Source organism: Rhyacophila brunnea, unplaced genomic scaffold (genome assembly GCF_057557595.1).
Source record: "Rhyacophila brunnea isolate RB1 unplaced genomic scaffold, BYU_Rbru_1.0 scaffold_2, whole genome shotgun sequence".
NCBI classification, from domain to species: domain Eukaryota; kingdom Metazoa; phylum Arthropoda; class Insecta; order Trichoptera; family Rhyacophilidae; genus Rhyacophila; species Rhyacophila brunnea.
The window spans coordinates 1-130,920 of NW_028232859.1; the positions used below are offsets into that span (position 1 = coordinate 1).

A 130,920-nucleotide genomic window follows, 5' to 3' on the forward strand; every position below is an offset into this window, starting at 1 on the left:
AACCTAACCTAACCTAACCTAACCTAACCTAACCTAACCTAACCTAACCTAACCTAACCTAACCTAACCTAACCTAACCTAACCTAACCTAACCTAACCTAACCTAACCTAACCTAACCTAACCTAACCTAACCTAACCTAACCTAACCTAACCTAACCTAACCTAACCTAACCTAACCTAACCTAACCTAACCTAACCTAACCTAACCTAACCTAACCTAACCTAACCTAACCTAACCTAACCTAACCTAACCTAACCTAACCTAACCTAACCTAACCTAACCTAACCTAACCTAACCTAACCTAACCTAACCTAACCTAACCTAACCTAACCTAACCTAACCTAACCTAACCTAACCTAACCTAACCTAACCTAACCTAACCTAACCTAACCTAACCTAACCTAACCTAACCTAACCTAACCTAACCTAACCTAACCTAACCTAACCTAACCTAACCTAACCTAACCTAACCTAACCTAACCTAACCTAACCTAACCTAACCTAACCTAACCTAACCTAACCTAACCTAACCTAACCTAACCTAACCTAACCTAACCTAACCTAACCTAACCTAACCTAACCTAACCTAACCTAACCTAACCTAACCTAACCTAACCTAACCTAACCTAACCTAACCTAACCTAACCTAACCTAACCTAACCTAACCTAACCTAACCTAACCTAACCTAACCTAACCTAACCTAACCTAACCTAACCTAACCTAACCTAACCTAACCTAACCTAACCTAACCTAACCTAACCTAACCTAACCTAACCTAACCTAACCTAACCTAACCTAACCTAACCTAACCTAACCTAACCTAACCTAACCTAACCTAACCTAACCTAACCTAACCTAACCTAACCTAACCTAACCTAACCTAACCTAACCTAACCTAACCTAACCTAACCTAACCTAACCTAACCTAACCTAACCTAACCTAACCTAACCTAACCTAACCTAACCTAACCTAACCTAACCTAACCTAACCTAACCTAACCTAACCTAACCTAACCTAACCTAACCTAACCTAACCTAACCTAACCTAACCTAACCTAACCTAACCTAACCTAACCTAACCTAACCTAACCTAACCTAACCTAACCTAACCTAACCTAACCTAACCTAACCTAACCTAACCTAACCTAACCTAACCTAACCTAACCTAACCTAACCTAACCTAACCTAACCTAACCTAACCTAACCTAACCTAACCTAACCTATACCTAACCTAACCTAACCTAACCTAACCTAACCTAACCTAACCTAACCTAACCTAACCTAACCTAACCTAACCTAACCTAACCTAACCTAACCTAACCTAACCTAACCTAACCTAACCTAACCTAACCTAACCTAACCTAACCTAACCTAACCTAACCTAACCTAACCTAACCTAACCTAACCTAACCTAACCTAACCTAACCTAACCTAACCTAACCTAACCTAACCTAACCTAACCTAACCTAACCTAACCTAACCTAACCTAACCTAACCTAACCTAACCTAACCTAACCTAACCTAACCTAACCTAACCTAACCTAACCTAACCTAACCTAACCTAACCTAACCTAACCTAACCTAACCTAACCTAACCTAACCTAACCTAACCTAACCTAACCTAACCTAACCTAACCTAACCTAACCTAACCTAACCTAACCTAACCTAACCTAACCTAACCTAACCTAACCTAACCTAACCTAACCTAACCTAACCTAACCTAACCTAACCTAACCTAACCTAACCTAACCTAACCTAACCTAACCTAACCTAACCTAACCTAACCTAACCTAACCTAACCTAACCTAACCTAACCTAACCTAACCTAACCTAACCTAACCTAACCTAACCTAACCTAACCTAACCTAACCTAACCTAACCTAACCTAACCTAACCTAACCTAACCTAACCTAACCTAACCTAACCTAACCTAACCTAACCTAACCTAACCTAACCTAACCTAACCTAACCTAACCTAACCTAACCTAACCTAACCTAACCTAACCTAACCTAACCTAACCTAACCTAACCTAACCTAACCTAACCTAACCTAACCTAACCTAACCTAACCTAACCTAACCTAACCTAACCTAACCTAACCTAACCTAACCTAACCTAACCTAACCTAACCTAACCTAACCTAACCTAACCTAACCTAACCTAACCTAACCTAACCTAACCTAACCTAACCTAACCTAACCTAACCTAACCTAACCTAACCTAACCTAACCTAACCTAACCTAACCTAACCTAACCTAACCTAACCTAACCTAACCTAACCTAACCTAACCTAACCTAACCTAACCTAACCTAACCTAACCTAACCTAACCTAACCTAACCTAACCTAACCTAACCTAACCTAACCTAACCTAACCTAACCTAACCTAACCTAACCTAACCTAACCTAACCTAACCTAACCTAACCTAACCTAACCTAACCTAACCTAACCTAACCTAACCTAACCTAACCTAACCTAACCTAACCTAACCTAACCTAACCTAACCTAACCTAACCTAACCTAACCTAACCTAACCTAACCTAACCTAACCTAACCTAACCTAACCTAACCTAACCTAACCTAACCTAACCTAACCTAACCTAACCTAACCTAACCTAACCTAACCTAACCTAACCTAACCTAACCTAACCTAACCTAACCTAACCTAACCTAACCTAACCTAACCTAACCTAACCTAACCTAACCTAACCTAACCTAACCTAACCTAACCTAACCTAACCTAACCTAACCTAACCTAACCTAACCTAACCTAACCTAACCTAACCTAACCTAACCTAACCTAACCTAACCTAACCTAACCTAACCTAACCTAACCTAACCTAACCTAACCTAACCTAACCTAACCTAACCTAACCTAACCTAACCTAACCTAACCTAACCTAACCTAACCTAACCTAACCTAACCTAACCTAACCTAACCTAACCTAACCTAACCTAACCTAACCTAACCTAACCTAACCTAACCTAACCTAACCTAACCTAACCTAACCTAACCTAACCTAACCTAACCTAACCTAACCTAACCTAACCTAACCTAACCTAACCTAACCTAACCTAACCTAACCTAACCTAACCTAACCTAACCTAACCTAACCTAACCTAACCTAACCTAACCTAACCTAACCTAACCTAACCTAACCTAACCTAACCTAACCTAACCTAACCTAACCTAACCTAACCTAACCTAACCTAACCTAACCTAACCTAACCTAACCTAACCTAACCTAACCTAACCTAACCTAACCTAACCTAACCTAACCTAACCTAACCTAACCTAACCTAACCTAACCTAACCTAACCTAACCTAACCTAACCTAACCTAACCTAACCTAACCTAACCTAACCTAACCTAACCTAACCTAACCTAACCTAACCTAACCTAACCTAACCTAACCTAACCTAACCTAACCTAACCTAACCTAACCTAACCTAACCTAACCTAACCTAACCTAACCTAACCTAACCTAACCTAACCTAACCTAACCTAACCTAACCTAACCTAACCTAACCTAACCTAACCTAACCTAACCTAACCTAACCTAACCTAACCTAACCTAACCTAACCTAACCTAACCTAACCTAACCTAACCTAACCTAACCTAACCTAACCTAACCTAACCTAACCTAACCTAACCTAACCTAACCTAACCTAACCTAACCTAACCTAACCTAACCTAACCTAACCTAACCTAACCTAACCTAACCTAACCTAACCTAACCTAACCTAACCTAACCTAACCTAACCTAACCTAACCTAACCTAACCTAACCTAACCTAACCTAACCTAACCTAACCTAACCTAACCTAACCTAACCTAACCTAACCTAACCTAACCTAACCTAACCTAACCTAACCTAACCTAACCTAACCTAACCTAACCTAACCTAACCTAACCTAACCTAACCTAACCTAACCTAACCTAACCTAACCTAACCTAACCTAACCTAACCTAACCTAACCTAACCTAACCTAACCTAACCTAACCTAACCTAACCTAACCTAACCTAACCTAACCTAACCTAACCTAACCTAACCTAACCTAACCTAACCTAACCTAACCTAACCTAACCTAACCTAACCTAACCTAACCTAACCTAACCTAACCTAACCTAACCTAACCTAACCTAACCTAACCTAACCTAACCTAACCTAACCTAACCTAACCTAACCTAACCTAACCTAACCTAACCTAACCTAACCTAACCTAACCTAACCTAACCTAACCTAACCTAACCTAACCTAACCTAACCTAACCTAACCTAACCTAACCTAACCTAACCTAACCTAACCTAACCTAACCTAACCTAACCTAACCTAACCTAACCTAACCTAACCTAACCTAACCTAACCTAACCTAACCTAACCTAACCTAACCTAACCTAACCTAACCTAACCTAACCTAACCTAACCTAACCTAACCTAACCTAACCTAACCTAACCTAACCTAACCTAACCTAACCTAACCTAACCTAACCTAACCTAACCTAACCTAACCTAACCTAACCTAACCTAACCTAACCTAACCTAACCTAACCTAACCTAACCTAACCTAACCTAACCTAACCTAACCTAACCTAACCTAACCTAACCTAACCTAACCTAACCTAACCTAACCTAACCTAACCTAACCTAACCTAACCTAACCTAACCTAACCTAACCTAACCTAACCTAACCTAACCTAACCTAACCTAACCTAACCTAACCTAACCTAACCTAACCTAACCTAACCTAACCTAACCTAACCTAACCTAACCTAACCTAACCTAACCTAACCTAACCTAACCTAACCTAACCTAACCTAACCTAACCTAACCTAACCTAACCTAACCTAACCTAACCTAACCTAACCTAACCTAACCTAACCTAACCTAACCTAACCTAACCTAACCTAACCTAACCTAACCTAACCTAACCTAACCTAACCTAACCTAACCTAACCTAACCTAACCTAACCTAACCTAACCTAACCTAACCTAACCTAACCTAACCTAACCTAACCTAACCTAACCTAACCTAACCTAACCTAACCTAACCTAACCTAACCTAACCTAACCTAACCTAACCTAACCTAACCTAACCTAACCTAACCTAACCTAACCTAACCTAACCTAACCTAACCTAACCTAACCTAACCTAACCTAACCTAACCTAACCTAACCTAACCTAACCTAACCTAACCTAACCTAACCTAACCTAACCTAACCTAACCTAACCTAACCTAACCTAACCTAACCTAACCTAACCTAACCTAACCTAACCTAACCTAACCTAACCTAACCTAACCTAACCTAACCTAACCTAACCTAACCTAACCTAACCTAACCTAACCTAACCTAACCTAACCTAACCTAACCTAACCTAACCTAACCTAACCTAACCTAACCTAACCTAACCTAACCTAACCTAACCTAACCTAACCTAACCTAACCTAACCTAACCTAACCTAACCTAACCTAACCTAACCTAACCTAACCTAACCTAACCTAACCTAACCTAACCTAACCTAACCTAACCTAACCTAACCTAACCTAACCTAACCTAACCTAACCTAACCTAACCTAACCTAACCTAACCTAACCTAACCTAACCTAACCTAACCTAACCTAACCTAACCTAACCTAACCTAACCTAACCTAACCTAACCTAACCTAACCTAACCTAACCTAACCTAACCTAACCTAACCTAACCTAACCTAACCTAACCTAACCTAACCTAACCTAACCTAACCTAACCTAACCTAACCTAACCTAACCTAACCTAACCTAACCTAACCTAACCTAACCTAACCTAACCTAACCTAACCTAACCTAACCTAACCTAACCTAACCTAACCTAACCTAACCTAACCTAACCTAACCTAACCTAACCTAACCTAACCTAACCTAACCTAACCTAACCTAACCTAACCTAACCTAACCTAACCTAACCTAACCTAACCTAACCTAACCTAACCTAACCTAACCTAACCTAACCTAACCTAACCTAACCTAACCTAACCTAACCTAACCTAACCTAACCTAACCTAACCTAACCTAACCTAACCTAACCTAACCTAACCTAACCTAACCTAACCTAACCTAACCTAACCTAACCTAACCTAACCTAACCTAACCTAACCTAACCTAACCTAACCTAACCTAACCTAACCTAACCTAACCTAACCTAACCTAACCTAACCTAACCTAACCTAACCTAACCTAACCTAACCTAACCTAACCTAACCTAACCTAACCTAACCTAACCTAACCTAACCTAACCTAACCTAACCTAACCTAACCTAACCTAACCTAACCTAACCTAACCTAACCTAACCTAACCTAACCTAACCTAACCTAACCTAACCTAACCTAACCTAACCTAACCTAACCTAACCTAACCTAACCTAACCTAACCTAACCTAACCTAACCTAACCTAACCTAACCTAACCTAACCTAACCTAACCTAACCTAACCTAACCTAACCTAACCTAACCTAACCTAACCTAACCTAACCTAACCTAACCTAACCTAACCTAACCTAACCTAACCTAACCTAACCTAACCTAACCTAACCTAACCTAACCTAACCTAACCTAACCTAACCTAACCTAACCTAACCTAACCTAACCTAACCTAACCTAACCTAACCTAACCTAACCTAACCTAACCTAACCTAACCTAACCTAACCTAACCTAACCTAACCTAACCTAACCTAACCTAACCTAACCTAACCTAACCTAACCTAACCTAACCTAACCTAACCTAACCTAACCTAACCTAACCTAACCTAACCTAACCTAACCTAACCTAACCTAACCTAACCTAACCTAACCTAACCTAACCTAACCTAACCTAACCTAACCTAACCTAACCTAACCTAACCTAACCTAACCTAACCTAACCTAACCTAACCTAACCTAACCTAACCTAACCTAACCTAACCTAACCTAACCTAACCTAACCTAACCTAACCTAACCTAACCTAACCTAACCTAACCTAACCTAACCTAACCTAACCTAACCTAACCTAACCTAACCTAACCTAACCTAACCTAACCTAACCTAACCTAACCTAACCTAACCTAACCTAACCTAACCTAACCTAACCTAACCTAACCTAACCTAACCTAACCTAACCTAACCTAACCTAACCTAACCTAACCTAACCTAACCTAACCTAACCTAACCTAACCTAACCTAACCTAACCTAACCTAACCTAACCTAACCTAACCTAACCTAACCTAACCTAACCTAACCTAACCTAACCTAACCTAACCTAACCTAACCTAACCTAACCTAACCTAACCTAACCTAACCTAACCTAACCTAACCTAACCTAACCTAACCTAACCTAACCTAACCTAACCTAACCTAACCTAACCTAACCTAACCTAACCTAACCTAACCTAACCTAACCTAACCTAACCTAACCTAACCTAACCTAACCTAACCTAACCTAACCTAACCTAACCTAACCTAACCTAACCTAACCTAACCTAACCTAACCTAACCTAACCTAACCTAACCTAACCTAACCTAACCTAACCTAACCTAACCTAACCTAACCTAACCTAACCTAACCTAACCTAACCTAACCTAACCTAACCTAACCTAACCTAACCTAACCTAACCTAACCTAACCTAACCTAACCTAACCTAACCTAACCTAACCTAACCTAACCTAACCTAACCTAACCTAACCTAACCTAACCTAACCTAACCTAACCTAACCTAACCTAACCTAACCTAACCTAACCTAACCTAACCTAACCTAACCTAACCTAACCTAACCTAACCTAACCTAACCTAACCTAACCTAACCTAACCTAACCTAACCTAACCTAACCTAACCTAACCTAACCTAACCTAACCTAACCTAACCTAACCTAACCTAACCTAACCTAACCTAACCTAACCTAACCTAACCTAACCTAACCTAACCTAACCTAACCTAACCTAACCTAACCTAACCTAACCTAACCTAACCTAACCTAACCTAACCTAACCTAACCTAACCTAACCTAACCTAACCTAACCTAACCTAACCTAACCTAACCTAACCTAACCTAACCTAACCTAACCTAACCTAACCTAACCTAACCTAACCTAACCTAACCTAACCTAACCTAACCTAACCTAACCTAACCTAACCTAACCTAACCTAACCTAACCTAACCTAACCTAACCTAACCTAACCTAACCTAACCTAACCTAACCTAACCTAACCTAACCTAACCTAACCTAACCTAACCTAACCTAACCTAACCTAACCTAACCTAACCTAACCTAACCTAACCTAACCTAACCTAACCTAACCTAACCTAACCTAACCTAACCTAACCTAACCTAACCTAACCTAACCTAACCTAACCTAACCTAACCTAACCTAACCTAACCTAACCTAACCTAACCTAACCTAACCTAACCTAACCTAACCTAACCTAACCTAACCTAACCTAACCTAACCTAACCTAACCTAACCTAACCTAACCTAACCTAACCTAACCTAACCTAACCTAACCTAACCTAACCTAACCTAACCTAACCTAACCTAACCTAACCTAACCTAACCTAACCTAACCTAACCTAACCTAACCTAACCTAACCTAACCTAACCTAACCTAACCTAACCTAACCTAACCTAACCTAACCTAACCTAACCTAACCTAACCTAACCTAACCTAACCTAACCTAACCTAACCTAACCTAACCTAACCTAACCTAACCTAACCTAACCTAACCTAACCTAACCTAACCTAACCTAACCTAACCTAACCTAACCTAACCTAACCTAACCTAACCTAACCTAACCTAACCTAACCTAACCTAACCTAACCTAACCTAACCTAACCTAACCTAACCTAACCTAACCTAACCTAACCTAACCTAACCTAACCTAACCTAACCTAACCTAACCTAACCTAACCTAACCTAACCTAACCTAACCTAACCTAACCTAACCTAACCTAACCTAACCTAACCTAACCTAACCTAACCTAACCTAACCTAACCTAACCTAACCTAACCTAACCTAACCTAACCTAACCTAACCTAACCTAACCTAACCTAACCTAACCTAACCTAACCTAACCTAACCTAACCTAACCTAACCTAACCTAACCTAACCTAACCTAACCTAACCTAACCTAACCTAACCTAACCTAACCTAACCTAACCTAACCTAACCTAACCTAACCTAACCTAACCTAACCTAACCTAACCTAACCTAACCTAACCTAACCTAACCTAACCTAACCTAACCTAACCTAACCTAACCTAACCTAACCTAACCTAACCTAACCTAACCTAACCTAACCTAACCTAACCTAACCTAACCTAACCTAACCTAACCTAACCTAACCTAACCTAACCTAACCTAACCTAACCTAACCTAACCTAACCTAACCTAACTCTAACCTAACCTAACCTAACCTAACCTAACCTAACCTAACCTAACCTAACCTAACCTAACCTAACCTAACCTAACCTAACCTAACCTAACCTAACCTAACCTAACCTAACCTAACCTAACCTAACCTAACCTAACCTAACCTAACCTAACCTAACCTAACCTAACCTAACCTAACCTAACCTAACCTAACCTAACCTAACCTAACCTAACCTAACCTAACCTAACCTAACCTAACCTAACCTAACCTAACCTAACCTAACCTAACCTAACCTAACCTAACCTAACCTAACCTAACCTAACCTAACCTAACCTAACCTAACCTAACCTAACCTAACCTAACCTAACCTAACCTAACCTAACCTAACCTAACCTAACCTAACCTAACCTAACCTAACCTAACCTAACCTAACCTAACCTAACCTAACCTAACCTAACCTAACCTAACCTAACCTAACCTAACCTAACCTAACCTAACCTAACCTAACCTAACCTAACCTAACCTAACCTAACCTAACCTAACCTAACCTAACCTAACCTAACCTAACCTAACCTAACCTAACCTAACCTAACCTAACCTAACCTAACCTAACCTAACCTAACCTAACCTAACCTAACCTAACCTAACCTAACCTAACCTAACCTAACCTAACCTAACCTAACCTAACCTAACCTAACCTAACCTAACCTAACCTAACCTAACCTAACCTAACCTAACCTAACCTAACCTAACCTAACCTAACCTAACCTAACCTAACCTAACCTAACCTAACCTAACCTAACCTAACCTAACCTAACCTAACCTAACCTAACCTAACCTAACCTAACCTAACCTAACCTAACCTAACCTAACCTAACCTAACCTAACCTAACCTAACCTAACCTAACCTAACCTAACCTAACCTAACCTAACCTAACCTAACCTAACCTAACCTAACCTAACCTAACCTAACCTAACCTAACCTAACCTAACCTAACCTAACCTAACCTAACCTAACCTAACCTAACCTAACCTAACCTAACCTAACCTAACCTAACCTAACCTAACCTAACCTAACCTAACCTAACCTAACCTAACCTAACCTAACCTAACCTAACCTAACCTAACCTAACCTAACCTAACCTAACCTAACCTAACCTAACCTAACCTAACCTAACCTAACCTAACCTAACCTAACCTAACCTAACCTAACCTAACCTAACCTAACCTAACCTAACCTAACCTAACCTAACCTAACCTAACCTAACCTAACCTAACCTAACCTAACCTAACCTAACCTAACCTAACCTAACCTAACCTAACCTAACCTAACCTAACCTAACCTAACCTAACCTAACCTAACCTAACCTAACCTAACCTAACCTAACCTAACCTAACCTAACCTAACCTAACCTAACCTAACCTAACCTAACCTAACCTAACCTAACCTAACCTAACCTAACCTAACCTAACCTAACCTAACCTAACCTAACCTAACCTAACCTAACCTAACCTAACCTAACCTAACCTAACCTAACCTAACCTAACCTAACCTAACCTAACCTAACCTAACCTAACCTAACCTAACCTAACCTAACCTAACCTAACCTAACCTAACCTAACCTAACCTAACCTAACCTAACCTAACCTAACCTAACCTAACCTAACCTAACCTAACCTAACCTAACCTAACCTAACCTAACCTAACCTAACCTAACCTAACCTAACCTAACCTAACCTAACCTAACCTAACCTAACCTAACCTAACCTAACCTAACCTAACCTAACCTAACCTAACCTAACCTAACCTAACCTAACCTAACCTAACCTAACCTAACCTAACCTAACCTAACCTAACCTAACCTAACCTAACCTAACCTAACCTAACCTAACCTAACCTAACCTAACCTAACCTAACCTAACCTAACCTAACCTAACCTAACCTAACCTAACCTAACCTAACCTAACCTAACCTAACCTAACCTAACCTAACCTAACCTAACCTAACCTAACCTAACCTAACCTAACCTAACCTAACCTAACCTAACCTAACCTAACCTAACCTAACCTAACCTAACCTAACCTAACCTAACCTAACCTAACCTAACCTAACCTAACCTAACCTAACCTAACCTAACCTAACCTAACCTAACCTAACCTAACCTAACCTAACCTAACCTAACCTAACCTAACCTAACCTAACCTAACCTAACCTAACCTAACCTAACCTAACCTAACCTAACCTAACCTAACCTAACCTAACCTAACCTAACCTAACCTAACCTAACCTAACCTAACCTAACCTAACCTAACCTAACCTAACCTAACCTAACCTAACCTAACCTAACCTAACCTAACCTAACCTAACCTAACCTAACCTAACCTAACCTAACCTAACCTAACCTAACCTAACCTAACCTAACCTAACCTAACCTAACCTAACCTAACCTAACCTAACCTAACCTAACCTAACCTAACCTAACCTAACCTAACCTAACCTAACCTAACCTAACCTAACCTAACCTAACCTAACCTAACCTAACCTAACCTAACCTAACCTAACCTAACCTAACCTAACCTAACCTAACCTAACCTAACCTAACCTAACCTAACCTAACCTAACCTAACCTAACCTAACCTAACCTAACCTAACCTAACCTAACCTAACCTAACCTAACCTAACCTAACCTAACCTAACCTAACCTAACCTAACCTAACCTAACCTAACCTAACCTAACCTAACCTAACCTAACCTAACCTAACCTAACCTAACCTAACCTAACCTAACCTAACCTAACCTAACCTAACCTAACCTAACCTAACCTAACCTAACCTAACCTAACCTAACCTAACCTAACCTAACCTAACCTAACCTAACCTAACCTAACCTAACCTAACCTAACCTAACCTAACCTAACCTAACCTAACCTAACCTAACCTAACCTAACCTAACCTAACCTAACCTAACCTAACCTAACCTAACCTAACCTAACCTAACCTAACCTAACCTAACCTAACCTAACCTAACCTAACCTAACCTAACCTAACCTAACCTAACCTAACCTAACCTAACCTAACCTAACCTAACCTAACCTAACCTAACCTAACCTAACCTAACCTAACCTAACCTAACCTAACCTAACCTAACCTAACCTAACCTAACCTAACCTAACCTAACCTAACCTAACCTAACCTAACCTAACCTAACCTAACCTAACCTAACCTAACCTAACCTAACCTAACCTAACCTAACCTAACCTAACCTAACCTAACCTAACCTAACCTAACCTAACCTAACCTAACCTAACCTAACCTAACCTAACCTAACCTAACCTAACCTAACCTAACCTAACCTAACCTAACCTAACCTAACCTAACCTAACCTAACCTAACCTAACCTAACCTAACCTAACCTAACCTAACCTAACCTAACCTAACCTAACCTAACCTAACCTAACCTAACCTAACCTAACCTAACCTAACCTAACCTAACCTAACCTAACCTAACCTAACCTAACCTAACCTAACCTAACCTAACCTAACCTAACCTAACCTAACCTAACCTAACCTAACCTAACCTAACCTAACCTAACCTAACCTAACCTAACCTAACCTAACCTAACCTAACCTAACCTAACCTAACCTAACCTAACCTAACCTAACCTAACCTAACCTAACCTAACCTAACCTAACCTAACCTAACCTAACCTAACCTAACCTAACCTAACCTAACCTAACCTAACCTAACCTAACCTAACCTAACCTAACCTAACCTAACCTAACCTAACCTAACCTAACCTAACCTAACCTAACCTAACCTAACCTAACCTAACCTAACCTAACCTAACCTAACCTAACCTAACCTAACCTAACCTAACCTAACCTAACCTAACCTAACCTAACCTAACCTAACCTAACCTAACCTAACCTAACCTAACCTAACCTAACCTAACCTAACCTAACCTAACCTAACCTAACCTAACCTAACCTAACCTAACCTAACCTAACCTAACCTAACCTAACCTAACCTAACCTAACCTAACCTAACCTAACCTAACCTAACCTAACCTAACCTAACCTAACCTAACCTAACCTAACCTAACCTAACCTAACCTAACCTAACCTAACCTAACCTAACCTAACCTAACCTAACCTAACCTAACCTAACCTAACCTAACCTAACCTAACCTAACCTAACCTAACCTAACCTAACCTAACCTAACCTAACCTAACCTAACCTAACCTAACCTAACCTAACCTAACCTAACCTAACCTAACCTAACCTAACCTAACCTAACCTAACCTAACCTAACCTAACCTAACCTAACCTAACCTAACCTAACCTAACCTAACCTAACCTAACCTAACCTAACCTAACCTAACCTAACCTAACCTAACCTAACCTAACCTAACCTAACCTAACCTAACCTAACCTAACCTAACCTAACCTAACCTAACCTAACCTAACCTAACCTAACCTAACCTAACCTAACCTAACCTAACCTAACCTAACCTAACCTAACCTAACCTAACCTAACCTAACCTAACCTAACCTAACCTAACCTAACCTAACCTAACCTAACCTAACCTAACCTAACCTAACCTAACCTAACCTAACCTAACCTAACCTAACCTAACCTAACCTAACCTAACCTAACCTAACCTAACCTAACCTAACCTAACCTAACCTAACCTAACCTAACCTAACCTAACCTAACCTAACCTAACCTAACCTAACCTAACCTAACCTAACCTAACCTAACCTAACCTAACCTAACCTAACCTAACCTAACCTAACCTAACCTAACCTAACCTAACCTAACCTAACCTAACCTAACCTAACCTAACCTAACCTAACCTAACCTAACCTAACCTAACCTAACCTAACCTAACCTAACCTAACCTAACCTAACCTAACCTAACCTAACCTAACCTAACCTAACCTAACCTAACCTAACCTAACCTAACCTAACCTAACCTAACCTAACCTAACCTAACCTAACCTAACCTAACCTAACCTAACCTAACCTAACCTAACCTAACCTAACCTAACCTAACCTAACCTAACCTAACCTAACCTAACCTAACCTAACCTAACCTAACCTAACCTAACCTAACCTAACCTAACCTAACCTAACCTAACCTAACCTAACCTAACCTAACCTAACCTAACCTAACCTAACCTAACCTAACCTAACCTAACCTAACCTAACCTAACCTAACCTAACCTAACCTAACCTAACCTAACCTAACCTAACCTAACCTAACCTAACCTAACCTAACCTAACCTAACCTAACCTAACCTAACCTAACCTAACCTAACCTAACCTAACCTAACCTAACCTAACCTAACCTAACCTAACCTAACCTAACCTAACCTAACCTAACCTAACCTAACCTAACCTAACCTAACCTAACCTAACCTAACCTAACCTAACCTAACCTAACCTAACCTAACCTAACCTAACCTAACCTAACCTAACCTAACCTAACCTAACCTAACCTAACCTAACCTAACCTAACCTAACCTAACCTAACCTAACCTAACCTAACCTAACCTAACCTAACCTAACCTAACCTAACCTAACCTAACCTAACCTAACCTAACCTAACCTAACCTAACCTAACCGAACAAACCTAACCTAATCAAATCAAACCTAGCCTAACCGAACAAACCTAACCTAATCAAATCAAACCCAACCTAACCGAACAAACCTAACCTAACCAAATCAAACCTAACCTAACCGAACAAACCTAACCTAACCTAATCAAATCAAACCTAACCTAATCAAATCAAACCCAACCTAACCGAACAAACCTAACCTAACCAAATCAAACCTAACCTAACCGAACAAACCTAACCTAACCTAACCAAATCAAACCCAACCTAACCGAACAAACCTAACCTAACCAAATCAAACCCAACATAACCGAACAAACCTAACCTAACCAAATCAAACCTAACCTAACCGAATAAACCTAACCTAATCAAATCAAATCAAACCCAACCTAACCGAACAAACCTAACCTAACCTAACCAAATCAAACCTAACCTAACCGAATAAACCTAACCTAATCAAATCAAATCAAACCCAACCTAACCGAACAAACCTAACCTAACCAAATCAAACCTAGCCTAACCGAACAAACCTAACCTAACCAAATCAAACCTAACCTAATCAAATCAAATCAAATCAAACCTAACCTAACGTAATCAAATCAAACCTAACCTAACCGAACAACAGCTGCATGCATTATTACTGCGATACTATACGAATGCAAACGGATCGAACGAAATAGACATGGTGGCCCTGAAAAGGGCCGTTTGTATGTGAGTAGATAGATATATTCACATAATAATAGTTAAGCGGGCGTAGCATAAAAACCAACCCACTCATCCATCATTATGCGTAGTCAGTCTGTATTGTATCTAGACGAGACGATACGATGAAAGGCATTATATTGGCCAGCTTAGCCGCCGAAACCGTACAGGGTGCGACCCTGTCTCTTCAGGGCGTACACGACGTCCATGGCGGTGACGGTCTTCCTCTTCGCGTGCTCCGTGTAGGTGACGGCGTCCCTGATGACGTTCTCGAGGAACACCTTCAGGACTCCTCGGGTCTCTTCGTAAATCAAGCCAGATATGCGCTTGACTCCGCCGCGACGAGCCAGACGACGGATCGCAGGCTTCGTGATGCCCTGGATGTTATCGCGAAGAACCTTCCTGTGACGCTTGGCGCCCCCTTTTCCCAATCCCTTTCCTCCTTTACCGCGACCGGTCATCTTGTATGAGTGTCAAAAAGTGGATGATGTCAAAAATCGAAACGATGCGATGCGCTCACTGCGGCCGCTAGACGAATTATAAAATTTTGCTCCCTGCGACGTCTCTTTTATAGACGCTCGTCTCGCGCGTATGCGACGTCTCGCTCGCTTCCTTGCGAAATCAAGGCGCGGGCGAGTGCGTCTCGCTCTGGCGCGTCGCGGCGCAACCACGCCCAGCGCTGCGCATTTCGCGCAAAGCGAGTGCGCAATAAAGATAACGGCTATAATTAATAATTGCGGAATAGAATAAAAAGAGATATTTTCAAAAAAAATTAACTTTCAGGCAATATTTCGACCTCAAAACGATACGCCGACAAAAATGATCACCCCCACTGTTCAGCCGAAGGCGACCGCATCGACCAATCGCAGCGAGCGGATCTCTCTATATAGTCACCCCGTCTGCGGGATCGCGTGCACACTTCTCGTTGAACGCTCGTTTCAGAACCTACTACTTTGAAGAAGAAGACATGGCTCGTACCAAGCAGACTGCCCGAAAATCCACCGGTGGAAAAGCTCCCCGCAAACAGCTCGCCACGAAGGCCGCGAGGAAAAGCGCGCCGGCCACAGGGGGCGTGAAGAAGCCCCATCGTTACAGGCCCGGTACGGTCGCTCTCCGTGAGATCCGCCGTTATCAGAAGAGCACTGAGCTCCTCATCCGCAAGCTGCCCTTCCAGCGACTGGTGCGCGAGATCGCTCAAGATTTCAAGACCGATCTGCGCTTCCAGAGCTCGGCCGTCATGGCGCTGCAGGAGGCCAGCGAGGCGTACCTCGTCGGTCTATTCGAGGACACGAACCTTTGCGCCATCCACGCCAAACGCGTCACCATCATGCCCAAAGATATCCAGCTGGCGAGACGAATCCGCGGCGAACGCGCTTAAGAATTAAAAAAAAAAAAATAATATTTATCATACCTATCGCAAAAGGCCCTTTTCAGGGCCGCAAATTTTTTGACATTCGAATGTTTACGCAACCGTGAGCGAGCGATCGGCCGTTATGTGCCTATAATAATATATTTATATATACCTATTTATCCAAGTATAATATATTATTATCATCCTGCGTGTTCCACTATTTTTGGATAAAAATAGGTTTGTTAGTAATATTGCGTTTGTTGTATGTAATTGATCAATTAAGCAGTTGATTAGATAAAATATACTCACCATCTAATAATAACGCAACGCTGCGTACGTAGTGCGTTGTGTGTGAGGCGAGATTCATTAAATAATATCTACCCACATAATATTAATTAAACAGCCTCCTTATATTACCTATTATTTTAGAAAACGCACCAATCTCTTATCAAAACGCGTTTTCTATCCGTCAGTCCACCACCATCCATACCTTGTCATATTATCTCGCCGTCCATCTACCACAATTAATTAATTAATTAATTAATTATAATAATGTCGCTAAACACGTTATATAGATATAATCAATAGATGCTCCTCACCTATATAAATACATATATCACAATCATTATCCTACAAAACTATTTAAAACTGAAACCGCCACACCATACGAGTAGTTTAAACAAACAAGAGATCGACACATCGCATCTCTATCTCCTCATTAATTACTACGAAATTATATACCTACCTACCTACTTACTTATTTTAGATGTATTTTCAAATTTTGAATTTCCAGAACATTTATTGTAATATGGACAGTTCTCTCTGTGCGCATTCATTGCTAATTAATACCTATAATAATAACAATTTGAATACTACCTACTTTCGATGAATAATTATTTCAATCAATTTTATAAGCAACAATAACGAGCTCGACACGTTCGCTACCAGTCGGATTTGAATAAAAATGGCGGCCCTGAAAAGGGCCTTTTGTACGACGATAGATGGATTATTGCATGTAATCATAGAAGATACGATTTTTTTTTTTTTATTTATTTTTTTTTACGCCTTCTTCTCAGTCTTCTTGGGCAAGAGCACCGCCTGGATGTTGGGCAGCACTCCTCCCTGGGCGATGGTGACACCGGAGAGCAGCTTGTTCAGCTCCTCGTCGTTGCGGATGGCGAGCTGCAAATGACGAGGGATGATCCTGGTCTTCTTGTTGTCGCGGGCCGCGTTTCCCGCCAACTCGAGTACTTCGGCGGCGAGGTATTCCATGACGGCGGCCAGGTACACCGGCGCACCAGCGCCCACCCTCTCGGCGTAGTTTCCCTTGCGCAGGAGTCTGTGTATGCGACCGACGGGGAACTGGAGTCCGGCGCGATTCGAACGAGACTTTGCCTTTCCCTTGACTTTACCGCCTTTTCCGCGACCAGACATGGCGAGATGTGGTAGTGTTGAAAATTAACTGTGCGAAAGATGCGCGTCGATCTGAATCGACGGACGGTCCTTTGAAGAAAGCTCACTCAGGGATATCCAAAGCTCTATTTTGTGATGGCGTGCGGTGCGCCCGTAGCGGGAGACGTGCGCCGCATCACGCGACCCGCAAAGCCGCGCGCCGTTCGCTCTACACAGCGATGGCAAGCGGTAAAAAAAAAAAATTTCGGCAGATTCTCACTCGAGCCACCGCCGCCGATTGACACCGCACCTACCTAATCTATCTATATATCCGTATTGTATCGTAATACCCATCGCCGATCATCATGCCGCCCAAGACTAGCGGAAAGGCCGCCAAGAAATCCGGCAAAGCCCAGAAGAACATCTCCAAGGGAGACAAGAAGAAGACAAAGAGGAGGAGGAAGGAGAGTTACGCAATCTACATCTACAAGGTGCTCAAGCAGGTGCACCCCGACACCGGAATCTCCAGTAAGGCGATGAGCATCATGAACAGCTTCGTCAACGACATCTTCGAGAGGATCGCCGCCGAAGCGTCGCGCCTCGCCCACTACAACAAGCGCTCCACCATCACCAGCAGGGAGATCCAGACCGCCGTCAGGCTCCTTCTGCCCGGAGAGCTCGCCAAGCACGCCGTCAGCGAAGGAACAAAGGCAGTCACCAAATACACCAGCTCCAAGTGAAGTCCATGAAAATGAAGAAAGAAGAAAAAAAACCAGCAAAGGCCCTTTTAAGGGCCGCCAATATTTTCAAATCGAATTGATCGAATCGCATGTTTCGCTAGTCTCATTATCGCTATTAATATTATGCCAAGCAGGAAAAATAAATAAATCGACTGACTGCCTACCTATTGTAATAATAATAATACGAATATTTGTTACAATAATTATCTTGTATCTGCGCTTATAATTATATCATTATCCAACACCATATTATAAACTAGACTAGATAACTAACTAAGCCCGCCACGAAGGATGATTTGATAGGAAAATAATAAGAATCAATCTATCTGTGAATATTATTTTATTATTATTAAGTACAACAGTACCCACCTAAGTAAGTCAGTAAGTAGAACAATAAGTCATCATTATACTATTGATAATATTATCCATACATCTTAGGTGAATGCATGCGTGCGTGCATCTGAAAAAGAAAATATCACATTAGATTTAGGTACATAATATTACACATCTGTTTGTTATCTCGATTATCGTCTGTGCGTGGAGGATTTTCATCGATCCTTCAACGGATGGACCTGCGATACATAAATAATGCGAATCGGATAATTTTGCATTGTACGATAGATTTTTTGGTACGTACGTACGTACGTACATGACACATAATTTCGGGAATAGTTTATTCCGAATCCCCCCCCCCCCGATCGATATCTTAAAATAATCCTTCCAGTGTCCAATGTCTTCATATTTGATTTCATATAGGTACTTAATAGTAACAATGACATTAGTAATTCGTGTTTCGGTCTCGCACTTATGGTTATGGTTGTCGATTTCGGCTGCTATGGTTTTCTACTCTCATATGTGCGTTGTTACATGCCAGTATGCTTTGCATCGGTCATATTAAACACACTCATAATATTATATTATCATATTTAATTATTTAATTAATTATTTAATTAATTAATTAATTGATTATAACTATTTATTTACGATATCTATCTATCGCGGGAGGGAGGGAGGGAGAGAGGCGCAGTGAGCGAGCGAGCGACCGATCGCGCCGTACCTATCGCAATCCATTGTTAGGTAAGTAATTATTCGAATTGAACATTCTATTCTCATGTCGTGCTTCTTTATTTACCATCGTGCACAATACCATGCACCATCGTCGCCTGCTGCTCCTTCGTGAACACTGCGGACTGCATCGAGCACCGCGGGGCCGCCGCCGTCGTCTTCGCCCGATACGAGTAATGTTTGTATGCCGCGATCGTCTTGTGCTAACTCCGGCCGACTCGGGGGCGGATCGCGACGCCCGTGGGGGCGCCAGGGGCCCGCGGCCGATCGCAACCGCGAGGAGGTATATCGACGCGCCGGACGAAGGCTCGATCGTTGGAATCTGATAATTCTTAAAGAATCTACGGCCATTTCCCCGACACGTTATGTGCGCGCGCGGACACAATTCCAATTTGAAACGCATCCCGCGAGCCCGAGGACAGACTCGCGACCATTCGCCCGCTTTGAAACGACAGACAGATCGGTGGGCGGCGCGACCGCCCGCCCCTGAGCCCCCTCGCTAGGGCGGCGGCCGCGAAAAATTGAAAAATATCGAGAGATCGAAGCAAAAATGCCGGTGCAATTCGTGACTAAAATCGCCGATCTAGACGGACATCATCTCTGAGAGCGGCGTTCGCACATCGGTACTGCGGCACCCGTCTCGCTCTCGCCGTATACAATCCGCGAGCCGTTCGAGTCGTTTCACTCTAGCGCATCGTACAGATAGATAGCAAGCAAGCAAGCAGAATATACGCCGCGATACAATATAATTTAATATTATATTTCATTCTATTATTCAATCAATCGAATAACGCAAAGATGGCAGATACAGCAGCACCCGTCACCGCTTCGCCGGTGCCCTCTACCCCTGCGAAGAAATCGGCAGCAGGCAAAGCCGCGAAGAAGCCCAAGGTCAAGCCGACGCATCCCAAGACCTCTGAGATGGTCAACAGCGCCATCAAAGAGCTGAAAGAGCGCGCCGGATCCTCCCTGCAGGCGATAAAAAAATACATCTCGGCCAACTACAAGGTGGACGCCGACAAGCTGGCGCCCTTCATCAAGAAATACCTGAAGGGTGCCGTCGAATCCGGCGCCCTAGTGCAGACCAAGGGCAAGGGGGCCTCCGGTTCGTTCAAACTGGAAGCCGGCAAGGCCAAATCGGCGGGCGGCTCCACCTCCGGTAAGAAGCCCGCCGCGAAGAAATCGCGCCCCGCCTCATCCAAGGAGAAGAAGGGCGCCGCAGCCGGCGGAGGCAAGTCTTCGGCGGCAGCCGCAAAGAAGAAGCCCGCGACCGCCATGAGAAAGTCGTCGGCCCCTCTTGAAACCGCGGCCAGATCGGCCGCAGCCGCCAAGAAAGCTGCCTCTCCCAAGAAGGCCGCCCCCGCCGCCAAGAAGGCCGCCAAGCCCAAGACGCCGACCAAGGCGAAAAAGTCCGCCAAGCCGCCCACGAAGAAGCCGAAGGCGCCAAAGCCCAAGAAGGCCGCTGCGAAGAAGCCCGCCGCGAAGAAAGCCGCTGCGAAGAAGTAAGACGCCGTGATCGAATCTAATCTAATCATCACGATGACGATGATGCGACGACGGCAGCCCGGGAAGGGGGGGTATCTCGGGTGGATGACGACGACGACGACAATAGACGAGATGAATGAGGATAGAGATGGAGATGAATAATACGCGTTCGCTCGCATTTTATTGAAACAAAAGCCCTTTTCAGGGCTACCAACACAATTCAGGTGTCGAATGATATCGAGCACGTATCAATACGCAAATTGCACTCACTCACCTACCTAGGTAAAATTTTAAATCAACACGAAATTCAAAATAAAATTTTGGTGGTTTGGTTGGTTGATTTTGAGTTAGGTTAGGTTTGATTTAATTAGGTTAGGTTTGTTCGGTTAGGTTAGGTTTGATTTGGTTAGGTTAGGTTTGTTCGGTTAGGTTAGGTTTGATTTGGTTAGGTTAGGTTTGTTCGGTTAGGTTGGGTTTGATTTGGTTAGGTTAGGTTAGGTTTGTTCGGTTAGGTTAGGTTTGATTTGGTTAGGTTAGGTTTGTTCGGTTAGGTTGGGTTTGATTTGATTAGGTTAGGTTTGTTCGGTTAGGCTAGGTTTGATTTGATTAGGTTAGGTTTGTTCGGTTAGGTTAGGTTTGATTTGATTAGGTTAGGTTTGTTCGGTTAGGTTAGGTTTGTTAACCGACTGACCCGACGTTGGCTTAATTGTGTTAAATGCCCCGATCAGTCTTTGAACGTTTTGTGTTTTCTGTCTACTTTTTTCATATATAAAATCGTTTTTTCAATTAATATTTGATAATAAAGAAATCCCGAATCCCGAGAAAAGATCGGAATTTCCCGAAATTTTTAAAATTCCATTATTCGTTCAAATATGAAATTAATTATGTTCAGACTTCAGATAATGTAGTTGTGACTAGAGTTGGGTTTCGGGAATTACCCGACGGGAATTTTAAAAATTTCGGGAAATTCCGATCTTTTCTCGGGATTCGGGATTTCTTTATTATCAAATATTAATTGAAAAAACGATTTTATATATGAAAAAAGTAGACAGAAAACACAAAACGTTCAAAGACTGATCGGGGCATTTAACACAATTAAGCCAACGTCGGGTCAGTCGGTTAACAAACCTAACCTAACCGAACAAACCTAACCTAATCAAATCAAACCTAACCTAACCGAACAAACCTAACCTAATCAAATCAAACCTAGCCTAACCGAACAAACCTAACCTAATCAAATCAAACCCAACCTAACCGAACAAACCTAACCTAATCAAATCAAACCTAGCCTAACCGAACAAACCTAACCTAATCAAATCAAACCCAACCTAACCGAACAAACCTAACCTAACCAAATCAAACCTAACCTAACCGAACAAACCTAACCTAACCTAATCAAATCAAACCTAACCTAATCAAATCAAACCCAACCTAACCGAACAAACCTAACCTAACCAAATCAAACCTAACCTAACCGAACAAACCTAACCTAACCTAACCAAATCAAACCCAACCTAACCGAACAAACCTAACCTAACCAAATCAAACCCAACATAACCGAACAAACCTAACCTAACCAAATCAAACCTAACCTAACCGAATAAACCTAACCTAATCAAATCAAATCAAACCCAACCTAACCGAACAAACCTAACCTAACCTAACCAAATCAAACCTAACCTAACCGAATAAACCTAACCTAATCAAATCAAATCAAACCCAACCTAACCGAACAAACCTAACCTAACCAAATCAAACCTAGCCTAACCGAACAAACCTAACCTAACCAAATCAAACCTAACCTAATCAAATCAAATCAAATCAAACCTAACCTAACGTAATCAAATCAAACCTAACCTAACCGAACAACAGCTGCATGCATTATTACTGCGATACTATACGAATGCAAACGGATCGAACGAAATAGACATGGTGGCCCTGAAAAGGGCCGTTTGTATGTGAGTAGATAGATATATTCACATAATAATAGTTAAGCGGGCGTAGCATAAAAACCAACCCACTCATCCATCATTATGCGTAGTCAGTCTGTATTGTATCTAGACGAGACGATACGATGAAAGGCATTATATTGGCCAGCTTAGCCGCCGAAACCGTACAGGGTGCGACCCTGTCTCTTCAGGGCGTACACGACGTCCATGGCGGTGACGGTCTTCCTCTTCGCGTGCTCCGTGTAGGTGACGGCGTCCCTGATGACGTTCTCGAGGAACACCTTCAGGACTCCTCGGGTCTCTTCGTAAATCAAGCCAGATATGCGCTTGACTCCGCCGCGACGAGCCAGACGACGGATCGCAGGCTTCGTGATGCCCTGGATGTTATCGCGAAGAACCTTCCTGTGACGCTTGGCGCCCCCTTTTCCCAATCCCTTTCCTCCTTTACCGCGACCGGTCATCTTGTATGAGTGTCAAAAAGTGGATGATGTCAAAAATCGAAACGATGCGATGCGCTCACTGCGGCCGCTAGACGAATTATAAAATTTTGCTCCCTGCGACGTCTCTTTTATAGACGCTCGTCTCGCGCGTATGCGACGTCTCGCTCGCTTCCTTGCGAAATCAAGGCGCGGGCGAGTGCGTCTCGCTCTGGCGCGTCGCGGCGCAACCACGCCCAGCGCTGCGCATTTCGCGCAAAGCGAGTGCGCAATAAAGATAACGGCTATAATTAATAATTGCGGAATAGAATAAAAAGAGATATTTTCAAAAAAAATTAACTTTCAGGCAATATTTCGACCTCAAAACGATACGCCGACAAAAATGATCACCCCCACTGTTCAGCCGAAGGCGACCGCATCGACCAATCGCAGCGAGCGGATCTCTCTATATAGTCACCCCGTCTGCGGGATCGCGTGCACACTTCTCGTTGAACGCTCGTTTCAGAACCTACTACTTTGAAGAAGAAGACATGGCTCGTACCAAGCAGACTGCCCGAAAATCCACCGGTGGAAAAGCTCCCCGCAAACAGCTCGCCACGAAGGCCGCGAGGAAAAGCGCGCCGGCCACAGGGGGCGTGAAGAAGCCCCATCGTTACAGGCCCGGTACGGTCGCTCTCCGTGAGATCCGCCGTTATCAGAAGAGCACTGAGCTCCTCATCCGCAAGCTGCCCTTCCAGCGACTGGTGCGCGAGATCGCTCAAGATTTCAAGACCGATCTGCGCTTCCAGAGCTCGGCCGTCATGGCGCTGCAGGAGGCCAGCGAGGCGTACCTCGTCGGTCTATTCGAGGACACGAACCTTTGCGCCATCCACGCCAAACGCGTCACCATCATGCCCAAAGATATCCAGCTGGCGAGACGAATCCGCGGCGAACGCGCTTAAGAATTAAAAAAAAAAAAATAATATTTATCATACCTATCGCAAAAGGCCCTTTTCAGGGCCGCAAATTTTTTGACATTCGAATGTTTACGCAACCGTGAGCGAGCGATCGGCCGTTATGTGCCTATAATAATATATTTATATATACCTATTTATCCAAGTATAATATATTATTATCATCCTGCGTGTTCCACTATTTTTGGATAAAAATAGGTTTGTTAGTAATATTGCGTTTGTTGTATGTAATTGATCAATTAAGCAGTTGATTAGATAAAATATACTCACCATCTAATAATAACGCAACGCTGCGTACGTAGTGCGTTGTGTGTGAGGCGAGATTCATTAAATAATATCTACCCACATAATATTAATTAAACAGCCTCCTTATATTACCTATTATTTTAGAAAACGCACCAATCTCTTATCAAAACGCGTTTTCTATCCGTCAGTCCACCACCATCCATACCTTGTCATATTATCTCGCCGTCCATCTACCACAATTAATTAATTAATTAATTAATTATAATAATGTCGCTAAACACGTTATATAGATATAATCAATAGATGCTCCTCACCTATATAAATACATATATCACAATCATTATCCTACAAAACTATTTAAAACTGAAACCGCCACACCATACGAGTAGTTTAAACAAACAAGAGATCGACACATCGCATCTCTATCTCCTCATTAATTACTACGAAATTATATACCTACCTACCTACTTACTTATTTTAGATGTATTTTCAAATTTTGAATTTCCAGAACATTTATTGTAATATGGACAGTTCTCTCTGTGCGCATTCATTGCTAATTAATACCTATAATAATAACAATTTGAATACTACCTACTTTCGATGAATAATTATTTCAATCAATTTTATAAGCAACAATAACGAGCTCGACACGTTCGCTACCAGTCGGATTTGAATAAAAATGGCGGCCCTGAAAAGGGCCTTTTGTACGACGATAGATGGATTATTGCATGTAATCATAGAAGATACGATTTTTTTTTTTTTATTTATTTTTTTTTACGCCTTCTTCTCAGTCTTCTTGGGCAAGAGCACCGCCTGGATGTTGGGCAGCACTCCTCCCTGGGCGATGGTGACACCGGAGAGCAGCTTGTTCAGCTCCTCGTCGTTGCGGATGGCGAGCTGCAAATGACGAGGGATGATCCTGGTCTTCTTGTTGTCGCGGGCCGCGTTTCCCGCCAACTCGAGTACTTCGGCGGCGAGGTATTCCATGACGGCGGCCAGGTACACCGGCGCACCAGCGCCCACCCTCTCGGCGTAGTTTCCCTTGCGCAGGAGTCTGTGTATGCGACCGACGGGGAACTGGAGTCCGGCGCGATTCGAACGAGACTTTGCCTTTCCCTTGACTTTACCGCCTTTTCCGCGACCAGACATGGCGAGATGTGGTAGTGTTGAAAATTAACTGTGCGAAAGATGCGCGTCGATCTGAATCGACGGACGGTCCTTTGAAGAAAGCTCACTCAGGGACTTGGACTTTGGACTTTGGATCATCCTTCAGTATTTATGGGGCTCACATACGTTAAGCATTATCCCCTTCGTCTCTATTATTTGGTCGCTGGTGAAGGTTTCTCTGAATTTACGTGTGCGATTTTACTCCGGGTCTTGAGGAGACCCGTTTATTACGGGGTCTTGAAGAGACCCGTTCGGGTCTTGAGGAGACTCGGGTGAGGTTTTAAGATCCTCTATATGGCAAGGGGTGTTGTTTTAATAATGAATTTAATTTTAATTTTTAATCTTAGTTAAAAATGAGAAAAAGTTTTTAACTAGTAATGGATATGTTCGTTTAGCATTCTCATTCGAGCCACAGCCCGGACCTCCGTCTTCACCGTCCGAGTTATTGCCCATCAGCCGATCATCAACCGCCGAAGGCCAACGGCGGTATTGCCTTCTTGTTTGATTGAAGACGCCAGAGGAGGAGGAGTTTGAGTGTAGCATCGGGACATCGGAATCATGCACGGGGCGGAGTTCATCGTTGAGAGTCCGCCGCGCCAGCTTACGTCCCATCCAGTTTTAGCGGGCTTGCCAGCACGCCATCTCAGGAGGCCAGTCATGCTCGTTCCGAGGCATACACCACACCAGTCCAAGCGAGTGAAGTCGAAGAAAGAAGAATAGAAAAACGATAACCACTCGTTTTGGGATGTTAGGCCCATCATGATTGCTCATCAAAATTTGTGCCGCGGCGGGGTGAAAAACTCCGGGAGTGTTTGTGAGACTCTCCCGGCCAAAAACCCCGCCGCTGTGATTTGTATCTGTAAGCTTTATTATAAAAAGAACAGGTTAGTAAGAAGAAGGAAAAGGTTGCGGTCTATGCTTCGAGAGAGGAGTCATCTAGTACGAGTCTTGGGCTGCTACTCTCTAGTCATCCATCTGTGTGGGCTGTGCCATTTGACGCTCGGCTCAGAGTTTTGAGGGCGGTTCGCGGCAGCTCGAGACGACAGAGAGGGGCAGCTTTGGATCTGTATCTGTAATCATAAGTGGCATTTTTATATTTGTTATATTTATTATCTGTTCCTGCGTCGTAGTTGTTTGTTTTTGTTTTTGTTTATGCTGGGTCCTGCCTTTATTCTCCTAAGGAAGGACCTGGGTCTGTCATGGTCCATGACTGTATTCTCGTCGTAGTCGTTGAGATTTTTGATTATAGCGTTTGGATGATTATCCATTGACGCGTAGAATTTTATCGCTAGTTTTCCTATGTGCTCTTCTAGCGTTTCCATTTCTAGGTCTCTATGTAGTATTTTATTGCGGACGTAGTTTGGGGCGCCTGTAATCGATCTTAGGACTATGTTTTGAACTACTTGCAGCTTCTTGATGAGGTTTGGGCTGCCGTGAGCCCAGATGGGGCAAGCGTAGGTCATGATGGGTCTAATTATTGCTGTATGTAATAGCAGTTTGCCTCTCATGGAGACTTTGCTGCGCCTACCTAGCATTGGGGTTAGTCTGGCTTTTACTATTCTAGCTTCTCTGTCTTTTGAGTTGATGTGTTTAAAGAATGTAAGATTCTTATCTAAGTGAAGTCCTAAGTATTTGACCGTGGTTGACCACGGGATTAGTTTTTTGCTCATGACGAGTTGATTTCTGATTTTGCAGAGCCTATCGCCCCTATGTCTGAAGATAATTGCCTCGCTTTTGCTGGCATTTAGTTTGATGCGCCACTTGTCGCACCATTTAACTATTTGGTTAGCTGCTAGTTGAACTAATTTAGTGGCCTGGTTGAGTTGGATAGATCTAGCTAGTATGGCGGTGTCGTCTGCGTATTGAGCGACTATACAGGATCTTGCGGAGGTATTGCTTGGGATGGGTATGTCTCTGGTGTAGAGGTTGTATAGGATGGGGGCTAGTACCGATCCTTGGGGAACTCCAGCTTTAATGCGTCTGATGGAAGATTTGATTCCGTGGTATTTGATAGAAAATTGTCTTCTGGTTAGGAAAGAGTTTAGGATCTTGATCATCGGCAGTTCTATTTCTGCTCTGGAGAGTTTGACGATCAGTCCCTCGATCCAAACCTTGTCGAAGGCCTTCGCTATGTCCAGGAACAGTCCTGTGGTGAATTTGTGGTGGTTGAGTGCATCTTTGATGTACTCTGTGGTGCGTAACAGCTGGTGGTTCGTGGAGTGGCCTTTTCTAAAACCATGCTGCTCGTCTGGTATGAGTTTTTTCTCATCTATGGTGATTTGAAGTCTGGATTTTATAGCTCTTTCTAGGATTTTACTCATTGTGGGGAGTAAACTAATTGGCCTGTGGTTCTGGGGGAGTTTTAGGTTCTTGCCTGGTTTAGGCAAGAGAATAATGTCAGCATTTTTCCATGAGTCAGGGAAGTACTGCTGTTCTAAGCAGGCGTTGAGTATGTTGGTTAGGTACTCTACGCCAGTGTCTGTGAGATTTTTAAGGGTAAGGTTACTTATCCCGTCTATGCCAGGAGCTTTGCGGTTTCTTAGTCGCTTAATTAAAAATTCAGTTTCGTCTATTGTGACGGCTACCATTGGTGGCGGTGGAGGACTAGGTGTGGCATTGACTATGGCTCTGGCTTCTCTGTTGATTGACTTTATGTGTCTTCTTTTATCTCTGTATTGAGTGTCTGAATCTGAATCTGTGTCTGTGTCAGAGTATGTTTCTGTATCCGAGTCTGATTCTGCTATCGGGTTTGGAGTGAATTGATCTTCTATGCTGTCCGCAAACAGCTCGCACTTGTCTCGGGTAGTATAGACTGGGCCTCTTGGGCCGTCTAGTGGCGTAATGGGACATTTTTTGACCCGCAGGATTTTAGTTAGTGACCAGTAAGGGTGGCTGCCCTTCACTAGGTCTTCTAGTTTTTTTACCCAAGTTTCCTCGGAAAAGCGTCTGATTTCTTTTCTGACTTTCTTCTTCAGCTCTTTGGCTTTAGAGATGGCAGCAGGATCGCCCGTTTCCTGACCGAGTTTTCTATTTCTGTTTCTCTCCGTTATGAGGAGTCTAATCGGTTTTGGTAGGTCGAGTCTGTGTTTGAGGTCTGGGCTAATGGGGGTTGAGGCTGCTTTGAGAGCCTCTTGTATAGTAGTCGTTAGATCGGCTATTGCGGAGTCTATTTCTATTTCGTCTGTGAGAAGTGTGCGGGGTGTGAGATGTTCCTCCATATAGGCACCGAAATCTTCCCATGATACTTTGTATCTGGTGGAGTCGGGCAGTGTGGCAAAGGGGTCTACTGGGTCTCCCAGGTACAGTAGAACGGGTTTGTGGTCTGAGTTAAGCTCGTCTAGTGCTCGGATAATTGGGATGTAGCTAGTGTTCCTGAGGATAGCGAAGTCTAAGACGTTAAAAGGTCTATATAAGGTGCGTATGGTGGTCTCTGAGCGGGCAGTTCCATATCCGGTGTTTGGCGTTGAAGTCCCCTGCTATTATCGATGTGGGAAAAAGTGGGTCTAGGAGGTCTTGGAGTTCTTGGGGGGTGGGATCTCTATTAGGTGGAATATATATGGAGGTAAATTGAATGAGACCGTAGTTTTTGGTGTTAACCAGTACTGTGGTCTCCTCTATGTTGGGAGTGAAGGTTGGAGTAGCGAGCGATGGTCGGTTTGAGGGGCAGTGATCAATTTTTGACTTGATGATGACGGCAGTGCCTCCTCCCTTGTTCGCTAGCCTGTCCGTTCTATATATGGAGTAGTTTGGGAAGTTAACTTTATGTTGCGGCTTAAGCCACGTCTCGTTGACTAGAAGGATGTCTATGTCATGCTCTTCGAGGAAGTGGATGATTTCCTTTTTGTCTCTCATGACGAGGCCTCTGGCGTTCCAGAAGGCTATCTGTAGGGATGTGGGTTTGTATTTGTTAGCCATTGGGAATGTGAGAGGGAAGTCGCTGTTGGGAGATGGTTTTATTATCTGCCTATTGTCCTAATGAGGCTAGTGATGCTGTAGCATGCTTGATAAGCTGTTCTAGTGCTTTTATTGTGGATGCCTGTGCGTTATTGTTGTTATTGTATGCTGCTTCTTGATTTTGCATTCTGAATGCAGGTGGCGTTTGTAGCAGAGGCTGCTTTGCCGGGTTAGCCTGACTTAGAGGTGGCCATTGTAGTTTTGTATTTGGTCGTTGTGGTACTGGGGCGGCTCGGTGAGCTTGCCTTTGCCATTGCCATGCAGGGCTTGGACTTTGAAAGTCCGGTCTTGGTGCTTGGTAGGCTGGTCGGTTCCATGTTGGCCTTGATGGGGCTGGTCTATGGGCTTGCATGTTGTTGCGTGGGGGAGGACCATTCCGGGCGAGATTGTGCCCAGGGAAGCGCTGTCCCTGGTTTGGTGGTGCGGGCTTAATGTTTTTGTTGTTTGGGTTGACCGGACAACCCCTGTAGTTAGCCGGGTGAGGGCCTCCGCAATTTGCGCAAGTCGCTGGGCCGGTTTCCCTTGTGCGTTTGCAAGTTTCGGTACGATGGCCTTTGCCGCACTTCACGCACTTGGGAGGTGCGTGGCAGTTTCTATTGGCATGACCAAATTGCTGGCAGTTATGGCATTGGCCTTTTTCTGTCTTTTTTCTAAGAGCTTCGATCTTTATCCTCATTGTGAGCAGGGAGTCCAAGTTATAGATGTTGCGACCAGCGTCGCTTAGCTCCAGTTCTGTGATGATCATTGGGAGTGGGCATTGGTCTTTTCTCCTTTTCATTCTAACCACCCGGCGAACTGGGTATCCGAGATTTTTGAGCTCTTGCTCTATGGTCGATTCTTCGAAAGATTCGCAGATGCCCTTTATTACCACCTTGAGGAGTTTTTCCTCTTGTAGGTCGTAAGTGTGGAAAGCCATTTTTTTGCTGTCTAGCAGATTGGACATTTTTCGGTACGTCTTGGGGTCTGGGAATGTCATTTTGACTTTGTCCTGCATGTTGGTTGCGTCTGTTATTGTCAGCCCGTTTAATTTCGCGTCTATTACCACAGTTGGGAAATTCTCTTTTTGGTGGAGGTAGATCGGCGGGGGGGCTTTAACATATTGGCGATTGTTGCTCGAGGTCGTGGGTGTCGAGGTTTGAGGTAGTGTTTGTGTGATCGGTGTGTGTGCTGGGGGGGGGGTGAGTTTTTGTGGGGGTTTGGAGGAGTTGGTCTGTTTCAGGGGAGTGGTTTGGTGGGTTGGGGGGGAGCTGTTGGTGGAAGTGTCGTCTGTTGCGGAGGAGTTGTGTGTTGATGCTGCTGACGTGGCTGAAGTGTTTGACTCCTTATCTACTTCTTCCTGGATGATACTGATATCCTTGTAACCCTCTTTAATGGTTGGGTCTGTATCCGAATCTGAGTCGGAGTCAATACCTATAATGTCCTGTGTTTTGGGGAGAATCGTCAAGTTTTGCGTTCTAGAACTACTCCTAGTTTGTCTGGCTTTATTGGGTGGGCTGCTTTGTTGGTTCGTAGGGTTTCCGATAGGTTGATTGGGGAACGTATGGTTGTATGAATGTAGTAAAAATCTTAATATGAGCGGGGCAAGAATGCAAGAGCCCTTTAACTTCTCTATTTCTTCCCGGATTTCGGTTGCCGAAAAGTTTTCCACGATGTTGAACTTTTTGGGAGCCATTGTGGGAGGGAAGAGAAAAGAAAGAAAGAAATCTGAATTGTGCAATTCTAATTTGGAAAAACTATATATAGTAGAAAATATATGTAAAGCTATAAGAAAGGATATAAATGTAGGGGAGCAAAATGTAGGGGGGTCTTCAAACTAGTCCTATAAGTCTAGGTTTGAAATTGTGCAATTCTGAATTGCGCAATTCTAATCTGAAAAAACTATATATAGTAGAAAATATATGTAAATCTATAAGAAAGGATATAAATGTAGGGGAGCAAAAATGTAGGGGGGTCTTCAAACTAGTCCTATGAGTCTAGGTTTGAAATTGCGCAATTCTGAATTGCGCAATTCTAATCTGAAAAAACTATATATAGTAGGAAATATATGTAAAGCTATAAGAAAGGATATAAATGTAGGGGAGCAAAATGTAGGGGGGTCTTCAAACTAGTCCTATAAGTCTAGGTTTGAAATTGTGCAATTCTGAGTTGCGCAATTCTAATCTGAAAAAACTATATATAGTAGAAAATGTATGTAAAGCTATAAGAAAGGATATAAATGTAGGAGAGCAAAATGTAGGGGGGTCTTCAAACTAGTCCTACAAGTCTGGGTTTGAAATTGCGCAATTCTGAATTGCGCAATTCTAATTTGAAAAAGAAAAACTATATATAGAAAATTAATATAAGCTATATAAAAATTATGTAAAATATAAAAATATAAATGTAGGTGAGATTTTAGGGGTGTAAGAATAAAAAATTGTAGGAGTCGGTATTGCGCAATGATGGTTGTCGATAGGTAGGGGGGTCTAGCGGTAGGTAGGTGGGGGGGAGAGTGGATGTGTAGTTGGTAGGTAGGTGGAACTTGCTCAAAGGCTGGCTAGTAATTAGGTATGAGACCTTGGGGGCTGGAAAAGGGGTCTCGTCGGCGAGCTAAAATTCTGGGAATCTATCGGTATGTGTTGGCCGGCGGAGAAAAAAGGGTCAAGCGGGGCGACTGAGTCTATTGTTGCAAGAAGCAGGTAGGTGAAGCCTTCGAGCTTTTTGCACGATTGAATGATTTTATGTGGCAAGTAGGTAAAGAATTATCAATGCAAAAATTAAAGTTAGGATGAGATATAGTGAAATACAAAGTGAAATATAGAGAGCAGTATGGAAATAGAGACTTAGCTTTGAGCCTTGAATCCCAGGCGGCGTGATCCGGAGGTCCCGCGAGAACTGTGGCACTTTCTGGCAAGCCGGAACTAGCCGGGAGCACACTTCCGTATTTTGTTTACACTTGGTGATGGTCCCTCCAATTCAGGCTTGGCTTTGGTCAGCCGCTGGACTCGCAGAAAACTCGGGATGAAGCCGGTCGGAACTCGCGATTTGCTCAGCGTATGAAGAGTCCATTTCCGATACTTAATATCGCGGCGTGAGTGATTTTAGGTATTATTATATCTCAGGCGATACACAAGAGATCTCTCGATTGAATAACGATATCAATACGAAAATCCTTCGAGTATACCAACCGAGAGTCTATGAACGATTTTAATATGGAGAAAAGCGCGGCGCGTAGATCGAATTGGCAACGTAACTTCAGCTGAATATTCTGAAAAGAACTTTCCAGTCTGATAATTCGTGCGGGTTGTGCGTGCGAGAGCGAGGTCTGAGCGATGTAAGAAAGCGGTCGAAAGTAGCAGAGAGCGGTCGGTAGTAGGCGAGAAAGGCGTGCGAACGCGTCGGGTGCCAGTGAGCAAGTGCTCACTCAGGGATATCCAAAGCTCTATTTTGTGATGGCGTGCGGTGCGCCCGTAGCGGGAGACGTGCGCCGCATCACGCGACCCGCAAAGCCGCGCGCCGTTCGCTCTACACAGCGATGGCAAGCGGTAAAAAAAAAAAATTTCGGCAGATTCTCACTCGAGCCACCGCCGCCGATTGACACCGCACCTACCTAATCTATCTATATATCCGTATTGTATCGTAATACCCATCGCCGATCATCATGCCGCCCAAGACTAGCGGAAAGGCCGCCAAGAAATCCGGCAAAGCCCAGAAGAACATCTCCAAGGGAGACAAGAAGAAGACAAAGAGGAGGAGGAAGGAGAGTTACGCAATCTACATCTACAAGGTGCTCAAGCAGGTGCACCCCGACACCGGAATCTCCAGTAAGGCGATGAGCATCATGAACAGCTTCGTCAACGACATCTTCGAGAGGATCGCCGCCGAAGCGTCGCGCCTCGCCCACTACAACAAGCGCTCCACCATCACCAGCAGGGAGATCCAGACCGCCGTCAGGCTCCTTCTGCCCGGAGAGCTCGCCAAGCACGCCGTCAGCGAAGGAACAAAGGCAGTCACCAAATACACCAGCTCCAAGTGAAGTCCATGAAAATGAAGAAAGAAGAAAAAAAACCAGCAAAGGCCCTTTTAAGGGCCGCCAATATTTTCAAATCGAATTGATCGAATCGCATGTTTCGCTAGTCTCATTATCGCTATTAATATTATGCCAAGCAGGAAAAATAAATAAATCGACTGACTGCCTACCTATTGTAATAATAATAATACGAATATTTGTTACAATAATTATCTTGTATCTGCGCTTATAATTATATCATTATCCAACACCATATTATAAACTAGACTAGATAACTAACTAAGCCCGCCACGAAGGATGATTTGATAGGAAAATAATAAGAATCAATCTATCTGTGAATATTATTTTATTATTATTAAGTACAACAGTACCCACCTAAGTAAGTCAGTAAGTAGAACAATAAGTCATCATTATACTATTGATAATATTATCCATACATCTTAGGTGAATGCATGCGTGCGTGCATCTGAAAAAGAAAATATCACATTAGATTTAGGTACATAATATTACACATCTGTTTGTTATCTCGATTATCGTCTGTGCGTGGAGGATTTTCATCGATCCTTCAACGGATGGACCTGCGATACATAAATAATGCGAATCGGATAATTTTGCATTGTACGATAGATTTTTTGGTACGTACGTACGTACGTACATGACACATAATTTCGGGAATAGTTTATTCCGAATCCCCCCCCCCCCGATCGATATCTTAAAATAATCCTTCCAGTGTCCAATGTCTTCATATTTGATTTCATATAGGTACTTAATAGTAACAATGACATTAGTAATTCGTGTTTCGGTCTCGCACTTATGGTTATGGTTGTCGATTTCGGCTGCTATGGTTTTCTACTCTCATATGTGCGTTGTTACATGCCAGTATGCTTTGCATCGGTCATATTAAACACACTCATAATATTATATTATCATATTTAATTATTTAATTAATTATTTAATTAATTAATTAATTGATTATAACTATTTATTTACGATATCTATCTATCGCGGGAGGGAGGGAGGGAGGGAGGCGCAGTGAGCGAGCGAGCGACCGATCGCGCCGTACCTATCGCAATCCATTGTTAGGTAAGTAATTATTCGAATTGAACATTCTATTCTCATGTCGTGCTTCTTTATTTACCATCGTGCACAATACCATGCACCATCGTCGCCTGCTGCTCCTTCGTGAACACTGCGGACTGCATCGAGCACCGCGGGGCCGCCGCCGTCGTCTTCGCCCGATACGAGTAATGTTTGTATGCCGCGATCGTCTTGTGCTAACTCCGGCCGACTCGGGGGCGGATCGCGACGCCCGTGGGGGCGCCAGGGGCCCGCGGCCGATCGCAACCGCGAGGAGGTATATCGACGCGCCGGACGAAGGCTCGATCGTTGGAATCTGATAATTCTTAAAGAATCTACGGCCATTTCCCCGACACGTTATGTGCGCGCGCGGACACAATTCCAATTTGAAACGCATCCCGCGAGCCCGAGGACAGACTCGCGACCATTCGCCCGCTTTGAAACGACAGACAGATCGGTGGGCGGCGCGACCGCCCGCCCCTGAGCCCCCTCGCTAGGGCGGCGGCCGCGAAAAATTGAAAAATATCGAGAGATCGAAGCAAAAATGCCGGTGCAATTCGTGACTAAAATCGCCGATCTAGACGGACATCATCTCTGAGAGCGGCGTTCGCACATCGGTACTGCGGCACCCGTCTCGCTCTCGCCGTATACAATCCGCGAGCCGTTCGAGTCGTTTCACTCTAGCGCATCGTACAGATAGATAGCAAGCAAGCAAGCAGAATATACGCCGCGATACAATATAATTTAATATTATATTTCATTCTATTATTCAATCAATCGAATAACGCAAAGATGGCAGATACAGCAGCACCCGTCACCGCTTCGCCGGTGCCCTCTACCCCTGCGAAGAAATCGGCAGCAGGCAAAGCCGCGAAGAAGCCCAAGGTCAAGCCGACGCATCCCAAGACCTCTGAGATGGTCAACAGCGCCATCAAAGAGCTGAAAGAGCGCGCCGGATCCTCCCTGCAGGCGATAAAAAAATACATCTCGGCCAACTACAAGGTGGACGCCGACAAGCTGGCGCCCTTCATCAAGAAATACCTGAAGGGTGCCGTCGAATCCGGCGCCCTAGTGCAGACCAAGGGCAAGGGGGCCTCCGGTTCGTTCAAACTGGAAGCCGGCAAGGCCAAATCGGCGGGCGGCTCCACCTCCGGTAAGAAGCCCGCCGCGAAGAAATCGCGCCCCGCCTCATCCAAGGAGAAGAAGGGCGCCGCAGCCGGCGGAGGCAAGTCTTCGGCGGCAGCCGCAAAGAAGAAGCCCGCGACCGCCATGAGAAAGTCGTCGGCCCCTCTTGAAACCGCGGCCAGATCGGCCGCAGCCGCCAAGAAAGCTGCCTCTCCCAAGAAGGCCGCCCCCGCCGCCAAGAAGGCCGCCAAGCCCAAGACGCCGACCAAGGCGAAAAAGTCCGCCAAGCCGCCCACGAAGAAGCCGAAGGCGCCAAAGCCCAAGAAGGCCGCTGCGAAGAAGCCCGCCGCGAAGAAAGCCGCTGCGAAGAAGTAAGACGCCGTGATCGAATCTAATCTAATCATCACGATGACGATGATGCGACGACGGCAGCCCGGGAAGGGGGGGTATCTCGGGTGGATGACGACGACGACGACAATAGACGAGATGAATGAGGATAGAGATGGAGATGAATAATACGCGTTCGCTCGCATTTTATTGAAACAAAAGCCCTTTTCAGGGCTACCAACACAATTCAGGTGTCGAATGATATCGAGCACGTATCAATACGCAAATTGCACTCACTCACCTACCTAGGTAAAATTTTAAATCAACACGAAATTCAAAATAAAATTTTGGTGGTTTGGTTGGTTGATTTTGAGTTAGGTTAGGTTTGATTTAATTAGGTTAGGTTTGTTCGGTTAGGTTAGGTTTGATTTGGTTAGGTTAGGTTTGTTCGGTTAGGTTAGGTTTGATTTGGTTAGGTTAGGTTTGTTCGGTTAGGTTGGGTTTGATTTGGTTAGGTTAGGTTAGGTTTGTTCGGTTAGGTTAGGTTTGATTTGGTTAGGTTAGGTTTGTTCGGTTAGGTTGGGTTTGATTTGATTAGGTTAGGTTTGTTCGGTTAGGCTAGGTTTGATTTGATTAGGTTAGGTTTGTTCGGTTAGGTTAGGTTTGATTTGATTAGGTTAGGTTTGTTCGGTTAGGTTAGGTTTGTTAACCGACTGACCCGACGTTGGCTTAATTGTGTTAAATGCCCCGATCAGTCTTTGAACGTTTTGTGTTTTCTGTCTACTTTTTTCATATATAAAATCGTTTTTTCAATTAATATTTGATAATAAAGAAATCCCGAATCCCGAGAAAAGATCGGAATTTCCCGAAATTTTTAAAATTCCATTATTCGTTCAAATATGAAATTAATTATGTTCAGACTTCAGATAATGTAGTTGTGACTAGAGTTGGGTTTCGGGAATTACCCGACGGGAATTTTAAAAATTTCGGGAAATTCCGATCTTTTCTCGGGATTCGGGATTTCTTTATTATCAAATATTAATTGAAAAAACGATTTTATATATGAAAAAAGTAGACAGAAAACACAAAACGTTCAAAGACTGATCGGGGCATTTAACACAATTAAGCCAACGTCGGGTCAGTCGGTTAACAAACCTAACCTAACCGAACAAACCTAACCTAATCAAATCAAACCTAACCTAACCGAACAAACCTAACCTAATCAAATCAAACCTAGCCTAACCGAACAAACCTAACCTAATCAAATCAAACCCAACCTAACCGAACAAACCTAACCTAATCAAATCAAACCTAGCCTAACCGAACAAACCTAACCTAATCAAATCAAACCCAACCTAACCGAACAAACCTAACCTAACCAAATCAAACCTAACCTAACCGAACAAACCTAACCTAACCTAATCAAATCAAACCTAACCTAATCAAATCAAACCCAACCTAACCGAACAAACCTAACCTAACCAAATCAAACCTAACCTAACCGAACAAACCTAACCTAACCTAACCAAATCAAACCCAACCTAACCGAACAAACCTAACCTAACCAAATCAAACCCAACATAACCGAACAAACCTAACCTAACCAAATCAAACCTAACCTAACCGAATAAACCTAACCTAATCAAATCAAATCAAACCCAACCTAACCGAACAAACCTAACCTAACCTAACCAAATCAAACCTAACCTAACCGAATAAACCTAACCTAATCAAATCAAATCAAACCCAACCTAACCGAACAAACCTAACCTAACCAAATCAAACCTAGCCTAACCGAACAAACCTAACCTAACCAAATCAAACCTAACCTAATCAAATCAAATCAAATCAAACCTAACCTAACGTAATCAAATCAAACCTAACCTAACCGAACAACAGCTGCATGCATTATTACTGCGATACTATACGAATGCAAACGGATCGAACGAAATAGACATGGTGGCCCTGAAAAGGGCCGTTTGTATGTGAGTAGATAGATATATTCACATAATAATAGTTAAGCGGGCGTAGCATAAAAACCAACCCACTCATCCATCATTATGCGTAGTCAGTCTGTATTGTATCTAGACGAGACGATACGATGAAAGGCATTATATTGGCCAGCTTAGCCGCCGAAACCGTACAGGGTGCGACCCTGTCTCTTCAGGGCGTACACGACGTCCATGGCGGTGACGGTCTTCCTCTTCGCGTGCTCCGTGTAGGTGACGGCGTCCCTGATGACGTTCTCGAGGAACACCTTCAGGACTCCTCGGGTCTCTTCGTAAATCAAGCCAGATATGCGCTTGACTCCGCCGCGACGAGCCAGACGACGGATCGCAGGCTTCGTGATGCCCTGGATGTTATCGCGAAGAACCTTCCTGTGACGCTTGGCGCCCCCTTTTCCCAATCCCTTTCCTCCTTTACCGCGACCGGTCATCTTGTATGAGTGTCAAAAAGTGGATGATGTCAAAAATCGAAACGATGCGATGCGCTCACTGCGGCCGCTAGACGAATTATAAAATTTTGCTCCCTGCGACGTCTCTTTTATAGACGCTCGTCTCGCGCGTATGCGACGTCTCGCTCGCTTCCTTGCGAAATCAAGGCGCGGGCGAGTGCGTCTCGCTCTGGCGCGTCGCGGCGCAACCACGCCCAGCGCTGCGCATTTCGCGCAAAGCGAGTGCGCAATAAAGATAACGGCTATAATTAATAATTGCGGAATAGAATAAAAAGAGATATTTTCAAAAAAAATTAACTTTCAGGCAATATTTCGACCTCAAAACGATACGCCGACAAAAATGATCACCCCCACTGTTCAGCCGAAGGCGACCGCATCGACCAATCGCAGCGAGCGGATCTCTCTATATAGTCACCCCGTCTGCGGGATCGCGTGCACACTTCTCGTTGAACGCTCGTTTCAGAACCTACTACTTTGAAGAAGAAGACATGGCTCGTACCAAGCAGACTGCCCGAAAATCCACCGGTGGAAAAGCTCCCCGCAAACAGCTCGCCACGAAGGCCGCGAGGAAAAGCGCGCCGGCCACAGGGGGCGTGAAGAAGCCCCATCGTTACAGGCCCGGTACGGTCGCTCTCCGTGAGATCCGCCGTTATCAGAAGAGCACTGAGCTCCTCATCCGCAAGCTGCCCTTCCAGCGACTGGTGCGCGAGATCGCTCAAGATTTCAAGACCGATCTGCGCTTCCAGAGCTCGGCCGTCATGGCGCTGCAGGAGGCCAGCGAGGCGTACCTCGTCGGTCTATTCGAGGACACGAACCTTTGCGCCATCCACGCCAAACGCGTCACCATCATGCCCAAAGATATCCAGCTGGCGAGACGAATCCGCGGCGAACGCGCTTAAGAATTAAAAAAAAAAAAATAATATTTATCATACCTATCGCAAAAGGCCCTTTTCAGGGCCGCAAATTTTTTGACATTCGAATGTTTACGCAACCGTGAGCGAGCGATCGGCCGTTATGTGCCTATAATAATATATTTATATATACCTATTTATCCAAGTATAATATATTATTATCATCCTGCGTGTTCCACTATTTTTGGATAAAAATAGGTTTGTTAGTAATATTGCGTTTGTTGTATGTAATTGATCAATTAAGCAGTTGATTAGATAAAATATACTCACCATCTAATAATAACGCAACGCTGCGTACGTAGTGCGTTGTGTGTGAGGCGAGATTCATTAAATAATATCTACCCACATAATATTAATTAAACAGCCTCCTTATATTACCTATTATTTTAGAAAACGCACCAATCTCTTATCAAAACGCGTTTTCTATCCGTCAGTCCACCACCATCCATACCTTGTCATATTATCTCGCCGTCCATCTACCACAATTAATTAATTAATTAATTAATTATAATAATGTCGCTAAACACGTTATATAGATATAATCAATAGATGCTCCTCACCTATATAAATACATATATCACAATCATTATCCTACAAAACTATTTAAAACTGAAACCGCCACACCATACGAGTAGTTTAAACAAACAAGAGATCGACACATCGCATCTCTATCTCCTCATTAATTACTACGAAATTATATACCTACCTACCTACTTACTTATTTTAGATGTATTTTCAAATTTTGAATTTCCAGAACATTTATTGTAATATGGACAGTTCTCTCTGTGCGCATTCATTGCTAATTAATACCTATAATAATAACAATTTGAATACTACCTACTTTCGATGAATAATTATTTCAATCAATTTTATAAGCAACAATAACGAGCTCGACACGTTCGCTACCAGTCGGATTTGAATAAAAATGGCGGCCCTGAAAAGGGCCTTTTGTACGACGATAGATGGATTATTGCATGTAATCATAGAAGATACGATTTTTTTTTTTTTATTTATTTTTTTTTACGCCTTCTTCTCAGTCTTCTTGGGCAAGAGCACCGCCTGGATGTTGGGCAGCACTCCTCCCTGGGCGATGGTGACACCGGAGAGCAGCTTGTTCAGCTCCTCGTCGTTGCGGATGGCGAGCTGCAAATGACGAGGGATGATCCTGGTCTTCTTGTTGTCGCGGGCCGCGTTTCCCGCCAACTCGAGTACTTCGGCGGCGAGGTATTCCATGACGGCGGCCAGGTACACCGGCGCACCAGCGCCCACCCTCTCGGCGTAGTTTCCCTTGCGCAGGAGTCTGTGTATGCGACCGACGGGGAACTGGAGTCCGGCGCGATTCGAACGAGACTTTGCCTTTCCCTTGACTTTACCGCCTTTTCCGCGACCAGACATGGCGAGATGTGGTAGTGTTGAAAATTAACTGTGCGAAAGATGCGCGTCGATCTGAATCGACGGACGGTCCTTTGAAGAAAGCTCACTCAGGGACTTGGACTTTGGACTTTGGATCATCCTTCAGTATTTATGGGGCTCACATACGTTAAGCATTATCCCCTTCGTCTCTATTATTTGGTCGCTGGTGAAGGTTTCTCTGAATTTACGTGTGCGATTTTACTCCGGGTCTTGAGGAGACCCGTTTATTACGGGGTCTTGAAGAGACCCGTTCGGGTCTTGAGGAGACTCGGGTGAGGTTTTAAGATCCTCTATATGGCAAGGGGTGTTGTTTTAATAATGAATTTAATTTTAATTTTTAATCTTAGTTAAAAATGAGAAAAAGTTTTTAACTAGTAATGGATATGTTCGTTTAGCATTCTCATTCGAGCCACAGCCCGGACCTCCGTCTTCACCGTCCGAGTTATTGCCCATCAGCCGATCATCAACCGCCGAAGGCCAACGGCGGTATTGCCTTCTTGTTTGATTGAAGACGCCAGAGGAGGAGGAGTTTGAGTGTAGCATCGGGACATCGGAATCATGCACGGGGCGGAGTTCATCGTTGAGAGTCCGCCGCGCCAGCTTACGTCCCATCCAGTTTTAGCGGGCTTGCCAGCACGCCATCTCAGGAGGCCAGTCATGCTCGTTCCGAGGCATACACCACACCAGTCCAAGCGAGTGAAGTCGAAGAAAGAAGAATAGAAAAACGATAACCACTCGTTTTGGGATGTTAGGCCCATCATGATTGCTCATCAAAATTTGTGCCGCGGCGGGGTGAAAAACTCCGGGAGTGTTTGTGAGACTCTCCCGGCCAAAAACCCCGCCGCTGTGATTTGTATCTGTAAGCTTTATTATAAAAAGAACAGGTTAGTAAGAAGAAGGAAAAGGTTGCGGTCTATGCTTCGAGAGAGGAGTCATCTAGTACGAGTCTTGGGCTGCTACTCTCTAGTCATCCATCTGTGTGGGCTGTGCCATTTGACGCTCGGCTCAGAGTTTTGAGGGCGGTTCGCGGCAGCTCGAGACGACAGAGAGGGGCAGCTTTGGATCTGTATCTGTAATCATAAGTGGCATTTTTATATTTGTTATATTTATTATCTGTTCCTGCGTCGTAGTTGTTTGTTTTTGTTTTTGTTTATGCTGGGTCCTGCCTTTATTCTCCTAAGGAAGGACCTGGGTCTGTCATGGTCCATGACTGTATTCTCGTCGTAGTCGTTGAGATTTTTGATTATAGCGTTTGGATGATTATCCATTGACGCGTAGAATTTTATCGCTAGTTTTCCTATGTGCTCTTCTAGCGTTTCCATTTCTAGGTCTCTATGTAGTATTTTATTGCGGACGTAGTTTGGGGCGCCTGTAATCGATCTTAGGACTATGTTTTGAACTACTTGCAGCTTCTTGATGAGGTTTGGGCTGCCGTGAGCCCAGATGGGGCAAGCGTAGGTCATGATGGGTCTAATTATTGCTGTATGTAATAGCAGTTTGCCTCTCATGGAGACTTTGCTGCGCCTACCTAGCATTGGGGTTAGTCTGGCTTTTACTATTCTAGCTTCTCTGTCTTTTGAGTTGATGTGTTTAAAGAATGTAAGATTCTTATCTAAGTGAAGTCCTAAGTATTTGACCGTGGTTGACCACGGGATTAGTTTTTTGCTCATGACGAGTTGATTTCTGATTTTGCAGAGCCTATCGCCCCTATGTCTGAAGATAATTGCCTCGCTTTTGCTGGCATTTAGTTTGATGCGCCACTTGTCGCACCATTTAACTATTTGGTTAGCTGCTAGTTGAACTAATTTAGTGGCCTGGTTGAGTTGGATAGATCTAGCTAGTATGGCGGTGTCGTCTGCGTATTGAGCGACTATACAGGATCTTGCGGAGGTATTGCTTGGGATGGGTATGTCTCTGGTGTAGAGGTTGTATAGGATGGGGGCTAGTACCGATCCTTGGGGAACTCCAGCTTTAATGCGTCTGATGGAAGATTTGATTCCGTGGTATTTGATAGAAAATTGTCTTCTGGTTAGGAAAGAGTTTAGGATCTTGATCATCGGCAGTTCTATTTCTGCTCTGGAGAGTTTGACGATCAGTCCCTCGATCCAAACCTTGTCGAAGGCCTTCGCTATGTCCAGGAACAGTCCTGTGGTGAATTTGTGGTGGTTGAGTGCATCTTTGATGTACTCTGTGGTGCGTAACAGCTGGTGGTTCGTGGAGTGGCCTTTTCTAAAACCATGCTGCTCGTCTGGTATGAGTTTTTTCTCATCTATGGTGATTTGAAGTCTGGATTTTATAGCTCTTTCTAGGATTTTACTCATTGTGGGGAGTAAACTAATTGGCCTGTGGTTCTGGGGGAGTTTTAGGTTCTTGCCTGGTTTAGGCAAGAGAATAATGTCAGCATTTTTCCATGAGTCAGGGAAGTACTGCTGTTCTAAGCAGGCGTTGAGTATGTTGGTTAGGTACTCTACGCCAGTGTCTGTGAGATTTTTAAGGGTAAGGTTACTTATCCCGTCTATGCCAGGAGCTTTGCGGTTTCTTAGTCGCTTAATTAAAAATTCAGTTTCGTCTATTGTGACGGCTACCATTGGTGGCGGTGGAGGACTAGGTGTGGCATTGACTATGGCTCTGGCTTCTCTGTTGATTGACTTTATGTGTCTTCTTTTATCTCTGTATTGAGTGTCTGAATCTGAATCTGTGTCTGTGTCAGAGTATGTTTCTGTATCCGAGTCTGATTCTGCTATCGGGTTTGGAGTGAATTGATCTTCTATGCTGTCCGCAAACAGCTCGCACTTGTCTCGGGTAGTATAGACTGGGCCTCTTGGGCCGTCTAGTGGCGTAATGGGACATTTTTTGACCCGCAGGATTTTAGTTAGTGACCAGTAAGGGTGGCTGCCCTTCACTAGGTCTTCTAGTTTTTTTACCCAAGTTTCCTCGGAAAAGCGTCTGATTTCTTTTCTGACTTTCTTCTTCAGCTCTTTGGCTTTAGAGATGGCAGCAGGATCGCCCGTTTCCTGACCGAGTTTTCTATTTCTGTTTCTCTCCGTTATGAGGAGTCTAATCGGTTTTGGTAGGTCGAGTCTGTGTTTGAGGTCTGGGCTAATGGGGGTTGAGGCTGCTTTGAGAGCCTCTTGTATAGTAGTCGTTAGATCGGCTATTGCGGAGTCTATTTCTATTTCGTCTGTGAGAAGTGTGCGGGGTGTGAGATGTTCCTCCATATAGGCACCGAAATCTTCCCATGATACTTTGTATCTGGTGGAGTCGGGCAGTGTGGCAAAGGGGTCTACTGGGTCTCCCAGGTACAGTAGAACGGGTTTGTGGTCTGAGTTAAGCTCGTCTAGTGCTCGGATAATTGGGATGTAGCTAGTGTTCCTGAGGATAGCGAAGTCTAAGACGTTAAAAGGTCTATATAAGGTGCGTATGGTGGTCTCTGAGGGAGCCACTACGATTGATTGGGTGTCCTGAGTGAACTGAAAGATGTTATTGCCTTTATAGTCGCTGCGCGGGCAGTTCCATATCCGGTGTTTGGCGTTGAAGTCCCCTGCTATTATCGATGTGGGAAAAAGTGGGTCTAGGAGGTCTTGGAGTTCTTGGGGGGTGGGATCTCTATTAGGTGGAATATATATGGAGGTAAATTGAATGAGACCGTAGTTTTTGGTGTTAACCAGTACTGTGGTCTCCTCTATGTTGGGAGTGAAGGTTGGAGTAGCGAGCGATGGTCGGTTTGAGGGGCAGTGATCAATTTTTGACTTGATGATGACGGCAGTGCCTCCTCCCTTGTTCGCTAGCCTGTCCGTTCTATATATGGAGTAGTTTGGGAAGTTAACTTTATGTTGCGGCTTAAGCCACGTCTCGTTGACTAGAAGGATGTCTATGTCATGCTCTTCGAGGAAGTGGATGATTTCCTTTTTGTCTCTCATGACGAGGCCTCTGGCGTTCCAGAAGGCTATCTGTAGGGATGTGGGTTTGTATTTGTTAGCCATTGGGAATGTGAGAGGGAAGTCGCTGTTGGGAGATGGTTTTATTATCTGCCTATTGTCCTAATGAGGCTAGTGATGCTGTAGCATGCTTGATAAGCTGTTCTAGTGCTTTTATTGTGGATGCCTGTGCGTTATTGTTGTTATTGTATGCTGCTTCTTGATTTTGCATTCTGAATGCAGGTGGCGTTTGTAGCAGAGGCTGCTTTGCCGGGTTAGCCTGACTTAGAGGTGGCCATTGTAGTTTTGTATTTGGTCGTTGTGGTACTGGGGCGGCTCGGTGAGCTTGCCTTTGCCATTGCCATGCAGGGCTTGGACTTTGAAAGTCCGGTCTTGGTGCTTGGTAGGCTGGTCGGTTCCATGTTGGCCTTGATGGGGCTGGTCTATGGGCTTGCATGTTGTTGCGTGGGGGAGGACCATTCCGGGCGAGATTGTGCCCAGGGAAGCGCTGTCCCTGGTTTGGTGGTGCGGGCTTAATGTTTTTGTTGTTTGGGTTGACCGGACAACCCCTGTAGTTAGCCGGGTGAGGGCCTCCGCAATTTGCGCAAGTCGCTGGGCCGGTTTCCCTTGTGCGTTTGCAAGTTTCGGTACGATGGCCTTTGCCGCACTTCACGCACTTGGGAGGTGCGTGGCAGTTTCTATTGGCATGACCAAATTGCTGGCAGTTATGGCATTGGCCTTTTTCTGTCTTTTTTCTAAGAGCTTCGATCTTTATCCTCATTGTGAGCAGGGAGTCCAAGTTATAGATGTTGCGACCAGCGTCGCTTAGCTCCAGTTCTGTGATGATCATTGGGAGTGGGCATTGGTCTTTTCTCCTTTTCATTCTAACCACCCGGCGAACTGGGTATCCGAGATTTTTGAGCTCTTGCTCTATGGTCGATTCTTCGAAAGATTCGCAGATGCCCTTTATTACCACCTTGAGGAGTTTTTCCTCTTGTAGGTCGTAAGTGTGGAAAGCCATTTTTTTGCTGTCTAGCAGATTGGACATTTTTCGGTACGTCTTGGGGTCTGGGAATGTCATTTTGACTTTGTCCTGCATGTTGGTTGCGTCTGTTATTGTCAGCCCGTTTAATTTCGCGTCTATTACCACAGTTGGGAAATTCTCTTTTTGGTGGAGGTAGATCGGCGGGGGGGCTTTAACATATTGGCGATTGTTGCTCGAGGTCGTGGGTGTCGAGGTTTGAGGTAGTGTTTGTGTGATCGGTGTGTGTGCTGGGGGGGGGGTGAGTTTTTGTGGGGGTTTGGAGGAGTTGGTCTGTTTCAGGGGAGTGGTTTGGTGGGTTGGGGGGGAGCTGTTGGTGGAAGTGTCGTCTGTTGCGGAGGAGTTGTGTGTTGATGCTGCTGACGTGGCTGAAGTGTTTGACTCCTTATCTACTTCTTCCTGGATGATACTGATATCCTTGTAACCCTCTTTAATGGTTGGGTCTGTATCCGAATCTGAGTCGGAGTCAATACCTATAATGTCCTGTGTTTTGGGGAGAATCGTCAAGTTTTGCGTTCTAGAACTACTCCTAGTTTGTCTGGCTTTATTGGGTGGGCTGCTTTGTTGGTTCGTAGGGTTTCCGATAGGTTGATTGGGGAACGTATGGTTGTATGAATGTAGTAAAAATCTTAATATGAGCGGGGCAAGAATGCAAGAGCCCTTTAACTTCTCTATTTCTTCCCGGATTTCGGTTGCCGAAAAGTTTTCCACGATGTTGAACTTTTTGGGAGCCATTGTGGGAGGGAAGAGAAAAGAAAGAAAGAAATCTGAATTGTGCAATTCTAATTTGGAAAAACTATATATAGTAGAAAATATATGTAAAGCTATAAGAAAGGATATAAATGTAGGGGAGCAAAATGTAGGGGGGTCTTCAAACTAGTCCTATAAGTCTAGGTTTGAAATTGTGCAATTCTGAATTGCGCAATTCTAATCTGAAAAAACTATATATAGTAGAAAATATATGTAAATCTATAAGAAAGGATATAAATGTAGGGGAGCAAAAATGTAGGGGGGTCTTCAAACTAGTCCTATGAGTCTAGGTTTGAAATTGCGCAATTCTGAATTGCGCAATTCTAATCTGAAAAAACTATATATAGTAGGAAATATATGTAAAGCTATAAGAAAGGATATAAATGTAGGGGAGCAAAATGTAGGGGGGTCTTCAAACTAGTCCTATAAGTCTAGGTTTGAAATTGTGCAATTCTGAGTTGCGCAATTCTAATCTGAAAAAACTATATATAGTAGAAAATGTATGTAAAGCTATAAGAAAGGATATAAATGTAGGAGAGCAAAATGTAGGGGGGTCTTCAAACTAGTCCTACAAGTCTGGGTTTGAAATTGCGCAATTCTGAATTGCGCAATTCTAATTTGAAAAAGAAAAACTATATATAGAAAATTAATATAAGCTATATAAAAATTATGTAAAATATAAAAATATAAATGTAGGTGAGATTTTAGGGGTGTAAGAATAAAAAATTGTAGGAGTCGGTATTGCGCAATGATGGTTGTCGATAGGTAGGGGGGTCTAGCGGTAGGTAGGTGGGGGGGAGAGTGGATGTGTAGTTGGTAGGTAGGTGGAACTTGCTCAAAGGCTGGCTAGTAATTAGGTATGAGACCTTGGGGGCTGGAAAAGGGGTCTCGTCGGCGAGCTAAAATTCTGGGAATCTATCGGTATGTGTTGGCCGGCGGAGAAAAAAGGGTCAAGCGGGGCGACTGAGTCTATTGTTGCAAGAAGCAGGTAGGTGAAGCCTTCGAGCTTTTTGCACGATTGAATGATTTTATGTGGCAAGTAGGTAAAGAATTATCAATGCAAAAATTAAAGTTAGGATGAGATATAGTGAAATACAAAGTGAAATATAGAGAGCAGTATGGAAATAGAGACTTAGCTTTGAGCCTTGAATCCCAGGCGGCGTGATCCGGAGGTCCCGCGAGAACTGTGGCACTTTCTGGCAAGCCGGAACTAGCCGGGAGCACACTTCCGTATTTTGTTTACACTTGGTGATGGTCCCTCCAATTCAGGCTTGGCTTTGGTCAGCCGCTGGACTCGCAGAAAACTCGGGATGAAGCCGGTCGGAACTCGCGATTTGCTCAGCGTATGAAGAGTCCATTTCCGATACTTAATATCGCGGCGTGAGTGATTTTAGGTATTATTATATCTCAGGCGATACACAAGAGATCTCTCGATTGAATAACGATATCAATACGAAAATCCTTCGAGTATACCAACCGAGAGTCTATGAACGATTTTAATATGGAGAAAAGCGCGGCGCGTAGATCGAATTGGCAACGTAACTTCAGCTGAATATTCTGAAAAGAACTTTCCAGTCTGATAATTCGTGCGGGTTGTGCGTGCGAGAGCGAGGTCTGAGCGATGTAAGAAAGCGGTCGAAAGTAGCAGAGAGCGGTCGGTAGTAGGCGAGAAAGGCGTGCGAACGCGTCGGGTGCCAGTGAGCAAGTGCTCACTCAGGGATATCCAAAGCTCTATTTTGTGATGGCGTGCGGTGCGCCCGTAGCGGGAGACGTGCGCCGCATCACGCGACCCGCAAAGCCGCGCGCCGTTCGCTCTACACAGCGATGGCAAGCGGTAAAAAAAAAAAATTTCGGCAGATTCTCACTCGAGCCACCGCCGCCGATTGACACCGCACCTACCTAATCTATCTATATATCCGTATTGTATCGTAATACCCATCGCCGATCATCATGCCGCCCAAGACTAGCGGAAAGGCCGCCAAGAAATCCGGCAAAGCCCAGAAGAACATCTCCAAGGGAGACAAGAAGAAGACAAAGAGGAGGAGGAAGGAGAGTTACGCAATCTACATCTACAAGGTGCTCAAGCAGGTGCACCCCGACACCGGAATCTCCAGTAAGGCGATGAGCATCATGAACAGCTTCGTCAACGACATCTTCGAGAGGATCGCCGCCGAAGCGTCGCGCCTCGCCCACTACAACAAGCGCTCCACCATCACCAGCAGGGAGATCCAGACCGCCGTCAGGCTCCTTCTGCCCGGAGAGCTCGCCAAGCACGCCGTCAGCGAAGGAACAAAGGCAGTCACCAAATACACCAGCTCCAAGTGAAGTCCATGAAAATGAAGAAAGAAGAAAAAAAACCAGCAAAGGCCCTTTTAAGGGCCGCCAATATTTTCAAATCGAATTGATCGAATCGCATGTTTCGCTAGTCTCATTATCGCTATTAATATTATGCCAAGCAGGAAAAATAAATAAATCGACTGACTGCCTACCTATTGTAATAATAATAATACGAATATTTGTTACAATAATTATCTTGTATCTGCGCTTATAATTATATCATTATCCAACACCATATTATAAACTAGACTAGATAACTAACTAAGCCCGCCACGAAGGATGATTTGATAGGAAAATAATAAGAATCAATCTATCTGTGAATATTATTTTATTATTATTAAGTACAACAGTACCCACCTAAGTAAGTCAGTAAGTAGAACAATAAGTCATCATTATACTATTGATAATATTATCCATACATCTTAGGTGAATGCATGCGTGCGTGCATCTGAAAAAGAAAATATCACATTAGATTTAGGTACATAATATTACACATCTGTTTGTTATCTCGATTATCGTCTGTGCGTGGAGGATTTTCATCGATCCTTCAACGGATGGACCTGCGATACATAAATAATGCGAATCGGATAATTTTGCATTGTACGATAGATTTTTTGGTACGTACGTACGTACGTACATGACACATAATTTCGGGAATAGTTTATTCCGAATCCCCCCCCCCCCGATCGATATCTTAAAATAATCCTTCCAGTGTCCAATGTCTTCATATTTGATTTCATATAGGTACTTAATAGTAACAATGACATTAGTAATTCGTGTTTCGGTCTCGCACTTATGGTTATGGTTGTCGATTTCGGCTGCTATGGTTTTCTACTCTCATATGTGCGTTGTTACATGCCAGTATGCTTTGCATCGGTCATATTAAACACACTCATAATATTATATTATCATATTTAATTATTTAATTAATTATTTAATTAATTAATTAATTGATTATAACTATTTATTTACGATATCTATCTATCGCGGGAGGGAGGGAGGGAGGGAGGCGCAGTGAGCGAGCGAGCGACCGATCGCGCCGTACCTATCGCAATCCATTGTTAGGTAAGTAATTATTCGAATTGAACATTCTATTCTCATGTCGTGCTTCTTTATTTACCATCGTGCACAATACCATGCACCATCGTCGCCTGCTGCTCCTTCGTGAACACTGCGGACTGCATCGAGCACCGCGGGGCCGCCGCCGTCGTCTTCGCCCGATACGAGTAATGTTTGTATGCCGCGATCGTCTTGTGCTAACTCCGGCCGACTCACTAACGTTCTTTCGCATGCGGTCGACCTCGATGGACGGAGTCGCTCGCGTTGTTGTCGAGTAAAAATAATCTGTAAAAACAAATAACAAATTGGTAAGAGAATGGGAATAAAAGTTAACCCATAACATCATAATCGTCAACGATAAGCGGCCGATAATACTACACTTCACAGTGAAGTAATCATAAAGGACATAATAAATGTCAGTCGTCAAATGAGTGAGAAAATCGGAATCGCAACTGAATGTTTTTTAATATTTGTGGATGCCTTCTGTTTCCAAAAAAATCTTTGGGATTGATACATCGTTGTATAAAAGTATGATGCTTATACATTATTGGCAGTTTTATTTGATTTTAACATATTTTAATTGTTCTACTTTACGAAATTAAATGCTTTCAAAATTTATATGTATATAGAAGTAGACGTTAAATTTCTTCATAGGCACGCCGATTCGTGTGTATCCTAACTACAAATAAGAGATTTGTGAAAAAGCAATCATTAGCAGTATAACACTAGACATCAGTTTTTAATTTTTATCTAAATTTATACCTGATTAATTATTTATTATGTACTTTCTCTAACTTGTAGGCGTGTATTTGACCCGTGGAGTCTCCGACCCGGACCGTATTTCCAACGGAACTCCACCGTCGTATCTGAAAATATAAATACATAAAACATAATACTGAGATGCCCGGGGTTCCAGCAGCTAGCTCAGGTGTCCATCGAACCCCGGATTCACAAAAAAGATAAAAAAGGATTTATATATGTTGGTAAAATTAAATAATACACTAAGTCTTTCTCGTGCGGTCTTAGCGTTATATATTTTAATATTTGGTTGGACAATGTTACTTTATAGTCCATTACATATTTTGTTTTTACAATTAGTTACGCAGGTCCGTACACGGTTTACAAAGGACGCTTACTAACTTTTTTTTCTTTTTCAAATTCCCCGTACCCACGCCGTCCAGCAAAAAGGACTCTCGTGAATGGCCAAATTTTATCGCGTGATACTTTTGATTTGACGAATCACGAGGACCACCCCGGCGCAGGCGCGTGGAGATTTTAACGTTGCCGCGCGGCAAAATTTATTATATATGAATACTTATATTTAGTCTTAAAATTATCTCTCTCATCCATCATCATTTATACTTTTTAAATCAAATTAAATTTATCTTAATTACACCTCCGCCCAGTATGTGATTTTCACACACCGGACGAAGGCCTTTACTTATGAATTTAAAAAAAATACGTAGTTGAGCAAGGAATCAGATTAGATGTTTTATGAAGCCATTTCTAGAGGCCAGGGTTACGTTTCGACTTATGACTACTAAATGATTATTTTACACCGGGAGAAGCCCGCCCGTAACAGGGGTGTATCAATACCTATCACCCGCGATAACCTTATAATATTATAATGTAGTCAAATTAAAATGTATATACTCTGAATATACCCAGGATTATTGTAAGCCGGTAACTTAAAGCGTATTGATATACGAAATGTACCTATATATTACAGGCTTCTTCACTAACCTATTTATTTTTCGGCGTTCTGTGGCGCTTGGCTGCGCCTCGGGTGGATATGAAACCAGACAGCGTTGAGAATCCTTCGATGCATCCGTACCCAGTATGACTGAGCCCAGTCCGGCCGGTTAGGTCAGGTTAGAGTGATGAGACACCGCCCGCCGCATGACCACCGGCGGTGCTGTATTTTCTTGTTACTATAAAAATAAATAAACAAATAAGCGCAATGCAATAATAACTCAGTCGATTCAATTAAATCATGGTCAATACCTATCCAAAGAAAATACCGATAGGTACATACAAAAATTACCTCTCAGAGTAGGTAGTACAGTACCTAAGGACTATTAAGTAACCACATATTTTAGTTATATGATATCAACTACTTGTAGCTAAAATTATGCTAAATGCCTCCATAAAAGTATATTAGTCTATGGCCTCCATCATGTATCTTATCCTTATCATAACTGTAGAAATGAATAAAACGGTAGGTAAGACGAAATGTCACTAATTAAACATGCAAGTAGATCATAAAAACCCTAGACAGCAACTTAATTTAAGACAACGTATGCATTGATCATTTCTTAATATTAAATTTAATTATTACAAGTAGACATTGGCAAATAATAAGGTATTTTATAATTTATTATTAACATATTATTACCTGCATACATAATCACAAATGACAGATGAGCGCGAGGTTTTGTCTAGTGAAATAATGTTAGATAACACAAACCGACAACATTCAGTTGTCATATAATATAAAATAATAATGTAATAATATACGATACCTTCTAATATTACCTCCGGAACTCGCAAATACATAATTTAATATTATCATATTAATACGGCAAGAAGTTAGGTTAGGTATGTGTTGCCGTATGGAAATAATGCTTAGTGGGATAAAATTTTAATACATTTAATAAATGTGATAAAATAACCGACGCGTAAATTATTTAAAGTGCATGTGAAAAGATAGCTGATAAATTGTAGTAATTCAGTGGCGTCATTTACGGAGCTCTAACTGTGGTGCCCGATTTTTTAAAATTCATTCACTAAAATCCAAAGTCAGATTTGCAGTAATGTTATTAATTAGCTAACTTTGAAACGGTTATTGTCATCTACAGCGGCCGACGACGCATGCGGTCGCGGTGTAGATATGATTCAGACGTTACTTATTTACATATTCGAAAGCTTTAACGTTGTCCATCGAGTAATAAGAAAGTTATATAACATTGCAAAATGAATCTAACAAATGGCTCCTCCGCGCGTTGCCAATCTGCCCCTATATTGAACATCGAATTGCAAAAAACGAAATAAACTTTACAACGAAGGAATTTCGGCACATTGAACATGATGAGGGACGCGCTTATTGAATATAGTAAAGCTGAAAAGACGACATTGAGTGGTAAAAAATCAATATTTTCGGTATTTTCTTGAAAATCAGTCACGTCAGATTCAAATTGCAGAACGTTCGCGCGACGCGACGCGACACCGCTGCTGCTGCCATCTGTCATATTACATTGCAACTCTGAATAATGGATGCATTATCATCACGAAACCTACGATGTTTCGAATTGAAACGTCGATTTATGCTCGAAATAATTACCATTGATGATATACTGCCGCTACGGCAGCTATCCAGGGTAGGTGTGTATCGAAGTATCAGCATTTATTGTGAGCCGAAAGGAGGCTTGCGTACCTACCTATGCCCTTATTTGCCTATAGAATGCAGATGCGCCGATGTGAATAATTTCATCATGAATTCGACTCGTAATATTAATTCCCATTAAACGACAGGACAGAGGGAACCTATCGACATATACCACCTACATAGTAACCTACCTACCTAATCTCGAAACGACCACGAAACGGGGCTTCATTCAATAGTCCTAGGCAATGACTAAATATAGGTAGGTACTTACGACATAAACGGAATAATAAAGTAATAAAAGAAATAAATTTTAATACAATCGGTAGGTACCCACACACAACTATCCAACAAATACCATGATAATGCGTAGAAACCCAACAACCTATAGGTATATCCCTAATAACAATCCAGAAGTGACAAAAAAAACCAGCATTGCAGGAACCCGCCTGACGACATGATAAGACATATTATACCATGGCGGCAATAAGCTATAATAACCATAATCCATGAATGCAACAAACAGCAGGATAAATGCAAATGCAGAACCTAAATACCTAACCAGAAAAACAGTAAGCCCCCCCTGGAAACCATAAAACAAAAGAGAAACCCCAAACTCGCTGACATCATATGAAATAGGTGAGTGCATAGAAACGTAAACAGCGAGAAGTAATAAATCAGTAGAAATCTATGAGAAAATAATAGCGCAGGAGACGTCCGATACGAATGAATGTCGATTCCCGCCCACCCTCCTCTCAGATGTATCTGTAATAAACCGCTTCAACGATGATGGCGATACGTCACTACCAATACGAAAATTTACCAATTTTTACCTTAACTTCCAGGATATCAGTTTTATCTCATTTTTGAAGCTCTGCATGCAGAGCTGCGCATACGCTTAACTGTAAAATGACAATTTAACAATGCCAATTCTCTCACTTACCTAGATATCAAAAAGAGCATACTCGATCTACGGTATCCCATGATTTATCTGTCTATTCTTGCCGAAAACCAAAGACCCAATCATGACGTACCTCCGCCCCGCATCTGCGCGCGGCGGAATTAAGATTAATTTAAACAGAGTAATAAGCGGGTATATTAAAATAAAATATACACCCGCGCGATACTTATATTCGCACAGGGTGCCGACAACATTTTATAAGTTTATATTTTGCCTTCACTGTGGACGCGCGGTTAATTCAAATGACCACGTGACGCGAAGGTTACGTCTGTCGCCGCTTCGATGCGGCGTCGCTTCGTTCGAATACTGAAGTGTGCGCGCGCAACCGATCCACAAACGGAGGGATACGTCAGTGCCTACACGAAAATTCTCCAATTTTCACCTTCACTTCCAGGATATTGTCTTTAATTCATTTTTGAGGCTCTAAATGCACAGTTGTGCACAGGCGCAACACTAAAATGACATTTTAAGAAAGCCTTCCTCTCATTTACTTCGGTATCGGAGACAATGCATCTTAATGCAGAAGCTTACTCCGACCTACACGTATTCCGTTATTTATCTATCAAATTATCTATCTAATCATAGCGTAGCTCCGCCCGCATGCGCCGCGCGCAGCAAATTATGATTAATTTAAACAGAGTAATCAGTAGGTACATTAAAATAAGATATACACCCGAGTGATGCTTATTTCCGCACAGAGTGCCCGACAACATTTAAAAAGTTTAGGTATTTATTCTAGTTATATTTTGTTACGCGCGCTTATATTCAAATGACCACGTGATACGATGATTGGTGTGGTGTTTGCGCCTGTCGCCGCTTCCATCGCGTTTTGAAGTATGCGCGCGCAACCGATGTCTATTTTAATTTTTAAACGCCACAAAACGTTTCCATAGAACTGTCAATGTCGATAATTTGTGCGCCGCAAATAAATTTCACGTGAGAACCATGACTGCTCTATACGTATAAATAGTAAGTACCTATATTATGTATATGTTATATATTATTAAGATTTAGTTTATTAATTTTTCCGTGCCTTATCTAAGATATTTTTGACTAATTCATAGTTTTAATATTTTTTATATTTATTTTAAAGAACATCGATTTTTTATAAAAAACATAAATGTGTTATATACTAAACAATATATTAAACTAAACTAAACAATATGTTAAACATAAGTTGAAATTGTGAATTTTATTATCAAAAAAAATCTCAGTCTCAAATTGCAAACTTCGTATTCTTCCGCTAGGTGCCTCTAGTAGGTAGAGGTATATCACCATTTTTGTTTTATGGTTATAATATAATATTTTGTCATTCCAATAGGTATTTAATAGTATATGTAATAGGAAAATAATTAAAAAAAAAAAAAAAAAAAACATTACACACATTTCAATTTCGTGAAAATATACTTTATTAAATAAATTTTAATAATTAAAATAAATTTTATAATATGAAAGTGGGTACCATTGTGATAGTGGAATTTGTTTTCTTAATTAGTAATTTATTCTGACAAAAACATCTAAAATCCAAATTTCACTCGTGTGGAAATGAAACTAACATAATTCGGGTCCAATACCATAAATGTTACGTTTCTAAAATGTATTATTAAAAAAATATCCTTAGTCGTGGACTAATAAAACTTATTTCTAAAAAAATTGATTAAATTAAAATACAATCTAGATTTCTTCCCTCATCTTTTTGCAACCGGGCTTGGGACCGGCTTTGGCAGATTTAAAGAAAACAAGTGTTTATTTTTTAATATTATTTTATTTGACATGGAATGTGTATGTCGCTTCTTCAGTCACTTAAATTAAAATTTAAAATTAAATTATTAGAAAACATGCACACTACTTAACAAACGTTTCAATTCGTTATGCTTAACGAACGATGCTAAAATGCTAGTAGTCGGGCAGAGGGGTAAAAAGAAAGTCTATTGACAATTTATTTTATGTTATGTTACACATAATATTCAGATTTATTATAAGGTTATCGTGTTGACTTTCAGCGGTACGATGGTCCTAAGTCCAAGATAGAGGAAAATACGGCGGCAGTGCCGGCTGCAGCGGAGACGAACCGCGTCCGAGGTTGTGTGAGCCTGCGTCGACAGTGGACTGGAAACAATGTCGGCCAACGGCAGCTATTCTTCCTGCCTCCTTGCAGCCACATCTTATGTAATGAGATGTAACTTGGATTGATGGCTGTGTTGGGAGCGACAAACTGTGGCAGCTGTCAGCGTGCTGTAAAGCGTCTCAGCAAGCTACGGTATAGCTACGTGGCGTATCCTACGTAGAGATATACGTACATAGTAAAACGACTCTCGACAGATGGCCGATAGCTCTAATACCTATATTCTTAAATACCGCATTCACTATTTCAATAGTATTATTTTACCATCAGACAGCCGAGACAGTCGAAGGCGATTGATTGCACCTGGATAATTGACGGTAAATATATACAGAGCCCCATTGCTGTTTCCAATACATTCATTCATATTCAATATAGTCCTGATAGCCAATTTACTAAAATTTCTGAAACTTAGGTTAGGCACCTAGTACCAACAAAACTCTCTGTACGTCAACATCAGAGAATAATTTTTTAACTTAAGTTTTTATATTATGATGTACATTTGTTGACAGGCATGAACGTGAAGAGAAAAGAAGATGTAAGAAGAATTTTTTGTTAAATTCATCGACATCTCCGTCACATTAACACAATCGGCCGACTACATAGCCTGATGAGGCACTCACTAGAAGACAGAGGACCGTTAGACCATCAACCGTCAATGATCAACAACACTCCAGACGAGTTCACAGTATAGAAAAATGCCAATGGGAACATGGATTTTTTGATAGAAACCACAGAAGGTTCCATCTGGCTCATCAAGCGGAAGAATACCATGGTAAGCCGAGACATTAATATATCAGTGCAACAATAATTTAGTGCATTGATAACATCTAAAATATTTATGTAGATGTGAATTTGCCAGACCCGGGATTCGAACCATGGACCCACTGCATATTAGAATCAATGTGCTGTGGCTGGCTGTAATTTGTAGGCAGGCAACAGAAAAAAGAGGTTTTTTAGGATCTTCAATCCTAAGAAGGTCATATTGACACCGAGTGGAGGTTGTATAACAGTTTTTTTTTATGAGAGGGATATGTTATATAAGCCACTTGCTCAACCTATAAGCTCCATACTGTGGGCTCACTTGCAGACTCGGGATTTGAACCCGGGACCTACGACACTATCAGCAGACACCCGATTGGTCATCGTGAACATGGTCAACCATATTTACTTACAGATTATTAAACAGATGGAGAATAAATACATCTGCCCACGGTTGGTATTTTTTATTTCCTATAAAATGTCTAGGTTATTTATTATATTTCTCATGAAGGTAGGCTTTGTATAAATAATCACCCAGTATAGAGTTTTCATCACTGCCTAATGTCAGAAGTTATACAAAAATCTAGTTTTGGGATATCAGTCAATCAAGGAGTATTCTACACGAGCAGGATAAACGCCGCAGGTCACCGCCTACCGACCACACCGTTAATAATAAAGAACCATTGGTTTTTTGGATTATACCCTGTCTACAGAGACGTTTTACCGCCCTGCACCGGTTATGTCTGAGATTGGCCCGGTGGTCATGTCCAGTTTGCAATATTTAGGTAGGTAGCCGGTAACCCGCAGTGTTTCACCTATTTCGCATAGAATGGCCGCAACTTGTGTAGCGGTCATATCTGAAATTGCTCTCCATATCCATTAGTATAACAATAATATTATGCTGTAACTTTTTAAACATGCCAACATTAAATTATAATTTTTGTACAACAATGATTCGGTTCGTGGATTATATCCGCTACGAGCACATCGACTACCAGGTAATTAGTACCACTAGTATGGCTAAACATCCACACGCACACCATAGACCAACCAACCGAATCGTTGTTGTTTTTACTGTACATTACTGTAATACTGTAAAATCTGTAAAATGTAAATATGTTTTAATAATAATCTAAGGTTACCTACCAACTTCTGTTCGCCAGATCTGTCCTATTAAGTTAAATATAAGTGAATTATTATAATATCCGCTCGAGGTTCACTTCATAATGTTTTTTAACATATTTTAAGCCGTGTAGTCATCTCAACTGCGACATGGTCATATTGCACTAACTACTACACTAGTGTTGATAAAGTCCCCGTTGGTCTGGTCGGTCAGTCCACCTGACCTGAGCTGACAGATGAATCTCTTTCTTCTTTAACCATGTACGCCCTCCCCAGTTAGCATAATATGGACACCGCATGGCGTTTCCGAGAATCCCTGTCGCTTGCCGGTCTTCTTGCGTCATTTCAAGACATGACGGTGTCCCATAGCTCTGCCGTATACGCTCTGTAGATAGAAGGATATGCAGGCCAGGATATAATTCTATTCAGGCGTCCGTAGCACGAGCCATATTTATCACTAATACCCTTATTGGAAGAAAGCAAGCATGTAACTGATGAGCATAAATTAGCAGGGACACCAACCACATTTTAAATGTTCACAACAGATTCACATGCTAGAAAACATTATATTAAAGATATTTCCATTCCATCTCAGCGAAGATGTGTCCTGCATCTCTACCGGAGTTGAGCTTCCTTCAAACCGGCTGGCCATGGACGATCTGAATAAATAAGAAAATAACAATCTTGCCTTCGATTAGAGTATAGCAGTGCCGAGTGCGTAAAGAAACCAAAGCCTCTTCGATACCTGCAGCAATTTATTATTGCTCGATTCGGAATAAAGCCAATAGGCTGTGTCAATGAGTAACGATTGTTTGTAAAAATATCCTCCACTTTGTGGAGGCCAATACCTACATTCCAATTAAGAATGAAAATTTTAATTTAGCATCTTTATTATAATATTATGCAATGTAGGTACATATTATTAAGATAATATTATTTCTTGAGTTTCCACATGTCCCGAAAATTCATTGGTTTTGACAGATTCATCACAGCGCACAGAACCGTTTGCTCATACTCATTCTTCCACAATTATATCAATATCATAATTCATCCAGACTTTACCTCAATCACAATTCGGTCGTACCTCATCTGCAAAATATAAACTTCCATGACATATTAGAAACTTAAGGTGTGGAAGGTAAGATGAGCACTCAGCTGAGAGCAAAAAAGCAGTCACAACAATATGCACCTATTGATTTTATATTCTTATGTGTTGACAATGAACCATTTTTCTTTGGCACCCCGCATTGCTATATAAATTACTACATTATGAAAAAAAAACATATTTACATTAAATGCTATTTGTATAGTTGTATATAAGTACTTGTACTTTTATGGTATTCCACCACAAATAATAAACACCCCATTGGTTTAAATTACATGTTTAATTTTTAAATGTTAAATTTCTCCATTATTTTGCCAGTCGACAAGATTAAACTGGACGGCACGGATGAGTAAGCCTTACTCAGTAAGCAGTAGATGCAGGTGCAAGAATAGGTACACAACACCATGTAGCAGCTGTATAAAGGTTCGTATGACATACAAGTACCCATATTTTTAGTTAAACAGTACAGTAAAACCTCCATTTAATGGACATAAAACGAAATCAGTTGGTTCTGTTGTTGCGCTACTTTCCTCAGCAGCTTAAAATAGTCAAATTGAACAATGAGTATTTACCGATGACGCAAATTATTATTATAAAATTAAGATAAAAAATGCAAAATGTTCCGCACCGCCGCTGTGATGTAAAACAAGATTTTACATAGACATATTATTAAATTGACATAATATAATATGAAGTTTTGGGCCGAATACCATAGGTAGACTTTTCTCACCGTTTACGATCCACAATACTGACAGTTGATGACGATGAGATTTTTACAAACATTTGTTTCGTTCAAGGAGTGAGACACGCGGAGCTGTAAACTGTAACGACAGGTGTGCATTACATCATATATCCGTCAACGCGACACGGATAGACAATGCGATTCACACCTGGCATCTCCAAACTGACTTTTGTCTGTCTGAGTCAATGCGGTGTGTGGTGCAAACGCAGCAGTTTTCAGCGCAGTTTGTCTTAGCCCCGAGGGAAAATTTAAAACATCCAAATTTAACAATTATTTTTGATACAATTTTATCCTATTAATATAAGAATCTTATAAACCAGCAGTAAGCGGTAATTAGTGCGAATGTTTTGCATCGGATGAACATCCACTCGCCCGAATCAGTCCATTACATCGAGGTTTCAGTGTATTTACCTTTGAGGAAGAGAAAAAACCGTCCCGATCCAATTAATGTAGCGACAGGACACAACAATGACCTTTGAGTGACGTGAAGACGTGTAGACCTTTTGGGATAAAAATTACCTTCTAATGCATTACACCTATCTTATACATTTCAGATTAAATAAACCGTTTCCTGTGACGCACGTATGGACGACACGACAATATTAAAAGAAGAGTTGCTCTACTCATCTGTTGTATTCATATGATGGTAAATATAATTTATTATACTCTCATTAAAACATTAATCTATAAAAATAAAATGTGTCAATTTAGCCAATTTTTTTTTTTTTTGTAATTCTTCTGGAACAAAAATAGCAATTAATTGTATTAGAGAAATAAAATCATTTTTAGACACTAATATAAACCCCATAAAATATTTATGAATTACTGAAAACGAATGTCAGCACGCTTTGAAGAAAGCGTTTTCATTGCGCTTCATCCGGTTCCGGACCGTTCGCCTTACCTTCTTACCTTACCTTTTCTTCTTCTTCAGTTTTGCGATGTCCTGTCTTGCATGTTCTGTCTTGCATGTTCTGTGTTGCACGTTCTTGTCTTGCATGTTCTCGTCTTGCATGTTCTCGTCTTGCATGTTCGGTCTTGCAATAGTGTCTTGCGATGCTCTCTGTTGCACATGTCTTGCATGTTCTGTCTTGAGTCCGTCTTGCGATGTTCTCTCTTGCATGTTCTGTCTTGAGAAGTTCTGTCTTTGGGATGTTCTGATTTAACCGTACAAACATGTGCATCGGATCAGGGTTTGCTGTGAAAAAATTCATTATTAAAATAAAACACATGTTTTTCGACGAAAGCAAAAATATTTATTAGATGACATATTGCCTGTCACCACGCTTTGAAAAAAGCGATTTCAATCGACATGTGCATCAGATCAAGGTTGCTGTGAAAAAAATTATTATTAAAATAAAACACTTGTTTTTCGACGAAAGCAAAAGTATTTATTAGATGACATATTGCCTGTCACCACGCTTTGAAAAAAGCGATTTCGATCCCCTTTCGGTTCTATCACAGATGACGCGCATCAGATCAGGGTTGCATCAGGGTCCCCCCCAGATTTCGTTCCCCATTCCGTTCCATCACAGGCGTCGCGCATCAGATCAGGGTTGCATCAGGGTCTTGCGATGTTCTGGTTTAGCCGTACAAACATGTGCATTGCAGACGACATCTGGAGAAGTCTCTTCTTTTCCAGATAGTATGCTATCATTCCAGTCCTTCGTTCTCGTTGTCTATGACAAATAAAATCATTGAAGGATCTTACCCTTCGTTAGCAGACGATGGTATGACAGTGATTATAGGAAGTGCTGCAGAAAAACAGGCGATATATTATATACATCGAATATGATGATTGGATGCTGTGTATTGAATTTTTTGAGTTCCCTCTGTGTCCAGAGTAACTGTATTTCATTAGTTTTGGCTGATTCATCACGCCACACACGTTCATTAAAATCACAAGTGTTTTTCTTCTACAATCGCAACAATTTCATAAACCATTCAGACTTCACTCGGTCACCATTCAATTTTCAATCATCCTTCGAGAATAGCTTCTACTTCAAAATACAATCTTCGAAGATACAGTAGAAACCGAAGTGAGAATGAAAATAAGTAGGTATGCAACTTGCAAGTTGATAGTATCAGCTGTTTTTCTTTTCTTCAACACCCTGATTTTATTTTGGTACTTGTGTGGTATATCGACAATAATAATAAATTCTGTATTATCATGACTGTCTATTGAATAATTAATTTCAATTATTTTTAAGGCAAGGCTTGAAAGATTGAACACCGATCGAGGCAGCCTTCAAAGGTCGATATAACATACAAGTACTTATATCTATATTTGGGCAATGATTACTTATATTGTATGTAGGTGAATTGAATTAACATTATCGCGACAATATTATGTACTCGAGTATCTACATAAAATGCGTTGAAATAGAAAGCAAAAACAAATAAATATAACTTATGTGGCGAGCAATAATATTTGGACAATGAGAGAATCCCAAGTCTGTTCGTAATATCAGTCAGGTACTTACTTTGGTTACACGTAAATTGTACTTATTACATTTCACCATGTCACAGCTGTTCGCAGCGAACTTTTGTCCCGAAAGAGTATGGCCGTATAGCATTGAGATCATATCAGTTATTTATAGAGCATTGCAGGCTATTAATAATGTTCCAATTATATTAGTCTCTAGGATTGGCATCAAACATCAAACATTTGATACCTAATATTGCTGTCATTATTATCAGATAATTGATAGTCAATAGCACGGTACGACTTGATACTTTCACATTTCTGTTACAGGCACTTACTTACAAATTTTCTGCTTTTGAACTATTCAAAATTTTATAGAAATATGTAAGATGATCGGTGAACTGTGATATGGCAAACTGAATATGTACAACTTTCCAGATATGGCTTACTTTATATGTGTTTGTTTTCGGTCACCTTTCCTAATGTTGTCGATTCTTCGTGCACCTACACAACTATGCATTGAACGCTCAATGAATAAATCAATTATTGTAGCATTAATAAAAGACTTGTTTTAAAACGATTGTAATGGAGTTGGAAGACGTGTACAATACACTCTCAGTAATCCCCGGCTCGCTTATCCGACAACTACTATAATCTGTCGTTATTTTTACTAGTTGAAAGCACAAAACCAAGCTCTATAATTCGCCGGTATTCATTGTCAAATTCAGTAGTCCGCCTGGTACAAATATACAACGCAGATGAGACAGGTTTATTTTGGTAACTTCTCCTTTGTAAAACGTACGTTCATCGCGAAGAAAGTAATGTACCTAGGAGGAAAGTGCCCTAGGACCGCATTATGCCATGCTCCAATGCAACCGGGACACACAAAATGAAACTTTTGGTCATAGGGAAAGCCAAGAATCCTGAGAAAGCCATTCAAGAATATCTGCCTCACTGAACCGATTGTGTCAAGTGATTTACTGTATATATTTATTTAATAAACTTAGTTTATAAATATGTATAATTTAGTAAATACTTAATTTTGATTATGAATAAAACCGTAATTTGCTAGTACAAATTTCTCAAAAAAACTATTTTTATGAAATACCTGTTTTAATTTTTACCATATTTTGTATGTATGCACTATAATCCGCCGCTTTCACTAATTCGACACTTGTCTGGTTTTTGGGGTGGCTTTACTTTTGGATTACTGAGAGAGTACTGTATCTACAATTTTTTAGGTAAAATTCCACCAAACATCCTCCAACGGAAATCCACATGGGAATAGCAACAGTAATACGTATGCCAAGCTTCATAACAAAGTAAAATCCTAAACGATTTCATATTTCAGTAGATGTATTAACTTAAATTTAATGATAATATAATACCAATTGTGTCAATTCGCTTATTCAGACGGGGCGATGTCCTGTGGGGATAAAGGCAGGGATGGAAGGTAGATCCGATTGAAAACGCACAAGTGTTCAGCATTGCTGATCCTTGGTACTGGACATAGATTAATAAGGTTGGGTATTAGAATAAATTCTCCGAAAAACTATTATATAGGTAGTATTTCTGCGTAGTAACACTTAAGTAATATTATATTTAATTCTATTTGGATGTAAGTAGCTGGTAGTGGATTCACTGTATGCACAGGGGCGGAAAAATTGATTGGTCAATAAGATTCGTTAATATTTTCCTTTCCTTTATCTTGCAGTATGCTGATGGACTGCACTTTGCCTAAGGACTTACAAGGAATCTTACACTAAAACTATGGAGGTGTTGTGAGTATGCCATGTCATGTTTTTGTCAAAATCGACCTTTTAATACAAAATATTTTTTTGTATCTAAATAGATCAGAACCATCCTTATCATTAAATTGCTTTGTAATGAAAACAGCATTCATATGCTGTAAAAAGAACAATTTAAATACCTCCACCTCCATGTATTTAAATATAGGATAATGAAATTTGTTTTTCGTCTACTGAACATTTGACATTTCGTCGTCGTGCTTGCAAAATCCGCTATGTGATAAAACACAACTTTTCAGGAGAAGGAAAAAACTGATTTACTCAACAATGCCTCACGTTTTTTACAAAGAAAATAAACTGAAAATTAGATAATTACTTCGGATTCAGTATAAATGATATTTTATAATACAATATTTAACACTTTAGTCGTAATAATTTTTTTTTGTGAGTAAAAGGCACATAGCTTATTTTATTTGGGTCTTTAAATCCGTTTTGTGGTTGAGGCAGCACATAGCGGATTTAAATTAACGCGTATTTTAGACATAGCGGATTTTGCCCCGGTTAAAAAATGATAATTGCATAATTTAATGATATTAATTCAATGCGTAAAACATCTTTAACCAAGCCAATAGTCTGTATCGAACAAACCTTTATCTTTCCAGCCAAAATTTGACATATAAATGAGTAATAATTATCGAGTGAAAAGGAAATAAAAATATCCAGAGTAGGATGGATAAATAATTAAACAATTTTATTATAGCACATCAAGAAAGTTACATTAGATTATAGTAAACAGTTGTATAACCTACCTACTTACCGGGCTTTTAAAATTAACACTCTTCTTTAAGTAAACACAAATGATTGTGTAATGTAAAGTAATTTTACACTTTTTTATTGCTTAAATATTATTTGTCGACAAACGTAAATAATCCGCTATGTGCACTAGCGCTGGTAGTAAAAGGCGCATTCTGAAGCAAAGGTCAGTGCAATCTCCGTCATGTGTCATTAATAGGCGCAATTAATTGTAACTTTTTTTACTTTAAAATGCGATATGTGACCGGAATATTCATAGCGTATTTTGCAAGCCATTTTTAAGTGAAAATACATAGCTTATTTTGCATTTTTCTAAACTAGCATTAATATTAGAAAACGGGTTTTACAGGCCCCTCCGTCGCGTCTCGTTCTATCACATAGCGTAAAAATGTAAAAAATGCAAAAAAAATGTTTGTCAGATTTTGCAGGCGCAACGACGATTTGGTCTATTCGACAAACCAATCCTACACTGTGTCTTTCGTAATAATAGTATTATAGAATACCATATCAACTTCCACATATTATATAATATAGGAAAGTATATTTTGATATTATAAACAAAGAACAGTGCTATTCTCTGTATAATAGTGTATAACAGAAATATAAAAAGAAAGTCCTGATTGAGTCTTGAGTCTATTTGGGCAATCTTTTTTGTGTCACACATAATATTCAGATTTATTATAAAGTTATCGTGTTGACTTTCAGTGGTACGATGGTCCCTCCGAGTCCCAAGATGGAGGAAATACTGCGGCGGTGCCGGCTGCAGCGAGGGCAGACCGCGTCCACGGTTGTATCAGGACAGCGGGGACGCAGGCTGCGTCAACAGTGGACTGGAAACAATGTCGGCAAACGGCAGGAATTCTTCCTGCCTTCTTGCAGCCAGCCACATCTTATGTAATGAGATATAACTTGGATTGGTGGCGGTGTTGGAGCGACAAACTGTGGCAGCTGGCAGCGTACTGTGAAGCGTCTTAGCAAGTATGGCTACCTGGCGTATCCGACGTAAAGATATACGTACATAGTAAAACGACTCTTATGCTTATGACAATAATGCATGCTTGCACTAGGTATGTGGTTAACCAACCTAGCGTTTTTATGATCACATTGAAAGGGAGGTTACTTGGCGATTGTCAGTGGGAGGTGGCATATCAATTGTATGACAGAAGTCCTCCAGATCAGCGGCGGCTGTTTTAATATCATACAACTATTAATAATTTAATTAGTTTTAATATCATACTAGTAAGTATTAAAATACTGTAACTGTAAATGTATTTTGCCAAATAAAACGCCCTGTTTTCGCCGTAATTCCGCATTTTCAATCAAGCACGCATGTTCCCGAAAGAAGAAGCCAGCAGACGATACCTTGACCTTTACTTCATCAGGGGGGGGTCCAGCGCCTCCTACGCCCCCCCCTCCTTTCGGAGGTGACAGTATGAACTAAAGCCATTATAAAGCAACTTAAACCATGCTAATCGATTTCGCCATGCGTAAGTTCCAGAATATTGTGTACCAACCCGGTAAAATGACATTATATTGGTCTGAGTAGAGAGTAATTATTACAGATTTGAATTATGGTTTGTTATCTACTGAAATATAAGACAATATAAGATATTTTGATTTATGTATACCTACTCCAATTTAAATCAGAGAAGATAAAAATAATTTTGCTACACCTACCGCATTTCTGGAAAATTAATATTTCATTATCCTGTGTGTTGACTAAACGCGAAATGATGTCACTTATTTATAATATAGAAAATTATTAATTCATGAATTCTAGTGATAAGCTAATAATCTTAAGGCCATGCATTAGTTGAGGCACGGTCTAAAAAGATCGTTGCTAGGCGATGCGCGGACTGCGGGTCGCGGGTGCAAATGACACCTGTCAAACGAAATATTATTTTTCATATAAATCCAACATACGTTCATTTTATGTTCTGTTTATTGTTCTATTAGTAACAATAATAATATATTCATTGACATGTTTTCTTTTTAAAGTAAATGGGTAACGTTTTTAGTCATCTTTACACGATTTTAGAATTAATTGACCCGTCGCCATCACGCAGCAAAGTGACGTGCTTCTGGCCCGAGATTCTCTCAGTGAATGGCAGCGAGTCCAAAATTTCGTCGCGCCTACAGTTGGAAATTATTTGGCGTTTCACTGATGCGTCACCTTAATACTATTTCACAAAGTGCAGTTTCATAATAATAGTTATCATTATTCATACAGTGTACAAATTGTTAAAGAAAATGTAGGTACTTGGATTAAGATGGCTTCCGTTAAAAGTAAGAGGTATTTATCTACTATGGGAGATACAATCGTTTCTTAAAACTAAACCAATAAAGATGTAAGTAACTAGCGACATGTTTTATCAAAAATATGAAATATATAGGTAATTTCCCAAATGTCAATAATTTTTCAATCATTTTTCGATAAGGTAAGTTACCAGCGTAAACTCAAAAATTACAATCCAAAAAATCACCGGCCGCCACTGCTCCAGATGACCGATAGCTCTAATACCTATATTCTTAAATACCACATTCACTATTTCTTACATGACATCACCATGTTCGATCCTATGATCATATGGGCCCAATGGAGGTTGCATCTATTCAGTTTTATATTTTTACGAGCCACTTGTTCAACATATTAGGGTCATACTCGACTCCAAACACACATTTGAAAACGTGTGAATTTGCCAGACCCGGGATTCGAACCGGGGTCCCACTGCAATATTAGCATCATTGTGCTGTGGCTGGCTGTAATTGGTAGGCAGGCAACAGAAAAAAGAAGTTTTTTTACGATCTTCAATCCTAAGAAGGTCATATTGACACAGAGTGGAGGTTGTACAACAGTTTTTTTTATGAGAGGGCTATTGACACGAACAAAAACGCCGACCTTCAGTTGGTGTTTGAAAAAGAGTATGGTTGACGACATAACTATACAAATCTAGCCTTGTAGTCAATTCCGCCACTCAAAAGCCATGCGACAACCTCGCGACAAAGTACTAATAAGATGTATATAAGTCCCATAGTCCTTGTCAGCAAGTCAAAAACGACTTCTCAGTACATACTATGGAAGAAGCAGAAAAATAATTGGTCAAAAGACCATGAACAGGTAATAAGTTAGAATAATCGTTTAGTAGCAGAAGATAAATGTATTATTATTAACACTTTTTATAAATGTAAAAAAAATTTCATGTAAAAATTTTACTTCAGAAATCGAGTGATCTCATGCGTAATTGTAACGCTGTGATCAGAGACTCCCAATGCTGTCATCGAGCCAAATTTTGGTTGCGATCTTTTTGAAATATGGATAAACTTGTTTCTATTGATTAATGTCCATTGAAATTTGAAAATAGAACATGTGAAAAATTGTTTGCATGAAAGCCGATAAGTACATGCTTGCTTACACTTGGTACAAGTATTAGAAATGTATAAAAATAGAAATATTAACTTTTATAAATTCCTGCGCTGTACAATAATGAATAATAGAATTTTATGTTAATTAAATTAGATTAAGATAGAGCTAAGCTATTATTGTAAAAATATTGTAAACTCGTACATATGTTTATGTACGCGTAATTATAAAATTTAGGTATTTTTTATACGAAAAATCCGCCAAATCCGTTAAATCTCGTAAAAATAATTAGTAGAGAATCTCGAGGCCTTGCCTTAGATGGGTTTCCACCCATCAGCCACAATAAATCTTGAACGTGCTTTGAATGAATGAAGATATAAAGTTTTATCCCGGAATCGTAAATTGTATTCCGCTTAAATATTAGAGTCGACTATTCCTCGTCATGAGAGGGAATAAAATAAGGGATTATGTTTACATTAAAGTGTAAAACACTATTAAAAGCTTCATAAATTAATGATTACTCGCAATTAATATCCTTGTCAAATTAAAGCATTTGCCTATTTAATTGTAAATGTTAGGTATATCATTGTAATAATATTACGTGATAATTACCGTGCTAAGGGAAGTTATTAACTGAGAAAGATATTTTGAGCCCAACTAGTTTTGTTAAAGTTAAGTAAATTTCTATTGGCCTAAAACGATTCAGAGTAGTGGAAAATTTAAACGCGTCATGATTTTGTCGTTTAAATTTAAAGACTGCCATTCCTTTATTTTATGTACGAATACTTATTAAAATAGCTCATTGGAAAGCTAAAAAACTTTCCTTTCTTCTGAATGCATAAAAATGAACAAAATTAACTATTTTTGTTGAGTCATTCTAAATGCGTATTTACTAGACATGTTCCGGAGGCCATAGAAATAGCCACGGCCGACATGTAAAATTGCTAAAATAATATAAAGTAATTTCAGCTCAACTTTATTAGAAGTTGTCTCTATTCAAAAGGTGTCTTAAATAAAAGATATACCTAAAACTAAATTTCGTATGAAAGGGACGGATTTGCTATCCCGCTCGGACTATTTCTTACTAGACTTCGATCCAGAGGGTATAAAAACTCGACCTTTCTCCATACAAGCAACAGTTTACCATTCAGCAGCTTACCAAGTCGTCGATCGTAAGACCCTTGCTGTCGGGGCGAAAATCGTACGCGAATTCGAATTAAAGTCCTTCTTTCGGAAGGAAATAATAAATAAATAAACTATTAGTGAATAAGTTTGTAAACATTAATAAACTTTTAATAAATAAGTTTATAAATATAAATGAACCTTTTATAAGCGGTTTATAAAATAAGAATTATTTTTTCAAACCTAATATTATGTGAAAATAATACAATTGTGACTTTGTATAAGAAAATATTTTACGAAATAAAAATCATTATCGAACATTTGCGTATACTTTCCTCAGATTGAGTGTGAACATTTTGAATCTTTTTGGAAGGTTTCCTAAAGATTATATAACAATTAACTAAATAGTTCACGGACATCTTGATAAGATTTAATTGTTTGAACAATGATAAATAACTTGATTGTGACCCTGTGAACATTGAACCTGAATAAATTTGGTATCACACCGACCGAGAGTTTTATTTCGGATAATCAAAAGTTGTGTTACCACAAGGGAGCTCCACCCCCCTAATTCATCACTAGTCTCCTTAGTGACGGCCCGGTTACATTAATGAGCGCCGCGAGCCGGGTCATGTCACTATGTTATATAAGCCACTTGCTCAACCTATAAGCTCCATACTGTGGGTTCACTTGCAGACTCGGGATCTGAACCCGGGACCCACAACACTATCAGCAGACACCCGATTGGTCATCGTGAACATGGTCAACCACATTTACTTACAAATTATTAAACAGATGGAGAATAAATACATGTGTCGCTAAATTTCAAAACCCGCTATAACACCTTTTTGAAATAATTGAGATATAATATATATATCAATGGATTCGTTATTAAAATCTCTACATGAAATTTTAATTTCCTCTTTCAAAGTCCGCTACGATTGACTGTCATTTATGAAACAAAATCAATGTGCCAATCAATTCACGCTATAACACTATGTGTTACATTCAAAATCCGCTATAACACAACTGACCAATAAAAAGCCAGAATCAGACTAAATGCAACATGGCCGCCAGTACATTTATGTTGTGAGTTGCGGGAGGAGTGCTGTTTTGTTGATTTGATATTCTTACGATTTATAGTCTTAAAATGTGTGACGAACTTATACATATGGTTAAATGTCCAGTTAATAAAGCAAGAATGAGATTAAGCAAACCAAAATCAATCAAAAAGTCACCAAAATGCGCCGAAAACGGTAAGTTAAATTATACATAGATGTGTTAAAAATGCGTGGGTCATCACCTGAATTTCCAGTGGCGTGTAATTGAATTATGAACTGGTTAAAACTGTTCTTTTCTCTAATATATTTTTTACATAGAATAAATTGTCACGAAACCATTTAAAATTCTTGTTCTAATATATATAATATTTTGTATATGCTAAATATTGATACCCAGCAGATAAATTAACACAATGCTTATGGGCCCTTTTAATTAATTTTGTAATTAACGTGTTAATTTGCATTTGAAAAGTAATTAGCAAAAACACAATTTTGTGCGGCCCGTAAGCATTGGGTTAATATAAAAAGTTACTAAATACGTTATTTTCAAATTTTAGCTAATTAAGTAACTGTTTCATTATATTTCTGATATGAATGGAAGAAATATAAAATAAATGAAAGAAACATGTTTACAGTCAAATTATGAGAGTACCACGTCACTCATACGTTTTTAAAATCTACAAACGAATGTACTTATATATTTTATTTTATATTATTTTTGTGAGAACGAAAAAATATGCTATACATACAGTGTTTTTATGTAAATTGCATTGTATGTCTAATTGAATTATTTTTACTAAATAATGAAAAATTGTAACATTTTTAATAATTTTTAATGTTTTCTAATTTTTAATTATGTCTTTATATTAAAGTTTTCCCTTAAATTTATATTTATGTAATGTAGGAACAAGATGACAATGATTTTTTTTCATTTTAAACTGCTATTTTAGAATATCTACTATCTATCTAAGAAAATAACAATCTTGCCTTTGGTTAGAGTATAGCAGTGCCGAGTGCGTAAAGAAACCAAAGCCAATAGCTACATTCCAATTAAGAATGAAAATTTTAATTTAGCATCTTTATTATAATATTATGCAATGTAGGTACATATTATTAAGATAATATTATTTCTTGAGTTTCCACATGTCCCGAAAATTCATTGGTTTTGACAGATTCATCACAGCACACAGAACCGTTTGCTCACACTCATTCTTCCACAATTGTATCAATATCATAATTCATCCAGACTTTACCTCAATCACAATTCGGTCGTACCTCATCTGCAAAATATAAACTTCCATGACATATTAGAAACTTAAGGTGTGGAAGGTAAGATGAGCACTCAGCTGAGAGCAAAAAAGCAGTCACAACAATATGTACCTATTGATTTTATATTCTTATGTGTTGACAATGAACCATTTTTCTTTGGCACCCCGCATTGCTATATAAATTACTACATTATGAAAAAAAAACATATTTACATTAAATTAATGCTATTTTTATAGTTATATATAGATACTTGTACTTTTATGGTATTCCCCCACAAATAATGAAGACCCCCATAGGTTTACATTACATGTTTAATTTTTAAATGATCTCAGTCAATAAGTAAAGTAATAAAGTAAATCAAGATTGAACTGGACAGCCCGGATGAGTAAAGCGGCAGATGCAGGTGCACGACAACAAGTAGCAGCTGTATAAAAGTTTGTATGACATACAAGTACCCATAGTCTTAATTGAACAGTACAGTAATGGACATATTATAACGTATCGGTTCTGTTGTTGGCGTGACTTTCTGCAGCAGTTTAAAATAGTCAAATTAACTTATATTGATTGTACCACGCATGAATTATCCATACTAAAGAAGCAAGCAAGACCGCATATATCCCTAGATCCAATACAGCGGACGAGCGGCGAGTTTCAGCAATACCGTGTAAGGTCCAACTGATTTAGATTTACAAAATAATCCTATGGCAATTAATTTGCAGACGCATACATATGACAAAATATAATATGAAGTTTTGGGCCAAATACCATAGGTAGACTTTTGTCATTGCAGTTGATGACAATGTCTGTTATATTCTGTCGGGATGTTTTCATCGTAGACATTTAGGCTTTTAATACAGACATTTGGGTGGTTTTCCATTGAGGTAAAGAATTTGACTGCTAGTTATATGCCCAAGTCCCTGTGGAGGGATGTTTTGTGCTATCTGCAGTTTTTTAATAAGGTTGGAGCTACCGTGTGCCCAGATGGGGCAGGCGTAGGTCATGATTGGTCTGATTATTGCTCTGTAAAGAAGGAGTTTACCTCTGAGGGAGAGTTTGCTACGTTTTCCCATCATTGGGGTTAATCTGGCTTTGGCTATTCTGTTGTTATGTTGATATGTTTGGCGAATGAGAGTGAAGGCCTAGGTATATGATTGAGGCTGACATTGGGATTATATTTTGTGCATGTTGAGATTATTCGTGATTTTGCTGTCTGTTGTTTCTGTTTGAGAATATGGTAGCTGACACGAACACGAATTTCAGCCCTTTGTGAGTGCTCCCCAGGTGGAGTAGTTGACGACGTAACCATTTCAATCTGACCTTAATAGTCAAACCTACCACTAGATCAAAGATGCAGACCCCTTGGCAAAGCTCAAAATAATTAAATATGTACAGAGTCCTGCAGCTTAGCTTGACAGATCTAACGACCCCTCAAGGTGAGCTGTAGATGTAATAAGTCGGTCATAAGGACCATGTATATATAGGTAATTGATAAAGGTAATGATAATAAAATCTAAGGACCAATCTAGCATAAAAACATCAATAACTTTAGATAGGCATTGTTTTACGTAATATAAATATAATAGATTATAAATTGTAAAATAATGAATTGAAAATATAATGTAAATGATTTGATAAATATTAAAACGAGAATATGGACGGGTGTTAGATATGAGTTGTTGAACAATTTGACGTAGACTCTATGTCCGTCGGCGCAAAGTTTTTTCATACAAATATAAAATTTCCCAGAGTCGCTCGCAGACTCAAAGTTCATAGTGAACTCGGTCATACGGTGGAATCACCACCCCCGACAATCACCTGCCGGTGGGTAAATACCTATCTGGGACTTAGCTGTTTGAGTGCGAAGGTGATAAATACCTATCTGGGACTTGGCCGTTTGAGTGCGTGAAATTTTTTTTACTGTCGAACAGCGGTCGTTCAACAGAGGCTCCGATTAGTTCCGAACTTTTTCCGACTTGTCTCTCAGCGGTTTCTAAACATTATCGCAGTGGCTCCGTGCGCTTTAATAACAATTTAGTGCAAGTTTAAATTTTATTTCTTTGTATACAATATAATTATCGTGAACAATTGTGAACTTTAATTTTGTTTTTATAATCCTCTTAATGCGAGAGGTACTTATGTGAATAAATAACCAAAACTTCTGATAATATATAAACATTTCCTGTGTAACAACTTGTGAGTGAAAATAATATAAAAATTTAATTCGACCAATGAGTTTTATTTGAATGACAATTGTGAAAATAACATTCTGAGAGTCCACTACACTGTTCTCCCTCTTCGATGAACCTCCACTCCCACCCTCAGAGCTAGCCGAGGGATTCGGAGGCCAACATAGTGCTAGTCGCACCATGTCGATATATTGTTGGCGGCTAGTTGTACTAATTTTATGGCGTGGTTAAGGTTTATTGATCTAGCTAGTTTTGCGGTGTCATCAACGTATTGGGCTACTATGGAAGATTTTTGTGAAAGATTATTTGAGGGGATGAGGATATCTCTTGCAAACAGGTTGTATAGCGTAGGAGTTAATACTGAACCCTGGGGGACTCCAGCTTTGACGGTCCGAATGGTGGAATTGGGTCCATGGTATTTTACGGAGATCTGCCTTCTTGTGAGGAAGGAGCTGAAGATTTTGATCATCTGGAGGTCTATTTCTGCTTTGGAGAGTTAATTAGGAGACAATTAGGCCCTCGATCCACACCTTGTCGAAGGCCTTCGCTATGTCCAGGAACAGTCCTACAGTGAATTTGTGATGGTTGAGTGCGTCCTTACTCTGTGGTACGTAACAGCTGGTGCTTGGTGGAGTGACTGGCCTTGGCCTTGTCTGAATCCATGCTTTTCATCCGGTATCAGATTTTTCTCGTACGTTTTTTAATCTTCAGTTTATGGCTCTTTCTAGGATTTTGCTCATTGTGGGGAGCAAGCTAATTGGCCCGTGGTTCTGGGGGAGTTTTAGATTCTTGCCTGGTTTGGGCAGGAGTACTGTTGTGAGGAGCTGGAAAAATGCCTCAATCATCCTCAAGAAAGGAGGCCCTGAGAATTGGCCGATCGGTATGTAGCAAATTCTGTTATAACTAACAGTTCTGAAATAATAATTTATTAAACTATCATAAAATACATACATCATGGCAGTGGTGGCTCGATGACTTTCTAGGTGGTGGATTTTAGCCATTAATTATTAAATATATATACCTATGTACTTTCTCATATTGTACATTATGTACCAAACTGCTTATAATATTATGATTTTTTTAACAATAATAAATTTTCAGAATAAATAATATAGTTATCCGAGTCATTACTTTAATCACATCTAAAAAGCATGCTTAAAAATATTAACTTAATTAATAATAATGATTATTATAGACTTCTCCATTATCAGTTTTGAACAACGGCATATAGCGAGCTAGGGGTTATTTGATTCACTCCCCAATATGCGTATACTAACGCTAATGCATTTACATCCTTTGTAGAATGAGATTTGTAACGCGACGACGGATGGGACCAAGTGACCCCAGTCAGCGAAAAATAGACACCATAGCTTAATCATTTTAATACCGCGTAATCATCATTATGTTATTACATAATTTGCAATCATTGCTTTATATTTTATTTGTATAATAAATCTCTATATATATAAAAATCTCGTGTCACGATGTTTGTGGTCGAACTCCTCCGAAATGGCTCGACCGATTTTTATGAATTTTTTTATGTATATTTGTTAGATATGAGAATAGGTCAACAAGTATATTTCATTCCGCTAGGTGATTAGGGTATCTCTATCCAGAAAAATTTTCCTCTATTTTTTGACAATTTTTTTTTGTATTTTTTTTATTAATTGGCATAAAAAAATACCTATAACCCAAAATTTTCACCCTCCTACCCCCACCCTCCCATTTTTTAATCGTGATTTTATTATTTTTGTATGAACAAATTTAACCGTCATTCGTATTTCAAACAGAACGAAATTATTTATGTTGTTGAATGACAGATGGTGCTACGTCCGAGAAGAATTCAAGAGAAGCGTCGCGTCATTTTGACATTTCATTCGGCATATCACAACGCAGTGCGTGCAAAATTTTGTACGATTTATTTTAATTTATCTATTTTTATGTGCATGTATTACAGTGCACAATGCCAGCAAGACGCAAGGGGGGCCATTTGGGCCGTCGAACGAATAAAGCAATAAACATGCGAAATAGTAGAGCAGAAAGAACAGACGAACAAATCTAACAAGATAACAAAAACGTGCGTGTAAGCATGTCGCAATTGCGTGCATCTCAATCACAAGAGGCACGAGCTGAACGAAATCAACAACGACAATTGGAACGGAGCCAAGCGCGCTGGTTCGTAGTTAACACACGCAGAGCAAATGACCGACAACGCCAACAAGTACATCGAACATTTACATCCGCTTCGTTCCTTCGTCTCGCATTCGAGTACGAGCCAGATATTGAATATTCCGCTCATCCGAAAGTGCTGATTGGTGCTATGGACAAAGAATGTCCCCATTGTCATGCGCTCAAATTCAAACATGAGTCAGCCGGGATGTGTTGCGCATCAGGAAAAGTGCAACTACCAGAAATTGAGATACCACCAGAACCATTGAACGGCTTGCTCATCGGCACGGTTCCAGATTCAAACCTGTTCCTGAAGTCCATTCGCACATTCAATTCATGCTTCCAAATGACTTCGACCGGAGCAACAGAAATAGTTCACAATACTGCGGCAAATGGTCAACAATTCCATTCTACGTTCAAAATCAACGCGGTGAGGACATCAATCATGTGGATTCACGTTGCGGCTACAATAGCATCAATTTGCCTAATGCCAGGCGCATCGTCGGCGAACTGGACGCCCTGTTGAATGAGCACAATGAATTATTGAAATTCTTCAAAGCACACATACACGAATTGCAAAGTGACAATCACGCTATTGTCATCAATCCTGATAAAACACCAGCTGGAGAGCACGTACGTCGATTCAATGCGACTGTTGTTGACGACATTGCTGGAATCATGGTTGGCGACCGCACATCGACGCGAGAAATCGTGATTCGAAGAAGAAACAATAATCTGGAGTTCATCGCTGACACACACTGTTCATACGACGCTCTCCAATATCCGCAAATTTTCTGGAAGGGACAAGACGGATATTGCATAAACATTAAACAACGAGATCCTGTCACAGGTAATTCATTCATTATGAACATCATTACTCATTTTGAATTGAGAAAATGAATGGTTGATGTTTTTTTGTTTTTATCGGCGGTCATCGTCTACAGCGCTTTATTCCTCTTTCTGTCATAGATCCCATCCCCACACACTTACAATAGATTCGTTATTTTTTTTATTTAACAACCAAAATATTCACTAGAAATAATTTATATGGCAGAACAACGTTTGCCGGGTCAGCTAGTATCTCTATAAAATTGAGACGGGTTTAGATGGATAAAATAAATAGTTCATTTAATCATGAAATTAAGTAGGTACAATATTAGACGAATATTTTTGACATGATAACGGAGCTGCCCCTGCATCATGAGAAATATGGAACGGAAAATTATACCATTTATGAAAAATTACAATTTAATAATTGCAAACTCTAATGCACATGTTGAAAAATAGTAGTTTTATTAAATGCTATAGGTATGGCATAAGCCAAGACATTTTATATATTATTCCCTTATTTTATTCGACCAAATCACAAAAGGCTGGCGTTTTGGATGAATGAGTTGTTACTAAGATCCCACGTTGAATTGAGATCAGCGATCCATTATTTCAGATCCAGAGATGATATACGAGTATTACCCAATAAGTTAGTTGTCAAAATATAAGTAGCTTTAGCTATGTGGGAGGCCAAATAATATTCTGAATATTTCAACCATGTTCATGTTCATCCATTTATTAGTTGTCCAAATCTTTTTAATTTATGTGCATTTAAGGTACCTGTATAAACATTGAGAAATAATAATCCATCTTGAAAAATCAAAATGTAGTAAATAAGAACTAAGTACCTGAAAATAAACGGTTGCTTAGGCACATGGCATGTAATCAAATAATAGCATGCATTTATATTTATAATGTAATAACGTACAAAAACACCAGGATATTGCTTTCATATAAATACTGTTTTTCGCAATAACACAATCCATCAAAAAGTAATAAAAAGACAGGATAGTGCAAAATAGCACTACCGAAAATGAAATTAGCAAGGACACAAACCTTTATCAATTCGAAGCTTAGAAGTATGTATGTATCCTTATTATGCACTTCTTCGTAATTGACCACAAAATGTATGGATTTATATAAAACAGACCACTTACATATTCATTAAATAACAATATAATATAATATAATATACTGATTTCGTAAAATGTAGAACATATGTTAATATCTACGAAATACAGATGGCGCTGTGGTGTAAAAAATTAAAGAATTCAAGAAAAATAATTTTCACACATTGGAAGGCAGGCATGAGATAAAAGGTACATTTTTTTATAAATTGTACATGGGAATAGTATTTGGTGTCTTGGAAAATATTAATTAGGTATATTAACAGAATAAGTAGTCTAGGCATCATCGCTTTGAAAAAAGTGATTGTACTGGAAAAAAATATAAATTAATTATTTTAGAGAAATTACATCATTTTGATAAGTACACTAATATAAACCCTATAAAATATTTATGAATTACTGATAACGAGCGTCAGCACGCTTCGAAGAAAGCGTTTTCAGTGCGCTTCATCCGGTTCCGGATCGTTCGCTTTACACCTTTTCTTCTTCTTCAGTCTTGCGATGCTCTGTCTTGCATGTATGTTCTCTCTTGCATGTTCTGTCTTGAGAAGTTCTGTCTTTGCGATGTTCTGTTTTATGACGTTCTGTCTGCGATGTTCTGGTTTAAACGTACAAACATGTTCATCAGATCTGGGTTGCTGTGAAAAAATTTATTATTAAAATAAAACACATGTTTTTCGACGAAACCAAAAGTATTTATTAGATGGCATATTGCCTGCCACCACGCTTTGAAAAAAGCGATTTCGATCCCCATTCGGTTCTATCACAGACGACGCGCATCAGATCAGAGCTGCATCAAAGTTGCATCAGGATCCCCCCTCAGATTTCGATCCCCATTCCGTTCCATCACAGGTGACGCGCATCAGATCAGGGTTGCATCAGGGTCTTGCGATGTTCTGGTTTAGCCATACAAACATGTGCATCAGATCATGGTTGCTGTGAAAAAATTTATTATTAAAATAAAACACTTGTTTTTCGACGAAATCAAAGTATTTATTAGATGGCATATTGCCTGCCACCACGCTTTGAAAAAAGCGATTTCAATCGATATGTGCATCAGATCAGGGTTGCTGTGAAAAAATTTATTATTAAAATAAAACACTTGTTTTTCGACGAAAGCAAAAGTATTTATTAGATGGCATATTGCCTGCCACCACGCTTTGAAAAAAGCGATTTCGATCCCCATTCGGTTCTATCACAGACAACGTGCATCAGATCAGGGTTGCATCAGGGTCCCCCCCCAGATTTCGATCCCCATTCCGTTCCATCACAGGGGACGCGCATCAGATCAGGGTTGCGTCAGGGTCTTGCGATATTCTGGTTTAGCCGTACAAACATGTGCATTGCAGACGACATCTGGAGAAGTCTCTTCTTTTCCAGATAGTATGCCATCAGTCCAGTCCTTCGTTCTCGTTGTCTATGACAAATAAAATCATTGAAGGATCTTACCCTTCGTTAGCTGACGATGGTATGACAGTGATTATAGGAAGTGCTGCAGAAAAACAGGCGATATATTATATACATCGAATATGATGATTGGATGCTGTGTATTGAATTTTTTGAGTTCCCACTGTGTCCAGAGTAACTGTATTTCATTAGTTTTGGCTGATTCATCACGCCACACACGTTCATTAAAATCACAAGTGTTTTTCTTCTACAATCGCAACATTTTCATAAACCATTCAGACTTCACTCGGTCACCATTCAATTTTCAATCATCCTTCGAGAATAGCTTCTACTTCAAAATACAATCTTCGAAGATACAGTAGAAACCGAAGTGAGAATGAAAATAAGTATGTCGTATCTTGCAAGTTGATAGTAAAATCAGCTGTTTTTCTTTTCTTCAGCAACCTCATCAAATATCAAACCTTCAGCAAATCATTTTTTGGTACCTACTTGTGTGGTATATCGACGATAATAATAAATTCTGTATTATAATGACTGTCTATGGAATAATTCATTTAAATTTTTTTAAGGCAAGGCTGGAATAATAGAGCACCGATCGAGGCAGCCTTCAAAGGTCGATATAACATACAAGTACTTATATTTATATTTGGGCAATGATTTGATTACTTATATTTTATGTAGGTGAATTGAATTAACATTATCACGACAATATTATGTACTTGAGTACCTACATAAAATGCTTTGAATTGGAAAAGATAAACAAATAAATATAATTTATGTAGCGAGCAAAATTAATTGTACAATGAGAGAATCCCATAGTTCGTAATATCATAGTCAGGTACAAGGCCTGAACAAAAACGATGCATGAGTGCGAGTGAGAAAGTATTCGGCACCCTTATAATCTCTGCGACACGCGCTAGAGTAAGATAAAAGGTCTACATATTTTTGAGTCAGTTTCCAAAAGTATCGCTGGCAAATCGTGGTGAATCACTTCACGTAGCATCGATAATCTGCGAGTTCGTGTTGCTAAATTTGCTATTTTTTGTGTTAAACATCTGGCAAGTCAGTGGTATATATTTTTAGTTAATTAAGTAGGAAAGGTGGTTCTGCGTGTTGTATTAAAATATGGTAGCCGTACTGATAAGCAAGAAGATGGTATTACGTTTCATAGGTAAGTTGATACATGTTCGTGACAATTTATTTGTATATTATTATTTATTTTAATATCAGTGACCTAGTGTTTCTTTAAAATAACTTAAATTATGGATATCTTTACCTAATGGTTGCATTTTGACCGCTTAAAAATACTATATAACGTAAAAAAATAGAAAATTATATTTTAATTTTGAGCGTCTAGTGCGAGCACTAGCGAAATGGTCTATGGTCTCGAACATTTGTAGGCAAATGCGTTCGCTCGCCCACAAACCAAACGCACGGCACGTAGCTTCATGTAGCAATGCAACGGGTGGCGTCTAGATGTATCTATAGTCTATGGTCAGGTACTTACTTTGGTTGAACGTAAATTGTACATATGTATTACATTTCACCATGTCACAGTTTGCAGCGAGTTTTTGTACCGAAAGAATATGGCCGTATAGCATTGAGATCAAACATTTGATACCTAATATTCATTCAGTAATAGTCATTATTATTAGATAATTGATAGTCGATAGGCACGGTACGACTTGATACTTTCACATTTCTGATACGGGCACCTACTTACAAATTTTCAACTTTTGAACCATTCAAAATTTTATAGAAATATGTAAGATGATCGGTGAACTGTGATATGGCAAACTGAATATGTACAACTTTCCAGATATGACTTACTTTATATGTGTTTGCTTTCGGTCATCTTTCCTAATGTTGTCGATTCTTCATGCACCTACACAACTATGCATTGAACGCTCAATGAATATATCAATTATTGTAGCATTAACAAAAGACTTGTTTTAAAACGATTGTAACGGACTTGGAAAACGTGTATCTACAATTTTTCAGGTAACGTAGAAATTCCATCAAACATCCTCCAATGAAAATCCACATGGGAATAGCAGCAATAACAGTTATTCGTCCTGTTCAGTAGACGGATTAACTTAAATTTAAGGGTAAGTATAACATAGCAATTGTGTCGATTCGCTTATTCAGACGGGGCGATGTCCTGTGGCGATAGAGACAGGGGTGGAAGATAGATCCGATAAAAAACGCACAAGTGTTCAGCACTGCTGATCCTTGGTATTGGTCATTGGACATAGATTAATAAGTATTACAATAAATTCTCCTACAAACCGTTTTATAGTAATTATTTCTGCGTAGAAACACTTAAGCAATATTATATTTAATTCTACTTACATGTAAGTAGGTAGCTGGTAGTGGATGCACTGCATGCGCAGGGGCGGAAACACTGATTGGTCAATAAGATTTATTAATATTTTCCTTTCATTTATCTTGCAATATGCTGACTGACTGCACTTTGCCTCAGGAAGGCACTTAAAGGAATCTTACACTAAAACTAAGGAGGTGTTGTGATTATGCCATGATGTCACAAGTGTCTTTCGTAATTTATTAATATTATAAAATAACATACCGCCTTATAGATATTGATATTATCTATAGTAGTAGGTATATTATCAATGTTATAAACACAGAACAGTGCTGTTCCCTGTATAGTGCATAACTGTATAGTGTATAGTGTACCTATACTGTATGTATACCTACCAAGAAAAACAATGAAGAGTGTTGTGTTTCATTCAATTGTTATTGCCTTTGTTGATATACAGATAGAGATGAGCAATGTACCTTTTATCTCAAGCCTGATGCAATCTGATGTTGTGAAAACAAGTGGATAACAATTATTAATGTATTATTTTAAAAAACATACCAAAATAATAACAGTGCTTCGTTTCCTACATTAGCTTCAAAAGAAATTTCGCATTTCCGATTCATTCTAGTATGGCATTATCACGCCAGCGGTGACCCAAACCCGAGCGATTTTCTTTTCATATAAGATGTACTTACCGTCATTACTTAGATGAACATCACGTTTCACGTACAATCGTGAAGGAAGAGGAAGACATCATCAGAAATCTTATTCAATTTAGACTCCACTACTTATTTTCAATCAATATCTACATCCGACGCTTTCAACGCAGGGAGTACTAATCTACCCCATTATTCACAAATTCGACCACAATAAAAAACGAAAATGCGTATCTAGATAGATAGGTAGGTACTTACTAAACGTTCGTGCCTACTAGATACCCCTAATATACCTAGGTAGGTAATTCAATCTCTTGCAAATAAAACATGGGCACATACCTACATCACATTTTTTCGTTATATAAATACTAGATCTACATCAATAATCATTAGTAATTTCCATGAACTAAGGTTAGGTAACACATTTAACATAGGTGGGTAGAATAGTTTCATTTTTTCCTATTGTTTTGGTACGTACCTACGTAATTATGGTACCAAAACTGGGAATTATTAAGTACCTACTGAGTAATTTTACGGAATAAGTTTACACTTGTATCATATTGGGAACAATATGTACCCTAAATATACCTACTAGGTATGTCATACAATATATTGGTAGGTAGCAATGTCTTAAAAATTAAACGTATTTGCTATAATGTAAGTGCCTCAAATCAATTACATACTCCTATAATTGAATAGGTATGTAGGTACACTGAAATCTTATTGTTATATTATAATCATACATTAAATAGGTATTATAATAAGTAAATAATAATATGTAATAGAAAATACTCCATCGGAAATGCTTCCACTTTACCACAGAACAAAGGTAAAAGTAATTTTATAAACAATACCAAGCAAAACCTAATTCGCAGCATCTCATTTTAATTACTAGATACCTACTGTGAATATTGATGAGAAAGCTGTTCACAAATAAATTAAACGTACCCTCGTCACTCCCTTGTCATTAATAAATTATAAATGCATATTATGGTTTATAAATAATGCGAAAAATAACACAATTGTCAAGATAATAAGAAATCCTACCTACACACATTAAAATACATATTAAACAATTTAATAAATGCTAAATTAATTACTAGACATGCAAATAAAAGCAAATCCTACCCATGAATGGAAGTCAGAATAAAGGAAACATTTAAAAAAATATGTAACGATCTTAGATTATAGAAAAATGTAATGATTCAATAAAAACAAAAGTATTATGTACTCACCTGCAGGTAATCTGCCCCTTCAGCGACTCACATTTTTTAAAACAATAAATTTTAATATTATAAATCGAATTATTTATTATTTGTTTTTAAAACAATATACCTAGCAATGTTAATTGTATTATTATTGATTGAAGAAGCTCTGCTCACTGAATCACACACACAATATTTATTGTTAAAAACTGTTTAAAATAAATAGTATAAATACCTAGATACATAATATTGACACATTTGTTTGCAATATTTCAGACGTTCCATTGTTTTTAAATTTAAATTTTAAACAGAACAAAGAATAATATAAAAGATTTCAGAGGGTGAAGTAAATCCGCAAGGGGGCGAAACGCGAACCGATAGCGACCACCCGCTGCCCGCAACGCGACACAATTATTCTTTCTAACATTCTAACACCGATTGACCGATATCCGCTGAAACCTGAAACAAACTACAGTGCTGGTGCTGCCAATCTTGCCATCCTTTTGTCACCGAATTATAGTACGCGCTCTAGTACGCATCGTCTTCGGTTGAAATAATTACAAGATAAAAAGAACTTTTTACATACAATGTTTTTAAATATTCTGTTGAATCATATAAACTTGACTTGACTAGCTTAAACGATCAAAAAAATTTGTACTTGATAGAAATAATACTGACATCTCATATTGATTTTCACGCAAGTATATATTAATAATTTAGTTGCTAGGACCCCAGACCCCTAGCAACCAATAATAGTGGATTGGATTACGGATTTCTTCCGAAATAACTTTTCATACAAAACAGAATTAACTGAAAATGAATTCTATTTTACTTAAAGATGGCTAAAAGTATTCAAAAAATGCATTGGCATCGTGTTCTGGTATATTCTAAAAGTTTCAAATGTCTAGCTAGTCAGGAAGTTAGTTAAAAATCGATTGCAAGATTTGTACTGGATAAACAACCACCGGACAAATAAGAATACGACCTAATAAAAACATTGTAAAATAGGTTTTTGTCGTCACAAACGTAATTGGGAATTTGACAATATTTTTTATCTCTTCCAGTCAAAAAAAAACCGGCGAATCGATTTTTTTAAACTCTGAAACAATTTTTTTGTTTTCTCGGCTCAAAATTACGAAATCAGAGTACTTGGCACCAAAATATAATATAATACCGAAATTATCGTAGTTTTGTATTTTTTTAATGTAAAAATGAAATATTTTAGAAGAAAATACTATATTCCGGTACCTATTCAAAATTATGATATTTTGCAATTCTATTCAATTATATATCATCATCAGCCGGGGTCAATCCACTGCTGGATGAAGGCCTCCCCAAGCTTCTTCCAACTCTCTCGGTCCTGTGTCATTCGCTGCCACGTATTTCTGCCGAACTTTACCAGTTCGTCAATCCAGCGGCTTTTAGGGCGACCCTGTGGCCGTTTCGTGCCCCTTAGGTACAACTGGATAACGGCATTTAACGGCAAGGCAAAATCAAAAATAAACAAACATCAACTAAAAATGCAATTACACAACCACATATTTTAAAATGTTAAGACGCTCGTATTGTAAGGTAATTAGCACCGCAGGTGATTTCTTTTACGATTAAAGCAAATTTGTAATGTGCGTTTATCTCACTTATCTGGTAAATTCCCCAAGATAGAGCCCTGTCAGCCACCAACTTTGTGGGGGCTATGGTGATTTCCAAAGTTCAGTCCAATTTTCGTCTGGCAAATCGTCTTGATTCCTTTTCTTAGTGTTAGCGTTTATAACCGAATGTATTCCACTAAGTAACCACCGATCAACGTATTTTGAAGAAACAAAGAGTGTCAAATGTGGTCCGACGAGTTTGATGAACAAAAGTCCCGAAACTGTTTTGATCTTCAACGAAACTCTTATTGTGGTAATAATTAGATTCATTTGCGAAAATTCGCGTTCACATTCACTTGAAAAAATGGTAATAGAATTTAATGCATATATCAAACGCGATAGTTTTTTAGATATCTCTTTTCATATAAGATGATTCAGGAAAATTAACTTGTATTATGTAAACGCGAACATTGTTTCGTCTAATTGCTTTTGACACGTTAAAAATACCATGAAAAAAGGTGCCGGAATGCCGTTCCGCCGCGTTACATGACCTGGGTCTAGGTATTTGACTGTATGAGTCCAAGGAATATTAGTGCCGTGCACTCTCATGCTTTTGACTTGATGCTTGTGTCGGTCACAGAGCTTTTGTCTGGGTTTATTTTTATACGCCACTTGTCACACCAAGTAGCAATTTGATTAGACGCAATATGTTGGACAAGATCTATTGAACGATTACTGTTTATTGATCGCGCAAGGATAGTGGTGTCATCAGCATATCGGGCAACGATAATCTAGGAGCCAAAACTGGATATGGGGGTTGGAATATCGTGGATATGATTGATTATTTTTACTTTGAATTATCTGTCACTATGGAAAGAGTATATCTGACGTTCTTCGAAAAGTTTCATTATAGTGCCTTCAATCCATATTTTATCGAAGGCTTTCGAAATGTCTCAGAAAAGACCAGTTGTGAATAAATGTGGTGATTAAATCCATCTGTAATGAATGCAACGACTGGTGATTAGTACAATGGCTGGCTCGAAGACCATGTTGCTCATCTGGGATATGTTTTTTGTCTCTAACAGGAGGTTCTATTCGTGATTTAATGACTTGTTCGAATTATTTGTTCATGGTGGGGGAAAAGTTGATTGGTCGATGATTTGCAGGGAGTGAGTGGTCTTTTCATGGCTTGGGAATTAATATCATATCTGCCGATTTCCCCAGGGGGTATGAAAATGAGCATGCTCGAGGCATTCATTGAAAATATTGATTAGAGCAGTGACGCCGCTATTGGGAAGATGTTTTATTGTGCTATTATTTATTTCATCGTTTCCAGGAACCCTGCGGTTTAGGTATAAGGCGCTTCTCCTGAATCCTACTTCGTCTGTCGAGACTGGTGTGATAGGGAGATGTTGAGATTTAATATAGTATTTTGGCCGTACTATACCCTTTTTATATCGTACATATAGCACTGGCGAAGAGTGGAGGTGGGCTGTTAAGATCCGACATAAATAGTGCACACTGAACTTTGTCAGTCATACATATTATGTGTTTTCATTGAACAATAACTACAATATGCAGATTTTTGAAGTGTTGGTTGATTCTTAAAAATTAAGTTAGTAAACCAAGCCACAATTGATAATAGTCAAAAAACAGTTGTCTATCTTTAAAAATCCAAAATTATGCCATTAAATCATACATAGTTTTAGAAATTTTATAGATCGAAAATTTTTTTTTAGCTCTTATGGTTTGTTTTAGGAAGGGCTTAATGAATTTTAAAAACTAACCAACACAATCTGAAATAGGTATGTATTTTTAATTCAACAAAAACAAATAAGTAATGACTGAAAAGGTGTTCAGTCAGGGTTTAATTGATTTTTAAAAACGAACCAACACTATTTACAAATTCAAAAGTTCAACGAAAACAAATACATAATATGGCTGCTAAGGTTTAGTGTGCACTATTTATGTCGGATCTTAACAACCTACGTCCACCCTTCGCCACTGGTACATATTACGCGGACCAAAATTTATAGTACAAATACTATAATTATAGTACGGTTGGCAATACTGGTGTCACCAACTGCAACGGGATGAAGAGCATGGTTAGGTAATAGAAAAATCAAAAGGGCCTATTCATTACACACTTTGCAGATGTGGCCAAGTAGGAACAGCGCGGAGTCGCATAGCTGTATTTGCAGGACTAAAAAATAAAGCGAGATATGGATATGAAAAGTAACGATGCAGGTGTGGTATTGAATCATCGTCGTATCTGAAGTAAAACTCATCGGGTTCAAAGGTTTTTTTTTCATCTGCCTTAAAACAAAATAAATCATTATTTCTTTCCTGTCATTATCATCATCAGCCGGGGTCAATCCACTGCTGGATGAAAGCCTCCCCAAGCTTCTTCCAACTATCTCGGTCCTGTGTCATTCGCTGCCACCTATTTCCGCCGAACTTTAACAGTTCGTCAATCCAGCGGCTTTTAGGGCGACCCTATGGCCGTTTCGTGCCCCTTGGGTACCACTGGATGACGGCATTTGTCCAACGGAGCTTTCCTGTGAACCTTTATAAAAATTAGGTTTCTTTTATGGTGTGTACAGTTATCTGTCAATTATTCATGGTGGAAAATATGCACCGTATTATTAATTTACACACTCGAACGAATTTGAGCGATGGTTTGTGTTTTTACAAATTTAAAAAAAATATCTCATAAAAGAGAAATTCTTTGAAATGAACTAAATTAATGTAGTTCGTTGATATTCACCAAGTACCATGTACTTGGCCACATTTTAACAGCATTATAATATAGTATAAATATTCAAAGTAAAATAAAATGAATGCACACCACTGTAATCAGAGTAAAATATATGAAAATGTGCAGTCTTTCAACTTAAGTTCTCTCAATTTCATACAAAAATGTGAACTTTCTAAGCTTACAACAATATTATGTTCGGCTCGTAGCTCATGAATTATAATTAGCTACATATCCACTTGTATTTGTATTTAATGTCAATATTTATATCACCGATTATTATTATCAACCGATATGTAAGGATTTTACCAATTTCCCATTGAATTTTAACAAAAGCTCTATTTATATTTAAAAAAACGTAAAATGATATGAAATTTTTATTCGCGAGTAAAGCCTCAATTACATTGAGCTTCTTTACGAGCTGTTTATTGGCGAATTTAAAAAAGGGCGATTCAGCTACTGCGATTTGATGATTATACACAAAACTTTCCATTCGCTGAGAAGCCACAAGCCAGCGACTATTTTGACAGAACGTAGTTCGTTTTTTTTACCGGGAGGTTGGTACTGCGCTCTACGCCGGCGTGTAGCGTGTAAAGTTGACCGGCTTTCAACTTTTCTCGGTAGAGCGTTTACAACCTGCTTATTAGCTTATTCGATGATTACACTGGGCGACTTTACAGGCAGATTGTAAATTCGCCAATAAACAGCTCGTAAAGAAGCTCAATGTAATTGAGGCTTAATATTTTGTTTTGTCGCTAGCCTACGCTCACAAGCTGAACATCCTGAAACGGGCCCCCAGGTCAGGATCTTTGGCAGCCCCCCCTACCTATCGCTAAGGTTCAAGATATTATGACACTTTACAGTAGTGTTTTCCCAAAAATAGTGTTGAGATAAAATTAAAGGTATCATAGTGTATTTTTAGCAATGTTTTGTATCTTTGAGTACCATTTGAATTATTGATTTGCCGACTATCAAAACATTAAAATAAAATATGGAGACTATTGTACAACCATATATTTTTTAATGTTGGTACTCTTCAAGTATATTTTTTTTTACTGTACGAGCAAATTTGTGATGTGTGTTTATCTCACATATCAGGTCGACCCGCCACGCCGGACCCCAGGCTAGAACCCTGTCACCCCCCCCCCCCTTGTGGGGGCCATGTTCACAAGTCACAACAATCTCAACTCGCCTCATCAAATGTCCGCCCCGGCTCTTTGTAAATACAATATGGATGCAGGTGAATATGTTTAAAAAATATGGTAGGTAGGCGTCCTACATTACAATAACTGCATAATATTACAAAATGTACAGTTTTATTTCACCATATTAAAATATATTGCCACGTACAAATGCAATACATTAATGAAAACACAAGACCTGCACATTTAATGCCTAGAAACGTGTTAACATATTTTTTTTCCCGGCCATGTCCAATCCTAATAGGATCATATTATGGGCCTCCACAGAGTAGAGGTTTGTATTAACAGATTTTGTTATGGAAAGAAATGGATGTCAGCCACTTGCTCAACCTATTAGGTCCATACCCTGACTCACACAAATTGAAAAACAATGTGTACTTGCCAGACCCAGGATTCGAACCTGGGACCCACGGCGTTATAGTCCAACGCTTAAGCCGCGCGGCCACCGTGGGTGTTAAAATTAGCGAGATATAAATGACAGTTGGGGGACAATAATTTATTATCGTATACAAGGCCAAATCCTACTATAGGAAATAGTGTCGAGAAAAAACATTTTGAAAAGAGAAGTCTCGGTTATCACATAAATAGCAAAGTATTAACAACAAATCCAGAAATAAATATACAATTTGTATCTATAATACGTGTCTGAGGCCCGCATGTTAAATACCCCTGTCATTGGTTTTTCCACTGCGCCACTTAAGCCATTAAAATATTATGTTTTGTAATCCCATGACAAAATACTCTGCACATGTTTTAAAAATAGAAATGTTAAAGAAGTTAAAGACTTAACACATTACGGGAAATCAATATTATTTAGGAATAGTTAAATATTAATTATTGTATGTGTAAGAGTATGTACCTAATTCATTTTAATATACCTACATACATATTATTTCCATTTAATTTCGCTCTGTTACATTAAAATCATTTATAAATCTACCTGCCTGTCACAAATTATTACTCGGAGTAGATATACTTATCTCTGATGTTTAATATAATATTATCATTTTATTGTTGTCCTATCCTCTATCGGACCTCCGCTTTATAGTCTGCTTTCCGGAACAGTTCGGTGATGCTGCACTCGTACCGATCATGGTTCACGAAATACAGTGACTTTGGTGCTGTGTATACCTACCTAATCGAATATTTCTTTGTTTTCTTTAATTGTGTTAACTTTTCTGTCAATTAATGGTGGAAATGCATCGTCGTATTATTATTTTTTTAAATAATAAAACACAATTTTTATCGTACTTATTCCACTTATTTATTAATTATGAAGTGTTATAGACATAATATTATTTGATAGGATACTTCGGTGTATCGGTTGATTGTTTTTGTCACTTTTTGAATTTGTTATTATAAATGCATGTTGTGTTGAGTATTCTTTAGTTGAAAATGTCCCTCTGAGGCGGACGAAACCGGTCCAGATATTAAATAAAAGTGGAATAAATACGATAAAATTCGAGTTTTTTTATTCTTTCTTTGCATAATAAGCTATTTTAGGCTATTTTGTCTCATAATGAGGTCGGGGTACTGTAGTTTACTTGTTTAGATAATAAGTAGAAGGTCATGATCCTTCCTCGCTCGAGAATATCAAGGTTTTAGTCACCTTGCTTATTGAACAGGGAATTTCGAAAATACGTCATGTTTATTCTACTTTTTCTACTTACTTATTTATTCATTTATTAAGCTATTTTGTATCATTTCATGTATCGCTTCCTCAGTACAAGGGAAGGTAGGTACACTATTTGACAAAAACCTGTTGGGAGAAAATGGCTTTCAAAGATTTTGAATACCAATAAGAGATAAATAATATATTTTTATAAAGTATTTATATACTATTATTATTATATGTAAATATCCTACAAATGAACATTTTATTATAAAGAACCACCTTAGATTCCCTCCCATATTAAAATTAAATCAATTTATGTAATAAAGTGTAGTATTGTACTAAAACAATTTTACTCCCTTGATATTCATGTTGACGTCATACAAATATAACATCTAAAATACCTATTGTGGTAAAATAAATTTATACAAAAACAGTGGAGGTTTGCACAGAAACTTCAACTGATTCTCCATATTTTGTAATTCATAAGTCAAAACAGACATTTTGTCAAATATTGTACCCTTGTACTGAGGCAGCGATATACGAATTATATACCTATATACTCTTTTTTATTTTGACCATGTAGAGGTTTGTATTAACACATTTTTGATTTTTACGAGAAATTGACGTTTGTTAGCCATCACTTGCTCAGCCTATTAGGTATACACTCTGACTCCAACACAAATTGAAAAACAATGTAAGTATGTATGTATTTTCCAGACCCAGGATTCGAACCTCGGTCCCACGACGCTTAAGCAGCTCGGCCATCGTTTACATATTATAATGTATATATATTATATTGATTTCTTTATATAAATTTCCTACACCTATTATTATACATAATACATATATTTTATTATTTGCATGCCGGTCTGGCAAATGCGTATCGTTTTATTTTTCCATTTCAATGCGCGCTTGTACCCATGACTGTAGGCAGATCATGCATCAGATGGGTTTATTAAGTTTATTAATGACAAATAAGAAAGCATTTCTCGCAAAAAAATCACTGTCGGGGGACTGCTATGATCGATGTAGAGCCAAAGGAGAGCTCTCTTTTGAAAAGGGTAGTGCCAGATTGACAAATTCACCAAACAATCTAGATTTTCTCGAAAGCAGTCAACAAAGTGGTGGGTAGTTTTTATTTTAAAATGTTTTTCTTACTCATAGGTAAGTGCTTATTTATTTAATTTAATTGTCAGCTTTTGCTATTGGGTTTCACTTTGCACTACCTACCTACCAGTAGCGAATGGTGGAGGTAGACTGTTAAGATCCGTCATAAATAGTACACTAGTAAACTTTGTCAGTCATACTTATATGTATTTACATACGTTTATTGAACGATAAGTGCAATTTACAGATGGTGTCAATAGTTTTTAAAAATCAATTAAACCCTGCCTAAACAATACCGTATTAGTTTTGGTATATTTTGGGCGATACAACAAAATTGTACACTTTTTCATTCATACTTAGGTTTTGTTTTTTTTGGATTAAGGCGATACATCAGTGAAACGGCAAATAATTTTCAACTATAGGTGCGACGAAATTTTGGACTCGCTGCCATTCGGAGAGAGAACGTCGAGCTGGGAACACGTCAATTTGTTTCGTGATGGCGACGGGGATATTAATTCTTAAATCGTGTAAAGATGACTAAAAACGTTACCCATTTACTTTAAAAAGATAACATGTGTATAAATATATTATTTTGATTTATATGATAAATTATATTTCAGTTGGCATGCGTCATTTGCACCCGCGACCCGCAGTCCGTGCCTCAACTGAGGTATAGCCTTAACAATACATATTACACATATTGTTGGCTCATTTTTTTAAAAGTCCTTAAGCCCTGCCCAAACCAAAATAACAAATATTATTCTATCTATAAAATATCCAAGGGTATGTATGATTCAATTGCATAATTTCGATATTTTATAAATGGACGAGTATTTTTTGACTATTATCTATTATGGTTAGGTTTTCGCAGGGTTTGATTGAATTTTAAAAAAACTAACCAACATCATCTGTAAATTGTAGTGGTATTTCAATGATTTGATAAGTAACACGTATGACTGACAAAGTTTAATGTGCACTATTTATGGCGGATCTTAACAGCCTACCTCCACTCTTCGCCAATGCGACTTACACTATATTCTAATAAAAATAAAATGTATTTATTAATATATTATAGTGAAATTTATAAATATAAGATGATGACAACGTGACATTTAAAAACAAAACAGTATAAGAAAAGAGTAAATACTTTAATTATAAAATGTATTCGATATACCTACATACCTAGTGGCTTGTAATGTAATCACAATCAGGTAGATTCTAGAGTAGAGTTATCTGGGATCTTGGTTATTAATAAAATTAGTGAACCGACTTTATATTATTAATTATTTATTCATAATATTATACCCACTGCCGGTTAGCAAGTGTTAAAATATTAAATTTGTCAGAAAGCGATTGATTTGTGAGAACGTGTCCTTTTCCAAGAATCGTAGGCAAAAGTAGGTAGTATGGTAGTAATAAAAATTCTCCATAGCGAACATAACACCGAAATAAACACATTTTTTGACCTTTTTTGAAAGACAAAGAAAGGGAACAGCTAAAATCCCCCATTGGCATTGCCCACATGCAAGTCGTAAACAGTCTAATTGTTTACAATGTTATACGTAGAATATTCGACATGACCGCCAGTTAGTAAAGTTAGTAAAAAAAATAATAGTCATTCATTACAGACATTGAGCGAAGTTTCCTATGAATAATATTATTTATGAGATAGAATAGGTAGGTACGCGAAGTTATGATTCCAGCCTCCGAAGTGGTCATGGCTCCATTCCTCATCCCAGTGGCGACGGGTGGAGGTAGGCTGTTAAGATCCGCCATAAATAGTTCACACTAAACTTTGTCAGTCATACTCATACGTATCTGTTTTCATTAACATAAGACTATAATTTACAGACGGTGTTGTTTAGTTTTTAAAATTCAATTACCTAAACCTTGCTAAACAAAGCTATAATAAATAAGAGTCAAAAAACACTCGCCTATCTATAAGATATGTATCTAAAATTATGCAATTAAATTATCCATAACTTTTGATATTTTATAGATAGAATAAGGATAGAATAATATTTTTATCTTATGTTATACCTAGTTTGATTTAGGCAGGGCTTAATGAATTTAAAAAAAATGAACCAACAATATAGGTATTGTGTAATATTTAATTCTTAATCCAACGAAAACAAATAAGTCATCATCATCAGCCGGGGTCAATCCACTGCTGGATGAAGGCCTCCCCAAGCTTCTTCCAACTCTCTCGGTCCTGTGTCATTCGCTGCCACGTTTTACCGCCGAACTTTACCAGTTCGTCAATCCAGCGGCTTTTAGGGCGACCCTGTGGCCGTTTCGTGCCCCTTGGGTACCACTGGATGACGGCATTTGTCCAGCGGCCGTCCTTTTGGCGAGCAATATGCCCCGCCCATCTCCATTTCAGCGGTCTGGCAACGTCTATTACATCGCGTACTCCTGTCTGCTTCCTAACCCATTCGTTTCTCTTACGGTCCTTTCGCGTGATGCCCAACATACCCCTCTCCACGCCTCGCTGTACGACTTTTAGCCTTTGGTCATCTCTCGTGTTGAGGGTCCACGTCTCGCATGAATGAAATGTGTGCGCAATTTTATCGTATCGCCCATTGTACACAAAACCTATAACAGTTTGGTTTAGGCAGAGTTTAATTGATTTTTAAAAACTAACCAATACCAAGCCAATACCATCTGTAAATTGTAGGTAGTCTTGGTTCAATAAAATCAAATACGTATGACTAAGTTTAATCTGCACTATTTATGGCGGATCTTAACAGCTTACATTCACCCTTCGATACTGCCTCATCCCCATAACTTGATATTTGAACGCGTCTCATATTTCGTATGCATACGTTACTTAGGTCATAGATCAGGGTTAGCAAGCCTTTTTGCATAGGTACGCGTGCCAAAATTTCCCAAATATTATCTTTGAACAGCCTGACGTGCCGAGCAGTTATGGGAAAAAATAGTTTAAAAAAAATGAGTTATAGCTAGATACCATTCATAGATCGCACACATATTATAGCTTTATCACTTTTTTCAATTAATTTTAAAACTATCTGTCAGAATTACTACTACCTACTAGCTCTTCTAAGTTTTTGTTTCTTATTTGGTACAGCCACATTTGCAGGTAGAGGTGAAATTGTTGTTATTGCATTAGGTATCTAGTTTGGTTCTTGAAGCACATATAGACAGCAGAATTGCTCTGATCAGATGAGGCATTCTATCGCTACACAGTGGTCTCAAGCATTTTAAATCGATAAAAATTTGAATTTCGCAGCGCGGTTTCTCCGCATTTATCAATAATATTACATGTGACGCATAAAGCCTAAGGATCGACCTATAGATACAATTACATATTTACATTAAAATGTAATTTTTATTCTTGAAGAGTACATATTTGCCTGCCATTTTTTATTATTATGGCTACTAGGGATTCCAATCCAGGGATCCTGAGCTATTTTCGATACCTATGAATCCCGGGGTTGATTTTTTTTATCAATTTTTATGGAAAATAAAATAAAAGCGAAAATATAACAGAAAAAATTCTTTTAATAAAAATTAACTACATTAGAAATAAACTGAGTTTGAATGAAGTTTGATTTATACCCATGTGTAGGTTGCCGATTCATTTTATTTTTTCACATAAATTATTAAAAATGAGAAAGATTGGAAAAAAACAATACTTCGCACTTTTAACAAAGTAATTCCACCATGATATCATACGTTTTACGGCAGTTTCATATTTGGCTGACTAATTAGATTTATGAAGCGGAAAGGCCATAAGTACGCACTGATTATTTGCTTTACTATTTTAAATCTCGCTAATCCATTCATTATGTCTTTACTATCAGAAACAGCAATCTCATATTAAATTCACATTATTATTTATATTACAATATTATTTACTCCATTAAACTTGTGTATTTCCAAGATTGAACGTATACAATATTAACAATAAATGTCTTAAATAGTATAAATTATACTAGATTTATTTTTGACCGGTTTTATCAATGTTATTTGTAAATATAAAAATTTTATATTAACAATGGAAAAAAATGCCAATCCCGGGATTGTCAAATTGTAATCCCGAAATCCCGGGATCAGAATTTTGGCTCGGGATTGGATTCCCTAATGGCTACCTATTTTTTTCACTAACATCACTGTCATAGATGATAGATATTGCGTGGGATCCATTGATGGTGGGATCTCATGACTCGGAGATCTCGACATTCAAAGACAATCAAAGCCTACTGTTGATTTGATCCGCCGTCTGCCGATATGGCTCTCCTTCGTTTTCTTTTACTTAAGATTGATCAAATATCGCCACTTTTTACAGATTGTACGTAACTATGAAACTCGTATCCAGTGTAAGCAAATCAGGCAAACGAATATTGGTTTTGTCAGGAGATGGGCACTGGCTACCAAGACATGGATGAAGTGGAAATCTATAATAGATAACCCCATATTGGCAAAGGTGAAACTCCTATACGAGCTTGTTGAAAGCAATACATACTATGAGAAAAGAAAGCTCCCTCTACTGGTAGGAATCCTAAAAGCCACAGAAAGTTGGGAGGTATTAAATACAAAATGCCTAGGTATGTATTCGCTGAGGAGGCCAGTTGGTACCTACGACCTCAGCTCTGTTATCCAACTAGAGGTCAAAGGAATAGTCAAACCAAAACGGAGCATAGTATCCGATAAAGGAAGAGAGCGTGTTGAAAAAATGCTGACAGAGAGGTACGCAGGATGGAGCCACCTTTATACAGATGGATCCAAAGATCAGAATAGAGCAGGAGCAGCTCTTGTGATACCAGAAGCAGGTATAAACAAGAGCTGGAAGCTAAACCCAGCAATACCAATAATGACGGCGGAACTCATCGCGATAAACGAAGCAATTAAAATATACACTTTAAGCGATGATTTCTCGGCGCAATCCGCTGTCATTTTAACAGACTCCAAAAGCGCTTTACAACATCTTGCCGCAGCAACTCGCTCACATAACAGTAAAACCATAGCATACCACATCCTTGACCAGATCGACGCCAAGAAAAATAGAGGAGGAGATCTATGCCTTCAATGGATCCCATCGCACATGGGCATTGAGGGAAATGAAAGGGCAGATGATCTGGCAAAGATAGCCGGCCATTCAGGGGTACCATATCAGTGGATACCAGAAAACCTGGACTGGAATGAGGCTATAAAGAAAATGTGCCATAGTATGTGGATAGATTTTCACCATAGGGCATCATTAGAAAAGGGGAAATGGAGTAAGTCGATTCTACCAACACCACGAGAGGTGCCCTGGTTTGTAGAGTCTTCTTTGACGAGGAATGAGCTTAAGTTAATACTGAGGCTAAGAACAGGGCACACCATGGGCAAAAGATTTGATGTCCTCATGGGAAGAAGCGAATCGCAGCTCTGCGATGAATGTCATGTTTTAGAGGACATTGTACATATAGCACTGCAATGCCCCAAATATGAAGTTCACAGAGTACAGCTGCGAATTGCAGATATCTATGAGAATGTCGACGAATTGAAGGGTGTCCTGGCGGTGGGTAAGACGGAAGAGCTAGGCAAAATTGTAAAGTTATTTAACAGAATAGGAGTGAGGACCTGATCGACGGATCCCCTTCTAGAAGAGAAGAGGCGATATGACAGCGAGTCGCAGTCAAAGCCTCGGTAAAATCACAAAAAAAAAAAAAATATTGGTTTGAAAAATGTACATCTTGTTAGGTAGGTACCTAGTTTATTGGTCACATTAAAAATAATTGAGGGTTCTGGTTTCATAACTCATAATCTCCGTCAATGTTTGTTTTTGGCAAATTGAAAAAAAACAGTTTTCTTAGTAAGTACAATTTAAAATGAATAGTGACGTGATTATTGTTGTATTTAATGCATTAATAATATAAATGTTAACTTCTCCCAGAAATATAAAATATCTTCAATTTAGACATGGAGAATGTTAGTTTTGCTGTGAGTCTATGGAGATTGTTAGTTTAGGTTTACATCATCACAGGTACACACAAACTTTCCGCCATAAGATTATAATGTGGCGCTCTTATTGGCTGGAATGGAGTTTGTTAGTTTAGAAAACAACAAGTATTTGGAGAATGTAAGTCATGAAAATAAATCATATTTTTACATTCATTATAAATAGGAGTTTATATGTTTTGAATGTTACGTCATACTTTCAATGGGTGGTGTGAATATAGAGAACATTGCTGCATTCATAACTCATTTTTGGTATATTGTGGAGTTTGTCAGTTATGAAACCAGAGCCCTCAATTATGTAAACGTAATGTAGTAGGTACAGAGTCAGCCAGTGGCGAAGGGTGGACGTAGGCTGTTAATATCCGCCATAAATGTGCACATTAAGCTTTGTTGGTCATAGGTACATATTTTGTTTTTATTGAACTAAGACTACAATTTACAGATAGTATTGGTTAGTTTTTAAAAATCAATTAAACCTTGCCCCTAACCATATTAGTTTTGGTACAGTTTGGGCGATACGACAAAATTGTGCACACTTTTTCATTCATACTTATTTATTTTCGATGGATTAAGAATACATAGTACTTACACATATTGTTGTTTATTTTTATTAAATTCATTACGCCCTTCCTAAACTACTATAATAGATACAATGTATTATTCTATCTATAAAATATCGAGTTATAAGTTATGTATGATTTAATATTGCATAATTTAAAATATTTAATAGATAGACGAGTATTTTTTGACTATTATCTATTTTAGCTTGGTTTTTGCTGGGTTTAATTGAATTTTAAAAACTAACGAACACTATCTGTAAATTGTAGTCTTATTTCAATGAAAAAAAAAATGTCTGACAAAGTTTAGTGTGCACTATTCAGTGGCGCACTCAGGATTTAATATTGGGGGGGGGGGGGCAAGGAGGAGAAAGTAAATTAGTCCCATAGGCTCTTTTTCTTCTTCATATATTATTTTTACATATTTTCACAATACACGGCGGTATATTTGTACAGTTTCTCCTAGTTTTTATTAAATTGGAGGCATAACGGCGGTAACAACGGTAATTCAAATTAAGGGTACTTATACAGTGAATTATTAGCGATTTTTAATAAATCTACTTTAATAATGGAGCTGTCGAGTATCGACACATAATAATCAGAAAATATATTGCACAATTATATAATTTAAAATGTTCATTGCCATGAAGTATAATAGCGTCGCAGGCGACTTTTTTTTACTATTAAAGCTAATATATGATGTGTGTTTATCTCACTTATCTGGTAAACCCGACAGCCCTCTCCAGCCATGACCTACACCACTCCGGAATTCGAGTGGACACCGAGAATTTTTTGACATTTCCAATAAGGTTTGGGTTTCTAAAAAAACCCGACATTAGTGTTTCGAAATTTTTGTGTTGGAAATTAATTAATAAAGGAGAATTACACATCATTTTCTTGCTGTGTTTTTATCTGTCTGTTATTGGCTTTCAATTTCAATGTTTAAAATCATTCTGATAATTTTCATGTTTGGGGGGTGCCAGGGCCCCTTGCCCCCCCCCCCCCTTGGGTGCGCCACTGGCACTATTTATGTCGGATCTTAACAGCCTACTTTCATCATTCGCCACTGAAGTTAGCTAATATCTCATTTTGGCTGTTGGACTTACAACACATTTCGTTCGTATGGTATTTATTGTGTTCTAATTAAAAAATTGGGTGGATATGGATTATGGATTAGAATGATTAGATTATGGCTTGGATTAGGCAGGTTAAATTGAATTTTAAAAACTAGCAAACAAATACATTTGACTGACAAAGTTTAGTGTGCACTTATCTTAACAGCCTGCCTCCACCCTTCACCACTGACATCACCATGTTCGATCCTAAGAGGATCATAATATCGACTGGTCCAAGGAACACAGAAGTACCTACGTCAAAATTTGGCATTTTGCAGAAGGTTAAATTTGATTTTTGAAAAAATATTCTAATTCTCTTGTACGGAAATTTCATTTTTTTTATTCCAGCCTGGTTGTATTAAATAATTTATTGATTTAGTATTGTTTTCCTTTGACATCTCTTTCCTAGTACCTACATTATGACTTACTGCCATTTTCTTTTGAAAAAAATAATCAAAGGCAGTAGGTATGTTGATTTACTTCCTGTAAATAAATTTAAGCAACTGTTTGAAAAAACTTATAATTACTTTTATTAAAGAAAACATGAATAATATTATATTGATACAATTATTATAAAACAAATATAAGTAGGTATGAAAAAACCATTAACGCGATTAATGTAATATTATATAAGTACATACAAAAATTCCAGAAAAATATGATCAATACGATATTTCTCCACAATAGTAATATAATATTTAGCAAACAAATCATTAAAAATGACAAAATAATGGTGAATAACAATATTGAATATTGGTTAGAGTTGTTTCGTCTAATCATCCCATTCTCAGAACAAACCACCGTAGAATTGGGTATCAATACAAAATTGTAGAATAACAATATCAATACCAAGTTGTAGAATTAACATTAGTTTTTTTATGGTTGAGTTCTATCATAATTACCATCATTGTCATTTGAAGACGTCAGTGACCGATAGAAATTATGGCAAGCTTTCGGAATGGGAGTGTTATCAGATCACTGTTATCAGTTATCATCACATAACGATAACAAATCTTTAAGCTTGTTTAAGCTTATCAATGCTTTGTTTATCATTATATTATGCTGCAACAGGTAAAACAATTTTCTCAACATGTCTTTCTCTCGTTAATCTTTGAAGTAAGATGGTCAATGGATTCACCGAGTATGTCAGTAGGTATGTATATTATTAATACACACTTCCTAGGGTTTCTTATATCGCACTGGCACCTCGCGTAGATACTTTATTCCATTTCACTATGGAATTATCACTTGCCATATTTTTCTATAATCTTAAGCTTGCCACTTTCCAATTTTTTGCTGATAGGTACTTAAATTGAAGTCATTTCATTCTTACGCACAGCAAATCAACATGACCAATAATAATTGTTCAGGGACATAGATACCTATATAATTTTGTGTTTTCTCCCGTTTTCTATTGTTGCATACATCGAGTCTCCCTCATTTTGGAAGCGATGGGTGATATCAATTTTTAGGGTATTTGCTGCATATTATAACATTGATACCTCCACGTTTCTACGGGCATGGAGGACCCCTTAATAGTAAATCACGAGCGAAGATATGGATGCCACATTCATGTTTCTCATATCCCGCCAAAATCCTTCCATCGCCGTTTTATGCATAAAATGCTCTTTAGTAATCAACTATAAATGTTGCTTCTTTTGGGCTCAATTCTTAGAAATCTCTGTAACTTTCAGTCTGCCTGCCAAAAAGGTAGCTTGGACGACCCTTACGGTAAAAACCCAGGCAAAAGCCAAACATTCGCCGCATGCAAGAATGATAGAGAGGGGTGGTCGTTCAGGGGTAGATTGAAAGAGACAGCGATAAAGCTCAAAAGAAGGAGAGCTAGCCGCAACACTGCAGGTAGAAAGTTAGTTAGGTAAGACTCCCAAACGCGACAGGCTGTGTGCCCTGTGGAAGCTTAATTTTTAATTGACAGCCTAGGCGCCCATTTTTAATAAATTTAGGGCTGTTAAAAATTTATAAAGTGTGAAATTGTTAATGTGTAGTAATATTGTGTTGTGTATGTAATGTGTGTTGTGTAATTTTTTTTCGTGAACCTAACTAATTAGGTAATAAAACTTTCGGCAACGATTGGTGCTACGAACAACGTGCGTTCATCATTTTTCCATCCCGTCAATCCTGCATTTACCCCCAACTGTCAAGACCTACCGTGCACTGAACGTGCTCTACCGGACTAAAAACCAGCTACTATTGACCGCCTTGAACTATTCTGAGCTAGTCGAAGGGTGGAAGCTGGTCGTGTGGCTCGCGCGTTCTGCCGACGGCACGCTACGAGGGCCTCATTGACGCCCGGTTGACCGGCGAGTCGAGCTCTGAGGTCGGATCGGCCGTGCGGCCCCGACTCCCCTCCCTACCCGGACTTCCGGGGTGTCAAGCTTGGCGAGCCCAACGTGGACCTGTGACAGTACTTGTCATGTTGGCAAGCATCTGTCAGAAATAGGGCAGTGAAGAACTGAAGGAGCTTCACCGAACCGATATCCTGAAATGAAGAGTCAGTGCTAAATTCAGTGTTATAAATTTAGTGTGCTTAAAGTATTAGACAGTTGACGTGGACAGTGACATTTTGACATTTGTGACAGTGGGAGGACGGTTGTTGTGGTTGACGACTGTAATTTTGACGCTTGTGGTGTTGTGATCGTCCGCCATCTTGAAAATGCTGAGTCTGTTGACACCCGCCATCTTGGATCGGTTGTGAGTGTTGTTATTTGTCGCTTTTGACAGCTGTCATCTGTCAGTTGGACATATTTTTTTTTTTTCTTCAAGTTATATTTTTCTCTTATTTTGTAATACGAACAATTGTCGATGCATACAACTGCAGTGAAAACATTTAATCATGATGGATTTTTAAATTAAACTTTTAATATTTTCATAAAAGTTTTAATTTTTTTTCAAATTTATTTTTTTAATTTTCGTCTTTCATGAACCGTACGTGCTCGAGAATACGATAATAACGATAAAATAGTGAACTCCAACTTTTACTATTTTCGATTTTTCATATTAAATTATAAGTGCTATTTTCTAATGAATAATCAGAATACAAACTTAACAGTGGCTATTCAACTCAGCGAGTGAAAAGTAAAAAGCTGATGATAACCCGTTCAAAATCGGGAGGAATCGAAATACCGCAGTGGCGATTAATCGATTTAAATCGCATCAACATGCCTATCGACTCTCCTGTAACGGAAGCAAGCGACATGTCCGTGAGTGAGCTCCAGTGTGGACAGGTGTTCACGCCACCTAGCTCGGAGATAATAGAAAAATCGAGGCCCGTGGCCGCCCCGCCCAGGGAGCCGTCACCACGACGATGTGGGCCGAAGCCAGAATTAGAAGTTACATTCGACGGCGGTGCGCGATTACTCGTGAAGACGTTCTTAGAAGCGTGTGAGGCTCATTTCAAAGTAGCTAAGAGCCCGGAAATGATGTGGACTTCCATCGCCTTAAAACAACTACGCGGGGAAGCTAGAAATTGGGCGAATACCGTGACGCCTACCATAAGTTGGCGCATCTTTACGCATAAGATGCACAATTATTTTGAATCACCGATCAGGCGCCATGAGCAGGAAACAGAGCTCAAACGGAAGCGACAAGGGCCGAAGGAGGATGCCTTCGAGTTCCTTTGGGGGAAGAAAGAGTTGTCAGACATACTCCTTCCGACAACTCCGAGCGCCACATTGGCGCTGTTATTTTATAGGCTATTGTCAGAGAGGGATCAGGCGCGCGTAGACCAGCGGCCCTGGAAGACCCTCGAACAATTGGCCGAAGTAGCTGCCAAACTGGAACCCAGACCAGAGCCGCTACCGGACTATGACGAAGATGCAACACCACCCCGTGGCAACAACGCCACAAAGAAGCAGGCACCGCAATTGAACTGCAGATGTAGGTGCACCAGCGGATGCGCTGAACGGTCGACTCAACCGCGCGAAAACTGGAGGACAGGTCAACAGAAAAACGGCGCGGCTGGAAAACGGCGACCGGAGGGGCCAGACGGAACGGGCGGTGGCGCGAGCCATGCCCGCGACGAACGGACTAGTGGTGATGCGGCGGCCAGCGATAAAAGAGGATGGAGGAATTACCGTGGTGGTCCGTCATCGAAAGTACTGACGTGCTACGAGTGTCGGGGTACGGGGCACTATGCCTCTGACTGCCCAGACAGAGTTCCGGCGGCCGCCCAAGAATGAGGAAAGCTGGCGGATCCTTCGCACCCGCGTAGGCTCAGGCGGAGTGCAGGGATGACCGCCCTGTACGTACAAAGCGGCGACGTGAGTAAAAACAATTCTGCTTATCAAAGTGAACGTGCCGCCGCTGCACGTAGTGGGAATAAAATGTCGGGCTTAAAAAACCCCAATGTATGGACTGAAAGCCGGCGACCCGGAAGCTCGGGTGAACGCACGGCGGCAACCCGGCGAGGCGCCCGTTGCATTAATAAGACTTTAATTAATAATATAGAGAATAAGAATAAAATTATGTATAAAGATACTCTGCCGGGGTTAGGACGATTCCGTGTGGGCGAAGCGCCTCGATTTAAACGTGCCGATTATGCGGCTTATTATTACAGTGCACCGCCCTTGAAAGGGGCGGGGCGAGGCGACGTCTACGCGGGGGGCGTCACCACCGGTGAAGCGGGCGGTGGCTCAGAGGAGCGAAATTTTCATAGCGAAATCAATTACGTCGATAAATTTCGCATTGAACTGGACGTTGATTGTTGCCGTTGCCACCGTGCGCTTAACCCGCTGAACGGTACTAATGCCATGTTAAAAATCCACTATGCTGGTGAAGATTTAGTTTTAGGAATACCAACTCACCTTAATTACCAGAACCCGCTAGAATCGCCGTGCATTTGTAATTTGCGATCCATACAGATAAATATCTATGACGCGAGGGCTAGCGCTGGAGCCTTAAGCTCGCGTTACCCTCGTGCCGATAATTTACGCATTCTGATACATCCACCCCAAGTTAATTTTAACGGAACCACCAGCGCAGAGGGTGTCGACGGATTGTTTTATACCGACGACCCTAGTGAGTTGATATTTTATAAAATGTCCGCCGCGACTGGCGCAATGAATATTGTTTCTAGTTGTAGCTATTCGAATAAGCATAGTTTACTGCCTGTTATTGAGAGGAGTGGTTTAGTTAAGGGGCTATTAGGATATCAAGGTGACCTAAGGATAGAATTGTATATAGCGAAGGCCGTCACTAGGAATAGTCACAATAGTTGTAAATTTTTCTCCTATTTCCGTGACTTTCCGCCACCGGACTATGAAATGACGATGGCCGAGAGGCGTAGATTTGTGCTCAAAAACCCACAGTACGCTCCGAATTTTGAACCATCTCTAGGCTCCGTTAGAAGAACTGATACCGAGGGTGATGGCGTAACGCCGGATAAGGGGGTGAGCGTCCGTAAATTGACGCAAGCGGCCGAGCCCGATAACAGCGTCGCGTGTGGTGTTAGTGTTAGATTTAGTGATGAAATATCTAAGTTAAGTGATAGCGTAATCAGTGATGAAATAAGATCTCCATTAAATAATGTTTATGATCCGTGTCCTATGACTGGTGTTGAACGTGGGAGTAAACCAATGGCTGTGTCGTGTACGGCGGACAGAGAGACAGGCGGTAAAAGGAAATTAGTACCGGCGTACGGCGCTTGGCGCAGCGAAGTGGTACAACGTAACGCACCTGTACTGTTGCGCATACCGTTACGATTGGACGGCGTAGACAAAGATCTTGAAGCCGTCGTAGACACGGGCGCGACTCATACCCTCATACGGAGTGACCTGATATGTCCGCAGCTCACGCCGCGGGGCGCTCGCATGACGCTGACGACGGCGGGCGGGAGCCCGATACACGCGATGGGAGAGGTGACCCTGAAGGGCTACTTGAGGGATGACCGATTCACGATGCAGGCCATGGCCTTGAAGAGCCTCCACGTAGATTTGCTACTTGGATTGGATTGGCTAGACGCCCAGGAGGGGGTCATTGACATGAAACGGAGATGTCTACACTACGGGCAGCTTCAGCGCAGGACGATTTATTGCGCTCCGTCACGTGCACCGACACCCTGCGGGCCGATTACGGTGGCCGAGCTCGCGGACGACATACCGGTTAAAGCACGGGAAGCACTGGCAAAGGTGTTAAATGATTATGCCGATCGATTTGCGGAGACCGGACCGCCATGTCGTACTACCGAGTTCCGTATCCACCTCAAGGATGAAACGCCATTTAGAGTGAGGCCTTATAGACAATCGGAGGAGAAGAGGAGGCTCATTCAAGAGGAAATTGAGCTGATGTTGGCGGATAACGTCATCGAGCCGAGTAATTCTCCCTATTCCAGCCCGATTGTGATCGTTCCGAAGAAAGATGGCAAGGCAAGATTCTGTGTGGATTACCGACGGCTTAATGCCGCCACCCGCGAAGAGGCGACAACGATACCTTTGATATTGGAAACGTTGAAGGATTTGGGGACCGCGAAGATATTTTCCTCTCTGGATCTTCGTCATGGCTATTGGCAGTTACCCCTCCACCCTTCGACGAAACCACTGACGGCTTTTACCACGGCTGACGGGAGCTGTTACCAGTTTCGCGTCTTGCCGTTTGGCGCCCGCGGCGCAGTGGGGTCCTTTCAGCGCCTGATGAGTCAGGAGGTGCTGGTCGGACTTATCAATAAGATATGTCTGGTATATCTCGACGACATAATCGTGTACAGCCAGACGTGGGAGGAACACGCCAACCACTTGCGAATGGTGATGGAACGCCTGCAACGACATGAGTTGCGTGTAGCCGCTGCCAAGTGTCATATTGGGAGACGGGAAGTCAACTATCTTGGACACCGTGTTACAGCAACAGGCAACGAACCACAAGGTCATCACTTGGCCGAAATTGAAGCGGCAGCAGCACCAAAAACGCGCCGAGAAGTAAGGGCTTTTCTGGGGCTATGCGGGTGGTTACGGGAGTATATACCACGCTTTGCGGAAATCGCAGCGCCCATTACTCGGCTGTTGAGGATTACAGTTAAATTCCGTTGGACAGAGGCGGCCGATGAGGCTTTCCGGCAGGTAAAGCGCGCGTTTGCACAACCCCTGCGACTCGCCAGGCCCGATTTTGCTCGGCCGTATTGCCTACAAACTGATGCGAGCGGACACGGTATCGCCGCAGTCCTGTTCCAACCTAGAAGCGATGGTGGGCAGGATGTTATTTCGTACGCCAGCAAGAGGTTGAATGATGCCGAGACGCGATACCATTCCAATGAGTTAGAAACGCTGGCCGCCGTTTGGGGAATTAACCGGTACCGAGGGTACCTGGAAGATCGGAAATTCACCTTGATTACCGATAACCAAGCGCTAACATGGTTAAATACAGCCAAAAACCAACGCGGAAAACTCGCGCGATGGGCGATGGTGCTATCTGAATTTCATTTCACCACCGAGCATTGTCCGGGCTCCGAAAATTATCTAGCCGACCATCTGTCTAGATACCCGCAGGAACCAGCTGGACAAGTAATAAGCCCCGGAGAGGAAGGCGAAAGAATGGGTGTGCCGACGCGCCCGAATGAACGCTTGGCTATGTTGACAGAAGTGCGACACGTCGCCGACATCGTCTTGGAAAGACAGAAGGCCGATCGTACGACTGCCGATGTAATAGCGCATTTGCAAAGGAGCCGCGGGGTGGATCCGAAGTACCCTAGCTTAGTGCTAAGAGACGGTATGCTACTGAGGTTATGTGCCCATCATGAGCCGACGATCGTCGTACCGTCGAGTGTCCGAAAAGAGGTGATGCATGCGTTTCATGACGAGAGGGATCACCCTGGAGCGGAAGAAACGGAATTGACGATAAGGCGAAAATTTTATTGGAAGGCACAGAGGGCAGATGTGGAAGGGTACGTGAGAAGTTGCGTCATCTGCGCCACGCGGAAGCGCGGCGCATTACAGACAGCTGCGCCGCAGACTTCGCACGTCGAAGCCAAGAGGGCGTGGGAGGTCATTGCGCTAGATCTTATGGGGCCCTACCCCACAACGAGACACCGGAACAGGTTTGTTCTTGTCGTGACCGACTTATTCTCGCGCTGGCTCGAGGCATTTGCGGTGAGGACGGCCAAGGTGGCGACGATTATACCACTACTTGAGGAACGCGTCTTACAACAACATGGGTACCCCCGCGCGATCCTAACAGATAACGGACCGCAGTTTCTCCACCCGCGGTGGGCACAATCGTTAGAAGAATGGGGAGCGGATCACTGGACCACGGCCGTCTACAACCCGCGTGCGAACCCTACAGAGAGGCGTAATCAAGAAATAAAGAAGTGCTTGAGGATGAGAATACAAGGTCGCGATCAGAACCGGTGGGACACGTACTTACCTGAGATTTTATTCAATCTACGGTGCCGGCGTAACGCCGCCACCGGATTAACGCCCGCCGAAGTAGCGTTAGGGAGAGAAATGACGCGACCAGGTGATTGGAGACACCCTATACCGGTAGACCCGAGTTTGACGGACACATTCGACCGAGATGAAATCGACGCCGAAGTTCAGCGCCGACAACGGGCGTATTTCGACGGGCGTCGTGACGCCGGTACTGGTAGACCACCGACGTACGAAATCGGTGAAAAGATCTATGTGAAACGACACCCGATGCCGCGTTCGAGGGAATGCGCGGGCTTACTACCGAGGTGGTCGGGACCACATACTATACTTATGCGTGCGGGAGCGAAAGGATATTGGGTAGAACGGCGCAATAAACCTGTCAAGGTGCACGTCGATGAGATAAGGAAAATAGTGCCCAGGGGGCCTGATGTAGAATGGGAGAGGGTAGAGGCGCAGGTGCCGACGGAGCCTACGCCGCCGCTTCGTGACAATGATGTTAGTGCCGAGGGTTCAGCAAACGAGCCCGCTGATAGTGCGGATAGGGCGGTACCCAGCGCATCTGACCAATAGGAGTCCTCGCCCTCGAACTGTAAAAGTAATTCGTTAAAAAAAAAAAAAAATGTGTAACTTAGTGACGTAATTACCCGTAATGGCCAACTGCTAGTTAGGGTTAGAAGTAGAATACTAGGATTACTTACGAATAATATGTGTGACATCGCTGTAGAATAGGCAAGCGGGATGCCTTTAATTTCAAACGATAGGTATCTTGGTGGGATACCTATTCCCATGCTGGCGCGCAGAGCTTGAGCCCCTATGCGTGGCCGGTGGGGTGTGCTATTGCATATTGTTTTCTTTTAAATTTAAAAAAAAAAAAAAAAAAAAAAGAGATGTCTAAATATACCTGATTAGATAAGTTATAGCGGTAGAATATAGTTACTAGGAGCTGTGGGTGCGTATATTCTAGGTAGAAATAAGTGGCCGACACCGGCAACATTGTAGATATAAATGTTGATTATATAACCCAGGAGAAACCGGAAGGTGAGAGGAATGATGTGACACGGGTCAGCGATTGACGTAGCTATCTTGGAAAATGTAGGAGGGTGAAGTAGCGAAGTAGTGTAGTGTTGAAGTAGGCGATGAGGATAGGCCTTCAGCGGAGCTAAAACGGGCGATGCTCCACCATCTACTCTTTCGAAGAAGAGTGGATACGGGTGGTGTGGAATCTACCCTTATAGTTAGAAATTCAAGGTATTTATATAAAGGTGCAAGGGGGGGCCTTCACCGAGAAGGATATAAATCGAGGAGGTTTCAGACCACGGAAATCGGTGGGGATAGCCACCGTAGACGTACGCGACCTAAAACGGTGCGTAGAAATAAACAGGTAGAAATTAAAATAGCACGGACTGCCGCCATACGAGTCGAAAACGTCGTTGACGCAATCGCTCGCAACCTAGCGATGTGGGTACTTCAGTTACCCGCCTTCTTCTTGCGGTTCGAAACGTAGGTAGGAAGCTTGCATCAGGGTCACCTCATGGCGGAGGGACGAGTTTTTAAGGTTTTATACTTTGTTTATTGATTGTAATTGTGGTTTTCATCCTAGTTATGTCTTGAATTTCTGTTGTGATTTAAAAATATGTTGTTACTAGCGTAGTGAGGCAGGAATGATAGAGTTCTACCCAGAAGTCGATTGCTGTTAAATTGTCTTCTTTTTCTTTTATTGTAATGTGTAATAGATGTTGCTTTGTGATTATGCCTGTCAAAACATAATTTCTCGCAAATGTAGCGTCACCGAGTAAGAATACCGGTGTGCGTAATTGGTAGCGAACTGAAGGTGATGAGCCTGTAACGATGTCGTTCATGCCAGATTCCACCTTGTAAGATTGTGCTTTGTTTTTGTAACCGCTACTTAGGTGACAGGATATACTGAGGCTGGTTATCACTGTCCACCGCGGGGGCACTGCAGCGAGGTATACTCTGCTGGTGGTTGAACGATGGGGGGCGATGTTCACGCTCTGAGCATGTGGGCGAGGGATCGACCACGCAAAGGTCTGTCTGAACCACTCGCCTCAGCTAGGGGCGTCCGTCGACCCTCCCTCGGGATATGAACGGTGGGGGATAGTCTCGTTGGTAAACCCAAAGTAGCGGTAAACGGTTGGGTGTTGCGACCAAATGGCGAGGACCCAGAATAACCGTGTGTGAGTGCTGCTTAGTGCTTGTTTATAACCATGAAAGTTGTAAGCTTAAAATAGAAGTCGCGAATGTAGCTGCGTCATGGAGACTCGTGACGTGTGCGAAAGGTAGCGAAAGGCATTGTTTAAAAAAAAAAAATATTTTTGTAATGGAAAAGGGTCGTTATTAATAAGATTAATTAATAAGCTCTTCAAGCAGGATACGGAGGCGGACAATGACGTCCGGTCTTGTAATGTAAATTCCTTATAGATACGAATTATATTTCATGTCTGAAAAAAAAACTATGTGAACTTAGGTTGCTCATGGCGACGCCCCGATGCCTTTCTTGAATTGTAATGAATTACTTGCGAGAATATAATTTTAAACTGACCCTAAGAAGGGCCCGTTATATGTAAACTTATTGAGTTTGGTCATGTCACCGTCAATAAAGTAAATGGGGCAAGGAGCACACCGCTGTGTTGCGGTAATACGAGCGAGGATGGAGGGACGATGGCGGGAAACAGAATGGGCACTTCGCTCGAATCTGAATGGGGCCGCTTGATACCTCCACGTTTCTACGGGCATGGAGGACCCCTTAATAGTAAATCACGAGCGAAGATATGGATGCCACATTCATGTTTCTCATATCCCGCCAAAATCCTTCCATCGCCGTTTTATGCATAAAATGCTCTTTAGTAATCAACTATAAATGTTGCTTCTTTTGGGCTCAATTCTTAGAAATCTCTGTAACTTTCAGTCTGCCTGCCAAAAAGGTAGCTTGGACGACCCTTACGGTAAAAACCCAGGCAAAAGCCAAACATTCGCCGCATGCAAGAATGATAGAGAGGGGTGGTCGTTCAGGGGTAGATTGAAAGAGACAGCGATAAAGCTCAAAAGAAGGAGAGCTAGCCGCAACACTGCAGGTAGAAAGTTAGTTAGGTAAGACTCCCAAACGCGACAGGCTGTGTGCCCTGTGGAAGCTTAATTTTTAATTGACAGCCTAGGCGCCCATTTTTAATAAATTTAGGGCTGTTAAAAATTTATAAAGTGTGAAATTGTTAATGTGTAGTAATATTGTGTTGTGTATGTAATGTGTGTTGTGTAATTTTTTTCGTGAACCTAACTAATTAGGTAATAAAACTTTCGGCAACGATTGGTGCTACGAACAACGTGCGTTCATCATTTTTCCATCCCGTCAATCCTGCATTTACCCCCAACTGTCAAGACCTACCGTGCACTGAACGTGCTCTACCGGACTAAAAACCAGCTACTATTGACCGCCTTGAACTATTCTGAGCTAGTCGAAGGGTGGAAGCTGGTCGTGTGGCTCGCGCGTTCTGCCGACGGCACGCTACGAGGGCCTCATTGACGCCCGGTTGACCGGCGAGTCGAGCTCTGAGGTCGGATCGGCCGTGCGGCCCCGACTCCCCTCCCTACCCGGACTTCCGGGGTGTCAACATTAGCATATTCTAGCGGTTGAGATTTTGCCCCCCCCCCCCGGAGTTATCAGAGTATAAAATAAATTCATGTGTGGCACCTTAGATTATACTTAGAAAAAATTGTGGCACATATAAATAATTTTAAAAGGCATGTTGCAATTTCGTTTGCTCCTTTTTCGCCTCTGATTCATGCCAAATAAACAATGACGTCCCGTGGGGGTAAGCAGATTGAGCGTCGCTTGGGGGCAGCAGTTACCCAAAGGGCGACAAATTGAGGAGAATCATTAGGTAGATATATAAGTAATAACGGAAATGTCTTTCCATTATAAAAAAAATCAGCTCACTGGTTGGCAACAAAATGTATTAATTAGGTACCTACTATAAAAGTTTTCACATGATTTTTTTGTCGGGTTCACGATGTCTAGTATACTTCCGCTGTCTTTGGACGTTACGTTCTTGGTAAACAGCAATGACACGGGCATACCTGATTTTTAAATTTATCCAAATATGTTTGCCAGTTATTCGCGAGTTTTGGAAGTTGTTAAGTATATTTTTTAATGTACCTAGTTACCTATCTGAAACCGTAAACTCGCAATATTATATATTGAAGCAGAGATGACATTTAAATTAGACTTAGTGGTAAGTATATATCTTGTTAGTAATGTATCCATAAAACACATTTCTTAGATATTGGAGTCATGAAAGGATGATAAAAAGTTCTGTACAAAAAAATGTGTTGGCATTTTGGCACTGCTTAGGGGCGGCATTTTGTCTAGGAACGTCACTGCAAATAAAACAATGGCCCTGCTTCTTCCCAATATTGTACACAGTAATGTTGCATGCTATCAGACTGAGGAGTCTGCAAAACTGTTTGCAGACATCGTGAACCTTCATGAACCTAAAACTGCTACTGGATACACGAGCATTAAATCAATAACACAAATCAGTCTTCTGTTTCATTTAACCCGACGCACTGACTGATTTTGAGACCCCTACGATAGGAAAATTAACAATCGAATTTTAATTTTCCAAATAAATTAATGGTTTATTAATTTTATTTTGTATAATTTATGCAAGCATGATTTCTTCTTCTTTGGCCATGGCCGCCCCTTGAAACATACAGATGCCGCACGGTGCTTCCAAGAATTCCTATCGCTCGTCAGTCTTCTGGTCATGCCACCATGCCAGCATCTCGTAGCTTCGAACTTCGAACATCTGTTCGTAGAATACAGCCACACAAAGATGTTGGTCGGTCAAATGTTTTTACTTGAATTTTATTGATGGATGAGTTTCATACCTACTCATTTTTTCTGGCCAATTTTTCATTTTCTGTTGCGACTTAATATTTTTCACATACCTATCTCACACCAATCCTTCTTCGGTTTATGGAGTGCATACTTGTACTCTGTCTACACTGTACTGAGTGCTGATGCAGAGTAGCAGGTGTTTTCATGTTGTTTTCTTTTAGCCATTCTATGTATAGGTAGCCTATGCATTTTAGAAATGGAAAGGTCGCTTTCCAAGTAATTTTTTTTGACGATTTTCGGATATAATGAAACTCAACTACTGGAAAACTTAGTATCATCATCATCAGCCGGGGTCAATCCACTGCTGGATGAAGGCCTCCCCAAGCTTCTTCAAACTCTCTCGATCCTGTGTCGTTCGCTGCCACGTATTTCCGACGAACTTTACCAGTTCGTCTATCCAGCGGCTTTTAGGGCGACCCTGTGGCCGTTTTGTGCCCCTTGGGTACCACTGGATGACGGCATTTGTCCAGCGGCCGTCCTTTCGGCGAGCAATGTGCCCCGCCCATCTCCATTTCAGCTGTTTGGCAACGTCTATTACATCGTGTATTCCTGTCTGCTTCCTAATCCATTCGTTTCTCTTACGGTCCTTTGCGTGATGCTCAACATACACCTCTCCATGCCTCACTGTGCGACTTTTAGCCTTTGGACATGTCTCGTGTTGAGGGTCCACGTCTCGCAGCCATACGTGAGCACGGGTAGAACACATTGGTCGAACACCCTACGCTTAAGACACAATGGTAGGTCACTTTTGAAGATACTATTCAGCCGTCCGAAAGCACTCCATCCCAGCTTTGTTCTTCGAGCAATTTCATCGTGCATGCTTCCGTCTATGGGCACCTGCTGTCCGAGATAGACGTAGCTGCTGACTTGCTCGAGTTGGGTGCCATTAATACAGATAATCGCAGGGTCCGAAATACAGTTCCTCATCACTTTTGTCTTTGAGACATTTATCTTTAGGCCGACCGTTTGACTGACTTCAATTATATATATATGTATATATAATATGAGGCACCAAGGTCAAACAGCCTTTAATTTTTGTTTATCGCATTTATGTACCTGCGAAGAGCGCATGGTAAAGTAGGGAAATTAAGCGAACCTGACGTTAAAATTAAAATAGAGCCAACGTTCAGATGTAACAACCCTAATTTGAAATATTCATCAATGAAAAAAAGAGGAATACGATTTAAGAGAGACGAGAGAAGAGAGACAAGAGAGAGATGAAAGTAATGACGAGGAAATTCTATGCGACTGCTTAAATGAAGAACCTGGACTTAATCAAATATAATTGCATTCTTTTTGTTCATTTTTGTTTAATTATTCTACTTAATATCAGATGTCGTATTTTATATTATTTAGGTATGTTATTTTCTTCTTAAAATAAAGCTTAATGACAGTAAAATACATTTTTCATAAAAAATAAATTTTGTCCCTATTGAGTCATTTCAAAATGTATTTTGTCCACATGGTTGAATCAAATCAAGTTTTGTCCATACTTATTTAACACGTTCGGTGCGTCGGACACGGCTCCCGTGTCCATACAAAAATTGTAGCCCCGCGTCGGTCACGGCAGCCGTGTTCATGTGTTATTTTCAATGTTAGTAACCAAATATTCTAAAGCATGTCTACAATTGTTGTTATTTAATCTTAGCACTGTAAAAAATCTTTCAGTGTAGTAAGTACTTGCCACGGTTCGGAGGTTTCGGGACAATTCATTGAAACTTTCGTGTAAAGACTTGTTCACACTAGTGTAATCGGAATACGTACATCAAACGATTTATTATATTTTGTTGAAATATTGTTTACAGTTGTAAATTGGTGTTGTTTTATCTTTTTTTTATTATTTTGTAAATGATGTATTTTTTATACCGAGTACTTATATATTTTTTCTAAATTCCGTGTGAATATAAATTTTGTCCGACGTTTTAGTGTATGTGATCCCTTGTGTTTTAGTGATATGGTGATTTTCATTTTTTTCCCTACTGACAATGGATCGGCCATCTTGTTCAAAAAGGCAAAGAGTAGAAGAAAGTGATGACCAAATGTACGGTAGTGATTTTGATAATATTGTATATTGTATTGATAGTAGGTATATCGTTGGTTTTATGGCGCGGTCGCCTAATTATTCGACAATACGTGAAAGGCAAAAAAGCAAAATATGGCATCAAACTTTACATGGTGGGAGAGTCTGGTGGTTTGACCCTAAAACTTATTGTTTTTGACGGATCAGCAGATACAGAATTGGAGGGAAAGACCATAATATTAAAAAGTTGTCCGAAAATTAATTGAAGGTAAAACAGGAATCGGTCATTCTGTTTTCATAGACAACTACTATAATAGTGTTCCACTGACCGAGGATTTACTACAAGATAAGACATTTGTCACGGGAACCCTAAGGAGCAATAGAAAGGATAATCCTGATACGGTTGTCAATAAAAAAAACTTAAAACTGGTGTATGTATTAGCCAGTACACGGATATGGATATATGCGTTACAAAATGGAAAGACCATCGAGAAATAGTTACCATATCATCAGAATTCGATGGTGATATAACTGACACATCCAATAGATTTGGAAAGTTATGTAAAAAACCTAAGATGGTAATTGAGTATAACCGTTATATGAGTGCAATCGACTATCATGATCAGATGTTGGCATGTTACCCGTGTCAACGTAAAACTATAAGGTGGTACAAAAAATTGGGCATTCATTTATTACAAACAATACTTTTGAATGCGCATTATCTATATAATTCCGAAAATCCAAAAATGTCCTTGTACGATTTCAGAGTATCGGTAATTAGAAAACTACTCGGCCCACCTCCGCTTACCTTGCCGAAACAACCTAAAACAAAAATTCACTTACCAAGTTTCTGTGAAAAGGATAGTGCAGGAAACACAAAGAGGCAAAGGTGTAAACATTGTTGGAATACTTCCAAACAACGAAAAGGTTCGTTGTTCCATTGTCCTGATTGCCCGAATAAACCTGGGTTGTGTTTAGAACCCTGTTTTCGACTATATCACGAAAAAATTTAGTTTTTCTCAGAGTGAATCAGAAATTTATTCTATAAATATATACAAGTCATAATATTTTTTTGTCTCGATTTATATGTATCTTCACAGATTTTTTAAAATGTACATAAACACATGTGAATCTAACATTCCAACGTTCTTTCAAAGTAATATCATATATTGTAGTGTATCGTGATTGTGTAAATTACATTTCAACTATTTTTATATCATTGTGTCTTTTTCGTGAACTTTTTCAACAATAAGAAATATTATCAACTACATTTGAAGTTGAATAAATTGCTGTAAAACAAAACATGGAGTAAAAAAGGTAAGATAAAATTCCGTTCAAAATAAAATGTATATAAACGCAAAATATTATGTTAGTTTGAATATGCCTTCAGCGCATTTCACGCGGCGCGACATCAATAAAACACTGCACGTGTTTCGATATCTGGTAGGTAAACAATGCAAATACATGTGGCGCACAGATGCATTTTGTGAGATAAAATATAATAATAGTTTCTAATAGAGTTTTGTGGTTTCGAAAGGTAGGTATTTTTCAGGTTCTCTGTAAAGCATGCGATATTTTTTGCGCAGCCAACGTAATATTTCCTAAATAAACATAAAATTCATCTTTCTGTTTTATTCTCTTCTTGTTAGACACACTCTCGGATAGCATCGATATACCTAGGTACCTATATAAATTCTTTTATATTACCTGAATAATGAGATACTTATCAGTTTTTCTCTTTTTCTGAAGAACGGGCAAATGTGGACAAAATACGATTCGTCTCTATAATCTCTGAGGAGATTGGTCCTATTTCCATGTTTTCTTCGCATAATATCTGCTTTCATTGCACCTCCTTTTCAAGTTTTTTTTACACATAATAGTTAGGTAGGTAGGTAGCACCTTGACTGAGATTTCCAATGTATCTATAAACATCATTATTTCACTAATACCTACTCATCTTAGCAATATAACAATCATCAGTCATGATTCTTAGGAAATACCTATTGTCGGGAGATGGTTCGTCCAGAATTATTGTCATCGGAAGCTTTTATTTGGATTTTAGGAACCAATTTTACTTTTTGACTGATAACAATAAAATTCCAGTTTTTCCGCGATTCATTGCATACATTTTTCATACATTTCAAGCGACAGTTCAACCTACAACATATTCCCATTTGGTTGGCAACTATCACTTGTCTTTACCTTCCCTATTTTTATTTTTTAATCCTCGATTATGATGCTTTTTGCTGTAACAGTTTGCACAAAAATGTCAATCACATACCTAGGTATCGTAAAGAAATTTTGCATCATACCTACACACAATACCTGTGAAGAAAATAAGTACCTACGTTTGACTTTCGGCCGGTACATACAAATAATATTCCACCAAAAAGGCTGTACCTAAACTCAACTTGCTTCTGTAATACACGGGAAAAAATTTAGTACCTACGACTATTTTGAAATCTAATTTATTGAAAATCTTTGAACCTATTGAAAACACGTTACGGTTACGGGTGTTTTATAGAAGAAGAGAATATTTTTCTGCATACGAATAAGTAGGTACCTACCTATATTATAAATAACTCAAAAAGGGGAATTACTTCCGTGTTCCTTGGAGCTGTCGATATATGCCTACACAGAGTGGAAGTTTTATTAACATTTTTTTACGAGAAGTAGATGTTACTCATTTGTTCAATCTATTACTCCATACTCTGGGTATAAACAACATATTTGAACCTGGGATTAACGACATTATAAACCGACACGACACGGCTCGGTCATCATGGCCGTTTATCAATTACAATTAGGGAGGTAGGTAGGCACCTAAATCCATATTCTTTTCCACTCTATTTTGAAATTTGCACTTTTTAATGCAAATAATATATTATCATCTGCGTCCATAGATATTATACGAAACATGCCTCGGCAATCGGCACCCAGTCTAGTTCGAAAGCTTTTTTTGTGCTTTGTTTCATATTTCCTTGCTATAACGTCATCTCAGTCATCTGCCGAAGCGGCCACCCTCTGACCGGTGTTACCAGATTTTTTTAAATTCAGTAAATTTTTCGATTATTTAAAAAATATATCACAGGTTGACAAAAAAGTATGAACAACGAGGCTATCAGTATCAAAATCGGTATTTACCATTTTTACCTTTTTTACACTGATTCTGTAAGTACTTTTCCATCGCAAGTAAGCCTACTTTACTTTACTGTACTTTAATTTTAATGACGTTAAAGACACAGAGATGGGCCGGACACAGCTCGAAGAAGAGACAATCGTTGGACAAATTTAGTCGTCCAGTGGTATCCGAGAGGTACAAAACGTCCACAAGGTAGACCTAGAGGCCGCTGGATCGATGAAATGATAAAGTTCTGTGGAAGTACATGGCAATGCAACGTACAGAACCGAGAGAAGTGGAAGCAGCTTGAAGAGGCCTTCATCCAGTAGTGGATAGATTCAGGCTGATGATGATGATGATGAAAGACATTTTATTTCCCTTTTTGATCTTTCTAATTGATTACGATACAATATTATGTTTGCAAAACGAAAATAATCTATTTTCAGTCCTAAATGTGCTTGACGGTTTCCTGTGATTATCTCCTCGCAAGTATCTTTTAAAATGTGCTAAAATACCTACCTAGGTACATATAGGTATTATTTTTCTTCTTTCAGTATATCTACGGATTTTTCAGTGGAAATGGCAACACTGATGATTCTCTTCGGAGGCTGGAGGTCAGCCTTCCATTTAGGGCTGTGACTGTCGTACCTATCTAAAGAGAAAGTAAGAAAATCGATACTCGATACAGGAGAAAAGTATTGATAGTTGATACCAAAGTGTCTAGTCTAGACTTTTTAATATTACAAATACACAGGGTGTTTTTAAAAAAAAACAAAGGTGCTGGAACTCACTTCTTGCCGAACATCTTACCTATGTATTTACATGGTCCTCATGACCGACTTATCTCCTCTACAGCTCACCTTGAGAGGTCGTGAGATCTGTAGGACTTTTTACATATTTTATTATTTTTAGCTTTGTCAAGGGGTTTGCAACTTTGTTCTAGTGGTAGTGATACATCCCTGTTACAGGCGGGCTTCTCCCGGTGTGAAAGAATCATTTAATAATCATAAGCCAAAATGTAACCCTAACCTCTAGAAACGACTTTATAAAACATATAATCTGATTCCTTGCTGAACTACGTAAATATTTTATTCATAGGTAAAGGCCTTCGTCCGGTGCGTGAAAATCACTTACTGGGCGGAGGTGTAATTAAGATAAATTTTAAAGTATTGATGATGGATGAAAGAGATAATTTTAAGACTAAATAAAATATATAAGTAAGAATTTAAATATTATAATTTTGCCGCGCATTGCGCAACGCTAAAATCTTCACGCGCCGGCGCCGAAGTCAGCTTCGTGATTCGCTGATTCCAAAGATCATCCGATCGGATTTGGCCAATCACGAGAGCTCTTTGGTGAGTCGGCGTGGGTTCGGAGGAATTTTAAAAGAGGGAACCCCGAGTCAAAAATTAGTGAGCGTCTTTTGTTAAAAGCATACGGACCTGATGACTGTTACTGTAAAAACCAGAAAATACACTTATAAAACTAAAGATGAAAAATATAAGACCACGTTACGAACAAGAAAGACCTTTTTTATTTAATTCCTTTTGTTTAATTTTTTGTGCATCCAGGGTTCTATCGACACCTGAACTAGCCCCTGGAATCCTGGATATCTCAGTAGGTTTGACTATTAAGGCCAGATCGAAATGGTTAGGTTTTCACTACTCCACCTGGGGAGCATTCGCAGGGGGCTGACAAACGTGTGTCAGTACGATAAGTTTTGAAAATAACATTGTTCTGATCTCGTCCTCGCGCCTACGGTGGCCCACCGGTTACCTCATTGGCTTATAATGTCCCGGGTCTGGCGCATTCGCATATTGTTATGAATGTTATTCAACATGCGTTTGGACCGGACCGCGGTCCGCAGACCTGATAGATCTAGCGAGTGGCTAACATTAATTTATCGTAATAATCAAAAATCTGTCGATACAACCTCCACTCTGCGGAGGCACATATTATGATCCTTCTAGTATCGGACAAGTTTAAAAAAACTCGTCCCACTTGACAGTACATATTTATTTTGTTGTGCATTAAATTTGATAGTTCGCGATCTGATTGCACCGAGGGGTCGTCGACTAAAATCCAGTGGCGAAGGGTGGAGGTAGACTGTTAAGATTCGATATAAATAGTGCACACTAAACTTTTTCAGTCATACTTATTTGCAGCGCCGGCGCGAGGTTATTTGGTGCCCTAGGCATCGTTTATTTGCGTGCCCCCTTTTTAACAAATTGTCTCATTTTTTTCGAAATAATAAAAAAAAAACATTCAGGAATTATTAGACATAATATAATAGACACTTATTAATAAAATAATTTTAGTCTCTTCCAAAAATTTTAATTTAATAAATTGTTATAAAACACGCACGCACACACACAAGAGAAAAATGCAAGTACATGCGCAAGTACGTTTTAATAAGCTTCAATTTTGAGAAACTACGTTCACCACTTTTCCATCACCGTTACAGGAAGTGTTATTAATATTCTTAGAGCTACAAAAACATTTGGTACACAATCTTTACTCTTTTTTTCCACTATAAAGAGCAGTACTTCCGGTGGTGGCAGAGATTTCGGAAGTCTTCGAGCAACTGCTTGAAGCTCACTGCATAGATCGTTAGCATCAATATCTTTGTTAGCATTATGAGTCAAAGCATTTTCTAAATTTTTGCAGTCGACAAGTATATCTGCAGGCGGCTTTTTGTTTATATTACCTATATAATATGTCATACAGGAAGCCAAATAAAATATTATGTTGCTCCAATTGTTTGAACCTCTCTTTGATAGATTGCATAGCCTATTTTGTATTGGTGTTTAGGTTCTTGGGGTGCCTCGCCTTCAGCTTTATATTGAAAGTGCAGTCTCTGTCTTCTCCTTCGAACATATATTGTATCAAATTTTGGTTCTGTTTCTAGCATCTTTGCAATCTCAGCAGCATCAATTAAAACTTGTTAATAACTTTCATCACTCCTGCTATCTTAGTAAATATTTTTTAGTTAGCTCTAATTGATGAGTATCCTTTCCTTGCAATATTTACTTCTAAAATAATATTGTACTATGCGACAATTGACACTATAAATTTAAAATTGCAAATTACATCAGCAAGGGCCTTTGCTTCATCGGGAAGAATTTCCAGATGAATTATTCAATATTGGGTCATCAAATATCTCCATTAATGCATCGTATTATATATATCACCAAGATTATATCTTAAAGGCTTCAAAGCTTCAATTCAATTGGGACCTGGAAATGTCGCAGTTTTAACAAAAACGGTCGATAGAAAATAAAAATTTTGATTGGCGATCAGAATGTTTCCTGAATCTCGTGGCGAGTGGCTGGGTTCCAGGCCCAGAACCGCCTTGTAAACGCTTTTAAGTAATTATGCTTAACAATACACAGCTGTGTGACAAAACCCCGGGATTTGTATCGTTTGTAACGTTTGTATCTGGTTGTATCGTTTGTACACCTGAAGCTGGCCATGGAACGCCACCAGATTCCGAACCCGATCACTACTTATGATACATAATTGCAACAGACAAAATTATCAAAATAAAATAAAACGTATTATTTAAAATTATTAAAATATGGAAATTAATTTTAGTTCTCCATTTATGTGCCACCCTTCCAACACCCTAATATACATTTTCCCTATATTCACAGTCCCTTCGTAAAATGTAAAATATAGAATTTAAAGCTGTGTATCGGCTTCGGGTGGCAACCCACGAATATGGATATCATGTTGCCGCACAAGCCAAAGTGAAGTGATTTTCGACATATGCCAAAAGGATTTTAACCGTTGGCTGGTGCGCAGTTGGTGCGTTTGTGTGTTTATAGAACAGTAAAATGACTTCCAATAATCAAATATCAATACTGCCCCCGTAAGCAAAAAGGCAGCTATTTGCCAAAGTAACATTTTTAGATAATGTTACGTTTTTTCAACTTTTCTTAAGAAAGTTTTCAATAATGTAGATAAATCTTTGATTTATGGTACATAATAATAATTATATTATAGTTGTTTTTAATATCATTTAATATGTAAAATCTTAGTATTTGTTTTTTTATCCATTGTTAATAAATATTATATGTATATCTGTTTCATAAATAAAAACAGTAGGTATGTCATTATTAATTATTCATAACTAACAAACCCGTATAAACTGTGACACTTTGTTTTTGCTTATGATTCTTGATCAAACCACACAATTCTATGCAGTAATGGAGTATTACAAATTAATCATTCAAGAAGTAGATATCTTTTATTTATTTTTATATTTTGATATAATTATTTCCTATTAAGTGATATATAAATACAAGCAATTTAATATGTACAAATAAAACTAGAAATTTTAAATTAGAAATTGGAATTATATTAGATTAGTAATGCGCAAGTAAGAGTTAGCCCAAACGTCATCCACAGTGTAAGTAGTAACACTGTATTAAATGAGATAGGAAGGTTCAAAGTTAACAAACCTTTTTTTTTGACATAGTTTACTTCTATGCTAAATAAAATTATAATAACATATTATGAAATATTAAAAAAGCATATTATTTTATATAAGAAAAGGAGGTTCAAAGTAAACCAAAAAAAAATTACATAATATAAAGTTTTATGCTAAATAAAATAATAGTTAAATATATAAAATTAAAAATATATATAAAATGAGACAGGGAAATTGAAAGTTAACAAGAAATAAAAAATCTATAATTATTATATGGAGTAGTCTATTTTTGAGTGAAAATCTTGAAAACATTCTGCCAAATGGAGAGCGATTTTGCACTTTTCACATTCCCATCCACATATCCTTTCTCTTGCACACTCTGCACTGTCTGGTCTTATATTTTTTTCCTCCTACGGTGCTGGCGATGGGAATGGGAAAATGACCCCAGTTTTTTGCTTGGAGTCTCAATGGAGTGACCCCTGAACTCCGTTGACCTGTGGCGTGTATCGGTAGAGTCACCCTCTCTAGAATTTGCTCGGCCACGTTTACCCTAAATTCATCGTAGTGCATTTTTTCTTATATATCTGGAAAGCATTGAACAATGCCATATCAGCGCTGTCCAACTGGCGTACCGCCAAATTTTTTTTGCGGCCCGCGAACTGTACAGCAAATTTTTCATCAAACATTGAGGAGAGAAGATTTTCTCAATTTGATGACCTTAAGCTGAGTATTAATTTTTTCAGTGATCCATTCAATATCGATATTAGCTTTGTTGACCCTAAATATCAATTGGAATTATACGACCTTCAGGCTGACCCATTTATTGCATCTAGTGGAGCAACTGCAATAGAAGTGTTCAAACTTTTGGATATAGAAAAATACCCAAAAATGAGAGATTTTGGACTTCAAATCATTTCTATGTTCGGAAGTTAATATCGTCGTTGAAACTAGAAAATTGTGTAACTCCGTTTTAATCGAAAATTGAATTTGAATGCCATCTAGTGTCCGTTCATAATATCTATCAATCTTGCAAATTTTGTAATTCCAGAAAAATTCGTGGGTCGGGATGTGAAGTCAGATAAGTCACAAATTGTCATTTTGAGATATAGCAAAAACAAAGTTCAAAAAATTCCCCACATTCCCCTAATTATAGTTATGTTTTTTTATGAGTAACAAATCAAAGTACATGTAATTGGCTTTCAATTATATGTCCTAGAAGTATTCTAACTATTTTGTTTCATTAAAATTTAATTGGTTTAGAAAAAAGGGAATTCACTTATCTGGATTTGCACAAAAAATGATTGACTTACCTTACTATGCACAAAGTATTATTATTATTTGTTCATGTAAATCCGACTAATATTAGCAATAAAACACACATTTTATACATAAATCTTATTCGTTTATTGAACAAAATATTATATAAATTTAAAATTAGAATTTTTATAACTTATTTTTACTTTAATGTTATTTAAGTAGTGAAAAGGCACACAAACCTGAATATTATAAAGGTTCATCGTTATCATTAAACTTCAGTACGGATTTCTTCAATTGTATCAGGTTAAATATCCCTGACTGTCTCAGATGTCTCAAGTGACTCATAAAATTCTCTATAATAAGGTGAAATGTATGGAAGTAAGTCTATCAAATCTTTCGTCTTGTCTCGTCTTATATATGAAATTTGTTAAAATGCAGTCGTCTCGTCGAGAGTTCTTTTAAATTTCACTATTCCCGGTTCGTGTTTGTTGAATTAAAGCCACTTAACATCTCTCCAAACAAACTTATTCCCATATGTGTCTATACGATACGAGTAGTTAAAACAATCTGCACGAGTTATTTCAGTGACTTGAAAAGGATTTTTCTTTGCAGTCTCGCATATTGATTTGGCCCAATCATGAGGATGTTCGATCGTTCCACCAAATGTCTTTTTTTTCTTCTCAATTATGCGATGGTCACTATCGCACTCCATATGTGTGTGGCCAGGGACTAAAATTTTTTAATCAATTCTGTTTCAAGTCTCAGAATGTGCTATCATGCACATTACAGCTACGTGGCTATTTTTGTTTTGACCTGCACATCTATCAGAATACATGATCACATGCTTAATATTATCATGTATCCCCTTGGTTAAGTATTTGAACAGGCATGCAGCGATATCGTTAGCTTCTCTATTAGCAAGAGCCTCATGGCATACAAAGCAATATCCCTGGTTATCACAATCATGCACTGTCAAAATGTCGTTTGTAAAAAGCCAGGGAACTTTCAACAACTGGTGTGGTCATACATTGCTGCATGTCAAATGTTACAATTTGGCAAGAGGAATCTTGCAAGTACTCTTTATCACAACTCTTAGCTGAATATGCAAAGTCAGCTTCGTCATGATATGATATTTCAATTCCTCACGATTTTTATTTCTTTCTTCATCATCCGGGGAATTCTTAATTTGTATATATGTATATAAGTTTATCGCATTTTTGGCAAGTATCCTCATTTGGCCGTTTGAATGTTAAGTTCATGCCATGGAATATTTCTGCGTATAAACGAATATTGATGGGATTACAGCTAATACTCTTCAAATATTGAGAATACATCACAGTTATTGTCAAATGTGGCGGTAAGTATTTTCTGACAGTCACATATGTGTCTTTGCTATTTGCCTATCTTGTTCGCTATCTTTGTTTTTAGGGATATTTTTCCTCTTGCATCTTCTTGAATGAGTATACCGGAAGCAGTCGCACTTTTTTTTTCAAAACATGTTCAAAAAAATTGTGACTTTCACTTAATGTTTTTAATGTACAACCTTTACAAATTGGTTTCCGTAACAGTACAACAGTCAAGTAATATTGAACTGTTACTTGGCGAAAATGTTGTTTTCCTGGTTCGCTTTGTCTGATACGACTTTTTTCCATATTCATAACTTTCATTATAGGTACATTGTAACTTTCGCCAGTAATTCGTGCAACTTCTTTATCATTTCTGGAGGCTTTTGTATCATCCTTTAAGTTACGTTTTTGGTGATTATTTCTTCTGAATCGAGAACGAGGGTCATACCTTAAAACAACGTTGTGATGTGTAATCGTGGAAGCATTATTTAAGCATGAAGGGTGTGGTTCTTCAATGTTGGTAAATTAGACTAATAATACTTGAATATTAAAATCAGGATCTTTTATGCTACCATATGAATCGTCAACATACAAGTTATTGGAGTATGTGGTTGAACCTAGAAGCAAGATTATTTTTTGGATATTTTTTACGTGTTTTTAGATTTAAATAAATCAAATTCGATAAATTTGGTATATTTTTTATAATTTACTAATAATACACATACTTATTTATATAAGTCATAATTTATTAAAATATGACTATTTTACTAACGTTCTGTTGTTATTTTTTTTTCAAAATTTCTCAAAATATCTTAAAAATTCGTTAGATTCACCAAGATCAACATTGAGTAGGTATGACGTTTGAAGATAAGCCAACCATGAGTAGTAAGGTAAGTCACAAAAAACGTTGACTTATCTGACTACTCATGTGACTTAACTGTGTACACACCCCGTAAAATAAAAAATATGTTTAGACTGAAAATGCATCTCGCTAATGGTGAGACGTACGACTTATCTGACTACACAGAACGAAAGATTTTTTTTTTTTTAGTATAGTGGCATTCATATCTCATTTTTGCTGTTTTGTGACTTACCTGACTACACATCCCGACCCACAAATTGTAACATTGTTAAATCATGGATGATTTAACTCCAAAACCATATATTTCTATATGAAACCATAATGTTTGGAGTTACACAATTTTCTAGTTTCAATGACGATATATCTATTATGACTGACATGAAATACATTGAATCAAAATATAGAAACAGCTTGAAGGGCTTGAAAATATAATCAGACTTGCTACAATAAATGTTGATATTGACATAAAAGAAATTGTTGCTCAACAACTAACGCCACATTGCTCCCATTAAAAAAAATAAAATTGTATGTAACTTTATATTGATTATTTGTGTTTTTGTATATTAGTAATTAAAATTAATAATTTTTTATTCGATTTTTATCAGTAATATTGGGTCTAGAATTTTTTTCCATAAAAAACTGACAATTTTTAAATGCATCTTTTAATGATTTTAAGCGCATATGTGCATGCATATATTCATGTTTTTTGGTGCATACAAATCCGGGCCCTACTTATAAGTACGTATAAGTATAATCTTTGTTTTGTAAACGTAATTAATTTATGGTGAGTAAATTTTTTTACAAAAAAAAATTAAATAACTTAATTATTGTTGTCTTTGTTTATTTTTTATATAAAAAATAACTTGAATTGACATTAACTGACTTTTCATTTACCCTCTTTACCTATTTTATCCTCTTTGGCCCCGAAATGTTTGCTAAAGAAAAAATCGCCCGCGAACTAAAAGAAGTTGGACAGCGCTGAACTATATAATAGAAAAAAAATTCTAGCCTTTAACATACCTGCGAATGATTGGAAAAGAAGCTAAAGCTTGGTCTTGCATTTATTATAGTCAATTACAGCCTGGGGTTTGACGATTGGCAGACGAGTTTTTCGAGCATGGACAAATCTTTATGGTGGTTGGACAGCACGGTGACCAGTCTACGGTCCATCCACTGTATTGCCATAAGCCCATAACTGTACAAACAAGATGCAGAGCCTCGTTTCAGCTTCTTTTTGCCTTTCATTTGAACAGGCATGTCTTTTCGGTTCGGTCTCACTGTACCTACGCAGTTCGTCTTTCCACTCTTTAGTCTGAAAAAAAAGGTTGGGAGATGAATACCAATTATCCAGACAATGGATATGTCCAGTGGCGGCTCTAGCATCTTTTAGTAAGTGGGGTCAGATGGCGTGAAATATCTAATAAGTACCTACCTAATCAATATTAATCAAAGCGTAGAAAACATATCTTTTTGTACCTATTACTTCATCTTCTCACATGCCTCCTGCGTTCGAAAGAATCTTATTGCTACAAGGAAAACAAAATAGTCTTTTCAAGGATACACTCGCCGTCAACCATGTTTTTTTGGTAAACCGTTCGGAGTTAAATGCTTTTTTTTGTTTTGATTAGTTCATACGCAATAACTAAATCTGTTGACGGTGACTGGTTGGTGAGGTCCTAATCGTTTCACTTCTAGTTTGTCTTCAAATGTCAATGTACTTGTAACTTATATTTCAATAAATAAACCACCTCATTCATCATAATACCTAATATTATTTATCAAACTTATTTTACTAACGTGAAATTCTACTATCCACAACTAGTACTTTACAATTGAGGCGTAGAGTTACAAAACCCGCTCTAGAGACTTTTTTGAGTTTTGAGTAAATGACGAAAAACTGTTTTGGGCATATTATGATGATTTAAGTGTACTTTTAGATGTTATATTTCGTCTCTGTTCTGGCAGAACACACTAACTGGAGAATACTAGTTTTGAGTTATTTGACTTTGAAGTTGTTAAAATGTTTGAAATGGTCTATCATGTGAGTTTATTAAGTAATCGTAAAAAGGATGACTTTAAAATAAAGACTGTTTATTTATTAAGAAGGTTCCTTAAGAAGGAAAGTTTGAAATAAGGAACATTTTGGTATAACTAACTCAATATGTCATTTTTTCGAATTAGTGTCTTCTGCCAGAACAGTGACGATTTCTTCCTTTACATACGGAAAAGTATAATAAAATGTCAAATCCAATGTATAAGCTGTATTTATTCAAATAAATGCACTTTAATTATCCCAAGAGCGGTCTTTGTCCGTCTCTACCTGACAGAGCGGCGTTCGACGCGGAATTTTTTAAAAAGAGCGGTGTTTGTCACACAGTGGTACATTGTAGACAGGAGATGATAGTTCAGTAGCGGTCCGTATTTATTTTAATTATGTAATATATCTTCGAATTTACTTTGTCTAGAAAATATTTTGTAGCCATTCTTACCTACTGGGAGCTGTATATTTTTCGCATTGTACCTACATATTTAGCCGTTATATTGGTATGTAATATTTTTTAAAAATAGTGGTATGTACTTGTCTTGAAAATAAAATTTAAAAAAATAGTTATTTGGTTGAATAATACCTACTTTTTACTATGTCAAATTGCCTTTGTGAAACTTTTTAATGTTAATGTCATGTACTTATTTTCATTCGATAATAAACAAAAAAAAATCATTATCAAAAAATGTTACTTTTCCTGGAGACAATTAGTTATTACCTACATATCATGCAAATTATTTGCTTAATAGGTAACTAATCTTTTATAATTATATAAGTGCCCTAATAATTCTTAATAATTTTAATATTAATGACCATATTTTGATTCAGAAAGATATTATTAAATCCTTAAAAGGTAATTATAAGATAATTTGAAATAACAATAACATATTTTTTAATAATATCAATAGCATAAATTAAAAAAACCCAGCGGAATTAAGTACCGGCCTTTACCTATCTAATCCCTGCATTACCTGTTCCCCAAATTCCATGTCTGTAGAAAACCCACCATTACATACCAACCAATTTATTAAATGTAAAAATAAAATGATAATATTTGTAAGCTCATCCGAAAGAGCAGATTGGTGCTATGGACAAAGAATGTCCCCATTGTCATGCGCTCAAATTCAAACATGAGTCAGCCGGGATGTGTTGCGCATCAGGAAAAGTGCAACTACCAGAAATTTAGATACCACCAGAACCATTGAACGGCTTGCTCATCGGCACGGTTCCAGATTCAAACCTGTTCCTTAAGTCCATTCGCACATTCAATTCATGCTTCCAAATGACTTCGTCCGGAGCAACAGAAATAGTTCACAATACTGCGGCAAATGGTCAACAATTCCATTCTACGTTCAAAATCAAAGGCCTGGTATACCACAAAGTAGGCTCATTGCTGCCAATGCCAAACGAACCACATACATTTTTACAAATCTACTTCATGGGTGCGGCGGTGAGGACATCAATCATGTGGAAGCACGTTGCGGCTACAATAGCCTCAATTCGCCTAATGCCAGGCGCATCGTCGGCGAACTGGACGCCCTGTTGAATGAGCACAAAGAATTATTGAAATTCTTCAAAGCACACATGAACGAATTGCAAAGTGACAATCACGCTATTGTCATCAATCCTGATAAAATACTAGCTGGAGAGCACGTACGTCGATTCAATGCGACTGTTGTTGATGACATTGCTGGAATCATGGTTGGCGACCGCACATCGACGCGAGAAATCGTGATTCGAAGAAGAAACAATAATCTGGAGTTCATCGCTGACACACACCGTTCATATGACGCTCTCCAATATCCGCTAATTTTCTGGAAGGGACAAGACGGATATTGCATAAACATTAAACAACGAGATCCTGTCACAGG

The 130,920-nt window shown here is 39.6% G+C and overlaps 12 protein-coding genes and 1 long non-coding RNA gene across 14 annotated transcripts; 7 read left to right on the forward strand and 6 right to left on the reverse strand.

Moving 5' to 3' along the window:
- Positions 1-15,868: 15,868 nt before the first annotated feature.
- LOC147071626 (histone H4) lies at positions 15,869-16,180 on the reverse strand. The gene has a single exon (XM_085947810.1). The coding sequence runs from the start codon at positions 16,178-16,180 to the stop codon at positions 15,869-15,871; it is 312 nt and encodes a 103-aa protein (XP_085803936.1).
- A 506-nt stretch (positions 16,181-16,686) lies between these two features.
- On the forward strand, positions 16,687-17,222 carry LOC147071627 (histone H3). Its single transcript, XM_085947805.1, has one exon. The coding sequence runs from the start codon at positions 16,687-16,689 to the stop codon at positions 17,095-17,097; it is 411 nt and encodes a 136-aa protein (XP_085803931.1). The 3' UTR covers positions 17,098-17,222.
- An 891-nt stretch (positions 17,223-18,113) lies between these two features.
- Positions 18,114-18,504, reverse strand: LOC147071628 (histone H2A). The gene has a single exon (XM_085947806.1). The coding sequence runs from the start codon at positions 18,502-18,504 to the stop codon at positions 18,130-18,132; it is 375 nt and encodes a 124-aa protein (XP_085803932.1). The 3' UTR covers positions 18,114-18,129.
- Positions 18,505-18,827: 323 nt separating this feature from the next.
- LOC147071629 (histone H2B-like) lies at positions 18,828-19,202 on the forward strand. Its single transcript, XM_085947807.1, has one exon. The coding sequence runs from the start codon at positions 18,828-18,830 to the stop codon at positions 19,200-19,202; it is 375 nt and encodes a 124-aa protein (XP_085803933.1).
- A 1,734-nt stretch (positions 19,203-20,936) lies between these two features.
- Positions 20,937-21,901, forward strand: LOC147071630 (uncharacterized). The gene has a single exon (XM_085947804.1). The coding sequence runs from the start codon at positions 21,066-21,068 to the stop codon at positions 21,771-21,773; it is 708 nt and encodes a 235-aa protein (XP_085803930.1). The 5' UTR covers positions 20,937-21,065; the 3' UTR covers positions 21,774-21,901.
- A 1,949-nt stretch (positions 21,902-23,850) lies between these two features.
- Positions 23,851-24,162, reverse strand: LOC147071631 (histone H4). Its single transcript, XM_085946355.1, has one exon. The coding sequence runs from the start codon at positions 24,160-24,162 to the stop codon at positions 23,851-23,853; it is 312 nt and encodes a 103-aa protein (XP_085802481.1).
- Positions 24,163-24,668: 506 nt separating this feature from the next.
- LOC147071632 (histone H3) lies at positions 24,669-25,079 on the forward strand. The gene has a single exon (XM_085946356.1). It carries the CDS (start codon positions 24,669-24,671, stop codon positions 25,077-25,079), a length of 411 nt encoding a protein of 136 aa, XP_085802482.1.
- A 1,016-nt stretch (positions 25,080-26,095) lies between these two features.
- LOC147071633 (histone H2A) lies at positions 26,096-26,564 on the reverse strand. Its single transcript, XM_085947808.1, has one exon. It carries the CDS (start codon positions 26,484-26,486, stop codon positions 26,112-26,114), a length of 375 nt encoding a protein of 124 aa, XP_085803934.1. The 5' UTR covers positions 26,487-26,564; the 3' UTR covers positions 26,096-26,111.
- A 9,486-nt stretch (positions 26,565-36,050) lies between these two features.
- Positions 36,051-37,169, forward strand: LOC147071634 (uncharacterized). The gene has a single exon (XM_085947471.1). It carries the CDS (start codon positions 36,334-36,336, stop codon positions 37,039-37,041), a length of 708 nt encoding a protein of 235 aa, XP_085803597.1. The 5' UTR covers positions 36,051-36,333; the 3' UTR covers positions 37,042-37,169.
- Positions 37,170-39,118: 1,949 nt separating this feature from the next.
- On the reverse strand, positions 39,119-39,430 carry LOC147071635 (histone H4). Its single transcript, XM_085947812.1, has one exon. It carries the CDS (start codon positions 39,428-39,430, stop codon positions 39,119-39,121), a length of 312 nt encoding a protein of 103 aa, XP_085803938.1.
- A 1,933-nt stretch (positions 39,431-41,363) lies between these two features.
- LOC147071636 (histone H2A) lies at positions 41,364-53,444 on the reverse strand. Its single transcript, XM_085947811.1, has 5 exons — positions 53,400-53,444; positions 52,621-52,808; positions 50,939-51,162; positions 49,195-50,266; positions 41,364-41,839 (listed from the first exon to the last, which is right to left on the reverse strand). The coding sequence occupies exon 5, from the start codon at positions 41,752-41,754 to the stop codon at positions 41,380-41,382; it is 375 nt and encodes a 124-aa protein (XP_085803937.1). The 5' UTR covers positions 41,755-41,839; positions 49,195-50,266; positions 50,939-51,162; positions 52,621-52,808; positions 53,400-53,444; the 3' UTR covers positions 41,364-41,379.
- On the forward strand, positions 49,432-49,806 carry LOC147071637 (histone H2B-like). Its single transcript, XM_085946360.1, has one exon. It carries the CDS (start codon positions 49,432-49,434, stop codon positions 49,804-49,806), a length of 375 nt encoding a protein of 124 aa, XP_085802486.1.
- Positions 53,445-56,078: 2,634 nt separating the features above from the next.
- On the forward strand, positions 56,079-67,359 carry LOC147071638 (uncharacterized). Of its 2 annotated transcripts, none has more exons than XR_015070609.1 (7): positions 56,079-56,189; positions 57,224-57,662; positions 57,855-58,117; positions 60,650-60,754; positions 61,628-61,719; positions 65,210-65,276; positions 66,762-67,359. It is a non-coding gene; the product is annotated as an uncharacterized LOC147071638 (long non-coding RNA). The 2 variants fall into 2 exon arrangements; XR_015070610.1 differs by having other exon boundaries at positions 56,096-56,189; positions 57,224-57,480.
- Positions 67,360-130,920: the final 63,561 nt, after the last annotated feature.

Excerpts from the sequence above, each read along its gene's own strand:
- LOC147071626 (XM_085947810.1), bottom strand. The coding sequence starts at position 16,180 with ATGACCGGTCGCGGTAAAGGAGGAAAGGGATTGGGAAAAGGGGGCGCC.
- LOC147071627 (XM_085947805.1), top strand. The coding sequence starts at position 16,687 with ATGGCTCGTACCAAGCAGACTGCCCGAAAATCCACCGGTGGAAAAGCT.
- LOC147071628 (XM_085947806.1), bottom strand. The coding sequence starts at position 18,504 with ATGTCTGGTCGCGGAAAAGGCGGTAAAGTCAAGGGAAAGGCAAAGTCT.
- LOC147071629 (XM_085947807.1), top strand. The coding sequence starts at position 18,828 with ATGCCGCCCAAGACTAGCGGAAAGGCCGCCAAGAAATCCGGCAAAGCC.
- LOC147071630 (XM_085947804.1), top strand. The coding sequence starts at position 21,066 with ATGGCAGATACAGCAGCACCCGTCACCGCTTCGCCGGTGCCCTCTACC.
- LOC147071631 (XM_085946355.1), bottom strand. The coding sequence starts at position 24,162 with ATGACCGGTCGCGGTAAAGGAGGAAAGGGATTGGGAAAAGGGGGCGCC.
- LOC147071632 (XM_085946356.1), top strand. The coding sequence starts at position 24,669 with ATGGCTCGTACCAAGCAGACTGCCCGAAAATCCACCGGTGGAAAAGCT.
- LOC147071633 (XM_085947808.1), bottom strand. The coding sequence starts at position 26,486 with ATGTCTGGTCGCGGAAAAGGCGGTAAAGTCAAGGGAAAGGCAAAGTCT.
- LOC147071634 (XM_085947471.1), top strand. The coding sequence starts at position 36,334 with ATGGCAGATACAGCAGCACCCGTCACCGCTTCGCCGGTGCCCTCTACC.
- LOC147071635 (XM_085947812.1), bottom strand. The coding sequence starts at position 39,430 with ATGACCGGTCGCGGTAAAGGAGGAAAGGGATTGGGAAAAGGGGGCGCC.
- LOC147071636 (XM_085947811.1), bottom strand. The coding sequence starts at position 41,754 with ATGTCTGGTCGCGGAAAAGGCGGTAAAGTCAAGGGAAAGGCAAAGTCT.
- LOC147071637 (XM_085946360.1), top strand. The coding sequence starts at position 49,432 with ATGCCGCCCAAGACTAGCGGAAAGGCCGCCAAGAAATCCGGCAAAGCC.